General features: G+C 36.7%; 2 protein-coding genes across 5 annotated transcripts; one reads left to right on the forward strand and one right to left on the reverse strand.

Annotated features, from left to right (window-relative positions):
• Positions 1-4,247: 4,247 nt before the first annotated feature.
• LOC149085709 (E3 ubiquitin-protein ligase SH3RF3-like) lies at positions 4,248-62,141 on the reverse strand. Of its 2 annotated transcripts, none has more exons than XM_089232092.1 (15): positions 61,942-62,141; positions 46,847-47,317; positions 45,184-45,257; positions 42,991-43,204; positions 40,685-40,780; positions 40,275-40,315; positions 38,933-39,021; positions 27,693-28,105; positions 27,409-27,566; positions 25,694-25,861; positions 23,601-23,991; positions 18,121-18,522; positions 16,676-16,833; positions 8,116-8,256; positions 4,248-6,664 (listed from the first exon to the last, which is right to left on the reverse strand). In XM_089232092.1, the coding sequence occupies exons 2-15, from the start codon at positions 47,294-47,296 to the stop codon at positions 6,496-6,498; spliced, it is 2,964 nt and encodes a 987-aa protein (XP_089088218.1). In that variant the 5' UTR covers positions 47,297-47,317; positions 61,942-62,141; the 3' UTR covers positions 4,248-6,495. The 2 variants fall into 2 exon arrangements, with proteins under 2 accessions (XP_089088218.1, XP_089088220.1); XM_089232094.1 differs by having other exon boundaries at positions 45,184-45,242; positions 61,942-62,129.
• A 9,033-nt stretch (positions 62,142-71,174) lies between these two features.
• Positions 71,175-116,788, forward strand: LOC149085710 (FHF complex subunit HOOK-interacting protein 1B-like). Of its 3 annotated transcripts, none has more exons than XM_089232096.1 (14): positions 71,207-71,308; positions 74,171-74,409; positions 75,885-76,155; positions 76,281-76,513; positions 80,462-80,612; positions 81,933-82,091; positions 83,419-83,505; positions 92,834-92,884; positions 102,145-102,312; positions 102,560-102,639; positions 104,620-105,994; positions 106,301-106,481; positions 106,605-106,719; positions 116,421-116,714. In XM_089232096.1, the coding sequence occupies exons 2-14, from the start codon at positions 74,255-74,257 to the stop codon at positions 116,605-116,607; spliced, it is 3,213 nt and encodes a 1,070-aa protein (XP_089088222.1). In that variant the 5' UTR covers positions 71,207-71,308; positions 74,171-74,254; the 3' UTR covers positions 116,608-116,714. The 3 variants fall into 3 exon arrangements, with proteins under 3 accessions (XP_089088223.1, XP_089088222.1, XP_089088221.1); XM_089232095.1 differs by having other exon boundaries at positions 71,226-71,308; positions 76,281-76,492; XM_089232097.1 differs by lacking the exon at positions 92,834-92,884 and having other exon boundaries at positions 71,175-71,308; positions 116,421-116,788.
• Positions 116,789-125,171: the final 8,383 nt, after the last annotated feature.

Raw genomic sequence — 125,171 nt, forward strand, 5'->3', positions numbered from 1 at the left:
AACAACCTAATAGCATCGACGTGTAATATGCTACCTTTTACCAGACCCAATTTTTGAAAAAAAAAAAAATTGTCTTATGTGCTGCGAATATGGTATACATATCTAAAAAAACCAGTGTTACAAATTACAACACTTCGTGTGATAACAGAATCAGATTGCGGCAAAATCTACACATAAAAATGGTACAACAGACTTTGGAAATAAAAAATATGTTTAAAAAACAATAAATAAATAAAACGAGGTGGGTAACGAAAGATCTTTCATTCTGAAAATACAAACGAAATTGCGAACACAGTGAAGTCTCAACAAATTAGAAGTCTACTGCTTAATTTTAAATGGTTAGCATTACAAACTTGAATTTTATACACATAATGGTCGATTGGTCGGAAAAGGGACCAATGTACACATCAAACTTGTGTTTCCAATGCATTATGTAGGGTTCAAACTCAGACCTGTTGAAGTTGGTAGACTGCACCTTTGACTATCACTCCTGCCAACTTGGAAGATTGAGAATTTGGGAGCTTTTGCAGACACATATTTCATACAAAGAGAAGTATAAAAAGGATTTTTCAAAAACAAAGTAGGGATTTTTCCACTTTGGAAAAAAACATGACATAGTGCCAGCCATCACCAATTAGCATGAAAGTGGCAAATTATCACCAATAAAACATTGCTACCGGACAAATGTGAAGTTTTGGAGGCCCCTAGTGTTTTTTGGGGCAGAGGTATACACGAGGGGGGGGGGGGAACATGCGTGAGCCTGTATTTGAAAAAATACAAAAGACAGCCAGTTTTGGGGGTCCTGGGCACGCCGTCATTTGTCCATGCAAGAAAATGTGTTGATGTATGGTCCTGATGTATAGTTTTCCGAGATACAGAGAGGCCATCATACCAATTTAACTTCAAAGACGGTAGCTATTAGGCAAATTTCATCTTTCCCCCCAACAAACTGAAGCATTTCTATGTTGTTTGCCACTATGACAACAATTTACTCGTGATGTCATTTTTTGCTGGGGGGGGGGGGGGCACAGGCGATAAACTTTTCCCAAGTTTACTTTTGATAATTGTTACCTTTTTACTATTTGATAATAGTTTCCCATCTCAAAATTATGTAGGGATTTTAGGATTGTTAGGGATTTTTTGCAATTATGGTTAAAATTCAGGGGATTTGGCAGCTACGCAAACAGGACATTGGTGAACGAATTGTTCAACTTTCCAGACTAGTCAAACTTGCATTCGACCAGTTTAGTAATATGTACCTTGTTTGTGCTGTCAACATGGCCCAGTTTTACTATCTACTACTAGTCAACCATACATGCACCTCATATACATTCCTCTGCTGCATGTCAGAATGCATGTTCAGAGTTGTGTGTCTCCTAATGTTGTTGAGAATTGTGCTTGTTTCATGTTCTTGTTGGTGCAGACACCTTTCCAGTGCCGTCTTAATGCATGGGCCCACCCAGGCACGGCTCAGGGGCCTCAGAAAAACGAGTAGTAGTTAAATTTTTCAAGAATTTTCCAGGAAGGGCCTCAGGAAAATCACTTCGCCCTGCGGACAATGATGCTCTTAAGACGGCCATGCACCTTTCTTCCATATTTTGGTGCGAAGATGTAAGTGGTTGAATTTCCATGTTCAGTTTAAAGGTCTGCCTGCTCTCTGCAGAGAGTTGTACTGGAAATCGACAAGCAGACACTTCAGCTACCAGACACTACTACTACAAACACACATGCTCCAATGACGAACTGCTAACAAATAGTGGATCATGCTGAGAAAAGATTGTGTTGGTATCTCTGGCAGTATAAAATGCATGTGACACTTCATCTAGAATCACTCGGGGCCTGGAGCTATCCCATAGCTGCCAACTTAGGAGAGCGGGAGTTGGGGAGGTTTTCACACAGATCCAAAGTCTGCACAAAAATAAATAGAAAAGGGATTTTTCATTAATAAAAGTATGAAAATTGTAGAGATTTTTCTCCTTTGCAAAAATGTGATATCATGCGAACTTGACATGGTCAAAACAGATATGAAATATCTAGTTAATTTCGGATGTTGAAAACCTGAATTGGGGCTGGCTGTGTGTGTGTTTGGCAGAATTTTGTCTTTGTGCCCTCCGAAAATGAAATATTTTTTTGTAATTTGACACAATGGGGACAATTTATATTATCCTTGTGATGTCATTTTGGGGATTAAGGAAAGGAATTGCCTTTTTTTTAATTGACTGGCAATAATTTTTCCCCCTAAATATAAGGATTTTCTACAATCATGGTCAAAATTTGGGAGACATCTGAATTTTTTTGGGAGTCCAGGAGATGGAGTAGAAATCCGAGAGACTTGGAAAGCTATGCTATCAGCACCCAGCACGGATTACACCTAGCTATAATTAACCAGAGCAGACAGACTCATCAAACTGAATGTTGGCAGGATACTCCTACAACTGACAGACACCTGAAACAATAAGTCAGCGGGCCGAGTCCTCTACAGCAAGAATTTGCCACACTGGAGGTTTACCACACAACTGCCAGCAACTACACGTTCATGGCTAGTGAATAGCTGGTTATATCAATGAGATAATTTTTTTTTTCGTTATTACAGAGAAAAAAATTACAATATTTGACAGGGAGAGCACACAGGGTCAACACCTTCTATAGCAGAAAGCCTCTGCACGAAGCTCGCGAAGTTACTGAAGTCGTCCATTCCACCTAGTCATTGTATATACTGCAAAAAATATATAAAGATTTTGCATATGTCGGACAGTTATATCCAATGGCTACAGGTGAAATGGACGACTTCAGTGACGTCAAAGCTTCGCACTGAGGCTTTCTGATAGGTGTTGGCAGGATCCACTAGGGTCAGTGAATATGACATTTCTACGAGATTCATGTCAGTATGTAAATAATGTTCTAAAAAAATTGAGGCATTGCAATATTTTCTCACAAGCAATGAATAAAGATATATAGAAAAAAATGAGAGCCATGGATGTAAAAAATAGAACATTTAAGTCAATACAAATATAAAAAACCTTATTATGCAAATAACACTGGGGAATAGGGATGGATCAATAAATTAAAAAAAAACATTTCGTATAAATCAACACAAAACTGTACAAAAATTTACACCGAAAAACAATCAGCAAAAGAAATAAATTACACGTTCGGAACTCAAAACATGACAAACTTAAGATCTTCAATAGTTTCATAAACAATATTTCAATGGGATTTTTCACATACATACACAGAAAAAACCTATATCGGTTAGTCAAAATACCAAAAAAACTATGTCGCAAAAATAATTAACATGATCAAAAGTGGATAAATAGAAATAGTATGAGAAAGAATTGCAAGACTATAAATCATCATTGCATGCGTGCTCAACCTTTTGGAGAGTGTGGATCATTTCAGTGATTTTGAAACCTGTTGCGGGTCAATTCAGTGATTTTTGGGAACTTTTCACAGGTCACTAGTGATTTAGGAACCTGTCGTGGGCCAAGTGATTTGGCCTACCTGTAACAGGCTACTCAAATAAATTTGTACCCTGTTGTGAGCAAATCAAATAAAATTTTTTGTGACTTTGATCGTGTTTCTTATATTTTATATTGCGTAGGGAAAACTCTAGAACTGTAAGCTCATAGCGGAAGGGTCCTACAGTTTAATCACCAGCACTTAAAGAAAATGATGCTCATCAATCAATTAGTGTGAACAATAATTTAGTTAATTTTACGAAAATTAAGTTTGACACCATGGGTTGAGCATGTATGCATTGATAGCGTCGAACAGAAATAATAATGCTGTGAATTATAACCACAACATGACATATAAATTTAGGTGATTTAAGATTTCCATCATTGAATATACTATAACATCCTCATTATTAGAGACATGGGAATCAAGAAATGATGATGAAACCTCTTCCTGTGGAAATTCTGGCATTTTTAGTAATACCTACCACAGATAATATTCTTCCCATCTTGGTTTCAGTGAGATTACAATGCAACGACAATCCATGATGTCTATCGAACCATGCAAGCAAGGGTGCTCAATTTTTTATCGATTGTGGGTTACGTAAGTCAATGTTCTGCCACTGCTGGTCCACAGACCCGTGCCAGTCCACAAAACATTGTGACAAATTCATGTAACCACTAAGTAATTTTAAACTTATTGCGTATTATACCGTCCGTCATTATTACATATTATCCGTCATCGGATCTGCAAATTATTTCTCCCATTTATTTATTATTTTTTTTTTTTTTGCGTCCACAGATTTTCCTTTTATTTACCTATTTTTTGCTGATTCACAAATTATTTCTGCTATTTACGGTATCTATTTTATGATACATAAATTAGCGCAGCTTGACCAAATTGGTCCTTGCACCACAAAAGCCAAAATCAAATCAAATGATAGATAAAACAGATGTTATATTAAGTCATTATATCGGAAGAAAAACATATAGCAGTCATTATATAAAAAAATTTGGGACTTTTCCTACCAGTCATTGTAATAGAATGGTCACTATAATGTGAGATCACTTATAATGAGCATCAACTGTATGAAATTTCTACAGCAGAGCTTACAGAACTATTATTTATCTATCCAATTTACTTGATTTTCCTTGAGCCATGGTTGAATTCCTGCAAAGCACACACAGAGCCCAAGTTGAGAACTGCTGTGTTCTTGAAAATGAGTTCTCCAGACTATTTGATAAACTCAATGAATGCTCCGAAATGTGTGTGAGCAGAGAAGAGCCCAATGGTCGAAGACTGACATCAAATAACTAGATTTATTCCAGATATTTTTTTTTACACACCTCCAAACTGGAAATATTTCTGTACAGAAAGCGTATTTCCTCAGCATGACAGATTCAAACATTAGTAATTGGGGGACAAATTTCAGCCAGTGAGCAGGATAGCATATAAATGAAGATCGGATCAAATCGAATATATCAATTTTTTGCCTGTCGGCCCTTGACATAAATGGGAAAATACAGCGTTGCGGAACAATTTTAGGTTCTGGTGTCACAGGGAGTTTTCTCTAATAGGGTTGTTAATAAATGGGTAGCTTAACTCTGGAGGTCATGAATTCTAAAACAAGTGACATGTTTGAAAAAAAGTAAAAATTTTAAAATAAAATTGAATATCCCTACTTAGATTAAGACAACCATAATCCTTTTTATGGACAGTGCATTATTTAGTATTGGTAGTTTTTTCTCTTGTAATGTATGTTTTTATATTGGGTTGTTGTATTTTGGTTATATTTGACATCCATATTTGTTATGGGCATCTTTTTCATCCACCTCGCTGGGCAATTCGCCTGTTGTGGCTTTTGTGTTTGTAAAAGCCCTAGAATTCTGAGTCCACTTTTTTAGAAATCAATTTCTATCTTAATATGAAAGAGGTCTCATCACCTTATTTATTGAACCATGTATATACCTTGAAGTAAAACTGAAGTGTATATATTACAGTAAATTGGATAATCTGGTTATTATGCATTATATATATATAACTGATTTATCGCATTCACCATAGCATATATATATGGTACAGAATTTTGTTGTTTCAGCACTTACGGATATTTTCTAGCGTAAAAAAACATTAATCTGATTAAAGATAAAAATCACAGTCGAAAATTAAAAAATGTAGTTCATTCTAGTAAAATTTTCAAATGAAACAAGATTGCAAGCACGAATGTACACAACCACACAACACGTACAAAAAATTATTAAGTACTCGGCTGCATATTAATCAATAAAAAAAATAAGTACGCAAATAATAAGTCTCATACCAATCTATCGTATCCATAACTACAAAGTTAAAAATTATTTATATTCTGTTTGCTAAAATGTTGATTTTTTTTTAATGAGGTCATGATCTTCCCGAAAATATGATGAAAATATGAATGTCACGCACAAAAAAAAAATCAAACAGGTATTTTAATAGATAGAATTAATTGAAGAAAAATCATGTTTGAGAGTACTCGACCTAATAAAACAAAGCAACAGAAACAAAAAAAAAATTATTTCAACTAAATCAAGGCAATGTTCCGATAAGAACGATATAATTACACACCCTTTGATAAAAAGCTGTACAGTATTTTCTTACATTTCAAACCATGAATTCCCTTCGACAATAACGCGACAATAATCCTTTAAAAATGTCGATGGAAAAGGGCAGTGCAAATAAACAATCGAGAAGAAAAAAAATTGCTTTGATCATCTCGCCTACCATTCACACAAATAAATACAAACCCACTTATGCGCATACAACACTCACTCACACAAGCATACACAGATCTCCACCTCAGTAAAAATGAGGCTACATCAACTTGTATTTATGCCTAACGTGCACAACAAACTCATGTGCACAAGATTCGAGAGAACAATTTTTTTTTCAAAATAAACACACGATGCAGCACTCTATGAGAGACAGCACCAAACAGGCACACACACATATACATACAACACACACACGCACATATCAAGAGATACAGAAAACAGAATCTGGTCAGAAACCCTCTACAAAACTAGAGGGGAAAAGGCCCGTTTTCCCAGTCCTTTGCAATGTTCCCTTGTACCAGCCATCGTCCCTCTTCTTGTGAACGTACACCACATCGCCCACTTTCAGTTCCAGTTCATAGTCACTGTTGGGTGGGTAAGGCACTATACATCGAAACCTATGCAAGGTAGAAAGAAGAAACGGTACACATTCATTAATAGCAAGTTTATAATTTTAAAAAATTACTTGTCCAAACAAAGCCTTGTCATCGCATGCAGACCTGCACCCTCAGAAGGTAAAAGTTCTGAAACTTTCTTAAGAAAATCTATTAATATATACTTAAAAATCTGGCAAACGTACCTTTTGAAAGTTTAAAATTTTTATGAGCGAAATAAGAATACATAAGATGAACATATTACCTATATTTTACAAAACATCACCACATTTTTTGTTATCATTTGGTGTCTGATTATTCAAAAGAAACTCCAGCTTTTTCAAAGCTTCCATGAATTTTGAATATTTACTGGATGTTTTTGTTATGTTAACTGTTTTTTTTCTTTTTTCGTAAAACACATTATAATTGACCGAGATTTGTAGAAGTCGTCAATATCCCAACAAACAAAATTAAGAATTTTGCCCACAACTGGCAATGCTCCATATTTTGTGGTGTATATATCCCGATTTTTTGTAACTTCGCAATGAAATATGGTCTGCATAATAACACATAGAAAAAATATTGTGATTGAATCACATTCCCACCTGTTTTATAATTAAACATGTTTATATAAAAGGTTCCAACATAAATGGGTCACCATGTTTGTTTAATTTAGCTAGTATTGATATAGCTAGTATTGACCACCTTCCATACAGGCTACGATGCCGGGAATTATCTAGGAAGTTCGATGTCACAAGAGCTTTATTCATGTAATAGGGACGGGGGACACTTTCTAAAATAAAAACAGTAGCGGCAAAAACTGAAAACTCAATATTTCTTTTCTTTGTTTTTTCATGTTTTATTCTTTTTAACTAGATGTTATAGATGTTTCTTATAAAAAATTAAATTTTCATCATGTTTTTTTTGCTAATAACACGCTAAGTTTTCAACCAATTTTTACAAAGCACTGGACAGTAAGAGTTAAGTATTATGTTTACATACCCGAAATTACAAGCTATTGCATCACAAATTGTTAGCTCATCTGCTTAAAACTGGAAGATAGTCATAATAAAATAGCTCCTCAGTTTATTAGTGCAGAGTATATCAAATTTTTACCCATACTCCCTTTATACTGATTATTACTGTATGCAAAACATTTACATTACGAGATTGTTCATTACTGGAAAGAATGACAAAAAAACCAAAACTATGTCCCGTTTGTCATCTTGTAACCTTGTCCTGGCGGAGACAAGATTACTTTTCTTTCCGAGTTCACCTCAGCATAATATCCAGAAAATAAAATGTTTCCTTGAAACCAAAACTATGTTTACAAAGTCGAATGTGCTAACAAAGAAATAATACTGTGTTAATCACTTGAACCTAGTGAGTAATTGGGGTGGGGGGGAGAGAAAGAGAACAGAACTTATGCTTCAATATTCGATAAGAAATTGAAACTTTTTATGGAGAGTGCATACCTTTCTCGAACAAGTGGTGCTGGTTGTTTGGGCCGAGATGATGATCTTGGAAGTTCGTTGTTGCCACAACTGTCAAAAGAAGAAGTCTTCTTGTGACTAACACCTTGGCTTCCTAGAGCTTCACTGGGACATGAGGTTGATCTAATAACAAAAATTTATGAGAATAAAAAAAGAAATATAATAACAAAGAACTTAGTTTCCTACAATAAAAGAATGATAGAACTTTGATTAACAGGAGTAGGTCCAGAGTCACTGGGCATCAAAAAACTTGGTGAATTCATTCAATAGAATGTGTAATTGAGAGAGATACAATGATAATTAATAGAGATGATCGTCAAAAAGTAAAACAAAAAAAATCAGCCTGCCAATCTAAGGTTGATTGTTCGAAATGAACTGTTGGAACAATCAAAAACTTTCTCAATGTATTCTAATACTTTTTTTCACCACAAAAGATATGCTAAATAACAACCTAATTTTATACCACTTAAAATTTGTTTCGAAATATTAATATATTAAAATTAAGAAATATCAATTTCAATATTTAAATTTTTTGGTATGCATCAAGATTTTATTCCATAGTGAATACAAACGCCTATTCTCAGTTTAACCATTTAAAGAGGCCAATGTTTCCATAAATAGAACAGTTTTTATTTACAAAAATATCAGACAAAAATTGATTCAAACATTTCTGGTTTTTTAAGACAAGAGTTCAAAGTATTTTTTGAAGTAAATTTGGAAATTTCAGGTTGATATAAACATTTTTGACAGAATTTTGAAATTTGATATTTTTGGGGCATTTTTCCCCCATTTCGATTAAAATTTATGAAAATTTCAATTTTGAAGTAAATTGAAAATTATTTTGTCCGTTTCTACCACTTAACACTAGAAAGATGGACGGGGGTCATTATAACCGTGCACGCTGTTTAAGCTTGCATATCTCTGCTAAAAATAAACCGAACCACCTGAAATTTCTTGACTTTTCCTGAATTAGCATGTTCTTATTGTATACCGAAGTTTTTTTCGTTATCTTTTTTAACAACGAAGATACGAGCGGATAATACCTAGAAAGACGGAAGGGGCTCATTTTGACCCTTCCTTATATCCTAGCACATTATGCGGTAAATACTACTGTCATCGTCACAACTGATTTTTAAGTAGGTTATAATCCTTCAGAAAGTCTTTTTTTGCATTTGACCTTCCGCGTGGCCCTTCTTTTCCTCCCATTCTTATCTGCAAGTGCCCGTCACAGGTGTAATTTTTTCTTTTTGTCAAACATTCTTTCCATATTATCCGATAAATTGTTTGTCCTGGGACGTAGAAAGTTTGAGTGAACGTGACCATTTCAACCAGTTTAGAAATGGCGAGAAAACGTATATTTACTGAAGAAGAAATACTCCAGGAGTTGCAAAGATTAGATGAGAGAAACTCTAGATGCAGTGATGATGAAAGTGCAGAAGAGCATAAGACCTACCCTATGCTGAACTGTGGAGAAGCAAATAGCGATTCTGATGACGAAGATTTAAATCAAAATAAAATTATTTCTCCAATGGTGCATCCAATTGGTACAAAATAGAACACCATTGAGAAATAAGAAATGTAAAATCGTGAGAAATGATACCTTGTTGAAAAAAAGACCTCAGAAACAGTCGCCTATAATACAGAAACTAAATATGGAGTCGACATAGTGGATTAAATGCTGCAATTATACACGACCAAGACTGGAAGTCGTCGCTGGACAATGCATGTATTTTCTAACATTTTGGATATGTCAGCGATAAATGCTTGGATTTTGTACAAACAAGTCACAAGAAAAAAATCACTCAGAGAACTTACATATTGCAGTTATGTGAAGAACTCCATGCAGAGTATTTCAACTTGAAAACTACAATTCAAAATGTGATAAGATGCAAAACACCTATTGATGGAGACAAAAAACGACAGAAATGCCAAGTGAGAAGGAACTGCACACTCAATAAAACACTTCAATCTTGTACGGAATGCAAAAGACCAGTGTGCAGCAAATGTGCATCGAGAGAGGTGATTTTTACAGAATGCTTTGAGTGTTGGATAAAAACAAAATATATTAACAGGCCAGTGGTTTTACCCTTTGTTTTTTGTGTTATAACTCTATTTATGTTTTAAAAATGATATGCCGTGATTTGAAACATTAAGGTATTCGAAAATTGCAAAAAACTATGGGGAGTCATTTTGACCCCATCTCCTCTTTCTAGCTATACTCTCGCGATCCATCTTTCTAGTGTTAATATATTAATCAAAGTAAATCAATTAGTTTGTGTATACTGTTAAACATTAAAGAGCTATGCGCATTCAAAAATGAATGTTCCATGTATGGAACATTTGCCTTTCAAGAGAGCAGCATTCTAGGGATATCTAATGTGCAGTGAACTGCTTCAATTTTCGCATTGGAACCCCAGGGTGTTGTCATCGTTAAACATGTGTATAGGGGCTAATTCTGGGTAATATGACACAGAGGAATGTGTTTTCTGGGGTGGATTGTTTATATTGGGTGAGCACGTTTTTATTCTTAGAAATGTATGTTTTAGCGACTAATCAAACCGAGTTCGACAATCTTAGATAGTCTTGTTGTGTTCAGATGAGTGTAACCATAACAAGAAGATATCTCAAATTAGAAAAGCTGTAAGATATTTAGAAACTTTCAGATTCTGAATTAGAGGACACAGTTATATGCCAATTATGTGCTAATAAAAATGGCATATATTAGGTTTAAGCCTATACCAGCTTAAACCTACCTACTAAAGTTTGGTGTTGACACAATTCAGTCAAATTCATAGTGCCCCCCATCTATTTCTGATTCAGTCAGATCATTTCTGTGTCTGATACATGCAGAAAGAAAAGATAAACTCCTAGAATGTATCCAGACTGTTCAGTTTGATGCAAAGAGTCTTGCACTGAAAGAATGTGTGCTCTGAGAACGTAGGCTCTTTTTATTTAATGCATTTTCTATTGATTAAGCCTTTCATTTTACATGAAATGGTTCAAAAAATTTCAAAAAGAGAAATGGAGGTACATCTAGAAAAAGATTCCAAGTTGGACATGAGTTATTGTGGTGCGAGTGCTAGTAATTCTGTGACAATTGACACTAGAATTAGGCTCACAATACAGCGTTTTTTTGTTACCATGTGCAGCCACAACCAAAAAACAAAAGTCCATTAGTCAAATCTGTATTTGTTAGCTGAAGCAGAAAAATCACAAAAGAAATATTTGTATGCTGAGATTGTTAGCTGAGGTATCACTATATAGGGGCTTGATAATTGAGATTCCATTGTATTGCAACACATTCTGTACGATTGAGTTCAACTTCAACAGAGAACTACAGGTGCATCAGTAAAAATGTACTTATTGTGAATCAAACTGATAAATGATATACACTGCTCAAAACAATTAGGGGAGCACATGGTTTTAACAAAATTACGCAAAGATGTATACCGATAAGTAACATAAAATGAATCATCCATAATTTAAAGCCTAGCAGGAAACAGAAGAAGAAAACTTCATATGCAAATCAAAGTTCATGAGTCAAAAACCAGAAAAAGGAGATAAGGGCAGAAATCGGGATGTTGCAGAAACGTCTGTTTTACTGCCGTAACTGTGAAATTCGATTGCGCAGTATTTTTTTTTGAGACAAGGTGACTTGAGGATGTCTCAACAACATGATTTACTGGAATCCATGGCATGGCGTGTTATAGGCAGACTGGAATCCGAGCAAACACAACGTAGTGTCGCGGACGCTGTTGGAGTCGCCAGAAGTGTTGTTGCAAGGCTGTGGAATCGATTCCAAGAAACAGGAAATGTTAGACGTCGACCAGGGCAAGGTCGGCCACGCGCCACTACAGCAACTGATGACCGGTATGTACCGATGACCCCACGCCACCGTGCGGCCCGAAGAAGATGGGCTGCTGAACATTGAGATTGGGAGCAACATGATTGGAGCCAAGTGCTGTTTACAGACGAGTCCTGATTCAGTCTGGAGAGTGACACCCGACGTGTAATGGTATGGAGGGACAGGGGCACTCGAAATAACCTCGCATTCGTTCGTGAAAGGTCACAATACAGACGAGCTGGTTGGATGGTATGGGGTGGAATCAGCATAGGCGGACGTACGGACCTGCATATCATTTGGAATGGCACTTTGACGGCCCGAAGGTATGCAGACGAGATACTGCGACCTCATGTCATCCCTTACGCTGGAGCCATTGGAGATTCCTTTGTTTTCCAGGATGATAATGCCCGACCGCATAGAGCTCGTCTGGTGGAGAACATGCTTGAAGCTGAAACAATACAGCGTATGGAATGGCCAGCGTGCTCTCCTGACCTGAATCCAATCGAGCATGTTTGGGACATGCTCGGAAGATGCATTGCTGTGCGACCAAGGCCGCCTGTTACTGTCCGAGACTTGCAGATTGCACTTCTTGAGGAGTGGAACAGTATTCCCCAAAGTCTGATCGATAACCTCATCGCATCCATGGCAAACAGGTGTGCAGCAGTCTTAGCTGTTCGAGGAGACCACATGCCCTATTAAAACTCATGCATCATGTCTAAACAGTACTTTTTTTTATCGTTTACATGTAACCAAATTGTTGCCCTAAATCATCTTTTCATGTTTTTTCCATATTTTCAAAGAATTAAAGCTTAATTCCGAATTTTTTTTACGTCTTTTTTATGCATTGCGCATTGATACGCGTGTACTATCCATTGTATGCCAATACGTGGCTGTCTCGCACGGGTTTCTTCACTTTTTTGCTTGCTCCCCTAATTGTTTTGAGCAGTGTACATTGAACAGATAAAAGTGTCATCGCAGTTGAATAATGAGATTTCAATATTAACCTTCCATCAGGTTCAATATGAATCGTAACCCAATTCTGCCAGGTGGATTGGAAAAGAACTAAACTGTTTGAGTAAATTGAAATTTGCATCACAAAATATGCAGCCATGATTGAAAATATATAACTAAATTAGGCTACAGTGTATTGCATGCCATAAACAGGGAAAAATTCAGATGAAAAGTAGTTCAGGGTTTCATCTTCCCACAGATTATACGTGCCTGATGAAAGGTTAATACTAGTTTACTAAGGCATTGCCAATAAATGTCAACAAATCAATGTGAGATGACAAACGCATATCAAATTATAATATTGTGTGTGGGCGTTAAATGTTAAAAATTATACATGCAATAGCTTATACAGGGTTCTCAGCAAAATCTGCTTGATCATTTCCCTGACCACATTCAAAAATTTCCCTGACCAAATGTGCGTGCACGGTCACGTGCATATATAATTCTAAACTATCTAATATCACTCTAAATCAGTGATTCCCAACGTGGGTGATGGAATGTTCCAGGAGGGGGGGGGGTAGAAGCTACGGGTATGACATAGGATCCTATGGGTTAGATTGAGGGTGGGGGCAATGGGAGAAAAAAATTTCTGAAGGGGGATGATGGAACAAAAAAGGTTGGGAAACTGCTCTAAATTATAGTTGCCCCCGCATTCTGGGGTTGAGGAAAATACGGTACAGGGAATCTGCAAATAACCGAAACCATAGTTATTTTTTGTTTATTGAACATCATGAGAAGAGCAGGGTGACGCAAGTGTATAAGGGAATGTAAAAGAGGGTGCAGTGATTGATTGTTGATGTTTTCTGAAAAAATATTGATTTCTGTTTGCCGTTTCTTCTTCATATCATCAAGTATGTTGGGGTATGTTGACAGGACTTCCTCTACCAATTTTTCTACATGTGAAGAACGTACCATAGAGGGATCTATATCAGGAAAATAATCTGGTGGTGAGCCACAGCAGCAATTGGCTTACTTTCGCCAAGCATAGTCAATATATCTAATTTTTTTGTAAACTTTTCATTTTTTTTTTGTATTTTTAGAACATTATCAGTGGCACTAGACAAATGAGTCATCCTAAACACGCACAACTCAAATTTTGTAAACAAAACACGTAAATGACGATTGCAGAAAAAAAAATCCAATGAAGGAAAACAACCACAAATACAGGAACCACGAATACTGGGTGGGGCGACTGTATATCATTCCGCAGTAATATACCATTGAAAAGCACATTACAGACAGAATGCTAATATTTTTCCACCACCACTCGTTACAAAATCAAACTGTGTATTGCAATGTTTTCATTGCATTAAGGGTTTTTGTATGCGTCGCTGCAAATGACCACGCAAAGACACATTGACAATGAACGAATCATATATTAGGTTTTCTAACAAAGAATACTGAACTGAAAAGTTAATCACCTTCACAAGTCGGGAATTCGAAGGGGTCAAGATAAGTCCACAAACATTCAGTCCTCTTCACAGGTAGTAACGAGTCTGAAGGGCCTGGTTGATAATGAAGAAACCATAGAATCCGATTAGCAGCAATGAGCAGTCAACGGCGATGAGTCCGGCGGAAGCGACGAGCCTGTAGGTCTGGTCGGCGGCGACGAGGTCGTAGGGCCCGATAGGCGGCGACGAATGGTCGGTACAAAGATTATAGAATTCAGTCGGCAACGAGTCCATGGGATCTCAGTTGACGAAGGTGAGAGATCGACGGCGAGTCCATGGGATCCCAGTCTACGAAGATGAGTGATCGATGACAAATCCATGGGATCCCAGTCGACGAAGATGAGTGATCAACGACAAGTCCATGGGTCCCAGTCGGTGGCAATGAACGACCGACGACGAGTCCGTAGGCTCCCAATATTGGATTTAGTCCATCTGATGATGACGAAGCAAGAGCATTCAAGAACGGTAAGTTAGTCCAGCTTAGCAGATCGAGAGGAGTTTATCTGACAACTCAGCATAGGCAACATCTGGTGAAGGTGACCCTCAGTGAAAAGGGGGAAGTTCAATCCATTATTTTTCAGAGACCTGAGCAATGATTTGGCAGATCGCTTCCAAAGACGGAGAACTCTTAGCACACCAGCAGTGCTCACGCGCTAACAAATCACAAAAAGCAGCAAGTAAGAAGAAGCTACGCCTTCTTATACAAGTTAAAGTGCTCTAAGTGCCACCTAGGCTTATTTGCATACCTGGAAGAAATTCTCTACGCACTAGTGCAGTGACGTAGCCAAAAAATGTACGTCTACATGAGAAAGATGACGTCACTCCCTGGGAGAAGTACTATCTAGGATCATTGTGCGATCTCGGATCGGAGATAGTCACAGTATATGATTTTGCGCACAACACATTCAACGTTATTCATTGCCTTGGAAATTTCACACAGACATAATTGAATTCAAATCATTCTTTAACATATAAAGGTTAGACAGAATTATAATGTGAACATTTCTCCACCCCTTTCCCTTTTTCTACTTGCAAAGTCTTTGATATCTCCTGAATTTTTTTTTTTTTTTTTTGGAACATCATTGGATTTTTTTTGGAGTTTTTCTTTCATACTTTCCAAAAAAAACCATCTTAGATTTTTTTTTTTTCCCAAAATCTTTTGAAAATATTTAGAGATATTTTCTCCCATCAACTACTTGTGACGATCGAACTGAAGGCATCTTTATACCCATATTCTATGGGGCTCTAGATTAAACCACCAAAGAATGGCTCTAGGCTACCTATGAGCACTGAATCAGGGGTGAAAGAATGAATGAGGTGAAGAAGAAAAATTACAAAAATTGCAAAAAAAAGTTTTTATACACAAATTTCAAACTAAAGATTTTTTAGAACTTTAGCGCTTGTGTGAAAGGGCATGCAGATCATGACCTGCATCCGCTCTGTGTGAGAGGGGCCTAAAGGTTCTATACCCACAGGCTGGAAAAAAAAAAACAAGAGGATAAAATGTTTTTCAGAAAAGATAGAAAGGAAGTTAAGAGCTGGTATTGGCTTTGTTTTCAACAATGGAAAAAAAAAGGGGGGGGGGGTCTCTCCACTTTAGATCCCTTCATATATTTACTCAGAGGGCAGATTGTTCCTTGGCTACCATTGTTTTCCAGTATGTAAAATCTCACCCTTCAAATGATAAGAAATTTCTCTCAGTAGGGGATCTGGAGGAAAATGCTGATAAGGATTTTTTTCCTCTTTCTGGAGATCTGAAAAATAATCTTCCATGGAAAAAGTGAAGGTAAACTACTTGAATGTAAATTTATCCTCTTTGATTTTTTCCCCTTCAGATTTTCCATAACTTTTCCCAAGAATTTAGAATTTCCTTGACTTTTGATGAATATTTCATATTTTCCCTGACTGTTTTCTGATTCCCTGATTCTCCATGACTTTCCAGGTCGCTGGGAACTGTTATAATGTTCTCGCTTAGAGTGTTTTAACACTTAGTAAGACTAATTTCTCTAGTCCCAATTGCTACAAATACTTATCAAGATTTCCCGTTTACAACATTTTTTCATGGTTGTTTTTTGAAACATTATAAGCAGGATCTACTTTGTATAGAAAGTACAAGAATGATAATAAATTGGTAATTGATCTGAAACCATTAAGTCTAATAAGCAGCTTATCAAATGACTCATATAGGAAAAAAAGATTGATTATAATGCAGTGAATGAATGTAAAAGATAAATACCTTATATGCACAGTAGCCAGCGACTGTCCCCCTCCACCTGAAGAGTCTACAAACGTGGGGTTGTCGCATGAAAAGTCTGAAGGTGGCGGTGATTTGGATTTACGTTTTGTGAGCCTCTTCATCAAGCTGACGATTTCTTTCTCTTTTTTCTCTTTGTGCTAAAATGAGCCACAGGTTCATTTCTGTATGAAATTAACAGCAATAATCTTTACAAATCAAAATACAGTGGAACCCTAGTTAGTGAGTTTTGTCTTTTCATTGCATCTTTACAATTTAATGACAGTTTATTTTGTGTCATTTGGGAGACAGTTTACTTTGTGTCATTTGGGAGGGAAAAACACAGGCAACAGACTTATTCTGGGTAAATTCTTACAGAATAATGTCCCCCCCCCCCAAACGTATGGAGTACAAATTAGAGAACCTTCCAGGACATCTGGTTGATTTGGCAGCAGTGAGATACTGATAAGCTCTTAGCAGAGCCTGTTTCTCACATGGGCAAATGAGGCGCACACCCTGGGCTCACAAATTTTCAGGGCTCCCAAAATTAGCTGTATTGTATACGTATTAACTGGGAAGCAGATTAACCCTGTTTATCTAACCGTAAAATTTTTATGTCCAGCTCTTCCCTATCCATGTTGTTCATGGTTTTTTTTCATTGGTCATGTAAAATAATGATGAAAACAAAATTTCGCAGAACTGCTGGATTTCTTCATTATTTTACAAAACACTCGTTTTCCCGAATTCTCAGAGCTGAACTCCCATGTGATTGAAAGGGAAGGGATCCATCCATTTCAATGCTGGATCCCCAGCATTGAAATGGATACCCCCAAATATACACACACATAAAAACCAGACATTGTCCTAGAGTACTTGAAAATTTACAGTCAATTAAAGGAAATACCGAGAAGTTAGTCCGAATGTATTACTTATTTTGAAATTGAAAGATGAGGCACAAGAATGGTGTTACTTCGAATGCGGTCACGTGACTGCATGGCTCATTGCTTGGACCAGAGCTATTTCTTGTTTGTGTCATAGTGCATTTTATAATTGTGCAGAATGGCTGACAGGAAAGGGATAACTGTTTCTACTCCCGGCAGTTGAATGATGTCTTTTGATTACCCGTGTTCACCCTCCTTACCATTAGCTTAAATAATCAAGGTTCTATGGAATTTTAGGAATGGCTCACATGCTCCCCTCCTCCTGTATATGCTTCTATCTCAGAGAAGATTATACACACACATACGGGCCGTGAAAAATTCATACTTGCACAGGGAATGAACGTATGAGAAACAAACCATGGCTCTTTGGTGAGCATTCAAGCCATATAATCATAATTTTTGTATTCATGTATGAAAGGCTTCTCAGTGTGATAAAACAACAAAAATATTTTGGACCAAACAGCAAAAAACCTATATAATCATAATTTGGAAACTTTAAAATTTTACCTTTTCAATTCTCGTTTGAGACAATGGATTCATGCCTGGCGAAGATGATGTTGACGAGGAACAAGAGCCAGTAGCAGTTGAGGGACCAGCAGTAACAACAAACGGATTCGTACTGGATGACATATGAGCATTTGGCATCACGAGAGGGGTTGAAGGTTGTGAAACACAGTATCTTGTCAGGCTGTCTGGGTGGCTCCCGCTGCCAACCATGGGATTGCCACCACTGCCGTTAGACGATGGCTGATAAGAAAGCATACGTGTGGGAGATGAACTAGTAGTACTCGCTGGAAATTCTGTGACTAATGGAGATGCTGTAGGAACCGGACCAAAATCAGAAGTGGTCCAAGGAGAGAGATTCGGGGATCTTGGCTGGTTACAAGACAAGCTTTTTGAAACCACCATCTGAAATGAATGTTAATTACATATGGTATAAAACAGTTATTGCAAAGATAATGTAATCAAACACAAATCCTCATGCAGCGAGTCATCAAATGAGCTGCATGGTCTTGAAAAATAATTTTTCAACGAGAAAGATGCAAAAACACAATAGTGAAATCAATCTCTTTTCAGTGATTTGCTAAAAACTAGTGGTGCAGTTTTGGTAATCTAAGTCCTGCTCTTGAATTTATTATCTTCAGGATAAAGACACTTTGGAATTAGGGAGCACGTTCATGATATTTAAACCGTGGTTTCCAGGTTCTTCGTTGAAACACTATTAATTCTGCCCTCTAATCAATTTCATGGCAAGTAGTGACATTAAAGAACTCAACATTTTAGCTGCAATTACAAGCCAACTTGACTAATTTGAACTTGGTTAATTCAATTTTTGGATAATTGGAATTTTAGGAATTTTTTACACCAATACAAGCCTCAACAGGCAAAATGTCCAACGAGTGGTTGAGAAAAAGATGCTCATAACAAATATGGATGTCATAATACATTTATTTCTAAAATACAGCAACCAACTCCCAATTAAAAATGCAATTATAAAAACTATTTATAAACGCTAAAATATTTTACAATGCCCATAAAATGTATTTATGGTTGTCTTCCACTAGAAATACAAAATATACCTACACACGCGCGGCATTTAAAAAAGCATTATTCAAATTATTAATTTCAATAGACGATGTAGACTCTTATTTTGACCTTTAGGAGAAGCAATAAAATTTATTCAATTTAGCTTTGCCACTTTAATTATGTATATTTTTTAATTAAAAAAATTGTTCTTGTTTGTGTTTATCGATGTATGTGCGAGTTTCATTTTTTTTTCACATATTTTTTATCTAATGTTTTTGTTTTTCTGTTGTGTATGTTTTTTCGTTCTTGATTTTTTATCTTTCATGTATTTTTTTTTATTTGACAGTGATAATTTTGTCTCTTTTATGTTGTATATGTCTCTTTTTCTGAATACAAATACAAATAAGTAACAAGGCAAAATGCCCAACGAGGTGGCTGAGAAAAAGATGCCCATAAAAGAATGGATGTCATATATTTCCAAAATACAGCAACCCGATTAAAAATGTTTCTATTCATGTCGTATATGCTTTATATATTTTATTCATTAATTATCATGTAAATTTTCAATCATCCGTACAGGTATCACAGCCTCTGGATGATTAGTTTAAAAAAAAACAAAACAAAACATATCTAAATCTCTGTATGTTGGAAATGAATAAATTTGATTTGATTATTTTAAGTATGGATCCCAAAGCAGAATGTGCCGAAATCTGTGACGTATGTCACAGAACAATTACCACTACTGTAGAACAATTTGGAAGAATTTCAAGGAAAAAGTGCAAAAAACACTATTACATGTATGGATATTTTTACCACAGAACATTTCCATTCAGCCGAGGGCTCGTCGCAGAACAGTGCTGAACATTCTGCTTTGGGAAATATGGATAGCTTCTCGATTTACCCCAACACGTTTATTGTATTTCTTTTTAAACGTGTCAATTGTGTTACAATTTACTACCTCCGGGGGTAAGCTATTCCATTTATTAACAACCCTATTGGAGAAAAATTCCCTGCGACACCATAACCTTGCATTGTCCCTCACCAATCGATACTGGTGTCCCCTTGTAAAAGCAGTCGATTGGCGGTGTACTAAAAGTTCATGGTCCATCCTATCCATCCCATTGAAAATTTTGAACACTTCGATCATATCTCCTTGACACCTGCGTTCATTCAATGTAAACAGATTAAAAAAATGAAGTTTCTCTTCATAACTCAAGCCCTGTGTGCCAATAAGGACACACGTAGCTCTTCTCTGCACCCCTTCAACCAAGTCTATGTTCCTCTGTAGGTATGGTCTCCAAAACCTTACAGCATACTCCAGTCCAGGATGAACTAAACCTCGGAAAAGTGGAAGAATGACTTTAGGAGAACGGGAAGAGACCTTTTTGCAAAATGAAACCAAACATTCTATTTGATTTTTTGACCACCTCTGAACAATGTCCAGAAAACCTAAGCCGCTTGTCAATGAGAATTCCGAAATCGATGACCCCAGTTGTATGGGGGATAGTAACACCATTCAACTCGTAAGAGAAACATGGGTTGTTCAAATCAAAATGAGCGACCATGCATTTGTCAATGCTAAATGTCATTCTCCATTCATTTGCCAATGCTCCAATCCCATGTAAGTAATTGATGATTAGGTTATAATGATTTGTTTTCCAGAATGTCATGTAGCCCAAATAAAAATGTTACAATAGACAAAATCTGAACCTTTTTTTTGTTTTAGCTCTAAGAAGAAATTATTTCATTCTGAATTCCCTACACTGGCTTTTGTCTTCCCACTGCAACTTGTGTTGTATGATATTTTGGATGACTTCATTAGCACCTGACAATGGCATATGCAAATGCTACTACTATACTCGGGAAATGCAAAAGCTTGAGTGTGTGGTAATCTTTAAACACGTTTGCTACAGCAAAAACTATCATGTTATTCCAACTCATATATTTATTCAGTTTAAACATAAATCAATATGTCTTCTGAATGTATCATGTGATCGTTATTGAATCTTTTCACGCATGCTGGGAATGGACTAGACTCCCACATTCAAAAGGCTGGTGTCACAGGTTGTCAAATTTGCTCCCCAGGTAGATACCCATTACCCCCCCCCCCCCCGCCCCGGCTGGGGTTTTTCGGGGGAAATTTTCTGTTTTCGAAGAAAATGTGTTGCTTCAGGTTAAAATTTTATTTTGAGATTAGTTTTTACGTATTCCAAAAATTGCTGCATATCCTTTTTTTAGGTAAGCATTTAGATACGAGATTCACATATTAGAATATATTACAAGCAGAAAATGTAACCATGGACCTTAATTTAACAAATATGCCTGATATGTAATATGTGATAAGCATATCCACAGAAATTATTGCTTATTTATAATGCACAATAATTTTTCACACCCACACAAATCCTTGTATAAATAAATTGAAGCCTCTGTGAAGAATTAAGCCAATGTATCTAAACTGAATTTTCATTCAAAAAAAAAGTATATATATATATTTACATATTTGCATTACTTTTTCATAAGTTTTATACAGGTACATCAGACTTTCGTAACTGAAATATCAAGTGACAAAAATAACATTATCTAATAACAAAAAGAAAACAACTTTGTGGGATTCTTGAACATTGGTAACAAACACCTTCAAGTGAAACAGAACAAAAAGTATAGTTTTTCTCCAAAAATAAGACCTAACCAGAAAATAAGCCCTAGCTTGATTTTTCAAGATGCTCATAATATAAGCACAACTCCGAAAATTGGCCTGTTAAAATCATTAGCCAGATGAAGGTATTCTGTAGGTCTGTTGCTATACATGACAGATTGTCTTGTATAAAGTGATATTAATATACAATAATGTTATTGACATTTCTATTTAATGATAATTCAAGTTATTCCGTAGTTTTAAGTTCCCAAAAATGGCTAATTTGGACAAGTGGAAAATACCTCCAGAGTAATGAATCCCCAGAATGATTGCTATCTCCTCCTCTTAACCAGATCACTTTTTAATTATTACCGCTCCTTTAAAAATATTTCAGAACTTAATTTAATGAAGCAGGGATATTTTTCAACAATGAGGAATTCAAGAAAAAGAGAAGCATGTGACTTAAGCTCTCAAAAGTTTGGGCTTGATTTAAAAAAAAACACTTTATGGTTCTGATTACATAGCTAATGGTTTTATTTTTGATGGATCAGGACACTTTTGGATACATTTTCTTCGGGGTTTGAAAAATTGGGAGAAAAAAAATTCAGGCACCATCCTGATTTCTCAGAATTTTCATTATCCAAATTCATTTATTTTACCACAAACAATCTTCTTGCTACAGTTCTGCATACAACTCAAGGTTCAGATACAATTACTCAGAAAAGGGTGTGTTTATGTGTGAACAATCATTCCCTTATTGTATGGTCAATTTTATTGATCAATTCCATAGTTTAACATGCACCAAAAATGTATATTTAGACATAATGTAAGATTTACACATAAAGGATGTACATACGTTTAAATTAGATATTTTGAGTTGTGGAAGAAAAAGAAAATTTAATTTTCCCCATTTAGCCCAAAAAATTCGGGTTTTCTACAACCCTGTGGTGTCAGTTGATTGTAACACCATAGCTAGTTAATGAAGGGTAATACGGTAAGTGGCCTGCAATTTCAAAAAGGTTGAGCACCACTGTTTTTCAGGGAGGCTATGTTGAATATGCATTTTAGTTCGCAATTCTTAATGGGACGTTTTTACGGGAGCCTGGACATACTGTATTTCATTACAGTCCTAAATAATTGTGACTAGAACTGAACAAAGGTCACAGTCAACGAACTTATCTGTAACTGCAAGCTATATCTTAGACCAGCGGTTCTCAACCTTTTTGACTTGCGGAGCCCTTTTTAGTAAAAGATTTCTTTGGCAGAGCCTCAGTAAGCCTATTTTTTATTTATTCATTCAACATTACTGATTTATTTTTATTATTTAAAAATATTTATGATTATATATATTTTTCAAATTGACTGTTTATTTTCCTCGAGTGGCCGCGAAGCCCCTGGAGAGTGCGCACTGAGCCCTGGGCTCCGTGGAGCACCGATTGAGAACCGCTATCTTAGACCATCAAATTAGTGCAGTTAATTATTACATCAGCAAAAATCGTCTTCTAACTGCTATTACTTAACCACATATGTACCTCGTACACATTTCTCTGCAGAATTTCTAACGAATTGGTACATGCCGGAATGCATGTTCTGAATTGTATGTATGACTTCCTAACATGTTTATGTTGTCAGAGTTGCGCTTGTGTTCTTGCTGGTGCTGCCATCTGTCTTCCATATTTTGAAATGTGTATCTTTTAATATTAGAAATTGTGATAATTTTTCCACTTAGTTTTCCATGCTAAGATTACAAAAATATATTCCAATCAGTAACTTCATTGAAACAGTAGAAAAAAAGGGGAAGAGAATGGTTAAAAAAAAGCACCTCTGGTTTGTAAATACCAGGTCCAATACCAGACGGCGGCCTCGTATGCCTCTGACCAGCAGCACCTATTGCAGCAACACTGTGAGCCCAATCAGATACAGCTGGATGACTCAGAGACACAGGAGACGGCGAAGAAGCAGGAGCTCTTCCCACAGACACAACCCCACCAATACTATTGCTGTTGATGCTTGCATTAATACTCCCAAGAGAAGAGGGGCCACTGTTGGAGAAATTGATGCTCGATGGATGAAGTGGATGTCCACTCTCGGTGACAGATGGGGGCCTCTGTTGACTCATCATTGGTATAGATGCAGATGGCGATGTTGTGGATGAAGACATCATCATTTGGTTAGCAGATGATGTCATCATGTGTGTCTGTAGCACTGCAGACCTGAAAAGTAATGAGATTGTTAGAATTAGATCAAAATGTCATTTTTTCCTCTTATTTCAATTTTCATAATTCGTAATTAATTTTCAAATTTTAGAAATTCAACACAGCATTCTTTCAGCCAGAGCTTTACAAACTGAAAAAAATGTTTAGGAGCCAGCAGAATTTTCTAGGACCCAAGCAAGATTTTTCCTTGCGAAAAAAAAAAATCCTGCTTTTCCGGCACCTTATGGACCCTTCTTATGTTGAAAGATACACAGCAATGAAATCAGAAAACTTTGTCATCCTTGAACAATGTGAATGTAGTTCAGTAGAAAAAGATTGGTATTATTCAGGGGATTTAAAAAATTTAATCCAACAGTAGAGGAACTTTTTTTTAATGAATTAATTATATTCAAACTTATATGAATAAATCCAGTGAATTCAGACAATAAGAATGAATTTAAATTAATACTTTTTCTATCTTCGCTATTTCTGATTGATTCTAGTGAGTGTGGATACTTTCTTTCCTGAAGAGCCTTGTATGATAAATTGATAACTCTTTTTAATGAAACAATCAACATTCAGCTGACACAGGCATCATCTTTCACCTCCTCATAAGAACTTTAGTAGCGAAGCCAGAGAATTCTTCTTGTAAATATGAAAATTCTAGTTTCTCTCTCTCTCTTTTTGAAACAGCTTTTTTCGATTTTTTCTCTCATGGCATTCAGTGTGCTACCACACATTGTTCATCAGTGAGATCTGGTGAATTTTATTTGAGAATTTCTCTCATACTTGTCTCAGCTACATCATCAAATCCAACGTATTCATCATCGAATGATTTAACTATGTTATATATCTTTAGTTTGCAAGCCCATTTCCAGCACTAAAATGAACTCCAAGCCAAAATTTGTAGGTTGAAATTTCTAAAATCAACTTTTAAAAATTATGTTATAGTGAAATCACATAAAGCAAAACCATGTAAAGCCAGGGATACCCATATAACTTCACCACGTAAATGAATTCAACAATCGTGGGGAAATTAGCAATAAAGGAGGGAGTTTGTTCCAATCAACTATGGTAGGAGGAAGGAAAAAAACATATTTTAAAATTCCGTAGAAGGCGAAAATAGGGTTAAATTTTCAAAATGGTTAGTTCTGTTCAAAAAATAAAATGATTTAGATAAAATACAGGTGCCCCTTGCTTCAATTTTTTCAACCAATTAAACCAATTGATTTTCATTGAACCAATTAATTGGTTCTACAAAATAACCCCACAAGACAAAATTGTGTTAAGTGAGTTGAATTTAACATGGGCAAGACAGGGATAGAGAAAGTGGTTCTCCTGAAACTTTTGTCATCCATAGCTCCTTTGCCCAATTTATGGTTAATCTGCAGCTTCCCCCAGAATATTTAGTAGATATTTTTTCTCTTATAAAAGAACAACTTAAGAGCATAAGTACATACAAATCAATATCTCCAGCTCACCGAGACACCCCTTACAAAGGTTTATGGTATCCTTCGGAGCCATGACACACACTTTGAGAAACACTGGGATAGTGGGATTAGGAGCTAAATATTTTCCCCCCCGCCAAGATCTGTTGAAAAATTACTTTTCGCGCGCGCGCGCGAACACTGAAGAATTAATATTTATAATTGAACAGTTTTTTTTAGTTCAAACTCATATGAGCTGTTCAGCAATAAGACATAGAAAGCTTCATAATTACTTTGCAAGTTGGACATAGTTTCCAGGAAAAACTCCACAATGCCCTGTACGAAGTGATGTTCCCTTAAACCATCCATCGAGACATTTCTCGCTAACAGTATACAGTTCTCCTTTCCTGAGCTCCAACTCATCATCTTTCTGAGGCCTGTATGAATACAGGGCCAAGTAACTGCAATAAAATAAATCAATTACCAACATAAACATCTGAATAGACATTCTGATACAACATGCATATTATGAAGCATGGGTGCTTCAAAAAACGTAATAAAATAAGAAATTTATGTTCTAACTAGCTAACTCCCTATCCAGCTTATAAAAATTATAATTCATTTCAAAATGACACACTGCACAGTATTAAAATTTTGTTTTCTTGCTAACAAGCAGTTGTTAATTTATGATTTTAAAATTACCGCAAGTTTTTAACAATCAAATCAATCAATCAATCTCTTCTGTGAGGTCATAATTTAACATTGATGGTTGGACGATATCAACATCGAAAGACCAATGGGAAACAATAGTTTACTCTTTATTCAATTGCTCATTTCGGTTCAAAAAACATGTTTCACTTACAATTTGAATAATAATATTCCAGATGCCAATAGGATCACAGATTTGTGAATTCTCATTGATGAGAGCTTACATTTTCTGAGCATTGTTCCGCAGTGATAAAAAAACTAAATAGAATGCTTTGTTTCATCCTCAAAAAGTTTTGTGTCCTCCTTGCATTTTTCAGAGGCTTAATTCGACCTGGACTGCAGTATGCCATAAGGTTTTGGACATCATAACAACAGACTTGGTTGAGGGGGTACAGAGAAGAGCCAGGAGTGCCCTTGTTGGTACACTGGGCTTGAGATATGAAGAAAGACTGGATTTTTTGAATATGTTTACATTGGAAGAAAGCAGGTGTTAGGGGATATGATTGAAGTTTTTAAAATTTTCAATGGGATGAACCATGAGTCATTAATACAATGTTAGTCAAGTGTTTCGACTTGACTAACATTGGGACATTAGTATAAAGTAGTAAGGGACAACTTCAGGTTCTGGTGTCACAGGGAATTGTTCTAACAGGGTTTTGAATAAATGGAATATCTTACCCCCCCCCCCCCCGGAGTCATGAATTCTACCACAATGTTTAAAAAGAAATACAATGCTCATAATGGGATGAATAAAGAGAAGTTATCTATACTTAGATATTACAACCATAATTTTTTATGGGCAGTGTATTTTATTTTGTCATAATCATTAATTTTTATTAGTTCTATTTAAGTGTGCGTTAGAGAGAGAGAGAGAGAAAGGGAGTTTTCTGTGATAATTACTCTTCTTTTGGTTTGGTCATATATTTGATATCCATATTTTTATGGGCATCTCTCTCAGCCACCTCATTGGGCATTTTGCCTGTTGTGGCCTTTGTAATTAAAATGTGCTTGTAAAATGCTTCATTTTTTGCATAAGCATCTTTTATTGCTGTACTATAATGTTGAAGATATTATTAAAATGAAGATATCGTAAAAAGTTTAATGTATTTCTGAGGTTTTGCTCAACACTAGTAACCTAGTAACTTCAACAAAAGCACTGTAATTTGAAAGAAATACAAAATTGTATATACATGTATCTGCTTCGTGTTGATTATGAATTTAAATGACTAGTGATTTTTTTATTATCGAAACCAGAAAATGACTGTTATTCTTCAAACAAGAAATGGGGAAAATTGCTTACAAATTGGGCACCGGAACATGAGTTGGAGGTGGATGACCACTTCCACCTGCTCGTGATGGTGTTTGACATATTTTTGAGCTGTCCCCTGATGACATGTAGGAAGGGCCCGAGTCGATGCTCTGAGGCGACGTACGGGGACATGACATCGATTCTGCCCTCTGAAAGATTTTGAAAATACATATTACGTAAGGAATAAAAAAACTGGAAGGGAAAAATCTGATAAAAAGAAAGTCAGAAGAATTTTGTAGTAGAAGGTAGCTTTATGGATAGGAATTCACACTTACCTGTGAAACAATAGGTGGTGTTGCAACTGCCACAGATGTGAACACTGGACCTGGACTAGGAGTAGAACGAGACCTGAAAGCAATGGAAGTTTCTGGTTTACATTCACGCTGTTGCTGCTGCTGAGGTGGGGATTCATCAACTGTATCTGGATGAACCCCCGCAGCTGCAAGAGACTGGAAAAGAGGCATCTGCTGCTTCTGTTGCTGCAACACTGCACAGAATGACTGCTCTTCTACAGATGTATAATTCTCTTGCATCTGTGAGTGGTGTGAACTAGAGCTGACAATGTTATGAGCAGGAGAAGTGAACACAGCAGATGAAGAGTAAGGTGAGCTAACAGCTATTGTTGCTGATAAAGGTGGCGATGATATGGCGGGTGAAGATTCTTGGCAATTTGAATCGGTACCAGTGCCTATTAAAAAGATAGGAAAAAATTACTATGAGAATAACGAACAATGACTGGTGTGACAGTATTGATTGAGGATATTGTGACAGATGGAAGAATTAATAAAAACATTAATTTCATTTTTTTTCCCAAAATATTTTGTCACAAATATGCAGCATTAACTCGGTCTAAACCAGCCTAACAGAAAATTGCAATAGTCACTATCACTAGAACAAAGGAAGCTGTCATTTTGACTGCAAAGCTACTTCAGGGCTCAGCAAGGATCATGGCCTCAAAACTAGTGAAAATAGTGACCAAAATGTTTTTAGAAAGAGACCAAATGGACAATGAATTTTGATTATTACCAAATTGAAAGAATTGAAATTGAATTTAGTTTTTACTAAACTTTACTAGCATTTCAATGAAACTCATCGAAACTGGTTTTTTTTTACATGATAGTGTGAAATAATTAAATCAAACTCAAACACATTCTGCTAACCAGAAAAGTTTTGAATAACTTATCAAATTTATCAACAACTATGTGTGAGAGAGTAACTGCATTAAATCTTTTCTAAGTAACAGTAACAATGCCTTTCCCCCATGTAGCTTTCCACAACCCATCTTAAAATCAATTTAAGCAGGAAAAACTTCAAAACGGGAAAAAGTTTTCACATTCAAAGGAGGGGGGAAAAAATGAAAAAACACAAAATTTGATGAGAGAATTTGCCCCATCTACATTCCCGTGGATTTTTCATTCATGTTATGCTATGAATGACAGTATACAAAATGTACTCAAACTTTTTTTTTAATAATAATGTGATCCGCACGTATTCCCAAGGGATCAGCATGATCCGCCCAGGGAATTTGTTAGTGTCAGTAAACATCCATGCCTGAACCGGGATTTGAACCCAGACCTGCACAGTGAGAAGCTAGTTCCCTAACCACTCGACTGCCAGGCAGCTGACTAGTACAAATTTTAACTAGTAAAAATTTGATTTACATACCTAGGTTTGTATAATACGTTCCAACAAATTTTAAGAAATCTACTATAATGATTAAAAACTATGAAATTAAATTTTTAATATTATTATTTTAAATTATTAAATTAAAAAATTAAATAAATTACTGAATTAAATAAATTACTAAATGGAATAAATTATTTAAATTATTAAATTAACTAAATTATTTTAATTATTATGCGTTTAAGGGAGGGGCAATCCATCCACCCCCCCCCCCCCCAGCGTCAATGGCAGAGTCTACTGATGTATACATATATATATATGATGTATATCAATTGTCATCGTGCGGAACCCCTGAGACCTTCAAGTCTATCTCCACCTATGGCTGGACCAGGAAGGGTGGGCGAGCCTACTCTTTTACAGGCTGGGGGGGGGGGGCACCAAAATAATACTGCCCTTGGGTGAGGGAGAAAATAAACTAGTTTTGAAATTGTTTGGGTTTGAGAGAAAAATTTGTAAATATATATTTAATTTTTTTACATACAACATACACCCATGCAAAAAAAAAAAAAACACACATTTACTCCTTTACCGAGAAACAATGTAATTTTGCCCCCCCGTAATTATTAACCGTAAAAGAAGGTTTTTTTCACGCCAAGGAATCGACGTTTTGCGGTGGTCAATTCAAGATGGCTGACAAAGGGCACATAAAAAAATTACAAAAAAATATATAACTTATAATATTAATCAACCTAATAGGTGTGCAGCAATATGCGAAAATCAATAGAAATATATTGGGAAATACGGAAAATTAGGATAAAATTAACACAAAAATCGAATCAAAGACATACAGGGTTTATAAATGCGGTTGATACAGAGTTTATGGATGCTGCTGTCAGGGCTACCTATTTTAGGACGAAAAAAAATTGCCACATTAGCGCTGACTCCTCCCGTAATTTTCAACGAACAAAAACAGTGAATTCGCCCCCACCCGGGGCACCCAATTTACCATGGCCGTAATACAATATTTTTTCTGGGGGGGGGGCATAATTTTACTGCCCCTTGACTGTGAAATTCGATAATTTTGCAAAGGAATATTTATTGCCTTTTCTTAAATATACCATTCCCTCAAAAATGCCGTCTGAGGCACTGCCCCCCCCCCCACGTATTAATAATACGCGTCTTTAATACGCGCACGTTTTGGTTTTCTCCAGCTGCACGTAAGTTAGTTTCTGCACGGGCTCTCTTAAATCGTCATTTCAAATAACATTTTTAAAAAATTAACAAAAGTAACAATAGAAAAAACAACAAATGTAACTTGCTCAATGCTCCAAGAAAGGAATTCAGCCCTTAGGACTAAAACTTTTAAAAACAAATAAAATAAAGGATCAATTTTAAAATAAGATGAAAATGAAAGAACGAGTGAGCACATGGGGAAATAAGAAAGAATGGTATTGGGGGGGGGGGGAATTCTTTGTTGTAAGTATACACCTTTTATGCCAGTTTTTTTTCCGACCGGCTTTTCCATGAAATGACGATTCTTTAACAAGGTTAAGCTTTCCCCGGTAAATTTCCCATGAACCTTGTAAGCACCAACGTGGCGACTTTTTTCTCGCCAAGGAATCGCTGTTTTGCGGTAGTCAATTCAAGATGGCTGACAAAGGGCACATAAAAAATTACAAAAAAATATATAATTTATAATATGAATTAACTTAATATACGACAATATGCGAAAATCGATAGATATATATTGGGAAATATGGAAAATTAGGATAAAATGAATACAAAAATCGATTCAACATACGGGGTTTATAAATGCAGTTGATACAGAGTTTATGGATGCTGTAGTCAGGGCTACCTATTTTAGCCACGTTAGCGCTGACTCCTCCCGTAATTTTTCAACGAACAAAAACAGTGAATTCGCCCCCACCCAGGACACCCGATTTACCATGGCTGTAATACAATTGTTTTTTCTGGAGGGGAAATGTAATTTTACTGCCCCTTGACTGTGAAATTCGATAATTTTGCAAAGGAATTTTTATTGCATTTTCTTAAATATACCATTCCATCAAAAACGCCGTCCAAGGCATTGCCCCCCGCCCCCAGTTTTGGATCTGATTACGGTATGTAGCAACCCGGGTCGAAAATTTACTATCGTCCGGGGCCGGTATAGACTCATAACAGAAAAAGAGTAAACTCTGCACCTTTCCTCGTTCAACACCCGTGGAACCAAACCCCCGCCCTCTCCTATTGTGGTCATAACAGCGACTCGAGACAAAAACGTTTTAATAACTTCTGAGGTCTAAAAATGGGATTTTTTTACACATCAAGAATGGCGCGCAAGATGTCGATATTAAGTCAACAATCAGTATCGTGAAGATGCTCTAAATTAAGTTACGGCCAGAAGCGGATAAAGGTCAGTTGACGGCCAGGGCATAAAAAAAATTAATATTAGGCCCTTTCAATTAGGAAAAAAAAAAAGTAAAGTAGGGGTCAAAGGCGCGCGCTCGGTGTGCTCATTGTTAAATCTGCCTCTATTTACGGCTCGCATGCACGTTAACTGAGTTTTTATCAGCCTGATGACCAATTTTCATCTGATTTGGAAACCCTTGTGTTAAACTAAACGTTGAATTGCAGGATTCTGTGATTTTTTCATAAACAGTTCTCCTTTCGATCATACCTGAGGCTACGGTTTTTTGCTGAGATTTAAATCCAATTAGAAAAATAGTACAAATTTTATTTGCAGATAGATCACGATTTTCAATCGGATGATTTTTTTTATTGTAAGTAAATTCAAAATACCTGCGAGCTTCTTTAACCTTGGCCAGCTACAAGAGTATTCTCCAAAGTGTATTAATACGCTTAATACGTATTAATAATACGCGCTTTGGTATTCTCCCGCTGCACGTAAGTTAGCTTCTGCACGGGCTCTCTTAAATCGTCATTTCAAATAACATTAAAAAAAATTAACAAAAGTAACGATAGAACAAACAACAAATGTAACTTGCTCGATGCTCCAAGAAAGGAATTCGGCCCTTAGGACTAAAACTTTTTAAAACAAATAAAATAAAGGATCAATTTTAAAATAAGATGAAAATGAAAGAACGAGTAAGCACATGGGGAAATAAGAAAGAATGGAAGTAGAGGAGAGGAAAAAATTCTTTGTTGTAAGTACGCCTTTTATGCTAGTTTTTTTCCGACCGGTTTTTCCATAAAATGACGACTCTTTAACCAAGGAGCTTTCTTTCCAAGCGCCTTGAAATCACGTTATGCTGACATCACACAGCATGCTCCCAGGAAGACAAGATGCCTTCATAGGGGGCATATATAGTCTTCATAGACGCATATATAGGGGTTCCTTATATATAGAGGTTGTACGGGAAGGAAGCTAACGATCGTAGTTCAATGAAGGGAGGGAGAAAATTAGCTACCTTGAACTGGTAATGTTCCTCCTTGAAGAAAAGAAGAACACTGACAGCAGAAAAGCGCGCGAGACCGGGGTTTTTTTTGCTAAAAAAAGTGGAAAAAGTGACCTGGGCCTGAAAATACGTAATAAAAGTGACTAGTTCCTAAAAAAAAAAAGACTTTTAGTGAAAAAAGTGACCCGCGCTGAGCCCTGTTACTTTTACATGTGATTATACCCAAACCAGTTTATCTTACGTTGCTCAAATTTAATGACTTTTCTCATCTTTTTAAGGCTCTTAAATTCCTAAAATATAAATATTATAGGTTTTTTAGTCTAGTAGCAAAATAAAATTGATGGAACGATGGTAGTGGTAATTTTTACCACTATGAAGATATTTAACTAATATGATTGCAAAACATTTGTAATGGACAGTCTTGTTATGCAAACACTAATATTGAGAGTACAGATGCTCTATCATGGTGTTTGCTTTTCTCCAGTACCCATTTTGTACTATTCAAAGGTACATATAACACAAAGGTCATTGCAGTAGTTTATTCAATTAATTTATTGTTTCTAGGGATCTTTGTGCTTTTACTACATTGCATTCACTGGTACAATGTCACACGACAAAAAGAATCTTCATTTTTCAGAATTTTACCCATGTACAGGGCCCCAGCTCGGGGACAGTAGCTCCAAGACTATTCTTACCATTTTTTATTTCTTCACGCTATAAATTCACTATAGAGGGAACCTGGGGGGGGGGGGGCACTAAAAATTCCAGCCCCTGGGGGGGGGTGCTAGATGATGTGAGAAGCCATTATTTTACCACATATAGCTCTCCGCTAAGCAAAAAAATTCTACAGCTGGTAAGCAAATATAATTCTAGGTTTTGAGTGCCATTAGCACACAAAATTTAAATCGTAAACAGCAAAAGTTTCTGCCAGAGAAATTATAAAATTTTTTATTATTCTCCTGATGAGTGTCGTTGATGTTTTAGACAATATGAATTTATTCAATACACATTACGATTGCCACAGAAAAGCTGTATTACCTATGCATTTTACATTGCTCAGGTTTTGGTGGCTATTCATAGTTTTTTCATTCCACACATGCAATCTCTTCACAAATTTTTCAAGTGTATTATGCTTCAAACCTTGTTAGTGGACTGTCAAGTGAAAATGAAGCCACAAATTATGAGAGTTCAAAAAAGGATATAGTCAAACCTTTTTTAGAGTTAAAGACAAACATGGGCCTAGTCTTTGTCATAACAAGCCCTTTTGTCCAAAATGCAAAAATAAGTATACAAACAAGGGGTTTATTGCAAAAATAAGTCAAAGAGGCTGAATATACAGTATACTGTTTTAAAAAGTTTTGGTAAAGAGAAATAATTTATGTCTATTTTTTCCTATTGTGGTCAAAATGACTGCTGTGCATCATTCTAGATAGTTCAAAATTCCTGTTGTTCTAGTGTTAATGTATTGATAGATAGAAGACTTAAAATAAAATTAATAAAGTCAAAAAAGTCAATCTGAGAAAAGTGTTTGTTTCTACTACTGGCTCAGTAGCTATAAACCTCATTACAAAATTTCCTCTATTTTTAGAAGTTCTTAACCTTCTAGTATAGTTAGATTTCACTGTAACTTTTCCTCGGGTAAGGTTGATAACAAAAGACTGGTTCCTTGTTTTTGAAGAACTAACTTTGATGTATTGAGAGGAAGGTTAGCGGAAGTTTTCAAAGACCGGTTGGAATCAGTAGGGGTGGAAAGTCAATGGGAAGAATTTAGTACGAAGCTGTCCTCTGTTTTGCATGACGTCATACTCTTTAGAGTGAGATAGATGGCTTTTTTCTCAGCCCGAGATATCAAGGAAACAGTTATTTTCCGGATATGATACTGAGGTGAACTCAGAAAGAAAAGTCATCCAGTGGTGTAGATGGTAGCATGCTTGCCCGGTATGCAAGAGGGCCTGGGTTCGAGTCCTGGGGGAGACGTGATGACTTTTTTTTCCGAGTTCACCTCAGTATTATATCCGGAAAATAACTGTTTCCGTCATACTCTTTGTTCGAAAAAAGAGTGTTTGTACATCGCACCCTCTATGCTTCACGGATAGCGTGCGTAACCTTTATCTTGAAAAGAAAAGAGCATTCAGAGAGTATAAAAGTGGACGAGGTGACCTACCATTGTTTACTGATAAAAGAAAAGTGTTGAAGAAAGCAATAAAGGATAGTAAAAAGGAAGTTGAATCTAGGTGGGCAGATAACATTGGCTCTGATCCGAAATCATTTTTTTGATACGTCAATAATGGATGTAAGGGGACAGTTGGCCCCCTCTCGATAGGAGGGTCTAGGGTAGAGTGCAATGTTGACATGTGTAGTGCTTTTAATGACTTTTTCGCGTCGGTTTTTAATGGAGATAATGATATTCGATATACGGGTGTTGCATGGGGTAATAAAACCCTCAACGATATTCAAGTAGAAGACGTGGAGGTCCTAAATCTTCTAAGAAATGTATGTGTAAGCAAAGCACCAGAAGATATCTATCCCAGGGTCCTCAGGGAATGTGCTAATGAATTGTTGGGGCCAGTCGCACAGATATACAGTAGTAGTGTTGTGGAGGGTATCGTCCCAAGGAATTGGAAACTTGCTAATGTTGCTAATTTGTACAGAAGTAGCGTGATTGGTCATTCCAGTTCGTCAGGATAAGAGTGAGATATTTTAAATACTGGAATACACAGCACGTTTTCAAACTGGATTTGGGAAGAGTGTAAGGATACTTGGAACTTTGGAAACTAGTTTGAGTTTCATATTCGCACAGATGTCGCGTTTCTTTGTCTCTCCGGGATTCGAACCTGGGTCGTCAGGATAAGTGTCAGATGGCTTAGCCACAGTTGTTTAAGATAATAAATACCACACCGATATTTAAGAAGGGTAGTAGAGAAGCTGTGTCCAATTATCGTCCAGTGAGTTTGACGAGTTCCCTCTCGATAATTTTGGAAATTATCATCAAAAGGCAGTTTGTGAAGTGGATAGACGACAATATTGTATTGTCGGATAATCAGCATGGGTTCAGGAAGGGGAAGTCATGTGTAACTAACCTCCTTTGCTTCTATGATCACGTGACTAAGGCTTTGGGTAAGAGCAAAAATGTAGATGTTGTTTACCTTGACTTCCAGAAGGCATTCGATCGGGTCCAACATGGTAAACTATTGAGGCGTTTACAGGAGATTGGAATTGGGGGCAACTTGCTGAATTTGACAGAATCGTGGTTAAGAGATAGGTCGCAACGAGTTATGGTGAATGGGTAATTCTGTGGTTGGACAGACGTCACAAGTGGAGTTCCTCAAGGAAGTGTCCTTGGCCCCATACTTTTTTCATTTTTTATCGATAAACTCGATCAGAGTATCGATGGGATTACTAGCAAATTCGCAGATGATGTGAAGCTAATGGGGAATCAAAACCATAGGGAGTTGCTCCAGACCAACTTAAACAGGATTGTAGCATGGGCAAATGAATGGAGCATGACATTTAGCATTGATAAGTGCATGGTCGCTCATTTTGGTTTGAACAACCCACGGTTCTATTACGAGTTGAATGGTGTCACTATCCCGGATGCAACTAGGGTCACTGATTTGGGAATTCTCATTGACGAGCAGCTTAGGTTTTCTGAACATTGTTCAGTGGTGGTCAAAATAGCGAATAGAATGCTCGGTCTCATTTTCAAAAAGGTCTCTTCGCGTTCTCCTAAAGGCATTCTTCCCCTTCTTCGAGGCTTAGTTCATCCTGGACTGGAGTATGCTGTGAGGTTTTGGAGACCATACCTACAGAGGGACATAGACTTGGTTGAAGGGGGTGCAGAGAAGAGCTACGCGTGTCCTTATTGGCACACGGGGCTTGAGTTATGAAGAGAGACTTCATTTTTTGAATATGTTTACATTGGATGAATGCAGGTGTCAGGGAGATATGATCGAAGTGTTCAAAATTTTCAATGGGATGGACCATGAACTTTTAGTACACAGCCAATCGACGGCTTTTACAAGGGGACACCAGTATCGATTGGTGAGGGACAATGCAAGGCTATGGTGTCGCAGGGAATTTTTCTCTAATAGAGTTGTTAATAAATGGGATAGCTTAACCCCGGAGGTAGTAAATTGTAACACAATTGACACGTTTAAAAAGAGATACGATAAACAGGTTGGGGTAATTCGAGAAGCTATCCATATTTAGAATAAGACAACCATAAGTATTCTTTATGGGCATTGTATAATATTTTATCATGTGTATATATTGTTTACAATTTTTGTTAATTACATTTTTAATTGGGTTGCTATATTTTCGAAATATATGACATCCATATTTTTATGGGAATCTTTTTCTCAGCCACCTCGTTGGGCATTTTGCCTGTTGTGGCATTGCATCTGTATTTGCTCCACAGAACCTTTGTAGCAATAAAATGAATGTTGCATAAAACCCCTCTACAGAACAATATACAGTACATAGCAATGCAAAAACAATGAGTTAATTGTTCTCTCATTCAAGCTGACAGTTCCCCCCCCCCTCCTGAAATCTCTCCAAAGACTTCTACTCTAGTTGATGACATGCTAATAAACATGGGAATTTTTCATGGGCAATGCATATACATGCCCACAAGTCCAAAGTTAAAAGTAAATGGGCATTAAATACAACTACTGGTGTACCATTTTTTTTTATTTTGATAATAACATAAAAAAAAGAAAATATTATAAAAAACAAATTGAACAAGCACACTCCTGAGTTGTTTTTATGAATAACCTCCTTGCCATTGTCAATCATTTTCTCATCATCATCAATCATCATCTCCCCAGGTTTTCTCCATATGGTGGGAGCATTGAAGAAGTGACAAATCATTGTAATGGAGTAAACATGTCTGAAATGCATTGTTTGGGAACCACAGCATAGCTGTCAACTTTTGAAAATGAAAATTAAGAGGATTTTCGTGCAGACCCGTATTTTATAGTAAAACCACTCCGTAATAAATACAAAAGGGATTTTTTCAAATAAAATATGGATATTTTGCATATAGAAGTTAAAGCATAGGGAATAAAATCCCTACTCAAAAATTGAAGTCAAATAAAATAGAGATTTTACGCACGTGGAAGTTAAACCCTTGGGAAATCCCTACGCAAAAGATGAAGTGAAATTAGAGGCTAAAACTTCAATGATGATCTAAAAAAAAATATTGTGTTTAATCAGAAACAATGTGAACAAACATTCTGTACGAATGACCCCAAAATCATCGGGAGATGAAGGAAAAAATCGTTAATTTTTGAAGAACACTGACTTTTTGCGACACTTGACTTGTTTGATGTTTTTTTGATTTCACATGGGTGAATATGCCAGTCTTTCCACCATGACCGATGTTTATGTCCTTAACATAACTTGGAAAAAAAGAAAAAGTTTGCCTTTTTATGGAACATTTGATGAAAGAAAAACTCATCAGAATAAGTATCTTTAAAATTATTTAAATATGTTTTTGCTTATGAGTATTCATGTTTTGTTATTGCACGTATGTAACTTCAACAACAGAGGAAGTTTTGACCACATACGTGCCATTATAATATTCAATTATTATCCAGGACTATTGGCTGCTAAGCTATTTCCCTGCAAGATAAGACAAACAACTTTTCTTGTTACCATCAGAGAGTTTGTAAAACTTCCTTAAAAAGGAATTTCTCATTATTCCTCCATTTACGAAGTGTGACGTCATTTCGAAAGTGGGAAAAAAACCAGAGGCAAAAGACTTTTTGCCCCACAAGAAATTCCTTAAAGATTGTTTTCAAAAGCAGAGATTCTTTTTAAATGAAGTAGGGAATTTTTAGGGACAAATAGGGATTTTTTTGATTTTCATAAAAATTTGGGAGATTTAAGAACTTTTCAGGAGGTTGAGATATGAAGCTAAAATTCGGGAGACTCCCGGAAAATTCAGAAGACTTGGCAGCTATGCCACAGTAATCAAAGTAAACATTTAAAAGTGACTGTCTAAGCCCACAAATCATTGTTGCCGGCAAATGTCGTTTTGCAAATCATGTTTTTGTCCATTTTGTGGCATTTGCCTAGCTTTCACAAAATTTTAAAGTAGCCTATCGTTCAAGTCGGGCCCTGTTTTGTATATATGTAAAATTTGGCAACGATCTGTCTAAAACTTCAGATTTACATAGAGAAATACACACAGAGAGAGACTCACAGACACAGAAAATCAATTTTATATAAAGAATCAAGTTAAGACCATATAGACCAAACGGGAAGAAGGAAATTCAAAAGTCGAGTCAGAATCAAAACATTTACTAGTAGTGTCTGGAAAAACCATGAAGAAAACTTTGTTAGCAGAGTTGCTCATTAAATAAGGTATCACTGCATCTTGTATTTGATTTTGTCTACATCCTACTTGTTATTTATTGTCTTTATATAGTCATGTTTACGTTGGATAATAACAATAAAAAGTGATATCAACTTACTAGCTGTAGAGTTAGGCATTATAGGAATGAAACGAGAGTCATTTGATGGAGCTGGAGGTGGTAGTATACTTGATGACCCAGGGGCCATACTGAAATAGAATTGAAACAGAATTATACAGTGATGGAACAAGAAGGTAACTTCAAATCAGTCTTTGAAAAAGAATTCGTACACAATGAAACTTCCATATAACAATATTTCATATATCCACTTAAATTAAATTATACTCCATTTACGATATTCTTCTGTGACTTCTAGAAAATTGTTATGCAGAGATTTTACTCTGTTTTTCCAGATGAATGTGGTTTTGAAATTAATAAAATTAGTTAAATTGCACCTCTGACCATCTTTTTAAGAAATTTACATTTATAATGATAACAATGATTTAACAGTGATACACATTTAAAACTTCAGATTATGAGTAATTTAGTTTATGGGTGTTTTTCAGGATGAGAAAATAATTTTTAAATATATTTTGACTTGATGAATGGTCTGATGTCTCGCAATACAAGTAGTAGTACCAACTCTTTTTAAAATGGGAACTAGTCTATAAAAGACTTAGCATGATCACATTGTCTGTCAAGTGATCACAACTTGATAAAAAAAGAAGCTGACAGTTCTCTTTCTCTTACTGCAGGCATCAACAAGTTTAGGGACTACTACTTTACCGCACACCAACTCTGGTCATATATCGCCATACAGCAATTTCCAACCAGTGGAGTTGGTTGGGAAATGAAGGCTCCATCCATCGGTGGTCGCCCTAGGCTCGCTGGGTAAAGAACTTGCTTCTAATGTTCTATGCCTGTATTCGAACCCATGGACCTTGATGGTAACCTTCATAGTGGAAGACGAGCATCTTTACCACTGCGCCACTCGGGCAAGTTTAAGGACTGGGCCTAAGCATCTTTCAGAGCTCTTTTTATTTGAATGAAAGACAAAATTAGAAAAATTTATATGGTCATGAGTATCAAGACCTCAAATAGTTTAAGCCCTTTATCATGGAATAGCTGCTCATTTGCAGTTTAAATTTTAATTTATTAACTGAGAGATGAAATTTTTGGGCAAAAATTGTTAAAGATAAACTGAAAAATACAGGGAATTAAATTCAGAGGCATGAATGTTTTGAATATATATAATATGTAATTTGTGCAACAAGATCTCAGCATCATCTTTTTTGCAGTTATTTACTACAAAAATAGCTAAAGATATATCTCTTTAGTTGCTTCATCTAGCAGATTATATGGAAGTTTTTCCAGTGCCACTTGACATGTTGATTCTGATCAACACAAAACAGTTGCAAAAACAGATTAACACAATGTAAAATAAGCACTGGAAGATACATACTTGACTGATAACTTCATCACAGCTCTTGCAGCAGCATTCATCTAAAGATATTTGAAACAAATTCAATGAGAATAAAAAAAATAAGCATTTTTGATGCCCACATTTATTTATGAGCATACACGACTAACCCTAAAATCTAAATGCTGAATATATATAGAAATATATTGATATAAATTAACATTCATTGATGTGATACTTATATTTGTTTTTCATGCCACAAGATTGTGTATTTCATGTTAGTAAAGAAAAAAGCCACTCGAGATAAAAGCAATTTATAAGAATCAAATTATCTTTCATTAACATACAATTAATTGAAAATTAAAATAAGAATTCATGTTGATGAACATAAACATTAAACTGACTGTGAATAATACATCCTTCATGCCCAAGGTATAAATGATATAACATACCTCTACGAATGAGATGGGAAAAATACCAATTCTTTCACGCAGCTTTCCTTCAGCCCAATGGTCATCTATTCTACGAATCACAGTCAAGATGTCTCCCTGAATAAACACACAATTTTGCATTATTATAAATATAACTTTACAAGTATGCATATAATCAAAAAAGAACATTTCAATATAGACAGGCTATGAATTAAAACTAAAAATCTCAAGAAATATAAATGTTAACGTCATTATAATTCTCAGAGAAACACACAGAATAATTGCGAACTCTTTTAATAAATAAATACAAGTGATAGTATCATCATGACAAACAATATTTGCATTAAAACCACAGGTTTTATTCCTCCATTTCATAGTGACACACCTCTCTCTTTCTCTCGTACCAGCTGTGGCAATGATGCTATCTGCATCAATTATTCTCATAACAAGATGTTTTACACAGTTCACACTTGTTTAATACACCAATGGTTTCATGGATCCCAGAAATGAATTCTAGTGGATTGAAGTCAGAGAACTGTGAATACCAAATAGGTGGTGGAAGTAAGCGCCACATAAATTTCTCACAAGATAATGAATGAAATACAAACATTGTTGGTATTGATGTATACCTTCAACGTATGCACTCCTATTTTTCAGTTGAATGAGTTTCTCACACTAGAAAAACATAAGAATAGCACATACTACTACAAGAAGAAAAGGTGAATCAAGATTAAATTAAACTTCGTGTTATTTAGTTATAATACATAAAACTAAGGCCACAATAGGCAGATTGCCGAAAAAGGTGACTGGGAAATACAAAAATGTATCAGAGATGCTGCTGTACTGATTTAACTGGGTCCCAGGACCCATATTATTGGCAGAATTTGGGTCCTTTGAGAGTCAAAGTGGGTAACTCACAAAAAAATTAAAGTATGGTCTCCTCCCCCCCGATCATTCACTGCTATCCCTGAGAATCAAATAATTTGTTTCTAAAAAGATGTTCAATCCAAAGTTTCATTGAAAAAAAAAAAGGTTAATTACCAGCTCATAACTAGTTTCTTTTACTTTCACTGTCTACTAGTACAGAAAGCTTGCTAAGAAACCCATAACCACTGAAAATTTAACATATGAAATTTAACACATATGAAAAATCCAAAACAAATATAATTAAGTTGGGTACATTTATATATTTACTAATAAAAATCTATAAATTCTGTTCTGATTGATTTTCCAATTTGGAAAACCTTAGCTCTTTCAATAATATCTTCTGATTGAATTTAAAGCAAGTAATGGTGTATGGGGCCAAGCCCTGATTATTGTAAAAAGAAAACACAGAAATTCCTTTGCCTTCATGTTAATCTAGCTTTTTTTTTTCTGGAGATGAAAGGACTATTCATGAATCATGATAGTATTATGAATGACTCATTGTGATGCTGGATCTTGTCAATCATAGGCAGATACAAGATTGATGGTGCGGGGGGGGGGGGGCAGTTCAAATGGAAAAGTATAGTGGCATAGGCAAGAGGTGGACTATTCCCCCCTCCCCCCTCTCAGTATTCTCATAGCATAGGTGTGCAAAACTGATAAACATATTGGGGTTAACAAAAAAAATGAAAGGGTTGGGTCTTGAACAGAGGCCAAAGATTGGCGATACCACCTGGATCAGATCTGGTGGTACAGTTAAATTCCAATAATTCAAAAAACAATGCTGAGGATGAAATTTCAGAACAATGGGGACATAAAAACCACTAAAAAGCACTTGAATCTCAAGTTTCCATTTCCCGATTTTATGGAAACGAATAGTTCACTAATAACACCGAAATCATTGCTGACTCGAATAACAGGGTTTAAGCTGGATAAAAAATTCCTTTCGCAAAAAAGTGAAAATGGGGGAAAAAGCTTTAGCAAAATGCTACAATGCTAATGTAATGATTGATGGTTGGATGTCTACTCACATACATCCTGTATTCATTTTTGCGAAAGTGGTTACTACTGTTTTTGCCTTCTACAATTTTTTTTCGCATTTTGCGAAAAATGCGACTGTAGCTAAAACCCTGTCGAATAACGAAACTACTACAGAAGATGGTCCAGAAAAAAGTGACAGCAAAGAATGATAAACATGCTGTAAAAATGCTGCACCATTAGAATATGCATACGAGTTATTATAGACAGCTAAAACCCAAATTTATCCATAAAAATGATTGCTTGTGGAAAATTTTACTGATTGTTGCAATATCAGATTTTGCTGGTTACTCAAGCGAAAGCTGCGAATCAATGGGGGGGGGGGAAGCCAAACAAATATCACATGAAATAAAAAACATCCTTACCTTGCCAAATGTGAGACAGTCTTTCCCCTCACTGTTGCTGATCTGAAAGTCATAGAGTGCCTTACACTGAGGCACATGTGTCCCAATGGGTAGAACGACCTGAACAAAACTTGCAGGCACGAAGCCAGACTTTTCTCCCAATTCTCCATAAAACCAGTTCTGATCCACTCGTTTCCTCAAGATTATCAGGTCACCCTTTTTAAATGTCAGATCTCTGAAATGCACAAAAAAATACAAATGATTTCAAACCGGATTGGGTGAAAGATCATGGCAGAGAAAGACGGACAAGCTTAACTATTTTCTTCATAATGGTGAACAATGGCATCGTGTTCTTATTGGTTACATAAAATCATTGGAAAGGCAGTTGAGAGCTATCAGTGTCTCAGCTTCATTCACCATCAACCCTATCACCAGCTCTTGTCAATCATCTCTCATCTTCGCACCCTTTTCACATTCTTAATTTTTTTAAATACATAGTATATAGCATCTAGTATAGCATTCAAGTATAAAAATACAGTAAGTATGCCAGCACTGCTTTTTTGCTTGTCCTTTTTTTTAATAAAACCAACATTTAAAGTATTTTTTTATTGAGTGTTTTTTGGATAATTTTGAGTTTTTTGGTAATCTGAGGTGTCCTCAGTTAACACCATCTATAGCAGAAAGCCTTTGCATGAAGCTTGTGACGTCATTGATGAAAGTCATCTCTCACCTGTGGCCATTGGATATACTACAAAAAGGGTAAATGGTGAATGCAAGATGGTGCATGCATTGGACGGCTATATCCAATGGCTTTGGTGAGATGACCTTCTTCAGTGACATCACAAGCTTCACCCTGAGGCCTTCTGCTATAGATGTTTGGTATTGCCTCAGTCCCATCCACCTTGGATTATTATCAAGGCTCTACTGCAGGCATCTTCAACCCGTTGCTTGTGAGCACCATGGTGCTGTCTGAAGTAGAGATGTGAGGTGAGAATATTCTCGGAGAATAATCGAGAATATTCATTTTTTTTTTTTAATAATTTAAATTTTTTTACTAATTTTGTTTATATTGTGAAATATAAATCAGTTTTCATTGCCTGAAACATTTACAAGAAAACAATTTTTGGTATAATCACCCCCCCCCAATGACAACTTTAGTTCGAGAATATTCCCAGAATATTCTCCAGGTCATGATGAAAGGTTTTAAAAGTTTGGTTATAAAAATATTTTAGAAACCTTTAGATTAAAACCTTAAAAAATATTTTAAAATTAGATAAATTTTCAGAAATAAGTTCACAACAAAAGAAATTAAATCAAAGTTGATTGATAAAGGAAGCAGTTATTATACAATCACCTTCATTCTAAGAAGATACAGAACTGTAGTTTTTTCAATGCACATACACTTATAAATTCTTTATCACTCACATTTCTTTAAAAGTTGTGTAATTCAGCCATGTTGGTTTAATTTTCTTGCTTTCAAACTTTAATATTGTGGGTCTACAAACTTCAATATACCCATCTTCTTGAATTTTCTTATCAAAAATAATAATTATTATACAAAAATAATTATTACTCTCAAGTTATTTATCCAGATTATTATAATACATATTATTACATATATTCTTGATAATATTCTCTGGAAAGATTTCGTTAACTGAAGAATATTCTCATCATGGACAATATTTGAGAATATTCTCTGGAAGGACTATTATTAATAACTTCAGAAAAATTCTTATTATTTTCTATAAGAATATTATCCAGTAATTTATGAAAGTAGTCCTTCTAGAGAATATGCTCATGAAGAACTTATAAGAATATTCTCGAATATTCGCCTAGATGAGAATATTCTCCGAAAGATTATTCTCGAGAATTTTACATCTCTACTCTAAAGCATCCACAGCGCTCGATGCGAATGTCCAATTTCATGCTTGCAAGCATTGATGAACGTTCCAATAAAATATCTTGTACATACTGCGTTTTAGGATTGAAGTCATCCTGATTTCATGCATTCGTATGCCAAACTTGCTGAAAGGGTGCTCTTCTTTTAATAATGGATACAGGCAGTGCTAACAACTAGAAAAAGGTTGAAGACCACTGCTCTACTGAATAAAAATTATGTGTGGTTCTCCACTTACCCCCAATTTCCACTTACCTTAGTTTACATCAATGCATAATAAAATAAACAATTTGTACAAATTGGTCACACACACTTACCCAGGTACTTTGGCTTCGTAAGGATATAAAGCTTTTGCACATGGACAAGCTTGCAAAACCTTTGGGAAAAAGAACTGAATGAAAAATTAATGTTTTACAGAGGGAAAAATTATTATAAATATTACAGAGTGGACAAAAAGTCTGTAGAAACTTTAAAAATTCATATAAACTGGAAAAATAACTGAAATAAAAAACAGTTTGCAGGGTTGACAGGAAAAAAACATCAAAAACTGACGATAGGTGGCGCTGATGTTCAGGAGTGTCCATGCCAATTTTCAAGTCATTCTGACCAGTGGCTCTTATCGTATAGCATTTTGGAATCAGAACTTTAATTATAATCGCCCCTATTTTTTATAAATCACTTATTGCTGTACGGTAAAATCTCACTGATCAACTGAGGATAATGGTGAAAGTGCAAAAAAAATTTAATGTTAAGCCTGGTCGTGACCTATAGTACAAAATGTGCAACTACTTATGAAAAGAAAATGAAAATGTGTGTGAGACAATGAACTGGTATCTTTGTCCTTTAGGGGCAGCTGGTATCTTTATATTGGATTTATTATAAGGCCACTTGCCCCTAGTACTGTATGTAACTAAGATAATTTATATGGAAAAAATATATATATTCAGGCCACTTTTATGGGATTTTTTTTATAAAACCACTTATACCATCTCACACTATTTAAAGAAAAACCATCGGAATGTACCTCAAGAACAGGAAATGTGGTAAGAATGAAAAATTTTGTCTAATAATGAACCAATATGATATTTCAAGTAAAAAAATATATTTGTCACTTTTATGTGATTTTTTGGAAAAACCACTTGGTTTAAATCAAACAACCCTGTCCTGACCACAATTAAAACTATAAAAATTGGGAATCATAAATCTCAGGCAATTATAGTTTCTGGTTTTTTTATTGCTTCTAATGATTTTTATTGGTTATTACAGACTTTTGTTTACGCAAAACATGTTTGAACAATCCTAATAACCATACGTTCTTTTAATTAGCAAACAATATTCCTGTTTGCCCAACTTTACATTATCTGTGTGATAATTTCATGCTCAGCAATCCTTCACCTTCGCTAAGGTTTTGAAATTTTGTAATCCGGTCGATACACAACTAGATAATTGAGGTTCTACTGCTTTTTCAAAAACTATTTCATAAACAATAAATTAAAAACACAACAGTAACTTCACAAAAAAATATGAGAAGCGCCAATTTCTGTTATTTGGCAATAAACATATTTTTGCCACAACTGTTTGTACCGGTTTTGCATCAATAATTCATCACTAGTTTGTGACTGATAAGCAAAGCCTGGATGTTGATGACATTTGCATTTTTCTTTTTCTTTTTTTGCGTTTTTTTTTAAGTTTTGGGTTTTTGACATTTTCAAGGTATTTTTAATTTTTTCACAGTAAAAATGATGTGATATCCAATTGCATTGAGCACTCGCGAGAAACTATGCTTTTATTTTGTGAAAAAAAAAGATGAACGATGCATTGCTTCCATCTCTCCTCTTGTATCTTCTTTTACAAATAGCAGGAGAAGTTTTGCACCAATTCTAAGCAAATTTAGCTTTTAGTAAAAATTGCAAGAGTTGGCCACCTGACAAAACAGATAACATATTCATTAGCATACACTAACAAGTAATTTTTTTTTACCTGTTTTGGCACAGTAGTCAAGTCAGATGATGAAAGAGCACTGGTAGACACCTGCGGAAGTTGTGGATGTGGAGGAGTCTGATGAGTAGGGGAGTTGGATTCACCGCTTCCCCTCGGTGCATTGTCAACAATGCAAGAGACCCTCTTTGGCCTAACATTGTTCTTGATCCCCTCTAGTAAACGAACCAAGAGAATATTACAAGGCAGTTCTTCGATTTTGGCATCTACGAGTATGCGACATTCCGGGCACCTTAACTCTTTATGCGAGTTGACAATTTCCTGCAGGCATCTCTTACAGAATGTATGCTGGCAGGGCAGAACTTTGCTGGTACTGTCCAACTGTTCCAAGCACACAGAACACTCCAGGAGGTCATTGAGGAATGCCTCATCCATTGTGAAACACTTCCCGGTGCCTTCATTACGACGAGAATCATCTCCAACTTCTACCATTTTATGCAGTGAGGCAATAACCTAAACAAGACATAAAGAAATAAAATAATAACAAACACTGCATTTCCATTTCAACTAATTATGACTTTATATCAAATTTTAGTCATTCTTGTGCATGAAGGCAAGTACACTGGTGAAATAAATTAAGAGAATTTGCATATTTTATCGAATTTCATGAACTGAACTGAACGTGAAACCACTGCTTCTAGACAAAAATGCAAATCTTGTACGTCAAATATGTAAGCGTATACGTGTGTGCAGGCGAAGCCAGTAGAGAAACAGGCTTTATAAGCGCACTTAAGTTAAGACGCATTTCGTTCGCTAGAACACCTCGGTGAATTTCTTGGTGTTATTTTGCAGCAATCGGTTAATTTCAATTGTAACAGTAAAAATGAGTAACCACTAATGTTTAGATGATGGAATGAGATGGCGAATTGTGGGGAGGCTAGAAGCAGGCCAATCTCAAGTCCAGATTTGTAGAGAGTTCAATTTAACGCCCAGCGTTGTGTGTAACTTATGTTCCAGGATACCGGATCCATCAAGAGAAAGCCTGGACAAGGTCGTCCAAGAGCCATGACGGCCAGAGAAGATCGCCATTTGTTGCTACAGCTTCTCAGCTCTCTCGTGACTTGTATACAGCCACAGGAACCAGTGTATCAAGGGTGACTGTTTCCAAAAGAATTCATGAGAGAGGGTTGTTTGCAAGAAGACCTGCTGTTTGTGTCCCGCTCACTTCTACGGACAGGAGAATCCGTTTATCATGGTGCAGAGAGCATAGAGATTGGAGTATGGATCAATGGGTGACCGTTCTCTTCACTAATGAGTCCCGGTTCAGCCTAAGCTCCAATTCTTGCTGTACGTTCATATGGAGAGAACCAGGGACCCGCTACCTACCCTCCAATGTCCGCGAAATCGACCATTATGGCGGAGGAGGTTTAATGGTCTGGGCAGGCACAATTTTGGATGGCCGCACACCTCTCCATGTCTTTGAAAGAGGCACTGTGACTGGTGTGAGGTATAGGAATGAGGTCTTGGAGCCCTATGTTCGCCTTTTCAGGGGTGCAGTTAGCCCCGAGTTCATTTTAATGGACGATAACACGAGGCCACATAGAGCTTTTCTGCTCGACGATTTTCTAAAGAGTGAGGATATTTGCTGCATGGATTGGCCAGCCAGATTTCCAGACCTTAACCCTATAGAGCATGTCTGGAATGCTCTGGGGAGGTCAATTGCAACTCCCAATCCCCCTCCGGGAACCATCCAGGGAATGAAAACAGCGTTGCTGAACGAGTGGGACCAATTGCCACAAGAAATGATAAACTGCCTTATTTCAAGTATGAAATCACGCTGCGAGACCTTTATATCTGTAAGAGGGGACCATACCCCCTATTAACCCATTGTTTTGTTTATTCTGCAACCGCTGTTTCATACCTTCCGACTCCAACGAGTGTTACGCACGATCATGCGTGTGTATTACAATTATTGAATGGTTATTTGTTTTGTATTGTATCAATGTATGTACATATCAAATTTCATTAAAATCGGTACAGTAGTTCTAGAGATAATCGACCAAGTCTGCAAATTCTCTTCATTTCTTACACCAGTGTAGAACTGTCATGCTCATCAAATTTAGTCTCGACACTAACCATCACTAAAAGATAACCTCATTTCTGTGCAAGAAAATTCAAAGAAGCATGTGAAAAAATATGAAGGAAAATGTCAGACCTCCAAGGCTGAATTATGCCAAAAAACTGCAACATACATCGCAGAACAATCTCTGGAAAATTTGTAAGAAAAAAAACTTTTTTGCATAGAAAAATGCTATAAAGGAATTTTTACCACAGAACATTCAGTCAGCTGAGGGAGGGCTTGCTAACAGAACAAATGCAAAATGTTCTGCTTTGGGGTATTAAGTACAGAATGGTCAAATTTGAAAAAGAGGCAATAACAACATCTAGCAAATTCTGGTCAGATAACGCCAATTTTAACTATAAGAAATGTTTGATAAGCCATTGCAGTGGTAATGACAAGATATCATCTGATTTGATGTGTTGTATTATGGCAATTCAAGAGATATCTTGCCTCCTTAAAACCCTCTTCAGTAATGCCGAGCCCAAACTGATTCCAAACACAGCAGTCTTGTTTATACTCACCGAGGGGTTGGTGCGCTAACACCTTGATGTGGGACTCCCTGTGGTTGCAATGTTTTTCTGTGGTCATGTCGTCGTTTCTGCTGTACCCTTGTGTCAGGAAAGTTTCTGACAAGGACGAACTGGGTATCAAACTCATGACACCTCCAGGCTTCCACTCCAAAAACTAGAAAAAAGTAACCCCCCCCCCTCCCCAGACAACATAATCATAGCATTATAAAAAAAAATCCCTGAAATTATTATTTTTTTCTTAGCACTATTTCAGTATCGTGTAAGACTGACTCGAGCCAAAGCAAAATGACAGAAATGACTTGGTTACAAAAAATTTTTTGGCCAAAACAGTGTACTAACAACAACAGATAAATCTTTTCTGTCTCTTCCACAATATATATTACATTCTTTTTCTTTTTCTTTTTTTGAAGTCTTCCACAGTCCAGTCTATCAACTCTCTTCAACAGTGGACACAGCAAATTATGAAGACATGTAAATTTTTTAAGAATCATGCTCTTTCGGGACCACTTCCAAGAGCACAGTGCAAAATATGTAAATTACAAGGTCTGATATGAATAAGTCAAGGTGGACTAAATGGTTTTACTGTGTTGTCCCTCCCTTTTTCAAAAGGATTTTTTTTATTTTAGCATGCAATGCCAGTTTAATTATTTTTGACAAATGAAGCACTTTCATTTCTAGTTTTTTGCTGAGTATTGTAAACATTGTTTATGCCTCTGCATGCCCTAAAAATACAGATGACAATTGAATGTTATTGGGTAGAGTCACAAAACCTAGAATATGCCTATGTATCCAACAGTTTCGTTATGCAAACTGTTTCACCTTATACACACAAAATGTGGACTATAATTTTGAATGTTAGTTTATTTATTTATAAACTCACACAACAGGCATATGCCTAATTACAGTGGAGTGAAGAAAAAGTAAAAAACAAACCTAAACAGCACGTTGCAGTACTGAATGGTAAAGAATAATACAACTAATAACAGCACATTAATAATAACACAAATAAATATAATACAAATAATATCGTATGTGCATACAAAAAAAAAAAAAAAATGTCAAAAAAGTACATGAGAACTTCCACGCCTGAAAAAGGAGAAAAGAGGAGAATTTTCCAACACGTTAGTTCGGTATGGTGGGACATAGACAAGATTGCAGTTACGAAGATTCATGCTATTACAGTGAAAATTTATTTGCACTAAAATGTCTGGTACATCCAAGTCAAAGTGCAGAATTTTCACAAAAAGGGTGATCAATGCATTCTGATGGCAGACTTCGAGTGATTCATAATTAAAAGCAGATCTAAGTATTTCGGTAGGAATTCAAATATCAAAAATTTGAAATTTCTTGAAATAAACAAAGCGCAAAAGCCTATTTTGTGTGCATTCAGTCATTGTTATTGGAGCAGTATGGATTCTAGATTATGGATCAATATTCTAGAACTCATCTTACATAATTGTAAAGACGCAGAAAGGTTTCTGTATTTTGAAAAAAATTGCTGTTGCGGATTATGAAACTGACATTTCTTGATGGTTTTCAAACAATGTCATTAATATGCTGGTTGAAATTGAGAGTCTTATCAAAAGTGACACCTAAGTCCTTCATATACTCTACTCTTTCGAGCATTTGACCATAAATATTGTAATTGTACACTATGGGACTATGCCTCTTACTGAAAGACAAACATTTGCACTTGGCAATATTCAGATTTAACTTATTGGTGTTACACCATGAACTGAGTTGTTCAACAGAATTTTGTAGCATCTCAATGTCATCTGTATTTATGACTTGGAAGATTTTAACATCATCAGCATATATGAATCAATTCGAATCTACATGATTTTCCAAATCATTGATGAATAAAATAAAAAGCAAAGGGACCAAAATGGACCACTGAAGAACATAAGTAAAACAAGGATAATGGGAAGATTTAGCACCATTAAAACTTACTTGTTGGTAGCAATCTACGAGGTAGGATTCGAACCAGTTAGCAAGGTGACATGAAAAACCTCCAAGCCCTAATTTTTGAAAGGATAGTGTGGTTAACTTGGCACTTGGTTAAGTGTGGTTAATTGGCAATATCCTGAGATATTACTACACAATTCATACTAGCAGATCGTTTAGGCACGAAACCATGCTGATGTGCAGAGATCTGGGATCAAATGTGGCTATAAATTCTCTTATGCACAAGTTCAAATACTTTGTGAAGGTGACTTGTTTTGGTTATAGGTCAATAATTTAATACATCAGCATTATTGCATTTTTTAAAAATAGGTGTAACAGTAAATTTTTCCAAAATGAAGGAAAGAGACCCAAATTAACTGAAAGATTGAAGATAGCAGTGAGTGGAGTTGCCAAATAGGGGGGGGGGGGGCACAGCCTGTTGCCCAAAAAGGTGGTATATTATTATCACCAAGGCCTTTATGACCTTTGAGTGTTTTAATGGCAAAGTAGTACATCATTCTCAGTAATAGGGCTGAAGAAAAACAGTTGTCAGTGAAATTATAATCACTGACATAATCAACACACATATTATTAGAACTATGGAAAACAGAACCAAAAAAAATCTTTGAAGAATTTCAAAAGCATCAGGAAAATTTGCAGAGTTAAGACATCTCATTCGGAAAATGGTTGAGATTTCAAGTTTTTACAAAAAGACCAAAACGTGTTAGGGTTCCGGATGTTGTTTTCAAGTTAATTCAAATAACTGAGATATTGAAAATGTATTTTTCTTTTAATCTCAGCTTTTATAGTTCTCAGATCGTTATAAGCACGCCCATGGCCATGACGTAGAGAATTACAAAGTTTGCTCTTTGGTTTGATTAGCTTAATGATTTCCACAGTAAACCAAGGTGTAAAACAGCTTTTCTTAGGCTTACGTTTGGGGATACATTCATTAAATATATCAAATATCACATCATAAAATTTATTTAATGCTTCATCAACATCGGAAACATCGAGTAAAAAACTCTAATCAACACACCGAAACATACTGATCAATGCATTATAGTCAGCTTTCTTGAAATTATACTTTGATATATACTAGATATTCGTCATCTTCTTCAACAACCAGAATGTATATCAATACTAATGATATGATGAGGGGCCGAGTACAGAATTTTCAAATGTCAGATTTTTATTCCACTGCAGATTTTCTCCCCTCCGGTTACATACTGGAAATTATGGTACTTTCACAGCTTTCTGCTGGCATTCAAAGACAGCGTCTATACAGAGTAAATTCGCCTTGTTCCTACAAGATTGCTGAAAAATCTCAAAGGATTTGGAATGGCTGTTCAAATTGTAAAAACTTTCCAAGATCATTCAGAAAAAAAAAATCTGTAAAAACTCTACCTTGAATATCCACAGTTTTCTCATCTAGCTGCTATGTGGTAGTCACTGTTTCGCATCGCAAAAATCACGCACGTGTACGCAGAATCAGCTTTTGGAAGGGCACAAGGATTTCCACAGAAATTTTGGTCACTAACACTCAAAAATAATTTTAAATCAACAGGTAATGTAAGAATGTACTTTTTACAAAATATTTTAATTTTCTACAAAAATATTTTTAATTTTTGAATCTTCTTGGGGTGGGGGGTTTAATGGAGGCTCGTGCCTTTGGTGAAAATCTGGGTTTGGAACCTGTAATTGCTCAGTGGTAATCCGCTAAAAATGCCATTCTCTAAAGTTTTCTAAATTTGAGTTGGCTATTCGTTTGAAAAAGCTATGGTTGCCACGGTGATTACACAGATCTACAACATAAATATGTATGCATTAAATCTCAAATCCATGCATTAACAATTCGGAGAATAGATGCAGGGTTGCAACTGGGGGGGGGGGCAGGCGGGTTTAGTGCCCAGGGCTCTAGACTAGGGGGTGCAGAATTTACCTTTTATAAATGCTTCTTCTACATTACACGGGGTGCCTAAATGCGTGCTTGCCCCGTTTGAGAAAGTATATAGTTGTGGCCCTAGATAGATGGCACCACCTACTGAACACAAAACATGCCAAATGCTGGGCACACACACATAAGCACACTGTTAAGTTTCATCAACACAAATCTGACATAGCTCCCATATTCAGGTGTGAAAATATGTGGCAGTTGAATGGCTACAGATCAGAGTGGTGGACCATCAGGGAGGGGAAATAAAATTATTTTCTACCAGGAAATCACTTTGCAAGGATTTATATGAGTAGGGAGTCAAAAGAGAAAATGTCTGAGAAAGAATCTCGTTTGCTTTAAATTTAAATCAGAAGATATTAAAAGAGCTAAGATTTTTTTTTAATGAAATAAAAATAAATCAGAAGAGAATTTATAGATTGATTTATAAGTAAATATATGTATAAATGTGTGCCTCTAACGTGTAATTACAGTGGATCCTGCTTATAACGGTTTTCAAAAAACCGGCATAAAAACATTGTAAGCAGAAAAACACTTTCAACAGGAAATCTTAACGAGAATTACTTAGAGTTGGGACCATGAAAATAAGTCGTACTAAGTGGAAAAATGTTCTAAATGGGAACGTTATAAACAGGATTGACGGTATATTTGTTTTGGATTTGCTACATGTGCTAAATTCCACACGTTAAATTCTCACCGTTAATGGGCTTTGCAAGCTTTTCGTACTAGTAAACAATGAAAGCAATTGAACCTTCGGATAGAACATGTTTTTATAAATGATTTGAGTCAGATACTTCCTTCTCCTATGAGAGAGAGAACATGGCCCACCGCTCTCTCTCAACGAAGAGATATAAGCAGGTGATCAAGGACCTGAGGCATACTGGAAAATATTCATAGAGATACCAGTGAATTATGGTGGGAAGGGGGGGGGGGCCTACTTTTTTCAAAATTACTTTTTCGAGAGGGACCCATTTACACTCAAAAATGACTCCGATTTTTTGAATGACCTGGGTCCTGACACTCAGGTAAATTAGAGCACACAGTGGCATCTCTGCCAACATTGCATAAAACTGGTAACAGTTGCAGACAGTACCTTTTCTCATTGTCTGCATTGCAGTTCCTTGGAGAAACAACTAATAATGGTGTTATGACGTGGTCGAAGACCTCATATCCAACTGATTGACTTCGAACGTGGTCGTATAGTTGAAATGCGTGGAGCTGGCTTGTCATACAGAGCAATAGGCCGTCACCTGCACAGTACGGAAACGGTTGTGCACAAGTTCTGGCAGCAATAGTTGCTGCAAAAAACTTATCGGCAGATTAAAGGCTCTGGAAAGCCATGGTGCACGAATGCAAGGCAAGATTGGATGATTGTGTGACGGGCCCAAACTGCCCCAACGGCATCAGTGTACGCTACCAAACGTGCTGCATACTGCCCGTACCTTCCACGATCTCATGTCGCTTGGCTAAGGCAGGGTTACACTCACAGCGGCCTTTAAGACGTCTGCTTTCCTCCCCACAACATCGACAGAGTTGTCTAAAGTGGTGTCGTTGCAGACCATCATGACTGCCAATAGACTGGCATATCGCATAGTGTTCAATGATGAATCCCGTTTCAGTCTTGGAGCAGGTGACCATCGGACCAGTGGTCCCAATCAGCCTTTGTTTTACAGAGGAATGCAGCCATTACCCCTGGTGTGATGGAGTGGGGTGCTATCTATTACGACAACAGGTCGCCTCTAGTCATCCTGCTCAACGATGTTGATGACATCCTGTGGCCAGTTGTGTTACCCTTTATGGAACATCATTCGAGGACAATTTTTAAAAATATAATGCCAGGCCAAATACTGTTCGCATATCTCTGGACTGCCTCTGTGCTGTCGATACTCTTCCTTGACCAGCAAGGCCACTAGACCTTTTTTTCATCAAACACGTATGGGACATGGTAGACTGCCAGATTCGAGCATCCCAAAATGTACAAATCTGGAGCAACAACTGATGAATGCCTGGCAGAATGTATTGCAAAGATGAGATAAGGAAGTTTTATCACTCCTTACATTGACGAATACAAGCATGAATTGCCGACGGGGGTTCACCAATTACTGATTTAAACATTCAATGTGCAATTGCTAGCGATTGATGGATTCTACGGCTTTGAATTTTTAATCATTTCATCTGTGCATGAGCTTTACACATATTTAATTTCAATAAAAAACAGTAACTTTCTCCATGGTGCTTCGTTTTTTTTGCAAAAGAGTATATAAGTCGAAAGGTTGGGAAATTTCCCTCCATGTTTTTTCACACAAACTATTTTCCCCCATTTTTATGCTGGTTTGTAAAAATCTGAATTGAGCGATAACCTCTCAAAAAAAATTTCAGTATAGCTATCCATACTTAGATAAGACAACCATAATTTTTTTCATGGGCAGTGTCTTATACAGAGTGTCCTGTGAGTGCTAATGCGATATTTATCTCATCAATCGTTTGTCGTTGAGGTATGGTTCACTTTAAAAAATGCTCGAAATGTGTTCAGAAATCACTCCATACCCGTTTTGAGAGTGAAAATACACTGCCATAAAATAAAAAGATCTAAATTTTCAAACAGTCCCCTTTGTCCTCTAACTTCCAGTTAGAAAGTTTTTGCCTGGTCTCTCCTAAAGCCAAAAAAAAAAAAAAAAAATATTCCAAGTTTCCAAGTGGAATATTCACAGATATTCGAATTCAAAAACAGAGAAAAGTTGGGAAAAGAGTATTGTTTGTAAAGTTCTTTGTTTTTGCTGTTCTTTCATAACTTTTTTCAAATTTTTGAATTTATTTATTTATTTATACAATATTGCTTGGCTGAAGCCTATACAAGAGGGTGCAGTGATTGGATTTGACATAGGTGATTGATGATGTTACATACAAAATCAGAAATTGAAGTAGAGTCTACAGAATTTGATGGAAGGTTGTTCCAATCAATAATTGTATGGGGGGGACTAAATTTGAAGCAATCTGTGGATGTAAAAAAGGTTTCAATTTTTGGGAGTGTTTGAGTCCATTCAAAAAATATGGAGATTTGATTAGAATGTGTGGTTAGTGTCAATGTTAAAATAGCCATGGATAATTTTGAAAAGTAATGATAGACAAGCGATATATCTACGGGAGGTAAGTGGGAGGATATTAAGTTGGCGTTTGAACTGTGTGATGGAAACAGGAAGACCAGCAGTTTAAAATAAAGCGGGTAGATTTATTTTGGATAGATTCCAGCTTATTTATATTGCTTTGTGTACAGGGATCCCAAATTTCGCAGGCATAGAAGAGGACAGGAAGGATATAAGTTTTGAATCATAGATGTCAGATGTGGCGGTAAGAATATTTGATTTTATGATGAAGGAAAAAAGTTTTTGAAATATATAATCCGTGTGGAGGTTCCAACAAAGGTCGGCAGAAATTATCACACCCAGGTATTTATAATGGGACACCTCTGTGATTAAAGAATTATTAATTGAGTAAGGGATTTCGAGGGGAGATCTTTTATGGGTAAGTTTCATGAAGGCTGCTTTGGAGATGTTTAGGGGTAGTTGCCAAGACAAGCACCATTCGGATATAGTGTTAAGGTTGAGCTGGAGAGAATCTTGGTCGGATCTGTTGCAAATTCTTTGATAAATAACGCAATCATTGGCAAAAAGTCTGATGGAGCAATTGATTGATAATGGTAGGTCATTAATATAAATTAGAAATAATAGAGGGGAGAGGACCGATCCCTGTGGCGTGCCAACACTGACACTGAGGTATGAGGAGTTTTGGCCCTTGAAACAGACAAACTGACTGCGATCAACAAGGAAGGCCTCCACCCATTTCAGTAATTGAGCACATAAGCCAAGGTTTTGGAGTTTAAGAAGTTTACTATGGGGCACCCTGTCAAATGGATTGGAAAAATCCAGGTATACAATATCAGTTTGTAGGATGTTGCCAATAATATTAGATAAATTATGGATGAAAAGGGCTAACTGGGTGGAAACGGATAATGACGATCTAAAGCCATGTTGGTTAGGAAAAAGGAAGTTAATTTAGTCACGGTGTGAATGGATTTCCTTGGTAACTATGTGCTCGAAAAGTTTGCAGCAGGTAGAGGTGATGGCGATTTGTTTAAAATTCAGGGGATTAAAGGGGGACCTGATTTGTACATAGGTATTTATTTTATTAATTTTCCAGTCTGAGGGCTAGCAGAAGGTATTCAATGAGACATTAAAGATAATTAATATATAGTTAAAAATATCATCTACACAGAATGAGAACATGGTTTTCGATCCCATCTGGGTCAGTGGAGTACAGTTTCAATTTTTTCAGTAGATTTGAAAGGTCTTCTTTGGAGAAAAAAAACCGGACTGGAGTTAGTCACAGAAAAGAGGTATTGCGGGGGGGTTGGGATCAGAAGAGAAAATAGAAGCGAAAGCCCAATTGAATTCAGAGGCAATATCAAGGGGAGAATTAAGTTTGGCATTGGAGATTTTGAGGAAAGAAGGACCAGCAGATTTGGGGCAAAGAAAATTTGGCAGGGTTTGTAGAAAGATAGGCAAGGAGTTAGTTAAGTTGTTGATTTTTTGATGTGAAATAAGATATTTAAGTTACAGAGATCAAGATTGTTTCGGAGAGAAAGGGAGTTGTTGAGTTTCAGTTTGGAAACATTGCAGCAAATTCTTTTTAGATGGATGATATTGTGGTTGATCCATGGATTGAAGAGACATTTAGATGAGGCATTTTTCAAGGGGACAGTGGCTTTACATTTATCAAATACAGCTTTGAATTTACTCCAGAGAGAATGAATGTCGTTAGAGGAAGAGATGAGTATGAAGGACATTTTGCATAAGAGGAAAGTTGGCCTATTTTTAAATTAGTAGTGAGTTTAAAGGAAGGAATGGTGTGATGAAGGAAAAAATTAACAAAGAGAGCCTTTGTGGTTGGAACAACCATCAAAAACAGAAGAATCAGATACAGAGATTTTGTTGGAAAAGGCTAGAGCATTACATCTTAGCGAATATTGCACTTGGAGATGAAGGGCAGCAACTTTCTAACTAGAAGTTAGAGGACACAGGGACCGTATAAAAATTTAGATATTTCATTTTCTCACACATTGTATTTTCATTCTCAAAATTGGTACAGTGGAAAATAGGTCATTTCTGAAGGCTTTTTGAGCATTTTTTATAGCATTAGCACTTACAGGACACCCTTCCTTTTTTTTTTCTTTCAAATCGAGCACAACTCAGGTCTATCACCATTTATGGGCGATTTACTACCTAGTGAGTTGTGCCGGAGGTGTAACTGTGTGTTTAATGATGTGTTATGATTGAATTTGTGCTGTTTGTAGGTCTGTTGCTCTCTGTGGCGAGACTTTTTAACTGGGAGATCGGCTCGCATTCGCGCCTTGAAGTTGGGAACTGCAGAAAACCAACTTCAGCCGACCACCACCCCCAAAGCAGAATGTTTTGCATTGTTCTGCAATGAACCCTCGACTGACTGGAAATGTTCTGCAGTTCCCATAATAGTGTTTTCTACATTTTTCTTAAAATTCTTCCCGATTGTTCTGCAATAGCACTGATTGTTCTGCGGCGTACGTCGCAGACTTCGGCATATTCTGCTTTGGGGGACCACCACTATGGCGACGGTGGGGTTCGAACCCGGGTCTTAATGATTTACAGGACAACATGTATTTATATATATTATTTTTTTTGTGATATGTTTTTATACTAGGCATCTCGTTATATATTTGACATCCATATTTTTTATGGCAATTAATTTGCCTGTTGTGGCCTCTGCATTTGTATTTATCAGGATTTCTCCCTTTTTCTGGTTTCTCAGCAATGCCTAGCAGGCTTCCCACTAGAAATGCATATAAAGCTTGTGGACCTGTTGAAAGCATGAAAATATAGCATATCATTCAGGGTCACAACTAGGGGAAGCAAGAGGGTCTCGTGCCAGGGAGACAAGGGGAGACAAGCATATTTCAACATTTAACCTCTTTTTCAACATTGCAAGGGAGCGCCAAAATGAGTACTTGCCTTGGGTGACCAAGCATCTGGTTGTGGCCCTGGTATCATTAGAAATGTTTAACAAGCTTGTCTAGTAGAAGACAAGCCCTGCAATAGAATATGTGATAAGTGTGTTTTCTCTTAGAAATGCATAGGAAACCTGTGCATCTGTTGAAAAGCATAAAAAACTATAGTACCTCTAGAAATCCCTAGCAGACTTGCCCACTAGAGCATATGCTAAGTGTGCATACTCCTAAAAATGCATATTAGGCTTGTGAATTTGTTGAAAAGTGTTAAAAGCTAACATTTTTCTGCAATGCCCGGCACTTGCCCACTAGAATACATGGTAAATTCCGAATATAAGGTATAACTATCCTTGGCGAATATTTTTTAATCACCAGACCCAACGTCCGGGTATTTGCACGGGTTATCTACAGATTGAAAGGAGCAACCAATAATGTTTAAAAATGTGCTGCTGGAGAGGATTGTGTTGGAAACATATTGCTGTTTTGGCATACATGAAAACTCTCAGACAAAAAGATATGCTGTATATTGCAAATCAGCCGAATATGTGTGGTGCAAGCATGTTTTCTCCTAGAAATGCATATTAAGCTTGTGAAGCAGTTGAAAAGTGTTAAAAGCTAGCGTATATATCTCTAGAAATGTCCAGCAACCTTGTCCACTAGAATAAATGGTTGGTGTGCATACTTGTAAGCTATGTCTACACTGGTGCGATTTTTTTCCGTGACAGTGCGCTTTCCACTGGCGCACGTGATGCAAAGCTTGATATAATCACTTTGGCGTGACTCATACATGTTAAAAAATCACCATTATTTTTAAGAGCCATTCCTCTTCTTTCTGTTCCACCAGGTGTGGATTTTTGCTGAATTTTCTTTTCGTTTTTCTGGAAAATTCAGTTTTGTTTTTATAAGTTTTTTTTCCAATTTTTTTAATGTCACCCAAACAAATTTTGACATTTTCAAAAACTTTGAACATAGAGCTTTATGAGGAATGGAAATTTCAATCGAAAATAATTATAATTACAAAATTAAAAATGAAATAAACATCTTGAAAAAAAAATTTTTTTAGTCTAATCCCATGATAAAATGCAAGTTGGTATTTTTTCCATATTTTGCTGAGGAGCTGGCATTATGAAGCATTGCTGTGTAGTTTGGAGTACCGTCCATTCTAATTATTACAATAGCTGATGTACGATTTGACATAAAATAATTAATGAGCTCTTCTCAGGGCCAACTCAACGCATGGGACAATCCAGACTTCAGATCATAGGGGAACCTTAGACATGAGTTGGAGGGTAATTTAGGACAATAAGATCTAATGGTATGATTTATTAAAATATGTAAAACTGGTGTGACCTCGGACTATCACTTTCTCAGGATGCAAAACTACCTACTCCAAGGTTCCCAGGCCAAAAACTAGGGGAGTAAGAGAGGGAGGGGGGGTTGGCAGACCAATGGCCTGCCTACCGATTCGCACGCTTAGGCCTACCATCAAATCGGATTAGTCAGTCAGTCAGTCAGTTGAGATCCCCCGGGGGGGGGGGGCAGAAGTGCTTATGTTGCTTCTTGCAACAGAGCCTGGGTGTCTCGCGGTTTCTTCAGTCAGTTGAGGTCCCAGGTGCAAAAGAAAATATTGGGCCTCTCAAATTAGAAAAAGTGTAAAGTTTGGATTTTTCAAGGCCCTTCAGCAGTCTGGGCCCCGGGTGCGCACCCGCTGTTAAATCCGCCACTGCACGTATGAGATTATGACTCAGCAAGTGAGTAAAAAATAGGATACAGTTTTGTTAATTTCTTTGACTCGCTTATATTCAGGTAAAGTTAACGAATGGCTTGATATGTTCGAATCTTTTAATATGTTCGAAAGCTGAGCAACTTTAAATAATTCATCTATATTTTCCACCTTTTATCGCACAATTTTCCCTATATTTTTACATTTAAATGTGGAAATTGTATTCGTTATGACACTTGCATCAGCATTTGAATTGAGAGGTTTCGACACATAGGCGTAGACAGAAAAAAAGATATGCAGTAGAGTTCAGCTGTAAAAAAAAAACATTAACCAGACTGAAAGATGTCAAAACAAGGTGCACTAGTGAGAAGCTAGCAACAGAAATGAATAGGAAGCTTGCTTACCCTCCAGTATATTGTACCATAGCTCATGTTTTTCTCTTCTTTTTTTTTTTTTATAGTAATTAAGTGATTTCTTTCCGCCACTGCCGCCCATTTTCAGTGTTATCCCTAGATTACCGAGCTGCGCACCCCAAGTTGGGAACCACTGCTAGGTAACACAGTGGTGTAGGAAACCAACCTCACTCCACATGAACTTGATGGATATAAATTATCATTCATACTCATCCCATTAACCATTTATCTACTTGAAAATAAGAAATATTCGTGCAATTAGATCATTTACGGAACCGGTGTTATTAATTTCCAAGCGTTTATTCAAGTCTATAAAAATATTGAATTTAAAAAAAAATAATAATAATAAGGGTATATCATAGCAACAAACTCGTAAAATCGGTAATGAATGTGTAATGACAATGAAGCACTCACGCAATCTGTCGGTAATCGCGCTCGATTAAGTGCCGCTCATGTCGAAGGTCATATTCGATCGACGATTATTTGCCCACCAACAACAAGTTGAATTGTTCAACCATCAACAGACGATATTCACAAGTCTACCAGAAGACAGTCAGCCAGTCGACAACAAACCGCACCATCTTGGCTTTCACATTTCGATTAGCTCCGCGGGCGATTGATGCAGTGTGAGCTGTTACGAGGCTATTCTCTATAAATTCTGCTTGACCATATTGTGTTGGGACAAATACGGGACATTGTCGATTTCTGTGCAAAAGAAATAAAAAGCTGGACCCCTCTCTCTCTCTTCATTTCAATTCATATTTAATATTTAATATAAAGGAATCTGGAATCTGCAGCTTATTTGAGATGCCTTTTTTCTGGACTTGTTGTTGGAATTCGCATCGTTAGGATTGAGGTTCGAACCCCGTTGGCGGCACCCAGACGTTCGGCTGAGGTTCGTTTTCTGTTGTTTTCCAACGTCGAAGCGACAATGCGATGAGCAGGCAAGGTCTCCTATTTCAAAGGTTGTCTCTGCAGACATTCAACAGGATATTCTATTTTATCATCTGCACTTCAAAATATGGAAGGCATGTGGCAGCACCAATATAACGGGAAAAGCCTAGGAGAGGGGTGCAGTTAGGGTTAGTGAGAAAGAGGAACACACTTGCCCGTGCATCCTCGGTAACGGTAATTCCTCAACAGATGGCACCATTTTATACCGACAAAAATCCGTCGTTAGTTTTTTCCAACCAGAACCACAAAAAAAGGAAAAGAAAAAAAAAATATTCATCTGTCTCCCCTCGCTTTCAATGAATTATTTGCACAATCTGGTCAGTTTTATTACTTTGCCTAGAGCAAGGTGTGAGAAGTTTTCTTTCTCTATCCTCAGAAGGTTTTTTTTCTTTCGGAAGCATTGCTTTATTTTTGTGGGAGGCAATTTCGCTATAGTAATCAGCATTGAGTGTTGTTCGCATCCTATTTTTTCAGTTGTTCATGGAAGCGTTAAGCCCCCCCCCCCTTTCATGTGGGCATTATTATATCATTAGCAGTGCCATCTTACCACATGGGCCCACCCGGGCACGGCCCGGGGGCCTCAGGATAAAAGGGGCCTCACAAAAATGAAATGTGGTTGGAATTTCCAAGAATTCAACACGTAGGGCCTCAGAAAAATCATTTGGCCCGGGGGGCCCATGATGCTCTTAAGAGGGCCCTTATGATTAGCTGTTGGTGAGTAAACAGTGGTATTCTCAAAAAAATGGATGTTGTGATCAGGGGCATCGGAAGTGTTTCGAACCTGTGGGTGCTCGTCTTGAGTTCTATGTAGGAAATTTCGATTTCTGAATCAATTCTGTGGGTGCTCGGACCTGTTTTACAAACTTCCGTGGGTGCTCGTGCACCCACAGCACCCCCGGCTCCGACGCCACTGGTTGTGATTTTGTTCCTCCAGAGCTGTTTTTTAGTCTTTTTCATATTATCCTGGGGCAAGCTGGAGGGTTAAAATAGCATATCTGCCCTTCTTGGCAGTAATTTGATTCTTGTATTCTGGGAATTCCAACAGCGATTGGGCAAAGCATGTAAAAATGTGTGTTAACCTTTTAAGACCGATCTCGATCTATTGATCTCGATCTTGTGCGGGTAAAATACTTAACAAACATTCGTGTTTTTCAAAATTTCCCGGTCTCTAAAGGGTTAAAAAAAGACAACAAATATGTTTGGGAGGGGAAAAAAATTCTCCTGTAAAAAAAAGAAAAATAATTCCGTTATCCTTAAAAGGACGACAAAAGGGCAAATTTTCTAAAACAGGAGGATGCTTGAAATGTCATCAAAAAGGAGGACGTCTGGTAACCCCCAGGTGCAGTGCCTTCCACCATGAAGGTTACCAGTAAGGTCCACGGGTCTGATCCAAGAGGAAAACACAAAGAACAAGTTCTTTACCTACCGAGTCTGGATGTTGGCCTGGGGCGACCACCAAGAGGCGACTCTACCTCACCTGCCACTCGGGTGCAAAACCTCATGTGCCGCCCCTATAGACGATCCTGGTGGGAGGCTGAAAGGGTTTCAGGACTCCGAGATAAGCTTGATTTTCTTTTTTTTTTACCCGTCCGAGGTCGTACACAGCCTGTAAAAGTTTCTTGACAGTACGTCCCAAGGGCGTAGCGGGGGGGGGGGGACTTGGGGATCTGGTCCCCAGAAAATGACCGAAAACGATGGCTGGCCAAGTCTATTATTCTATCACTTTGGTCCCCCCCCCCAAAAAAACGATATTTCTGGCTACGCCCCTGGTACGTCCCACTTTTATAGGAAACTAACCCTGTTATATTTTTTTGTCTAGATTTATTTCGAAGGTTTTTAACAACTGGATGTTGCGAAAATATATTTCGGAAAGAGAGAAAATTCAACTGCCCCTGCGGGGAATCGAACCCACGTCCTTTCACTTTCCGAGTGAAAGCCCTAGACCACTAGACTACAGAGGCACAGGATCTCTCAATCTTTCCTTGGAGCTCGTGTACACTGAAAGGGACCGTACATGGACGGCCGGACCAGACTCAGGCCAAGCCAAAGCTGGCCTGAGGTGGCCAAAGCGTATCAATAATACGTCTTTAATACGCTTTGGTGGTGGCTATTTAGTGTGGTGTTGGCTGACGTTGCCACCAGATGGCGACTTATACAAGGATGACGTCACTCTCCGCTACCATAGGAAGGTTTTTAACTGGCTGTTGCGAAGATATATTTCGGAAAGAGCGAAAATCCTTGTATAGATTTATTTCACTGTTTTTAATAACGCCAGATAACTTTTTCTATATTATAGCTTTTATTGATTACAGCTCATATTGATGAGCCATCATATTTTTCTTTCCTTTTTTAGGACTAAACTTTTTAATTAGCCTAATTCTTTTTTTTCTTTAATGGAGTTGAACCACGACCGAGACTCAATTCTCAGCCGTTGTGTTGAGTCGGCCGTCATTGCACCTTGTTAACCCAAGATATTCACTCCAAGGTTCCTAGTGTGGAAACTAGGGGAGTGTAAGGGGTTTCTTGTGCTCCAGGCCCTTTACAAGTGAGAACCCGAATTCTTTCTTTGACTTTATGTGACTGCTCCCGAAAAATTACTGGGAGGTGGAGTATTTACAGAGGATCTTGGCGGCCTGTAGTCCAGGGTGGCAAGTTCGGTGAGGAATGAGTGGTCAAGAAAATTAGTAGCATATGAGACAAAATGTGCACAGCTCCCACAATTTATGGAACAAATCCAACTCTGTTTAGAGTGAGGGTCTAGGTCAGTGAGCGATCAAAAGAGTGACCTAGGAAGTGGGAGTGACCATAAGAGTAACATGGAGATACAGTCGTATTCAGAGGGGTTGCAATCGGGTTATTGTACAGGGTGGTGTATGAGAAATGAGTGTATAAGAAAATTAGACTAGAAATGTTATTTTTAGACTAGAAGGGCTGAAAAATTCCTGTAATCCCACAGGCGTGAAACCCTTTTTTTCTTTCTTTCAAACCGAGCACAACTCACGTCTATCGCCATACGCAATTACTACCTAGTGAGTTGCGCCGGAAGGAAATGTAAGTGTGTGTACACAGTCTGAGTGCGTATATAGTCTTGTGTATGATTTAATATAGGTGAGTGATGTGTCATTATTGCTGGGGGGGGGGCGGAGTACGATGATGATGATGATGATGGCAATTCATATATGCATATATACATTATATCAGTCGACTTCACCTTTGACGCTGGGGGGAGGGCAATGCCCCCCACGCCCCCCGTATCTCCGCCCATGCTACATGGCCCCTTCCCCTGCGTTTGTCTCTGCCTCAAAGAAGACTACGTGTAATGGACTACATATATTGGATTTGTCCAGCTCGTCTTCTAATGTGGACGCTTAGTGATAGGCCATGGTCCTCCTGGTTGTCTTTCTATGAACACCTCACGAGTATGTTCCCATGGTACCTCTGCTATCAGGGCCGCAACTAGATACTTTGGCAGACGGGGCAAGAACGCATTTTTGCACCCCCCCCCCCATCTAATGTAGAAGAAGCAATTAAAGGGTGCATTCGGGTGCCCCCTTCAGTCAGTGCCCGGAGCACAAGACCCGCCTGCTCCTCCTTAGTTGCGGTCCTATCTGCTATGAACACCAAGTGACAGATAGTGCATGGTTCTCGTGGTCCCTCTGTTACGAATAACTCGTGATTGATAGGGTATATCATGTAGTCCGTCTCTTATGACCTTATGATAGAAAGGGCATAGTTTTCGTGGTCTCCTTGCCAGGAACCAGGGCCACAACCGGGGGGGGGGGGCAGGCGGGTCTCGGGCGCTAGACCCGAAGGGGGCACCAATTTCATTATGAAACTTCTCCTTCAACATTACAAGGAGGCGTCAAAATGTGCGCTTGCCCCGGGTGACCAAGCATCTAGTTGCGGCCCTGCCAGGAACACCTGTTAATAGATAGGGTATGGTTCTCGTGCCTCCGCTTCAAAGAAGACTACATTATGGGATATATTAATGAATATTAGTGAAAGATGGGATCACGAAAATGACTCGTACTAAGCGGGAAAAGGTTCTAAGAGCAGTGCGAGCAGATGCTTGGTCAGCATTTTGCCCCCTCCCCTCCGTAATGTTGAAGAGAAATAAAAGGGTTAAATACGCCCACCCCCCGGTTCAGCGCTTAGGGCACCAAACCCGCCTCCCACCTACAAGTTTCGGCCCCCGAGGAACATTATAAGTGGAAATCACTATACAAAATTGATTGTATGGTGTCGGATGTTCTGCGGGAACTAAATTTAACCATGGGAGTCATTCAAGTATTACGTCAGCATTGATGGAGGGATTGTTATATATTTAACAAAATATATAACAATAAAAAATGCATTTGGAAACTATATCCGATTTCTCAAATCGTTTCCGAGTTATCGATATCCATGGTAGAAAAATTGCGATGGTACTCAAGGTTGAGTCAGTTTTTATACAGACTGTTACAACTGTTGTAATTTGTTGTGATAAACTTTTTTTTGAACCAATTGATAACAATGGCATTTATTACAGAAGTATTATCATTTTTCAAAACCGTATTTGAGAGCCTTTAGTTCCTTTGGGGCCGTTCAAGTATTACGTCATCATCGATGGGGGAGAGGGGTTTCCGATTTGCTGACTTTTGAAGACAAGGGGGGAAGGTGTTTTGGATAATGCTTACGTCCTCAACCACCCTTTATGAAACTATGAAATATTCTTAATGACATCTTATTCAGTGAACCAAAAACGGAAAAAACCTTTCAATAGCTATTGGGTACCTGAACTAACATTCTACCTATTGATAAGTCCCCTACAGCACCACTTTAATGATCTCTAAATGTTTCACGGATCCTTCAAGTCCTCTGGAAACGTGTCCGCGCCGCTTAAGTGTTCTGGAACTGTGCCATGCATCACTCAAGTGATCCGTAATTATGCCACGGATCACTTAGGTAATCTGGGAATGTTCCGCGGGTAACTTGAGTGATGTAGAACCGCACTGGAGACCGCTTAAGTGCTCTAAAACTGTGCCACATGTCACTCAAGGGATCTATAAATGTGAAACGGATCGTTTAAGTGTTCTGTAACTGTGTCGCGGGTTACTTAAGTGATCTTTGAATGTGCCACGGGATTACTTCAGTGATCTGAAAATGTGCCACGGGATTACTTCAGTGATCTGAAAATGTGCCCCACGGGCCACTTAAATGCTCTGGAATTGTACCACGGGTCATTTAAGCGATTTGTAAATGTGCCGCTAAGTTCATTTTTACAAAATTAGGTTTGAGGGGGACAAGCCACATCAGATAACCTTCAGGGAAACATTTGGTCCGCTGATCAAGGGTTTACCATATAAATGGCTTACAGGGTGGGTCGCAATGAATTTTTTAAAGAGAAATTTTGACTTCTTACTCTTTAAATAGCATTGAAATTAACAGAAATTGATTATAATAACATATAAAGGTATTTTCTTTCGAAATTTTAATTGTGTTTAAAATACTTTTTGCATTAAAAAATATTTTTTTCGTGTGGGGGGGGGGGCACATGAGCCCCCTATGCCCCCCTCCCGCGTACGTTTCTAATCCCATCATTATGCGTTAGGAGGTGGGGGGGCAGTGATGACGAAATTTTGCTGACAAGGAGGGGTTAGAGTTTTGCTGACAGGGTGGGGGGTCAAAAATGGCTAAAAATATGCTTACGTAATACTTGAACGGCCCCCCTAATAAGAATCTTTTCCAACAAAAAAAAATCTTAAAATTTCTTGATAATCATAATAAATTATTATTTTAAAATGCTAGTCACTCTTCATTTTGCATGAAAGTAAGCTTTTGTTATTTAACGTATCTGTGGCAGAAAAACATGTTTTTGAATAGGTTTTTGACAAGCCCTAGTTTCTGCACAAAATTGAAAAAGAAATTTATTATTTTAAATCGCGCGATTAGAATTTCTAAAGGAAGTTTTTCACTCTTAAATTTTCCTTAATTATGCACACAAATTAGTACCCACATATTTTATTGAAATATGCTTCACTTATTTCTTGTTATCGAAAACAAAGTCTGTACTTGTTGTAATATACTTTTCAATGTTATATTTTCATATTTAAAAAACATTTTCATGTTCTGTCTTGACTTCCTACTTGAATAAGCAAGATTTTGCAATTCAGTTTTTCGTGTATTTGTGGTTCCAAGATTTGGTATTTCCTGATTAGTAATTCTCTGAAACTCGTGCTAAGGTGGTGTCCCAAGTTAAAGTTTTCATCCTTTATGAGTTGTTTATTTGCAACCGAACGAGAGATTCAGGTTTGAAGATTGAGAGTAATTTTGATGTTCAGTCAGAAGCGCATTTACGGTTTTACCGCCTGTAGGCTACACGAATTTTGCCGCCCTTCTTCCACTCTAGTCTAATTTTCTTGACTACTCTTTCCACGAATTCTCCATCCTATGTTTATAGCCTGCCCCCCCCCCCTTTCTACAAGTACACCTGTGTTTAAGTCACTCTTTTAGTCATTCACATTCTTGCTTCCTCAAGCTGCTTCCGCAAGCTGGATCCTCAAATGCGAAGGGGGCCTCGGGAAAACTATATCTGGTTTAAATTTTTGAACCTAAACATGTCTCGCCAGGTGGGGGGGGGGGCCTCAGAAAAATCACTTTATCCGAGGGCCCAGTATGCGCTTCAGACGGCTGACTCTAGGCCACTCACTGAACTGGTCCATCACTCTTTATGTCACTCGTTTGGTCATTCACATTCTTACCCTTACTCTAAGTCACTCTTTTGTTCATTCACGGGCTTACAAACTCTCTAGGTCACTCACTGACCCGGTCACTTGCTGTCTGGGTAGAGATGGGATTTATTGAGGGTTGTAAAAATTTCACCGCCCTTCTCCCATTTTACTAATTTCCTTAGCCATTCACTCCTCAAATTTGCTACCCTAGGCTATAGCCAAAGCCTCCTAGATACTAAAGTCTCTCTAGGAGTCTTTGCTATAGCCCACTTAGTCCTCCTCCAAATAGGATATTGTCTTCAGTAGCGGGGCATGCGGATGGTTAAAATCTGTGTGTTACAAAAAAAAAAAACCCTGAAAATATATCAGAAAAAAAAAGCAGATTGAATTGAATATTTCTATATAAAACTAATAGAGATATGAATTATTAGTGCAGTAAACACTCGCTAATCTGGTACATACACACCAGGGTGTGTGTGTGCTGGTTTACCGAAATCGCCGAATTACTGCAAGTTGATTGAAAAAGCCCATTTACCAAAACTTCTGCTCATAAACACGTGTGCACTGATATGTTTTCGTCCGCATATGATACTGGTTAATAAAAAACATTTTTAGCTGGTAATGTGCATCAGAATTCCTGAGTGTTTATAAACATAACACATTATTATTGAGTCTGCAGCTCAAACTTTTTTTTCACACGGTGTTTTTTGCGAGGGTAGCCGGCACAAACGTTCAAATTTATTGTCAAAAACAGCTTATTCATTAATTGTAACACAAGTTTTGCTAATATCAATTTTTTAAATAAGAAAAAAATATAAATTTTAATTTAGTTTTAATTTTTAACTACATTCAATATTTAATTAATTTTATTTTTAGTTAATTTTAATGTTTAATTAATTTAAAGTTTTGAATAATTATAATTATTAATAACTTTTTTAAAATATTAATTTTCATATTTTAAATACGTTTTGCGCCTGCGGACACTAGGTTGGGTCTCACCAATCTTCACCTTCACTGCAAAAAATCGCCCCCCCCCCAACAAATCACCCTGAATAAGCACCTGCTTTGCCCGGAGGGGATCTATTATATATTCTTGAGACGGCCCTGCCTGGGGGGGGGGGCTGCTGCAGCAGGTTGGGACACGCCCATGCATTAAGGCAGCCCTGCTCTTTGGTACCTTATGAAAACGAGGTCTCATTCAAATTTTCGAGAGGAAGCACGGTAATTGGTACGCTCGCATTTCTAGCCGCAGGGGGGGGGGGGGAAGCAGAGGCCGACATAGACATGGAAAAACTGGGGGGGCATGATGATGATGATGGAAAAATTCATACACCATATATGTATATATCGCCTTCGTCACTGACGCTGGGGGGGGGGGGGTTTGCCGTTGCCCTATGCTCCCGTATCTCCGCCCATGTCGAGGGGCCCTCAAAAAAGTCACTTTGTCCTGGGATCCATAAAACACTTTTACGGCCCTGCATGACATGGGGGCCCTAGAAAAATAAGGAATGGGGAACCCCCGCGACTGGTGACAAAGATGTTTGGTTAGTCATTGAGTACATATTACCTAAATTTTGGGGACCCTGGACAAATGCTCTAACTCTCTTCCTATGTGAGAGTCAGGCAAATTAACGGCCGTATTCACCAACACAGTTTCAACTGCGATCGCAGGTTAAACGATCAGCGATCGACACGGATTGGATAAAATCCTTAATTTAACCAATCCGTTTCGATCTTCAATCCTTCCACCTGCGATTGCAGTTGAAACTGTGTTGGTGAATACGGCCGTAAAAAAATGCGCTAAATTTTCAGGGTTTTCAACGGTCCCGCCAAAAGTTTCAGGAAACCTCCTCGCCAACGAATCAAAATCGCGATATGAATTCTTTCTGAATTGAGAAACGTTTCGTGATTCGTCAGTTTCAGGATCGAGTCTTGAAAAATCGATTACGATTAATAATTGAGTTTTTTGTATATCGATTAATTAAGTACCGTTGTTTTGGTCGAGATGAAGTCTTGTGGTGTTTACATCCAGCAGTAGGAGAAAAAAAAAAGAAGATGGCTCCAAGCACAAGTGCTCCATCTGTTGTGATGCATCGCATTTGCTTGAAATGACGCAGGTAGGTGCTCGATTTCGGGCCCTGTTCAATGATTTCTTCATGGCCGCGTAATTTCGTTTCCTCGTGCGGCCTTTCGCTGATGCGTTTTGTTTAGGGGATGCAAAGTAGGCCTAATTGTGGGCGTTTTTTTTTTTTCCTTCATGGGAACGATTGCCCAATGTTTACTACGCGAGGATAATGTTTGCGTCCTTGAGCTCCCGGATGTCGAATTTAGATTAGGTGCCGATGCAATGTATCGTAGGCACAGTATATTTATATTCGTCAATTATTGGGCCAGCTCTGCGGTGCCAAACCTATCATGCTCACAGTGCTCTATGAAACGTGTAGAGGTATGCATACACCTCCCGTGTATAGGAGGTTCGTGTACGCTCAAGTTTGCACAGGGCGATGTGAACACTTCTAGATGTAGATAGAAGATTTGTCTACCCTTAGAAATGCACATGAAGCTTGCATACTCTTCTGTATGCAGAGGTGGATTTGTGGTTTTGTCGCCGATTCATTCCTTGAATTTACCATCCTGTGCTATAACCTGCTTAGCCCCACCCTTGCATATAGGCGTGTGTCTACGAGTCAATCTCATGCTAATACTCTCTCTAGGTCACTCTTATAGTTGCACACGCCAGTCTAACTGGTCAGTCTAAACTGATCTCTCGCACACTTTTGGTTATTCACATATTAGCACACATTCTAGGTCTCCCTCTTTTGGTCTGTCGCTAGCCTGGTCCTTTGCATTCTAGGTCACTGTTTTGACCATTACCATTCTCACACACTCTTTTGGTCATTCACATGTTTGCGCTAGCTCCTGGTCACCTTTTTTATCTTTCGCATGGTTGCACATGTTATAGGTCAGTCTTTCAGTCTCTCGCTGACCAGGTACCTTGCTCTTCATATCATTCATTTGGTTACTCACTGACCTACTCCTGAATGAACGCCAGAACTTTGTCACTGGACTTAACCTGTTGCTGAGATCTCTTCCAGTCCAGCTTCGTGGCAGAGTCCAGAACACTTTATTTTGTGTAAAAAAAAATGCATTCATTCATGACCTACTCCTATGCTCTCTTGGCAGAGGTAGATAGATTTATAGTGGGTTATATATGGCCTCTGTGGTGGTCGAGTGGTCATAGTAACGGACTCGCATCATGAGGTCCCGGGTTCGAGCTTCACCATTGCTGCAGTGTTGCTTGGCTGAAGTTGGTTTCTGTGGTTCCCAACTTTGAGGTGCAAATTCAAGCTGATCTCCCCATTAAAAAGTCTCGCTGCAGAGAGCAACAGGCCTACAACAGTAAAAAGCCTCAAACATTACCCTTATAATTATTTCGAACCACTCATAGTTCGAAAAATATGTGGTAGATGGCAGCACTACAACAAGCATTAAACAGAAACAAGATTCACGTTAGGTTCACAATACAGACACACACATTCCAACATTTACCAGTTCGTTAGAAGTTCCGCAGAGGAATATGGGCGAAGTACATGTGTGGTTTAGTAGTAGGGGCTATATGAATTTTATCACTCTTTCCCCCCGTTCTACTAATTTCCTTTGGCCACTCATTAGTTAAGAGGTGTGTATAGCACATATACAGTACTAGTAAAACCAGGGCTTCCTCAATCGAGGACTCATTGCAGAGCAAAGCAAACAATTTGGCTACAGGGCTTTGGGTGGAGTGTTTGCATACTCTTGGACGTGCATGGGAGGTTTAGATGCTGTTGGGTATTCACAAGCGATGTGTGTGTCCCTAGATATGCATGGAAGGCATGCATAGTCCTAGAAGTACGCATAGTATAGTAACAGAAGTGTTATGCATAATCCTTCACAGGCATAAAAACCACTGCCAACAGTTGATGGTCACAAAAATTCACAGACGTGAAAATCACAACTAACAGTTCATAGACAAAAATCAGACATAAAAGTAACTAGTAAACCACGCATGCACCTCGTCCACATTCCCCTGCAGAACTTCTAATCTAATGAATTGTTACATGTTGGAATGTATGTGTTATGAACCTACCATGAAGTTAGTTTCTGTGTAATTCTTGTTATCTGTTGTTCCGCCATCTGCCATCAGTTTTTCTAACTATGAGTTAAAGTGTAATGATTGAATAATTGCATCGTTGTAGGCCTGTTGTTCTCTGTGACAAGATTTTTTAATTGGCGTGCCTCGAACTTGGGAACCACAGAAAATCAACTTCAGTTGGCTAGCACTGTGGCGACGGTGGGGTTTGAACCCTCGTCCTTATAATGAGAGTCTGTCGCTATGATCACTCTACCACCACAGCGGCTACGATTCCCAATTGGTGATATTAGTTAAGAGGTGTGTATAGGGAAAGAGGGAGTACACATGACACAGCATTCAGTAGTACATGAATAATGATTGACAATAATTGAGAAAATAAAAAATTCCTTAATTTCCAGTAAGTGATCCACTGTGAAGTATAAACCGCACCCGGGAAATGTGAAGAAGAAAATGCTCATAGAAACACAGCTGTTCTGTATAATCAGCACATAATTATCATTTAAGATATGGGGGGAAAAGTGGCATTTGAATAAAATTAAATGCTGTCAACATTATTTTCTCGAGCAGCTCTATTTCCGAAGGCCTCTGATGCCCTTGCATAACATTATTCTGAAACGAATCGTGTCAGACTTGTGGGGGAGGGGGTTGCTTAGTTTAGTGCATTGGTCGGCCCAAGGGTCCATATTGCTGTCTAGATTTTCATATTTTTAAGGAATCCAAATCTTTTATTTTTACTGTTTATAAATGTTTATTGTTTCATTTAATTCTGGAAATTATAAGTTGTGTGTGCGTGTAATTATTTTATAATCATTCATTATCGTTAAAAATTGTTTATTCTCTCTCATAGGTGATGTACAGGATTTGGTGTCTGTTGATTTGTATTCAGTATGGAAACAAAATGGGCGCATAGCTGTGGCTTACAGAGTGAATAATGAGCTGGTTTGGAAGGGATAGCGCTCTGCGGACAAGTTTCAGCAGGGGAAGGAAATACTCATTTACCCCATTCCAAAAAGTCAGCGAGGGAACTTGCCTTGAAGTGTTCAAAAGCCATTGGCAGCAGGCATGGGGTATTATGACCAAATACGGGTGAGATTTGTTTTTGGCCGAAGTGAATTAGGCCATCGAGTTTTACGTAATGTATCTAGAACACAGCTTTCTTAGTGATGAATCTTGTGATCAAAAGCGGTTTCTCAGTGATTTGGATAGCATGGAGAAATACCTATCATAGATATTTTGCTTTTATCACAAAAATTAGAAACTTTGCCTGGTTTTAATTTGCACAAAAATTGCCACGTCTTCAAGACAAATAAAATTTAATTGATCGAATGGTCAACGCGTTTTGGCTCTTCAATGGAGAGCCGTAATCAAGATCTCGTGGTCAGAATTCACACGAATCACCCCTCTGTGACTAATTAGTGGGAATTTTGACCACGAGGTCCTGGTGACGGCTCTCTATTGAAGAGCCGAAACGCATCGACCAATTGAATTTTATTTGTCTTGAAAACATGGCAATTTTTGTATAAATTTTGCTTTTAATTTGAGAGATAAATGGCAGCAGCCAAACAGAGCTAATATAAAATTTACGATAGTGTCTGTGGGTGCCATCAGTCTAGCACCATAAAGCTGGTGAAGCAGAAACCTGGGTAGAGAAGAAGTAGTGAGGGTGTCAGGGGAGGGGGGACTTTCACTGATTATTATTCTTTTTTCCAGCACATTTTTATTGGCATCTATGCTTGTAATAATTGATTACTGGTATGTTAATAGAATGTTTTTTTCTTTTGCTATCCCATGACGGGTTTTTCCACAAGCTGCCGCTGCTTGTGATAAAACTTGTGTGATTCATAGTGATGTATGTTAAAGATGACCTATTATTCATTGATGACAAAATTCTAGAATTGTAGCCACGTGAATTTCCTAGGCTGTGATATTTGACAAAGCCGTGATCTAGAATTTTACAGGACGCCCTTCTTTCATAAATCTACAGTGTTCAAAACAGAAAAGTTAGATTCATCCTGTCCCTCCCCCCACAACTGGATTCCAATCAGCCTCTCTTATGTGGAGAGCAAGGATACGTTTGCGAGATGACAAATGTGTATGCCTTGAGCAGCTGCCGTTATCAGATGTAGGCTCAGTGCGGCAATCATTTTGGTGCTCTTTAGCCCCAATTTTATATATTTTGTGGGGGGGGGGGCGGAATCGTCATCGAGTCATGCCTTATCACAGAATATGCAGGAATGTGGAAAAATATCTACTCACCAAGGAAAAATCAGTAACAGTAGATGAAATAAATTCCAAAATGGATGAAAATTCAGAATTAATGAGAGAAAATATCCCAGAATTTAAAATTAATTTGATATGTGTGTACTTTTCCCTGTTATCACTGGAAGTGCAGTGCCCAGTGCGACTAGACCTTTTGCATACCCCTGAGGGCGACTCTGGTCTTGAGTTTTTATTTAATTGAAATAATTGCAGTAGTATTTCATGTGACAGAACTTTTTTGCATAATGAGCAGTGTTTCAGTTTTTTAAAATATGATTCAAAATAATTAATCTGCATTACAGACACGGACCACCTCCTAATTCACCACTAGCCGATGATATCAGCACCGTTGTCAACGTTCTCGATCAGATGACAACTCTTCTGCTTCAGGAGACGCAGCTGCATCGAACCACGCTAGAAAACGGTAATACTGACAATTCAGAGTTCAAAACTGTTGGGCCCATCCTAGATTTCTTCCTCGCAGAGAACTGTTTGGACAAACTGCTAACGTGGTCGACCCATACTGGAGAATACGTCAACATTTTGAAATTGGAACAGTTGAAGTTGTATGAGGTATTTTTTAATTTTTATTATTTACATAGTTCTATTACGATTATTTATCGTGTGACTGGATTTTGAGTTGTTTTGAATTTCCTGCGATGTGACACTGAACTTTTTTAAAATCTATTTTCACTTAGGTTCTGGTCACCAACTGCCATCAAGATTTACTATTTCACAAGCCAGTTGTACGTCCTTTACTCCGTCTTCTTTCATCTTGCAAAGAATGTGCTCCTGTTGAGGTCGAGAAACGTCTGGTCATATTACTGAATTCACTGTGTGTCTGCATTACCCAGTTTCCTGATCTCCTACAAGTATTTTTTCGTGCAAGCTCTGACCATGGAGCCACAAGGTCAGGAAATCCTAGAGACATGTACGTTGCATGGCTTTGAATGGGCAACCCTGGTTTTTTGTTCATTTTCCTTATTTTGTTTTCTTACAAATTGTTTTTTTTTCCCTTACATTTCATATGGATTCTATGTATTGCAAAATATGAAATTATTGTGTAGAGAAATCTTTACAAACCCTTGCATAGGAGTTTTTTTTTTTAAACTAGTGAAATACACTGTGTCCCATAAATTTGGATGAATTTTAAAACACCAAATTGCCATACTAGAGTGCAGTTTGTGTCATTAGCCTTCTCAAATAGTCAATTTTTTTTGACACGAGGAAAGAAATTCTTTAAAATTTTTGTCGAAAGGTGGCACTTGTGTTAACAAAATACATGAAAGGCATCTAGATTATGTGTCAAACATTCATTTTCATCTGAGAATGTAAAAAAAAACCACAAAAAAAAAAAAAAAAAAATGTGTTTACAGCCTTATGCAAGAATCCAGCGAAATATCATGTTGGGAAAACCATTTCACTACTTCTTAATTTGATTCTTTTAAAAGACGATGGAAATCAACAACTGGCTGGTGGACAGTTTCATTACTGTATTGAACGTCAGAATTAGTGTGAGAATTGAAATACTGCTTTTTTGAATTGTTGTCTCTTCGAAAGACTACAATGTTCATACTAGTAAAATTCTTCTGCGTCAAAAATTAATCTCACACACAGCTTCAGAAGCATTACAAAAATTTAAAATAAAATCAAATAATGGTGAGGTCTACTAACTGAAACTGGGATGAGATAGGTAGAACAGTAATTCAGTGGAAGCTGTTTAATCAGCTATTTGATGGGTTAGAGCAGTTTCTCATACTTTAAAATTCATTGCCCCCCTTCTGAAATTTTTTTTCCTCTTGTCGCGGCCAGCTCAATCCAACCCATAGGATCCGGTGTTATACCCGCAGCTTCTACTTCCCACAGGGGGTGATACTGAGCACTTTGGGAGACTGGCTTAGAGAATCATCCTCAGAATGGCAAGCTGTTGCTGCTGCATTATTTTGCAGGATTTTCTCGCAACCAATTTGTTAGACATTCTGCAGAGGAATATGGACAAGATGCGTGTGTGATTTAGTTGTAGGATTTTCTTGCATTGTTGTAACAAAATCACATTTCCGGTTCAGTAGTGAGCATCGCAGGCAACACACAAGACTCAAGAATTGAACTTGGAATATTTTACTTCTAATGACAGACGAAAGTTAAAATTAGATTTAGAATTACAAATTTAGATTGAATTTAATATCACCATAAGTTGCCACATTGTTTGTCCTAAATTCCAATTGGTGAGGGTCAGCTCATTATAGTCAAGTGTGAACACATCCATTCCTTTACCTCAGGAAGCTAGTTGGTTCTGTGAGAAGTAGAGTTCAGGAATGTGTGGAGGATTGGAGAGGTATCCCATGACTGACTCTTTGACAAATTTAAGGATGCAAACTGCACCCCAATATGCCAATTTATTGATTTTTTAAAAATCTATCCTATTAGTTATGCATCTTGAAATTAAACATTTCAATTTTTTTTCTGTGCAATCTCAATTACTCTCTTAGTTATTTAAATTTGCATCCTTCTAAGCGTTAGCATGTTATTTGAAATTACTTATGTGCTATGCATGTGTTCACTTTCGATTAAGAACAAGGTTTTTCCTAAGTTGGTATGAATATGCTCAATGTATTTAAATATTTTTGGGGCTGCCATTGATTTGATAAAGAATAACTAAACATCTTTCATATACATAACTATTTGATTAATACGAAACATGCTCAAGAGATAAAAATGTGACATCTAGTATACACAGTGAAACCCCTGTCTAAGATGGAAACCATACGAGACAAAAAAACCTGTCTTGAACAGAATCAGGAGTCTCATAGATTACTGCGTTAATGTGCACTTTTATAAAACAAAAACCTGTCTGTATAAAATGGTATATTATTTCAGTCTCTTGATGTTCAGCTTCATACAGGTTTTGCTGTATTTAAAACGTTTTTATTTCACAACATAACATCCACTACAAATCATTTATAGTTGAGGCATTATATATTTTTACACAATTTTCACCTTTTTTAAAACATTTGCTAAGTCTGGGTACTAGTTTCTGCATCCTGGTGCCATGTAAATCTTTTACCTGCTGCTGGAACTAAATTGTAACTTCATTTTTTTTATTGTGTTGACCTGCAAGATGTAAGGTCTGGAAAGGTCCAATCTAAGTCTTCTGAGGCTTGATTGGCCACAAAAGTGTATATAGGGAACAAGTCTGACACTTGATGTATGACGCCTTTCTCGCTTGTAACAAAGACCTATGGCCATTTCTTTAATTTCAGAAGATGCCTGCCACAGATGTGGGTGAAATGTTAGGAAGAAAATGGCTTTGACCGTGGCGTAATAGCCCAGAAACCACTTGCAAATCATTGAACATGGCCATAAAAGCCTCAGACAATATTATCTACTTCACCAAACACCAACTCTGGCCATATCGCTATATTGCAATTTACTGACATTAACCAGTTTATGATAATGATAACCACTTAAGGACGTAGTATTGCATCCAAATGCCAGTGGAATGAATTCAAACAAGTCTATCTTGTTTTTTTTCTTCTCTCTTCATCACTATGAAACTTTGTTGCAACCCTGTGAAAAAATAAAGTAGTTCTTTTTATCTGAGGATGATGCTGCTCTCCGCTATCCATACAAAGGTTTTTAACAGCTGGCTGATACAAAGATATATTTAGGAAAGACAAAATTTAACTGCCCTTGCGGGAACTGAACCCACGTCCTTTCACTGTTCGTGTATGGTCCCATTCAGTGCACACAAGCTCCAAGGAAAGATAGATACATTTATTGCCTTTGTAGTCAAGTGGTATAGGGCATTCACCCGGATAGTGAAAGGACATGGGTTTGATTCTCTGCAAGGGCAGTTGAATTTTCTCTTTCCTAAGTATATCTTCACATCAGCTAGCTGTTATAGATCTTTGTATAGTTCTCTTTACTTCCGTCATGAGGAGGCAAAAAGCTTCTACTCTAAGGTTAAATTGGTTTTACTATATACATGTACATAAGAGGGGAAAGAGAACAGGTAGGTGAGGGTGAAAACAAATATACTTCATACCTACTCTCTCTTATCTAAGTATTGCAGATGAGAGAGAGAGAGTATAGTAATATGCGATTTTCCTTTCATTTGTTTTTTTTTCTTCTTACTTTTTTATTTTTTTCTTCTTTTTTCTAACATATTACGTTAGAACTAAGTTATCACTGATTCATCAAACAGATCATCCAAATCTCTTGCCAATCGCCTATAAGTGCAGCGGTTAATGAATTGGGTTGAAAACGAAGGCACCATCTATTAGTGGCTGCCTCACTCTCATTAGGAAAATATCAGATACATTATTATCCTGAACTATTTTTCTAGAGATTAAAATCATTCTTGGCTGCTATATTTGACTGGCGCCTAAAAAAATTTTTCCCAGTTTTCAAGCTCTGCCTTATATGTATGTGAAAGTTGTTTATTTTGCATGAAAAAAGCTCCCATGAAAAATGTTTCCATTTTTAATAGCTTGCAATTCAATTTGAACTTAATTTTGAGATCTATCTCCATTAAGCTAGGTCTAGACTGACCACACGTGACGAAACAAACAAAAACTGATTATGAGAAATAGCTTAGCTCAGCACAACGTGCACAAGCAAGCTGATTACTTTGATGTACTGAAACCCGGTAGATCTGTCTTTCTTCAGCAGGATGTACAATACTGTATAGTTTGCAGGCAAAATCATCTGGTAAAGCTGAGTTTCTTCTCTAAACTGGTTTGACCACACATGCATATTGCTATGCAGTCAGTGTGGACTTGGCTTTGGGTTTTATGTCTTAGACTAGAAAATAAAACAAAAAAAAATATATTATAGATTGTGCTTTATTATGTATGTGTCATTTGTCTTTGCACTTTAGGTTCCTCATATTTTCTTTACTCATACCTTTTGTTCACCGGGAGGGCTCCATCGGTCAGCAAGCTCGGGACGCTTTGTTACTTTGCATGTCTTTGTCACGTAAAGATGAAAATATTGGAATGTATATTGCTGAACATTCAAATTTCTGTCCAGTGAGTATTTTTGTATATATTTTCATATAGTATGTACAGTGCACCCTGCTTAATGTGATCACATTGAGACTCAGGATTTCTGATGATAATAATAACCAACATCTATATCAAAAAAGGCCCAGAATCAAGTATGATGTCCATACATCCTATTTGGTCAAACAAGATGCATGGAAATAGGACAGCTGTTTTCTTTCCCACATAACTGGTAGCGAAATTTCCAATTGTTTTGTTTTTGTATGTTTTTCCATATCCCCCCACAAAAATGGAATTTGTCTCCCCCTTTAAGCTAAAATCTTTTTTTTATCCAGAAATTGTGAGCAGTACGAATGGACCTGTTATAATGTATGGCATGTTCCATAGATTCCTCATGAAAATCTTTCGGTCGAGAGGAACTGTTAATATTTCAGTTGAAAAAAACTTACCAAGAACTGAAAAAAAAAAGGTTTTTTACCTTATGCCTTCATTATATATAGTAAAGCCATTGCAAAAACAGCACTAGAAGCACGTGGATCATAGCAGTTATGATACAAACTGCTGAAGTTGTAGAAAACTTTGAGTAAGGCCCACACCTTGTGATGGTTTGCAGAAACCATAGTCAAGTTGACAACCTGATAAGAGATGGCAGTACTGGTGCCATCTGGCAAATTGGGAAAGAAGAAAATAAAAAATCAGTTTTTCTCCACTCACTTTGATCCACGCACAACTGCCAACGATGCTGTTACTACCTGATCTGTCTAAATATGTTTTGCTCTCTGCTCTCGTATAGTTTGTGTTTTTCTGTTTTAATTAGTTATCTCTGTATTAAAGTGTTAATCCACATTATATATTAAATATATTCAGTGTGTACGCTTCACTTTAGTCAACATGATAGTATTCTCGGTACAGTAATCGAAACAGCTATCAACCATTCATAATCACCACACTTTACAGGTTCTGTCTATTGAAAAATCAGTCTTTTATAAAAATGTTTTGGTTTTAAACCAAGTTTTTTTTTAGTTTTCTGTTTTCCATTGCCCAATTTTTTGAAAATTTGTTTTCTCGTTTTCCCCCAACTCAAGCCAGCCCATATGATCATGGAATACCACTCTCCACCTCCCTCCTCCCAGAACCATTTCATAGTCCCCTTCCCTTGGGGGGCAATATTGTCTTCTTTGGGAAACACTGTTTTAAATGTATGCTGAAAAACGTGATCTATTTTTCAGGATGAGTTTGAAAATTTCTGTGGAAAAATTTATCGTGTTATTTCTACATGGACAAATCTATATATTCCCATACCATGCTGTACAAATTTTTTCAAAGGTTTTTCTCTGTTGATTCTAGGTACTAGCAACAGGATTGAGTGGGCTATATTCAGTTCTTCCACGTAAGCTCTCTATTGTTTCAGAAGATTGGCACAGTTTCACTCCGGAAGATATCTCCGAAACTCCTGAGCTCAGTATGTTTCTGAACTCCCTTGAGTTTTGCAATGCTGTGATACAAGTAAGAACACATGCCATTGCTAATATATTGTATTTACCTGACTAAAAATGACTAATACTAATTAACCACACATGCACCTAGTGAACATTTACATGGGTGGGGGGGGGAGGATTCTACGAAATTGGTACATGCCCAGAGGCAGATTTAATCCTGACTTTTAAAGGGTCCCAAAAAAACTCAAACTTCACACATTTTTTCAATTTAAGGGGCCCAATATTTTCTTTTGCTCCCAGGACCTCGACCGACTTTCATCTTCCACTGCACATGCCAAAACTTGTCTTCTGAACCTGTGTGTGGCCCTGACATACAGTGCGACTTTGATAACTTGACTACTCCAGTAACGCAAAATTTATTACTCCTATTGTTGCCATAATACTAAATCCAATGGGACGAGTGGGGACCTCTCTAACTTGGCACATGATGACCACATATATGTATTCCTCTTAAGTTGACAACAATTTTAGCTTGCATCATCACATCTCACTCTCAGGTATAGCCCATAGTAGAGCCTGCCCTGACCAAGGACCACAAAATTCTCTTCACAAACACCCAAGTGTTATCCAACGACATGAGATATTTTCCACGTATTTTTAGAGAAGCAATAGAAATTCAAAAGCACGAGAACTGCTTCAACAGAAAGGAAGAGAGGATAAAAATCCACAGTGCTTGGTTTCCCATTTTAAAAATGATGATTGAAACCCAAGAATTATCCAGAGCCCTTAAGAACAACTTCCGCCAATGGGGAAAAGCAGTACGACTCAGGGAGAAGGTGTAAGTAATAGCCTTTTGTCCACTGTAACGTAAGATTTCTTAAAAATGTTTGCCACTCATGTGAATGAAACGTCGAAAGACGAAAACTAACTAAACGTCGATCAAAAAACCCAAAATTTTTTAAGCTAAATTCTAATTTACAGGGTAGGCATTCTTGCTTGAATATATATTTTTCTTTCATATGAGCTTGCATATATTTATCTTTCCCATTTTGGAGAAATTCAAGAGAAAAAAATTCAGAGAAAAGTCCTTGTTTTGTTGTCACTTAAATGTGGTTAATATATTTCCAAATGTCATGTTTTACTGCAGGGGCGTCGCCAGAAATTTAGTTGGGGGGGGGGGGGAACCAAAGTGATAGAACAATAGATTTGGAGATTTGGCCATCTTTTTCCCTTTTTTTGGTCATTTTTTCACATTTCGGGAAGTGGGGGGGGGGGGGTACCAGATCCCCAAGTCCCCCCCCCCCTCGCTACGCCCTTGTTTTACTGTGTTTCATATGTTAGTGAAGTTAATTTTTTAGGTCATTGTTCATTAAGTTTCATAAATTATATCACAGGTTGCTCATCCCATGGTTCAGGAACAACTACTGGAATATTTATACCAGGGTTTCTTGGTTCCTGTCTTGGGGCCTGCATTACACCAGGTATGGGAAAACAATTTAATTTTTTGTATTTTATTTTTTGTGAGCATGTTCTTTATATGTAACTACAGATTCATAGAAGTGAAGTAAAACTTTTTATTACTTGTTTGAGATAATATAACAGCTTTAATATATGCAATGAATTCTCACTGAGTTGAATATCAGTTTAAGTCTAAATTTTCACATGTCCTCCAGAATCTTCTATGTTATATTCGGTTCTACTTTGTAACATTGTTGATTCATTATACGGTGATACCTCGGCTAATAACAATTTTTTTCGGAACCACATTCGTTAGCCAAAACTTGATTTTCCATAGGTTTCTACGGGAAATTGTTTAACTATTTAAGCAGTTTTAAAATTTTCCTGATCCGTGTTGCTGATAAATTCTTCCCCCTCCCCCAACACAAAATAAAAATAATAAAACAAGGGAGAGAAAAAAAAGCTTTTTTTTTGTTATTTCTGCTGTACGTAATAATACTGGACTACCTTGAAGGAAAAAGAAAAAATCCTTTTACTCCCTTTGTGTTAATCACAGGTTGGTAAAAATACTGTAAAACCAGGTTTTTTTAGTTTAAGCCAGGTTTTTGTGGTTTAAACCAGTGTTTTTGGTTTAAATAGCATTTACATTGAAAACAATAAAATTTCTGAAAAATCATTCAAACTTCTCTGATTAACACTATTTCCATATTAATTAATCTATAAATATTTCTTACATTTCAACAAAAAACCCACTTTTGTGATTCAATTATTTTATGGCTTAATCTCTTTGTGATCACTGGCATAATATTACGTCCAAAAAACATCTGTGGGAAAAAATTCAAACAAGTTTTCTTCTCTCACCATTGCAAAGCTTTATAGCATGGATCCCAAACAACGTTTGGGATCCATGTTGTTTTGTTCCATCACCCCCTTCATCAGAAATTTTTTCCTCTCATCGTCCCCCAACTCAAGTAAACCCATAGGATCCTATGTTAAATCAGTAGGTTCTATCGCCCCCTTGGACCATTCCATCGCCCACTTTGGGAAACACTGCTTTATAGTAACCCTATCTCTGTAGAAGTTGCTCTTACTTTCCCGCCTTTCGTTCCTATACTCCTGTTAATGATTTTCTTTTCACATGTATGACGTATCTTTCTATACATGTAAGAGTGAAAGAAAACACATATAGTGAAAAGAAGACTCAAAAAACTTTTATCTATCTTATCTATTATACTTTTTCATTTTATGTAATTTTTCTTTCCCCCCTTCTTTCTTTCTCTAACGTGTGCGGTTAAGTTAACACAAGGTTACAAGATTTATCACTGATTCGCCAAATACAGATAATCAAATTTGCCAAATGCTTGTATGTAAAGTGGTTAACTTAAGATATTATTTTTTTGTTTGAAAATTCTTAGCCTTATTATTAACCACTTCGTAAAGATGTTTCATCCAGTTACTTTAAATATTCTTAATTAGGAGCTATTTTGCATAAACTGTGATAAGAACTAGGTAGATACAATGTGTTTGATGAAGCATAATTAATGCAGATTAATTAGCAATAATTTATGATATGCCGGGTGATTATAGTTAAAGTTCCGATTTCAAACCATTGTAAAGTAGAACTAGTGACTTGAAAATTTGTATGAATATTCCTGAAACAATAGAATTTTGTATGGCAAAGGAGAAAAAATAAGTAAAAATGAAACAATGCTGTACTTGTCTAAGGGGTCATTGAAGTATTACGTCAGCATCGAGGGGGGGGGGTTTCGGATTTGCTGACTTTTGATGACAAGGGGGCGAGGGGTGTTTGAAAGTTGCTTACGTCATCGACCACCCCTTTTTGAAGATATGAAATATTCTAAGCTGCTGACGAAAGTTTGCTGGGGGGAGGTGGTGGTGGTCAGTGTTTTGCTGACTTTTGCTGACAAGGGGGGGGGGGTCAAAAATGGCTGAAAATCTGCTTACATAATACTTGAATGGCCCCTAACCTGTGTGAAATTTGCTTGCAGAATGGAAATGGTGCCCAGTCAGGCCAAAATGATAACCTAATTTGCACGACAGAAAATTAACAAAATTCCATAATTCATGGGAACATCACAAAAATGAAGTCATTAAACAAACAACTACAACTTTCACAAGAAATATAAAATATGTTGTCTACTATGTTCTGACTATGAGGTGGAAGCGAAAAAAAAGCTTGTTCAACAATAGATCAGAGTATGTCATGGTAATGTTGTGGATGTGCTATCAATTCACTAAAGTTTACAATCTGATCATTACATTTTGAGCTACCCTCCAAAAAAAAGTGGCCCTGTTAAGGTCAGGTGAACGTGGTGGCCAGGTGTCATGTCATATTGTTATTGTCAAAATGGTTCTTCAGCAGCTGCCTTGTTGGTGTTGCAATGTGACTTTTGATAAAAGTGTTGCTATTCACATACTGATGCTGTTGAAGTACCGAAATGATGTGATAGTACAAAATATATTATACCGCTGGCGAAGTGCAGCATCATCTACTATTCTACTTGTACATGTTCAAGTTTTTTCTTCTTACATCAAAGAAAACTCTTTAGGAATTTTATTTTAACTTTATTTCTCTTTAGGAGTATCCATCAAATTTTCAAGTGATTCTGACCAGTGGTTCTTATTGTACAGTGTTTTGGAATCAGAATGTTAATTATTATTCCCAGCTGATTATTTTTCATAAATCACTTATTACGGTACAGTAGAACCTTGATGAACTAGGTAGTGATGATGAAAGTATTAAAAAAAAACTTGAATATTGATCCTGATATACAGTGTGAGATGTTCTGATTCTTATGGAAAGAGAATGAAAATGTCTGTGAGACAATGAACCATCTTACACTGGTGTTTGTCCATCAGGGACAGCTGGTTGTTTATTGGATTACAAAACCACCTGCTGTAGCATAATGGTGAAGTCACCTACTGTTGCTGCTGCTTTGTGACGGGAGAAAAAAAAAGCCTATGAGATAACACTAATACATCGCTGCATTTAGATGTGTGATGCAATCCTCATTCATGAATTTGCTAAAGAAAGAGCATCAGAATGTACCCCAGAGGTTAGAAAGTCTGGTAAGAATGGGGAAATTTTGGTACTCTATGTAACTTTTTATGTAACTAAGATAATTTATATGGAAAAAAATATATATATTCAGGCTACTTTTATGAGATTTTTTTATAAAACCACTTGTACTATCTTATACCATTTAAAGGTATACCATCAGAATGTGCCCCAAGAATAGAAATGCGGTAAGAATGAAAAATCTTGGCTATTATTAAATCAGTATGATATTTTTCAAGGGAAAGAATCATATTTAAGCAGGACTCCCACTTGTCCTACTTTTTGGTAAAATGCCCTACTTTCTATTTTTTGTTTTACTTTTACTACTTTTTTAATTGTACTTTTTAAGGTTATTTGGTGCGGGGGGGGGGGATGTATGTGGACCATTTGGTTTATAAATTTTTCATTTGCTTAGTTTGAGGGTTCAACAAGTAGAGTAGTCATTAAAAATTTCTGTCTGGATGGAAAAAAATAATTTTGTATTTACTACTTCATGGTCTCTTGGACAATAAATAACATTCATCATTCAAAATTAGGTACACATTTTCTGTATAGGTCAGTTTGCATAATAAAGCAGTTGGATACATAGGTCTATTCTAGGTTTGTAGTATTCAGTTGTCTTCTGTATTTTTAGGGCATACAGAGGCATGAGCAATATTTACAATGCTCACCAAAGAGCTAGAAATGACAATGTGCTTCATTTGTCAAAAACGATTACACTGGCATTGAACAGTAAAATGTAAACAAATCCCTTTAAAAAAGGATGGACAGCGCAGTAAAATCATCCTGTTCACCTTCACTTAATTTATATCTGACCTTGTAATCTACACATTTTGCTCTGCTTTTGAAAATGGTCTTGAAAGAACATCCATTCTTTAAAAAAAACATGTCATCATAATTTGCTGTGCATTGTTGAAGAGAGTTAACAGACTGGACAGTGGAATACTCCAAAAAGAAAGTAATTTATATTGTGAGGAGAGATAGAAAAGAATTATTTGATTGCTGGTACCTTTGTTTTGGCCAAAAAAAATTTTTGTAACCAAGTTATTTCTGTCATTTTGCTTTTGCTCAAGTCAATCTTACAGGATATTGAAATAGTGCTATGAAGAAAAAAACAATTAAGGGGTTTTTTTTTTATTATGCAATGATTGTGTTGTCTTTCCTCCCAATCCTACTTTTTAGTCCTGCTTCTTAAATTTTTTCAATTTTTTAAGTGGGACCCCTGATTTAAGCCACTTTTATGTGATTTTAAAAAAACCACTCTGTGTTTAAACCAAACTACCCTGGTTAATCAGACTTTGAACAAGAACTGACTCCGCCCACTGGCAGTTGATTGACAAGACGGGGAGAAGGAACACATGTTATCAGGAGAAAAAACTTGAAACAGTATCTTGGCTCAGGGATGCTCAGAGAGTTTTAAGAACTATAGATATCTCAGGATTGCTGGTGTAAGGGTTAATTCATTCTAGAAATGGCCGAACATTTGAAGGTAAGTTTCATAAAACTCGAAGAAGCACTGTAAAGGATACGTATTGATCGAAGGCCGAGATAAACAACTTCACAATTGAATGAAGAATTCTAAGGAAGATGAAAAACCAAGCGTCTTCCAGTTTACACTATGCAATTGGATTTATTAGCCATGGTGAAAAAAAGTGTGGGAGATGGTGTACTATGTGATGCAGTCAGCTCATTTCTCTGTCACATTTATGCAGATGGAAAAGATAAGTTCCTAGAATGTCCAGACTATTGAATTTAGTATTCAGAGTTTTATAGTATGGACTGAACCATTCAAGGCTGACCTTTTTTTTTTTCCTGATGAATTTTCTCTTAGCTTAATCATTCATTTCATGTGAAATGGCTCAAAATCTTTCTGAGAGAGAAATCAGAGGTGTATCTAGACTCATTTCGTAGTGGAAACAAATTTATCTGGCTCTAGTGACAGTTACTCGTGGGTTCATTTTGATTGGCTCGAAAATTAAGTCCACTACATGACCATTTTATGTTCGCTCGTGTACCCATTATCAACTAAAATGTTTGTTAGCTGAATCCAAATTCATTAGCCTAGACCAGTGGTTCTCTACCTCTTCAAAACCATGGCTCAGTGAATCAAATTTCTATGAATCTGGAAGAATCAATCTTTCTATGAATCTGGAAGAATCAATCTTTCTATGAATCTGGAAGAATCAATCTTTCTATGAATCTGGAAGAATCAATCTTTCTATGAATCAGCCCAGTCCGGAATAGTTAACTCATTCATAAGTTGATAATTTTCTACAACAAATTACTTTTTAATTTTGTGCTAATCATTTGATTGATTCTACCATTTTAATTAACAAATTTAAACCCAATTGATGAATTGAATTCATTATTAGCTTACACAGACTTAATGGACTGATTTAAATTTTTTCTTTTTTGTACTGTATTAATAACATGCAGAAGTCAAAACATAAACCAAGCATTTCATCAGAAGCTGCAGCAAACATCCTCATTGCATAGGGGCCAAATCCTAGAGACTGAGGCTGCTTGAGCTTCCCCCCCCCCATAATTAATTAATATACAATGAAATGCACTACTCCCTCTCCCGCATAAGAGCTTGAGTCCTTTATTTCTTAACTAACTGGCAACTTCCGGCCCCCTCAATGTTTTTTTCATTTTGACACCTCTCACATTCTGACACCTCATTGGAAAATATAATTGATCGCAAATCAATCGAGTTCTTAGTAATCAAATTTATAGAATAATTTTGCATAGTTTGCAAAAAATTGATGCAAAACATTAATTAGCATTTTGTTAATAATTTAGTGTAAAATATATTTTGCAATCAAATTTTGTATTTAATCTTAGCTAAAAAGAAGGTAGTAATATAAAACAAAATTGTCTATACTGTAACTCACTGTAAAAGTCATCTGAGGAGCAGAAAATTGTTTAATTTTGAAGGAAACACTCATTGCGGTCTATTCATGATAGATGCTCGCATAAATTGTAAAACTTTATAAATTTTGAAACCTTGAGCAAGCGATTTTCCTGTGTTAAAATTTGAAAACTTTTCTCTGAATTCTAAACAAAAATTTAGATTTGTGAACCTATGATTTGAATGAATGAAATGTATGACACCTGAAAAAAATTGAAATGAAAACTCTCACAACATAATTCACTGCATTCTTGCAAAGAAAGCAGTATTCTTTATGACCAGTTTTAGGCAACTTGATGAAGGATTCAAAACACAACATTTTCTGTATATAGTACTTCACTGATTAGACACTTACGTTTGCCACCCATATGTCAAATACTCTATTTCTGAGAACAGCAGGTGAATACGTACTGTACTTTATCTTTATAAATGGACCGCTGTAGATTTTTACCGCTGGTCATAAATAGCGGCTTGAATGGTCGAAGGGGTTTTCTATTGCCCAGAAATTGCCAGTCATTCACTAACAAATTACTGTATTCCCCCTTTGAAGTTATGTGTCTTAATCACTTGTGAGTAGCACAGGTCTTTTTAGTCTCCAAGTAATTCTACAGATACCCAGATATCTCGTGTCATGATCTTTAGGACATTTTCTGTGGTGCCGATAATGGCAAACAATAATCATCCAAACAACTGAGTTATCTGAGTTTATTGTCAACAGAGCCCTGAAGCCATAAGAGGCTTTTGGGAAATTAAAAGTATGCTAAAGTAATTCCCCCTGCTGTATTGTTCGGGTTCTATGACTACAATACTCAAAATCGTAAAAAGAAAAAAATACAATTAAAAATACTAGTTTTAATTGTATTTTTTCACTCACATGTTTCCTTTCCTTGGGATCTTGCGACAAAACAAGTGCTTTTCAGTGCAAATAGGGAAAAAGGAATCCTCCACATTCCTGTTATTTACGGTTGCAGGGATAAACCTTTGTTCTAAAATTATAGGAAGGTTTTCTCTCTTTCTTTGAATGATTTTTAGACTGGAAAAGTTTTTTAATGGTGGTATGGTCCCATAATGGTGAAATAAATTGAAATGCCCCTTGAGAAATGAACGGGGAGTATATATTCTCACGTTTCTTTGAGGAATTTCTAACAAATTGGGTCATGTTGGAAAATGCATGTACGTGTTATAAACCTAACATGTAGTTTGTTACAGTGTAATGCTTGTTATGTGTAGTGCTGCCTTCTGGCCATCAATTTTTCTAACTACTAGTGAAGTGCAATGATTGAATATTTGTACTGTTGTGGGTGTGCTGCTCTCTGTGGTGAGACTTTTTTAAAGGGGAGATCAGCTCTCACATTTGCACTTCGAAGTTGGGAATCACAGAAAATCAACTTCAGCCGAACACTACTGTGGCGATAGTGGGGTTCAAACCCGGATCCTCACGATGCGGGTCCTTCACTATGACCACTCAACCACCACAGTGGCTGTTAGCCTAGACCCGGGGTGGACAACTTCTCTGTTCGAGGACCAACATATAATGGTCAGGTGCAGTGTCGCGGGCTGCGCCAGGGGCAAAACTCTGGTATATAAGCCACATGCACTAGGGGAGAGAAGAATTCCCCATATGAGCCGCAGCCAGTATGATTGCTTGCTCTGGCATTGGGGCCACAAACATTTTGATGATCTTTATCAACTAATTAAAACTTCATTTAATTAAATACTAATTACGTTAACTAAACTTTTCATTTTTTTGCATTCTCTCGTAGACAGTGAAATCAGCGTAGAAGGAAACTGCTTGCTGATGACCAGTCTGCTTCCAGTCAAGTTCTCTCTGGATAGAATTTTTCCAGAGTTTTTGTCAAAGTCAGATCTTGAATAATATGTCAAGTCAAAGTCACTCCACAAGTTTTCAAAACTGGACTTGGAAACATTTTTGTGGTTGACATATCTGATTTTTTCCAAGTTTCTCAGCAACAGATCCTTTATGTGTGGTCTTAGAAAAATTTCCGCTGATAGCTGGATTTTGGACTTTGCTTTCTTCATGGTTGCAAAACTTTTCCCAAGCACTTCACGATAGAAATGTAGTGTTGATGTATCTTTTGATTTTTCAAATGCGTTGAACTTTTATCTTCTCCTGCAATTTTCTTAGTTGAGGTTTTTTAGTCTTTGAGTTGATGTCAGTTGGTCGCAGCTTGGCCAAAATTTTTTTTGCGTACCTTGCATATTTTTTTAGTTCTGTTGCGCCTACAATTTCTCACTGATTGACTGAGGTAGATACATTTTTTCAGGGCATACCAAGTCTATTAACTTTTACAAGCTTCCTTACGATTTCTTATTTTTCAAGAAATTTACCTTTTTTAAATATATATATATTTTTTTGACAAATTACAAATGTTAAATGTTAATGGAGAATACTTCATGAAAAATTTGAAGTTTATCAAATAAAAAAAATAATTTGATATTTTTAATTTATTTTTCTGAATTTCGTGCAATGCTTTTCTAGTTTGCTTTTTTTCCAGCTAAAGAGTTAACTAGATATTTTTACCAATAGACGACAGCACATTTTAATGAGAAAACTTACTTTAAAAAAAATTTCGAGGGGAAATTTTACTTGTCAAAATTACCATCACTGACCTCCAATGATTGTGCAATAAAATCTGCTACTGTTACTCCCATAACTCCCACAGTAGGTTTGTGAAATTAATCATGTGACCTGTATATTTAAAGAGGCTTTGTGTTTATGCATTGAAAATACAAATTGTTTTTGTTGAATCAGAAATAATTTTTTTTTCTTCATTAATCACAATTTCGTCATTCGAAACCAATATAAAAAAATATAGTTTTTCATCTTGTCACGGCCTGCCAAAAATCACCTCGCTGGCCAGCAGTTGGTTACTCCTAGCCTAGACTAAACAATTTTGAAAAAAATTGTAAGCCGAGGTATCATTGTATTGAATTTCCTTATTTTAAGTGAATATAAGTTTTATTAAAAATAACAAAGCGACTTTTGAAATCTTTTTGTTTTTACTGTGCCATTAAATATAAACTAGTCATGAATCTATTGTGAAACATGAAAAACAAATGTAATAATTATATTTTTAAATCTACTGCAAAAGAAATGACTGGGGGGACGACTTCTTTTAATGGTTTATTGTTTTGAAAAGGAGATTTATCATTAATTTCTATATAATGAGAATACTGGAATATTTTTGTTACCTAGCTGTATAATGTGTGTGCATTGCCTAGCTGTATATTGTCTACCAAATTTTCTGTGGATACAGCTTTTCAAATACCTTCTTTCTTTATGCTTTTTTTTGTGGTGGTGTTGTTTGCTGGGGCTATTTTGTGTAACTGCATTATCCAGGATGCTGTTGGGATACCCATAGCCTGTCTAGAAAGTTCTTCAAGATATGTGGTCAGTACTGCCACCTGTTATTGTAATCTGCTGTGTGCTTGTGTGAAGCTTCTGTCCTGTCTTCCTTTTTGCTCTTGAGGCCATTATCTTTGTGTGTGTATGCGTTAAAATAATGAACTACATTTGTGAGATGAATATTGGAAATTGCATGTGGTGATATAAGCATGAGATCACATCCGGTTCACTAAGGAAGTGTAGTTATTCGTATTCGTTTCTTTCACACAGTTGATGCCAATAAATTTTTGTGTTTTCACCATTTAATCTCATTTAAAAGTGATTGCTCAAACTTTCTGTATTTTTATTACATTCACTTGAAAAAAAGTTTATGCTTGCTATGCAAAACTAATTAATGTTTATGGAATGACATTCATTTGCTGTGCTTTCACATGGGTCTGTTTTGAAGGCTTTAAGCTATAATGAACTCTTTTGGAGACTTGTATTAATTTTCACCATTGCACAGTTTCATAAAAAAAGTTTTTGTGCTTTTGCTAAAAAAAAAGAAATTATGGTTTTTGGTACTAACATATTCAAAGCTTCAATTATGGTTTTCTGATATGTACTTTGATGGAAATTGATTTTTGTGTGTCTGTTAAAACTTGGTAATATGAATGTCATTTCACATGATTTTTTTTATTACATAACTGCATCAACTTCGAATGTACTGTAGATCTAATAAGTAGATAGCCTAATGCTAAAATAAACCTTGACGAATCAGAATTTTCCTAAGAATATATCTTCCTTTGGTCGATTGCATCAAAGGGAATAACGGTAAATTATTCTACATTTGAGTTTGTTAGTGAAAGATTTTTTACTTTATTAAAAAAGAAAACATTTCGCAGTTGCTCACTAGTAATATATATAGAGAGAAACTATGTCACTCTCCATGGTTCATACAAAGTATGAATGACTGGATACCAAAGATAAACTTTTGGAAATAAAATTCAGATGCCCCCCCTACTGATACAAATACAAATACAACGCCACAACAGGCAAATTGCCCAACGAGATGGCTGACTTAAGAACATCATGGATCCCCGAGCCATTTTTTTTTGGAGGCCCTACCTACTACTACGGCTACACCCCCCCCCCCCCCGCAGAACCCCCAACGAATCGGTGCATGCGGGAATGTGCATGTACGTGTAGTGAAACCTGACGTGAAGTTTTTTGTTTCTCTGTAATGCTTGTTATGTGTAACACTGCAATCTGCCACCAGTTTTTCAAACTATGAGGGAAGTGTTATGATTGAATGATTTATCGTTGTAGGACTGTTGCTCTCTGTGGCGAGACTTTTTAATGGGGAGATCAGCTCGCATTTGCGCCTTGAAGTTGGGAACCACAGAAAACCAACTTCAGCCGACCACCACTGTGGGGTTCGAACCCGCATCCTCGCATCGCGAGTCCGTCACTATAACCACTCGACCACCACAGCGGCGATGGTTGATAATCAACCATCTTCCCCTCGCAATCCACCTCTTAGTCCTGTTCTGCTTACATACTGTATTTACTCCCATATAAAACGAAGGGGGATTTTAGAGATCAAAATAATGAAAACTAAATTTATTAATGCAGTGAAACTGTTAACGGACACCCTTCTTTTACTGATAGTTTTTTTTTGTCCCACAAAAGATAGTTTCTTTGTACTACTACTTATTTCTTTTATTCAAACTACTACCATAAAATGCACATACTAAGGCAAACACGCTTTTTAATCTATCGTCTTTCATATACTCTGACATTCCCTCCAAAGCTTCGCTAAAACTCCCCTTTTTTTCACTCACTCTACAAAGCATCCTCTGATCCATTGAGTGCATTTGAATTGCAAACCATGTGACCTATCTTTAACAATTGGTTCAGCAGTAAGCTATTAATTGCAGTGGGCTGCTGTGCGGTCATGCTGGCCTCTCATCATGATGAGGATAGATACAAACCCTGTTGGTGGCATAGTGGTAGTCAGTTGAAGTGGACTTTCTGCAGTTTTCCAACTTTGATTTGAAAATATAGACCAGTATCCCCTTTAAAAAGGATCTTCACAGAGAGCAGACAGACCTTTAACGTAATGTTTACATCACATGAAAATTCAAGCATTTACCATCTTCATTTCAAAATATTGAACAGATTTCTGTACAAGCAGTGTCACAAAACAAGCAAAACTCTTAACAACATATATATGTTAGGGCCACACATAGACTCAGAACATTAATTCCAGTATGTACTGATCCATTAGAAATTTCTCAGAGGAATGTGTACAAGGTGCATGAATGGTCAAGTAGTAGTATAAAATTGCAGCGTGAGCTATAGATGGTTTAAAAAACATGATTTTTCAACGAATCCTCTTGCCTAATAGGATGACCTAGGATTTTGAAACACTGAAAATTTAATAAAAATCTCATCCTATACACAAGTAAATACGGTATATGCTCTGAAAAAAACAATGTCAGTCCTGTGTAGGGTAATGGTAGTGCAGTTGCCTGGATGGCTCGATTCTTCACAGAAGCATATAAATTTTCTTTCTAAAATTTCATCTCCACTTGCTATCCAGTCATTCATATTTTACAGTAATATAGAATAGTTTCTTTATTCAACTCCTTATCTAGATAATAATCTCAGTACAGAAAAAAAAAATTGTGTTACTATTGATTTTGTTCCACTTCATTTCTATTGTCTCAGGCAGAGTAAAAACTAACAAACTTGAAAAATTCCACTTTTGGCAGCTTTCTGTCGAGAGAAGCTAAATCATGCTCGCAAAAACATTGAAGGTCTCTATTGACTCTCTACATGCTAATCAGTGGCATAATTTTAATAAATCTCTTACCACTGTAGGATAATAATGTCTAGAGACAGCTACACGTACAACTGCAAGCTTGACAAAAGAGCAGGAATTTTTAGTCTTTTTTGTACAATCATGCACAATTTTTCCTTCTCCACCAGACTATACAAGTATGCTTGCACAAGAATCAGTTTGTACTTCGAACATGTTGAACATGGGCGATGTGCCCTTGTGTACAAAAGAAAAACATTAGCAAAAATACCAACACCGAAAACCGAGCTCACTGAAGCGTGAAGATTGATATGGGTACCCGCGTGGTACACATGTGTAACATCCCAGTTGGAAACCCGGATCCCTGTCTCTAACCAAGTTGACAGGCGGCAGAAGAGAATAGACAAAGTCGGTTTTCACAACAAGGAATTTATTGCTCACAATTTCCCAATAACTGGATATAATCGATTTCGTAGTATTAACACATTTGCGAATCAATTAAAGTTATTTGTGTAATGAGATCTTTTGGCTTGCAGCATATACATAAAAATGTTCATCCTACCAAAAAGGCCAGGAACTTTCCTATCAGTCTCTATTGTCACTCTTTGCTCGATCAAACTTCGGAAGAGAATTTCACAGTATCAAGTGCATTTTCAGTGACATTATATCATGATGGCAACGAGAGTTCCCATTTGGTGGTGATCACCCGTAGTTGTCTAGGCATGAACGCCAGGGGCTCTGCCACCGGACTTATCCCGTTGCCGAGATCTCTTCCAGCCCAGCTTCGTGGCAGAGTCTGGGACAAAGTGAGTGCACCTAACAGTCTGAGTGTGTAGCTAGTGTTGTGTTTGATATTTCAATGCTGCCATCTATACTTCAAATTGTAAGTGAAGTGTAATGATTGAATATTTGTAACGTTGTAGGCCTGTTGCTCTCTCTGGCGAGAATTTTTAACGGGGAGATCGGCTCGCATTCGAAGTTGGAAACCACAGAAAATCAACTTCAGCCGACCACCACTGTGGGGTTCGAACCCGGATCCTCGCGATGCGAGTCCGTCACTATAAGTCACGTATATTGTGCCGTCCGTCACTACATTGTCTAGGCAGAAAGTGTTTGTAGTCACTTATTAAACGAAGAATAACTGATGTGAGTCCTCCTGATCTATCCAGGTACTAGTGACCTGACATCACACTATGATGTCAGGTTGAAATGTAGCTACCAGGTTGGCCAGGATCTTCAGGATGCAATCACAAGAAATCAATCACCTATTCTTCACAAGTGCACTTTAGTCAAGGCTTTTCATGAGCACTGAAATATTCTTACAATAAAAGAATTTGTTTCATTTCAACAATAAAAATCCAGACCCACAGAGACATAAATATGCTAATACTTTGATTAGTTACCCATAATTTGCAATGTCTTTTTATGGCAGACGGCTAATTTCGCTTTGTTACTTGTCAAACAGAGGCGGAGAGGAATAAAATGTGATCTATCGTTCTCAGCAAAAAGTATTTATACACGATGAAATAGATAGTTCTGGCTCGCATGTTCTATGCTATCCCTCCATCTCAAATATATGTTGCATCACTGTTGAAAATTCACATATTCAAATAGAAAAATAATTAAATTACAATATTTTAGAATGAGAAAACCAAAAAAAAAAAATAATAATACGGAGGAGGGAACTGACCAGGTTTACCCCAACATATTAACAAGGCCTATTGTATCGGGAATAACATTAAAATATATTGGCACTACCAGAAGTCCTTCCACTAGTGAAGCAAGATATTTATGTTAACTATTCAAAAACAAAATTAACACAGTAGCAATACCGATGGGCCGTGACCAATTTGAGGCCTAACCCCAGACCTTTGCACCGGATAACATAAGTATTCTTATGCATGCCTTCATTTTTTGGTTATTCATGTTTGTCTAAGCATGCATAATCGGAATTCATTTGATCTTCAAGCCACTTATACACAATCAAACTGCAAGCACAAAATTCTCATATGGATGCTCAAGCATGCTTGTACAAAAAAATTGAATGCTTCAGTTTATAGCCACCTTAAAGGGGATTGAAATTTAGTTGGCCATGATTTCAAATATCTCTGAATATAGGTGACAGAAGTTTTAATTTCTATGCTCTGTCAATATATGGACGCATTAAAAGAATCAAGGCACTTTGCTGTATTTCTAGGTTAATGGAAGGTATGTTTTTTTTACAAATGTAATAAGCAGGTATGAGCAAATTACTCTGTGAAATAGTTAATGCATGAATCTTCTTGTGGTATACCTAATTCCAATTAACTGCAATTTGCCTGGTGGTTAGTACCCCCAGCATCCAGTTTGAATCTTGGTAAGAGGCAAGGAATCATTGTCATTTAGACTCTGCCTTAAATTGTAAACCCTGATCTATTAATCACCCTTTATGTGTCTAAAATGACTCTTGCAATGAAATGGTCTTTGTGCTGTATCTAATCACCAAAATAATTCAGTTTAGTGTTATTGATCGCCATCATCAGATTAACACCTGGAATTTTATTATTGTATTTCGCAGAGTGTCACATTCACTGAAGGAATGAGAAGACAAAAATATTTGTCAGCCTAACATGATGAAATTTAACTTTTGCATAAAATTTGTTGCAAACATAATCATATCCCGACTTATATCACTAATTCGTTCCAAGACTAATGGTGTAAGTTGAGGTAAACTTTTTCACTAATAATGCCAGTCTTTCCTCAGCAGGAGAGAGATATAATTGTGTTGATTTTCTTTTCTTTCTTGTGGTGGTCGGCTAAAGGTGGTTTTGTGGTTTTCAACTTCGAGGCACGAATTCGAAGTACCATTGAAAAAGCTCGCCATAGAGAGCAACAGGCCTAAAATGGTGCAAATATTCAACCATTAAACTTACTCACTTCAGAAATATAGATGGCAGCACCAAAAAATCAAACAAGACTATATATACATTCAGACTGTTAGGTACTCACTCTCGGGTAAATTGTCTATGGCAATATAGACAGGAGTTGTGCTCAGTTTAAAAGAAAAAGTCTTTTTGAAAAATGGATGCTCACGGGTAAACATTTTAATTCTAAGAACATGAAGTAAAAAGCTTTAAGCATATGCTCAAAGTGTGTATAATTAACACTAGAACCACGACGCTTTTGGCATACCTAGAACCATAGACTGTGAAAAAACTGTGTTCCGAAGCGAAAGCAGTAATTTATTTTCGGTTCCTGGGTTTTCCCCTACTCTTATTCAACGTTGTTTAACTGTGTGTTCAATAATGGAAAAATATTTTTATGAATATGAAATATAGGCTTCAAAATTAGTTTAAAAATGATGTAATTCAGTAAAAATATTATTTTGTGTGTATACAATACACTGTTCACAAATACAAAACTTTTTTTTTTGGTAATTCCGTAATGTGACAAAAAAGATGTAAAATGAGCGTGTGAAATTAAGTATGAGAAAGTCTATAATATGATCCTGTCAAAATAAATATAGAGTTCCTACCGATAAATTGTTTAATCATTTATGATGAGCAGTTTGGAGCAAATTATTTTCGTGATTTTTGTACTTTACCGCATGTTGAAGCTGCACAACCCATGCAAAAATTAAGATTTGTTTCTACATTTTGATGTTACCTAAAATCAGACTCGTTTCTTTTTTTTTCTTCTCTTTCTTTTGATAGTTAATGAAATTATGCAATCAAGAGCGTACGAACGAGTCTTCTTGTGTAAGGGTGACACGTATGATGAATGCATCTCTTTAATAAAATTTTATAGAAACTGCTTTCGAAAAATAGTTTTGCCGTTCTGTACTATTCTATACAAAATCCAGGAACTTATTATAATGAGAACCATGAGATGTTGTATAAAATGTGGACAGGCCACCTCCGTGAGGCTGCATTCACCAATTATTATTTTGGTCATTTTATCGGTCCATCTACAGCAAATTTTGTTGAATTTTAGTATGAAATAGTTTTTGGGGCTGCTACTGTCGATATCGACTGTTAAATGAAGCATGCTGACTGATGCAAAGTTTTTCTTTTTTTCCTTGATAAATTTTCATTATGTCATCATTGCATTCCAGTAGTGATGTTTCGTGCAACTGTAGTTTCACCATATTTATTGTGTCAGTTACTTCTCTTCGATTTTGTCTCACTGTCCCTACTAAGCTCGTATTTTTTTGGCTTTTAGCATTTCAGCCAGCTCCAGTATAGTGAAAAAAGTTGCCAGTAGTTAGATTTCTGTCCTTGTTCTCAAATGGCTTGATCAGTTTAATGACTACGTGCTCTGAAAGAGACTCGTTGGACGTTGATCCTTCCCTGGATTTGGAAGTCAATTCAAAATGTATTTGGTGTCCACCTCAACTGTAAGCCAGAATTCTATTCCCTTTCTGTGACATCGTTTGCGTACATAAATTCAATTTCAGCTAAACGTTTTTTCTAGAATTGAGTTTTTACTTTCCCAAAAGCTTTCTTGAGTTTTGTCAGAATACCAGGTATTCATCAAGTTTGCATGGAAAAAGAAATATTTAGCTCTACTTGCCATTCCTTCATTGAAAAAAAAAAGATAATCCCCTCGGACAATAAATTGGCCTTGACCTTAAAAGACCTTTATTCTTTGCTATCTTTTAGAAATACATTTTACAAAGGGGTAACCACTTCCAAGAAAATTCTACACCCCTTTTTTCCCATAGAATAGTACGTTGGGTCAAAATGACCCAAACCAAGGTTCTAGGTATAAGTAGTTATAGCTCTGGAATACAAAATGTAAAGAGAATAAAATTTTCATGAATTAATATTCATATATGACATCATGAAAAGTTACGAAATTTTTTTACCATCTGCGCTTAAGTTTTCGAGATAAATGGAAACAAATTGTGATTTGGGTCAAATTGACCCACTTTGCGGTTCTGGTGTTAAAGGGGGAAAAAATCATCTTTAGGACGAGACGACATTAGTGCAGGGTGATGTAAGTCAGGGTATTACTTTTTACGTTAGAAAAGTAATGATAAATGTCCAGGATTAGTCTTAAGACTTGATATGTAATATAAGATGTGTTTAATGAATAGGCTATCTTTAGGGTTTTTCCTGTTAACCTCTCCAATGTTAAACAAAAACATATTGTTTGCACTCCATTTGTGTAGATGTCACAGTTTCTAAAATCATGTTTTCACAAAAGAAATGTTGGTATATGATTGTTCTGAAAACAGAAATAATGAGAGCAATATTTAAGTGATGATGACACATGATTTCCAATTCTGGCACTATAGTTCATGCGATTAAAACAATTTCTGCTATCACTTCTTTGCCTGGAACGGTGGTTGCTCACAATTTTTATTGTTATATAGAATTTCTGGGCAAAACACATTCGCTGGGGTAAAAAAACAGTTATTTTATTCTGATGGGCTTATTTATTCAGTACTTGATAGAAATTGGTACCATGTTTTCAATGAATTCTGTAATTCTTATTTAATCTATTTTTCTGCATACCAAGGAAGAACAGGCCTCCAATAATCAAAACTCTGTTGTTTCTCCTCCTCCCCTCCGAGTTGTACAGCATATAATTTCTGTTACAGAAATTTATGCCATTATTTTATACCAGCTAGTGTGGAAAGGTAATACTATTGCACATGAAAATCAAGCATTCAATGCGTAACCAGAATTCGAAGCATTTTGTCAATGTCGGACATTTATACTCAAGCATCTTCTCCACATGCTCATTTCTCACCGATGTTATGAATAAAATACAATGACTTTTACCAGTATTTTCTGTCGTGCTAGGAACTTTGGATCACGTACTCTGAAAAATTCTTAAACATCTATTTTAAAAAGCCATTGAATTGGCTCGATGCATACTGTGATCCTTATTAACCCTCTAGCCACAGGCTAAGTGAATATCGTGTTTCCCATATTCTATAAAATTTGACAGGTACACTATTATCACATTCTATATGCATAGCAAATAAGAATACCCAGTGATTTTATACAGAAAAATTCAAAATCTACCCATGGCTGAAGGATTAAACCTCATTTTTACCGACATGCAGGGAACGGACCAGTCCCCAACACACACATTAAAAAGCTGGTGTCCCTCAAGTTAGACAGCATGCCAGCTAATGTGGTATTTCTTTCACAAAGTTGATTAGCAATATGCTTACCTACATGCACGATGACATCAGTTTTCAAACAATTATATCATACGACTATTGGGAACCTAAACTAATACAATATTTCATTAAGTATTGTGTATTAAAACGATATTTTTTAACTATTAATTTTTATTCTATTTTTGTATTTCATATTCTATTTTATTCATTACTATTAATTTTTATTTTATATCCCTCTATTTATTTCTGCTTATTTTGAATTTATAACAAGTACACATTTTCTGCGTATCAAATAATCTGAAAGAAATTATTGTAGCAAACAACATCAACTTCGATAGCATGCAATTCAGTTTCTGCTAACATTGTTTCTTTTGTATGCATGTTCAGAGCACTGTAGAAGAAATAATTGCAACAACAGCCTACCTGGAACTATTTCTTCGCACTGTGACTGAACCAATTTTACTTCAAGTCTTTTTGAAATTTATACTCACTTCTTCCCATGAGGACCATGACATCCTGAACACTCTAATCGACAGGCTCGGTGCCCAGGGTCAGGTAATTATTGGTTTGGCATAGATGTATTGCTTCTGTATTATTTTGGAATCGTTATATTATATGGAATTTTTTCTCCCTTCTGTTCAATAATTTGATGATTGTCTTTCAAACTTTTAAACATTCGAGAACTGCATTATTATTTAGCATTTAAAAATTATCATTCTTATAATGAATAGCATTTGTAAAGTTAAAAATAAATCACATATCATATGCATTTTAATATTCATGTTTATTCGTTTGATTTCAGTTATGTCTCGTAACCATGGCTTTATTTCGTCGGCTTCTTGATTCAAATTGTGAAGATGTGCTATTTCAGCTCGTGCTAAGGTATTTTATTGTTTTATATATATATATATATATATATATATATATAGTCTGCTGGGGTGAGACAGTTGTCGCTGGTTTTATCCCTTAAATTCTCCACCTAGTCCCAACTTTGATGTCTTGCAGGATAGGCGTGATAGTTTTCAGGCTAATTTCTCTCGATTTAATTTTTAATGCTCTGTAAATTCCAGTGTACAATGTGCAATTAGCTGCAATGTATAATTTTCTTGTGAAAATTTCATTCACCAATGATGAAATCTTGATTAATGAGAGAGGTTGCTGGTAGAGTTTTTTTAGAAAATTTTTTTAATTCTTTGACCTTATTTTAAAGAACGTCAGCTTCTACAAATCTACTATAGTTATTTTTAAATGGCAATTTGCTTTGCCTTTAAACAGTTCTCGTTTCTCAAATAGATTGAATGTGATATATACTCGCTACCACTTATTCACAAAATTCTTCTAAAGAAGCATTTTACTTACCTCATCCCAAAATTTTGCAACTCTTTGCCATCTGATATCCTTAATATTATTAATTTATTACCTTTCAAAAGTTACATGAAGCAATATCTTTTTTCAATCAGTGACATTGAGAGTTTCTTTTGTACTGTCTGTCCTTATGCTCCTTACTCAGTTAAATTATGAATCTATTCGATCTTACGCATTACAGCATTATATTGATTCTTGTTATGTGTACTCATCTGAAAATCATGCAGTGTATATTTCATGTAGTTACACTCCTTGCTGTTGCCAAAAATACTACAAATCATGCAAAATTTTTGTTTTGATATTTGATTTTTTCCCACATATTAACCACTGCAAAAAAGGGGGGAAGGAAAAATTTAATTTTTAAATCCCTCTTTTGCTTTTTTTTTATATACTTCTTTTTTTCGTTTTAGTTTGTTGATATTGTTCACTATGTAACTGTGTAACTGTGTTCATTAGTTAGAATTAAATTTAAAAGTTTTCGAGTTTTTTTGGCGGACGTGAAGTACAGTTTTGTCTTTCGATGTTTCGTTTGCACGAGTGGCGAGCATTTTCAAGAATTGCTTAGCGTGGACAAAAGGCTACTACTTACGCCTTCTCCCTGCTTGAGTCTCACTGCCTCGTCGAGATTGGTCTGTTGAGTCAGTCTGTTTTCCCCCATTGGCTGAAGTTGTTCCTAAAGGCTCTGGATAATGCTTGGATTTCAACATCATTTTTAAAATGGGAAACCAAGCACTGTTGATCTTCATCCTCTCTTCCTTTCTGTTGAAGCAGTTCTTGTGTTTTTGAATTTCAATTGCTTCTCTAAAAATACGGGGAAAATATTTCATGTCGTTGGATAGCACGTGTGGATATTCGCAAGGATCACCAAATTCTCTTCGCAAATACCTAATTTGTTTACTAGAATTCTTTTGGTTAATCAGTATTTGGATAATCGATGCTCTGCTGTATGTATATATCGTTTATGAATCATTTTCAAAAATATTTTTTTTTTTTGTTCCGATCTCTTGAAGGGGGGAGGGGGAAGCTGCATATATTATAATGTATACTAAGACACACTAAGAAATTTTGCTGGTTTTTTAACATATAAGAGCAGTTTGCCTGTTATGGCTTCTGATTTTGTAATTTTATATATTGTATATTCTTCTATATAGCCCCAAAGCAGAATGTTTAGCACTGTTCTGCAACAAGCCCTCGGCTGACTGGAAATTTACTGTGGTAAAAAATCCCCATACGTGTAATAGTGTTTTTTTTGCATTTTTTCTTGAAATTCGTTCAAATTGTTCTGCAGTAATGCTAATTGTTCTGTGACGTACGTCACAGATTTTAGCACATTCTTCTTTGGGGCTATATAGAAACATTCCCTGATGCACACTCCATGTTTCCCACTCTTGGAATGTGCTTGGGAATAGTAGTGTAAATATAGTCGTACACCAGTTTCAAGATGATCAGTGTAATTTGTCAGTAAATAAGTCATACTGATTCCAACTTATTTTACAGGTTCTTAATACCATGTTGTCATATTATGGTTAGCCAGAGAAGCCGAATCCGTGACATCGACATTTATAGCTCATCCGCAGAAAAGTTCCTTGCCTTGATACCCAACTGTTGTTCATCTGTACAGAAAAGCGCATCGGATATTGAATCCAGAGTACCTCCTTCATCGAACTCATCTCATCCTTTTGTGCCGGGGGATCTTCGCTCTATTTCCATAGGCGATAAACTCTCAAGAGGTGGTAGTTTGCGAGTGAAGACCTACCGCAGGTCCCCGTCCACTTCTAGTTTGGCTTATGGAGAAATCGAACGTAGTATCTCGGCCACTCTTTCTGCAAAAGAATGGGAACTATCGGCAGAAGCTTTAAATTCAAGTTTCCTGGACTATCTCAAAGAAGCTCATGAGTCTATAAAATTATGCACCGTAGCCTGTAGAACTTGGACTGCATCTTACGACGGTTCTAATCCTTCTCCAGAGGCTTTTAAAGTTAAAAAACAAGAAACTTTTGATTCTGGTGTGAAAAATCATATTGTGATATTGAATGGTTACCACCAGATTTCTTCAAAAAGGACAGATGATGTTAATTTAACGTTGCCAGCTAAAACTGAACGTGTATCTTTGGCCGAGATTGTAGATTGCCATGACAGTTTAAACACACCAGGGTCAACGTCAAAATTGCACCACTGTGAACAGGTTGATTCTTCGCCCGATATGATCGACCAGTTCATTGCAACTCTGGAAAAGAAAGTTTCAGATGAAAACAATGAAATCTTGACTCAGTTAGCTCAAACAGATGATGAAAATGATTTTTGGTCTCTGATTGGCTCTACTGAGACACCGTCAAGTATGAGTGATATAGACGAAAGCCTGGAGAGTATCGACAGTTACTTGAAAGAGACAGAAGAGTCTTCATCGAAATACGAAAACAAATTAAATGTGGGCAACATATTTTTATGTACAAAGGAAGACAACAGCTCAAACATGGACTCTGGAGTTTTTGAATCCAGAGAAAGCAATAGCTCATCTGACAGGGATGTTGAAATGGAATCGTCATCAGCATCGACTAGTGCCAAAATGCCAGAAGAGGAAGGATCCTGTTCAGCATCTGCACAGAAATTGAAATCCTTAGCCTCGTCAATCAACCCAAAAATCAGTGCTCATCCTAGTGCATCCTGGGAATTCTTCGGTAGCCCAGATGTTGGACCCTTCTTAAGCATTTTGCTCACGAGACTCGAGATGATGATGCAGAATGATGTATTCACGAACTTGCACCTGACGGGATTGATCTCTCGTCTCGCTTGTTATCCTCAGCCACTGTTACGTTCTTTTCTACTGAATCACTCTTTGGTGTTTCAGCCTACTGTTCGGTCCTTGTTACAGGTAAGATCTAATTTCTTGTGCAATCATTTTTAATAGTCACTCATTTGAATTATTTAGATGAATTTTAGACACTCTATGTAAAATAATAGTGCTCTAAAGATTCTGAATTCTTCTATTCTGCAGAAAACATTGGCTTTATTGCATAGCTGTTAATTTCTCAATTATTCTCAGAGATCTGCATTCACATTCCATGCGAAAATCTCCCTGATTTGAATTCTCCTGGGTTTTTAGTTGCATTAGTGGTTCCAGTTTTTCAGGGAATATGTTTTTTCAGTAAATAACTATCTTGCTTTATTTTTGTTGTAGGTTTTGGGATCGCTGAAACATAAAGTTGATAGCTACTCGTGTACAGTAGAGAACTTTGATGAGCTTGTGATGAGGAGCAAAAGATTCCTGCTGGCACGGGAGAATTACTTCTATCATAATGGTACGCATAAAGACCAGTTGAAGAGGTTCAATGCTGGGAAGATGCACAGCGTAGCGCCAGGTATTTGCAAAAATGATTTTTGAAAAAAAATTGTTTTTTTCTTTTACATTCAAAAGATTTTATGTGTGTTTGTCTGATATCTATGTTTGTTCATATTTATGTGCATATAATTTTACTTTCCAGGTGAAACTCGGAGGCGCAGTCTAGCAAATTTTCTGTTCCGTCGAGGAAGTATACTGAGGAGTAAGACAGTGAAAGAGCCTCTATTAGAATCCATTTCTGGGAGTCAAGGCTACAGGTAGGGGTTTTAGATAAATGATCTATAATTTAGCATTACATTCTTTTATCGGCACAAAATTTTTCATTTCTAAAGTGTGAGATTTCTCGATTTGAATGTTGCTCCTTTATATAAACTAGCTGTTACCCTTGGCTTTGCTTGTGTGGATTCGGTAATCTGAAAATTTTTCTGCAGTGATTTCCCCCATATAACATTTGGACCCCTTGGGGGTTAAATTTTCAGAAATCCTGTCGTAGTGATTTTCTGTATTATAAAATATAAACAGACCAAATTTCATATTTATAGCTTCTGCTGTTTGGACTCAGTGATGATCGCGCCATATAACCTATGAACCTTTAGATGTTGAAGTTCAAAATATCCCTTTTTAGTGAGTCTCATTACAAACTAAAACTACTAATTTCATATTTATAGCTTGAGCAGTTTCACCTCGGCGTGAATTTTGAATTGAATTGAAATAAACCTACTGCCCAAATTTCATAATTATAGCACCAGCAGTTTTGGCTCGGCATGGTTTCTCTATGTAACCTTTGAATCCCCTTAGGGGGTCGAATTTTGAAAAACCCTTTCTTAGTGGGTCTTTACTTCATAAAATGAAACTACTGATCAAATGAAGTTACAATTATAACAAAATTTCATTGTTTAAACTTTTTTTTGGAGTTTTTAGCCCCCCAGAGAGATCCTTCTAGGGCCTCTTAATGGTGAATTTATAATTTATAGTGTGGAGAAGAGAGCAGGCAGGCTTACAACATAATACTAACAAAACATGAAAATTCAAGCATCTTTACTTCAGAAAATAGAAGCCAGGTGGCAGCATGAACACGAAACAAGCGCAACTGGACAACATAAATACATTAGGGTTGTAACATTACCTTGCCCCCCCCCTCCCGTGGAATAGTCCTAGATCTAGTCATTTTGAAATCTTTATTTACCTTTAATTCACCTCAGAGAACTGGTCCACTGTAGATTTTCGCCGATCGGCCGCCATTGTTTACATATCAGTATTGCCAGATTTCATGTCATTGTATTTTTATTCTGAATATTTATGCAAATAGCACTTGCCTTTCCACAGCAGAAGATTTCATATCCTGATTCGATGGTGCAGCAGGGGATGCTGGGAATAGCCCTTTAAATAGTGGTGGTATGCTGGAAACGGTGCAAATATCACCTATAGAGAATCACCTATGCACACTGAACTGCTCTTACTAAGGCGTTTCGGCCGGTCGGGTGCGTGCCGGACATCACCTTTTGCATCGTCATGAACCGCTGATTGAGTAGCGAACTTACTCACTGCTCTGCCTGTTTGCCGATCACCTCTACCAACATCATGTGCTAATGGTGGTCGTCAGATTTCACATGGCCGCTAAATTACTGATTGAATTGGAATACATTGACACGTTGTGTGTGTGTGGGCGGGGTGCATGTGTGGTGTAGCAGTAGTAGGTAGGGCCTCCAAAAAATGGCTCGGGGATCCGGGATGTTCTTAAGTCAGCCTCGTTGGGCAATTTGCGTGTTGTGGCATTGTATTTGTACTTGTACTTGTACATTGGCTCTACTAACACGGAAGTCCGTCAGAATTGCCGTTGGTTGCCCGATGCCGTGGTGTCACCATCGAGAGATGGTTGGGATGAACCTCTCAATTGAATCGTTTGATTCTTTTGACAGTGATCCGATACTATGTAATTGGTGATAAATTCAGATGTGGGAACTCTGCACCAATTGCGCTGCACTGTGCCAAAACTAATATCTTGCGCCATCCTGCTCCAATACCGTATTTTCCTGCGCCAAATAGCGAATTTTGCTTTAATATGCCTGGAATTTCGGAAAGGACGCCAAAAAAATTTTGTTCCTGCTAGCCACGAAACGATTCTTTCCGAGAAGAGCGTGTTTTATTCCACGATACTCAAACTATCTGCACCTCATCGGGCTTTCCATCGCAAAACCCCGATATTGTCCGTGATCGTGGAACTGAAGATGGTTTGCAATGTCTTTCAGCTTTAAAGTATAAATGTGAGTGTTTCCGTTTAAAAAAAAAAAGTCGCCACTGGAAGCAGCAGAAATTACTGTAGTCGATTGTCATTGTGTTAAATCCCGATGTTTCGTCTAAAAAATTTTCATTCCGGGAGTAAAAAGCGCATGTCCCATGTCCGCCCAATTACAAATTTTAGTTTAGAAACTTTGCCGAATAACGAGCGTTAAATCGTCAATCTCGCCAAATAACGAGTGTCAGATCGCCAATCTCGCCAAATAACGAAGTGTCAGATCGCCAATCTCGCCAGATAATGAGTGCTGAATCGCCAAACACAGAGTTGATTCTTCCGAAATTCTCTCCCATTTTGCAACAATTTCTTTCCAAGTATAAAAAAATTTTTTAGCTCATTTGAAGAAGCGCTGTTCAAGGCAGCAAATAGCGCCCTCAGTAAGCAAAAATAATCTTAAATAGACAGGTGCAAAAAATTTTATGACAGCCGCTCTTTCAAACAAGGTGTCAAAAGCCTAAAACACCAGAAACAAAAATCAAGCTGACAAAAAGATGTTTGATAACAAAAGACAGTACAGTTTTATTTTGAAAAGGGTTGAGCGTTAACGAAAATATTCTTGTTAATTTCACTGCTCCAATTTATAAATATCTGCTCCGAATCCCATATTTTGCTGCTCCAAATCCTGAATTTGTTGCTCCAAAACTGCTTCGAAATGAACTTAGTCACAACCCACCCCTGGAAATTAGAATGAAATATTATTTGTGAGCGATCTGATCTCGGAATGTTAAAATAAATGTTTTGAAACAAAAAAATTTTTAAATTGATTATGCAATGGAAGAATTGTTGCATTCCCAGTTCAATTAATTATTTTACGTATTCCAATATTGCACCACAGATGACAAGAATGAATTTACACATTTTTTGTTTTAAAACATTTATTTTAACATTCCAAGATCAGATTGCTCGCAAATAATATTTCATTCAAATTTGGTTATAAATATTAGATTTTTTGTTAAAGTTCTTTTAGCAACAGATTTTCTAGAAAAAGTTTCGGTCTCACCAATTACATAGCGCCGAACCACCGTCAAAAGAGTCAAATGATTCAATTGAGAGGTTCATCCCAACCATCTCTCGATGGTGTCACCGCAGCATCGGCAACCAACAGCAATTCCGACGAACTTCCGTGTTAGTAGAGCCGATGTATTCCAATTCAATCAGTAATGTAGCAGCCATGTGAAATCTAACGACCACCATTAGCACATGATGTTTGTTCCGTCTTTTAAATTTATTTTTATCATCTTCATAACTGTCTTCATTAATGAAATGACGGTACAGCATAATCAGTACAATACTATAATTTAAAACAAAATTTAATACAGTGGAACTCCATTTCATGAGTACGATTCGTCCCATAAACATGTTCTTAATCCAAAACACTCACATATTGAAGTGAAATTCCCTCTAACAATTGATGGAAGCTCAAATGATTTGTTTCAGAACAGTTACAGCAGCTTCGATTCTTTTCAAAGGTGGAGTGCAGGTTGATTTATTTTATATTGAAAATCTAAAACAAATCAACCTTGCATATAAATAAATCAATGTCATATATTCACAGAGTTATACTAGAATGTAAAATCTGAACTTTTACTAACACACAATAAGAGGGCAAGACAGTCTTTCATGGGCTTATGTTATGAATGCCATTGCGGTAGTTATCTAGCATCTTAATGAATGACTCCAGGTCCCAAGTCAAACAAAGGCATATCCTTAAACTACTGGAGGTTTTAATTAACATGCATATGTATATAATACATATTTTGTAATTAGGTCTTTTATTAAATTAATTAAAGGAGCCTCGTAAAATCTTTGGACCAGCCCCTAAAGTTTAATGTTTAATGCTGTTATTGCAGTGAGAAGGTTGAGAATCATCGGCTTAGTTGCGTTCATGTGACACTTACCCATAAACGGATACAGGCGCTTCAGACTAGGGAAGGATCACAGAGTTTGTGTGAGTTCTTGTATAGGGGGAGGATGAATGGGAAGGGGGGGAGAAGGCAAATGTCCTCCTCTGCTCTCCTGCTAATGCCAATAATACAATTTTTTTTACTCAATGAGGGGCCATGGGCATAAAGCAAAACCTCTTATTGACCAGTCCTCATTCGAGAGGCTTTAGAGTTCCTAGTATGTACTCGTGAAACGTCACTCTGCGGCAGCCCAGCGATTTATGACTGAAGATTATGATTATCAACGACCATCCTTCATCTTTAGCTCTTCTATCAAGTTAAAATTTGTTTAAACTTTTTTTGCTCATCATACAAAGCACTTGTAAATCAAGTTACTCATAATTCAAAGTTTTTGCTGCACCATAATACCTGGTTTGTAAGAATAATTCAGAATAATTCAAATTGAAAGCGTTCTCATAATGAAAGGCACTCATTTATCAGATTGAACTTTATCACAAGAAATAATGGGAACTCAAATGATTCCTTCCACAAGTCTCTCTCAGGCCAGCCCTGTTTTTTTTTTCAAAGAATAAGTTAATTTATTTTATATTAATGTGTTTTTTTATTTTATGTTGAGAACCAGCAAATTTTTGGAATGGTACAAGAGAGCATACTGGATTACGAAAAAGCTGACACTGCAGCTCGAACTGCCACACTCATTGACAATAGCCTTTTGGGTCTTGCCAGTGACTGTAGCACTTAGTCATTAGACTGCAACTTTTGATCCGTTTGACGCATTTTTTTCTGGCGACTATTGATTAGTGCCAACATATTACCTGGCAACATTTAATAATGGATGTACAGTCGCCCACCATATTCGCAGGGGTGACCGCAAATACGGGAAATCCGTGAATAACCAGAACCATAGTTTTTTTCTTGTACATCTGTTTATTGAACAGCATGAGAAGAGCAGGGTAATGTGGAGGTGTAAGGAAATGTTAAAGATGGTATGACAATTGTTGGTGATGTTTTCTGAAAATATTGTGATTTCTGTTTGCTGTTTCTTTTTCATATCATCAAGTATGTTGGAATATGATGACAAGGCTTCCTCTATCAATTTTTCCACATGTGAAGAGCATACCATAGAGGGATCTATGTCATGAAAACAATCCATTGCTTATTTGAATGTGTGAATCATTACGTTACTCATGGTGAACTTGTTTTCTGCTTCTTTATCTTGATCTTCATCTGGTACCGCTTCAGTTTCAGGAGCAGTCAACTGCATTAATTCCTCCTCGGTCAATACCTTTGAATTGCTATTAATTCGACTTCTATATGCATATCATTGAACCCTTCTCCACCCATCTGTTTTGGTGGCAGTGTCTTTTATAGTCTCTTCAGTTGTCTCTGTAGAAATGGTTGTGCCCTTTAGCGCACATTGTGGCCAAAGGTTAATCCAACCCAGGGTGACTGTTTCTGTCTTGGGAGCTGCCACGACTCCAGTGATGACAGTAGTGTCATTAGCAAGCCATCCTAAACATGCACAACTCAAATTTTATAAATAAAACACATGAATGACGATTTCTGAGTGTTGCAAAAAAAACAACTTTTTCCAATAAAGGAAAAAAATGTGAATACAGAAACGGCGAATGCGAGGGACCAACTGTACTTAATTCTATTTGAATCCGACATCCACAATTGGTGCAACACACATGACAAATGTTGAGAGTTCAATTCCATCTCAAACCCATCCAAGATTTTTTTTTCGGGCCGCCCTGTACAATAAGTTATCACTTATTAATTCACTAAAAAATACTTTCATTTTTTTCTGATTCTGTCCAAATGCAGTTCGCTGCTTCAAGTTGACAATAATAATAGCTCGTGAAGCAAACACCCAGCTATCATTTATTGATTCATAGGGAGCAGACTTATTCCTTTGTTTTTGGTGCCACTGTATTTGTTGCATGTCAATATCATTGTTATTATGATCATTATGTTATGTTATTAATAAATTATATACTATAGTAATATATTATCGCACAAGCAGCCATGACAAAATAAAAGCAAAATTATTAATGAATTCCAGTATTTGGCGATAAATTGCCAAACGCAGCAACTGGAAATACATGTTACTGGAAGAAATCACCTCCGCTCATATTATGCATGCACGTGATCCTGGATCAAAAGTTGCAGTTCAACGGCTAAAGTCGTGTGCCAGTGACCACTTCTCAATGTTACGAGAAGTGGTGCATCACTACTGGCAAGACTATTGAAATAATCAAGTAAATAATAAATTATGTGTCATCAATCCCACGGTCCGCCATTGGCATTCAAGCTGCAGGACCAACAAGAAAGAAGTCCTGCTTGTCTGGTTGTTCACAGTTTCCTAACATAATCAACTTTTTTTTACGAGACAATTGGCCTGAGTGGTTGCATTGTTAAAATTCATTGACCATTGGTCATGCTTTCATTTGCTGATATCACTGTCATCATTTTATGGCCACTTTTGACCAGTCATCACTCGCTTTGTGACATTTTACTGGAGTGCATCTCACATTTTCGAATTCATTAAGACCATTGGTTTTTACAAGAAATCTTTTTCTTTTACATTTTACGCACCATAGTTTTTTTTATTATATTATTATATTATCTATTTTATTTTTCCGATACATTTTTGCTCTTGCGGCTGTGATATATATTCAAGTGGTCATAGTGACGGACTCACACTGCTAGGACCCAAGTTTGAATCCCAATGGTGCCACAGTGGTGGTTGACTGAAGTTAGTTTTCTGTGGCTTTCAACTTTGAGGTTTGAATGCAAGCTTATCTCCCCATTTAAAAAGTCTCACCACAGAGAACAATAAGCCTGCAATGGTACAAATATTCAATCATTACACTTCACTCATGAAATATAGATGGCTGAAAAATCAGATGCAACACTAGATACGCACTCAGATTTTTAGATCCCACACTTCCGGCACGACTCACTAGGTAGTGAATTGCCCAAGGCAATGAATCTGAGTTGTGCTTGGTTTAAAAAAAAAAGGTTTTGCTCTGATCACCTTTATCTTTAGTTGGTTATTTGTTTTGATGCAGCTTGACCTCATTGGTCTTTGCGCCAAGAAAATCAAAATCCAATCCTATGATACTAGAGAGCAGTGGGGATTTTGCAGCTTCGCTGCAAAATCCCCACTTGCATTGAAATCAAGAATGAGGGCGAGATAGTCATGAGCCTGTGTTTTGAATGTCTGTCACATTTTCACTAATATGCATAAACAGTTTTTCTTTTGAGCACAAAGTCATTGAGACTGTCCTGTTCACAGTGAGAGAAAGATAACCTTCGGCTCAGTTGGGATTATATGATACAGTGAGCAGGACATAAACAGCGGGTCTTCTGGCACAAAGCCCTCTGTTATGAAGCCTTCGGGCAACAGTAAACCATAAAACTCGAGTTCCAGTGGCAGCATCCAGCTCACTTGAGAGCTGTGATGCTGTAGGAGTGCTGTGGTGCTGCACTGAAAGTACCAAATAACAATCCTCATTGGTCAATGTGGCTCTTCAATGACCTTGTCCAGGTCTTCTCAATATGGATTCAGTGTCCTGAAACTTTTTCCACAAATTACAGACGACACTGGGTGTTACATCAAGCTCTGTAGCTATCTGCCCTTGTGATTGCCCTGCCTCCAATCTACCAATGATTCTCCATCTCATTTCGTTATCCATAGGTTTGTGGCTACTCATTTTACCTGGTAGCATATAAAATTTACCAAACTCTTGCTATCACACAAATCATGGAAAACACCTAGTGCACTTATCATCGCTCTCCATGGTCACACCTCTGCCCACACACACATGTACGCATATTTCCATACTTCTTCTGCAGCATTATTACTACCAGTTCAGTGCTTTTTGTGAAAATAGACACAATGTGTGCAAATTCTCTTAATTTTACACGAGTGTACTTGTATTTGATGTTCCTGAATTCAAGATGAGATTATCTATCTTCAACTGCTTACATATGTGTATTGATATAAATCATCTGATGTCTCTTTTCATAACAGATAGGTGTTTATAAAAGTTCTTTTACGGCTTATATGTGATGTTTATTTCTGTTGTTATTAAATTATCTAAATAATCACTGAGAGACACTTAACATGACACTGTTATTATGCATAACATTAGAATATAGCTAGCAATCAAAGTACTAAATTGTGGGACTAAAATTTCCTTTAGTAGTGCTGATTGCATGTGATTATTAAGAAAACCTCCTATAACTTATTCTAAGTGAAAAAGTAAGAACAACAACGTTGACAATAATTTTTAACTGTTTTAATACTGAGTAAGTCTCTGAAGTCAAAACCTAACCCTCTGTGATCTCCTATTACACATATTTTGAATAAATAGCTCTATTTGGCTTAGTAAATTGCAGACAGATAATCAGTAGTTTAGATAACATGTACCATAAAATTATATATTATCTGCTGTTCTAGACTGTGTCAAAAAATTCAAAATTGCAAATTATAATTAATATTTGTTTTAATTATTATATTATATTAGCGTTTAAGAATAAAATGTAATACACAAAAAAGTAAGTTACTCATGTTATCTACCTATTGTGTTCAAAATATTGTCCAAAAGCATTTGTTTATGTTCTTGACGGTTTAAACCAGTCGTCAAAAACCCAACCCTGCTTAGGGTAACTATGATGTATTCCATCTAGTAAAACACAGGATATGGGATTGGTTAAATTGGTTTACAGCAGACATTTTCAACTTGTTGCTCTCGAGCACTACAGTGTTTCAAGAAGCACTAAGAATCCTCAAAGCCTGTATCTGATTTTGTGCTTGCAAGCAGCGGATGAACGTTCCAATTGAACACCCTGCACAAATTGCATTCAAGAATTAAAATTAGCATACATATGTCTCGAATTGGCCATAAGGGTGTTTTTTTTTATGATATGTATAGGTAGTGCTCATGACTAAAAAAAGATTGAAGACCTCAGGTTTATAGTAATACAGTAATTACTTCAGATTACAGTAGCCAAAAACTGCAATTTCGAACAAATTTGCCAAAATTGTTGAATTACAAGGAAATAAATGGCTCTTACAAATTGCAGTACACAAAACTGTATTTCACGAAAAAAAAAATTGTTCATCATGGCTAGATGACTATTTTTTATTAAGAAAAATACGAAAAATTTTTATGCTAAAAGGAAAGATACGGGTCCATTAATTGTCACCAAAAACGTTGTTAGAAATCAGATCACCAAATGTTAAAATTACTGAAGAAATTACCAATGGATTGGAAATGACAGGCTTTTGAAAATTGCAGAGAATTGAAATGTAATTAATGGGGAAAAAAATGCTGAGCACATACATGACAAATATATGAGATGAGAATTTATAAATTATAGCCATAGTTATCATAATATAATTTATAAGTTATGAAAATTTCTTCATTAAAGATTTTAGTGGAGATCAAATAAGCTTTATTTAAAAAAATGACAAATCGTTTAAAAAATGACAGAAAGGACAAAAATATGTGAAAATACAAGAATGTTCCATGAAATATTAGACATGCAGACACACTCATAATGCTGTAAATTAGTGGTCCGTTAAATTGTTTCAGCAATTTTACTGGTCCTTGGGTATAGAAAGGTTAAAAAATGCTGTCTCTTATCCCATTCATATCCATTTAGAATTTTTTCTTGTCTTGCGAAACACTTGTAACCCAGAATCTTTACTTCATTTTTTTTTTTACTCTATCTCTCTCTATCAAAGGTTTGTGCCAAAGCCAGTGCCTGATGCTTTAGAGGGTGAATTGGAATCGGTGAAAACGAAAAACGCAGTATTCTGTGCTCTGATACTCGAAGAGTTCTTGAAGGAGCTGGCAGCTATCGCTTTGGAACATTCTGTCGTGCAGCTCGATCCCGATTTCTGGGACAAGAAATGGCAGAGGTTCTTATGATGTTGATACTCATTGTTGATTTGCTCTTGTCCAATCGAAAAAAATATATATATTTCCTCTTAATACTCAAATCAAGTTGTATATTCAAGTGATTTCTATTGATTCCATCCTGCACAGTTTTTAGTGGTTTTTTTTTAGATTTCTAATATAATTTTGCTTTAAAGGAATGTTTTAATAATTTATTTTTTTAGTCTGTGATTTTTAGGTGTTTTTTTTTAAATAGTGTGTATAGTTTTTAGAGAATGAGTGGAAAGATTGCGAGAAATATTTTAATTGTTATTGGTTATTGTATGCAATGGATATATGTGTATAGCAAAACTTAAATTGTACCAGGAAAGGAAATATGATCGCATTCGAATTCTGTTTTCCGTTTTTATGTTTGCAAAGCTTGTAAGGGCTTCTGAAAAGCCGTTCCTATAAGTTTCATCTTAGCTACAGTATTTTCCCCCCACTGAAAGACTGATATGTCAAAATGTAGAATGTAGTAACTCTTTCACGTCAGTACAGGCTATCATTTATTTTGTTAATTTTCATGGATGTGTCTGAGGCTATCTGTCCCCGCACCAGATCTAGAAGAAATCAATTGCCCCTCCCTCCTAAATAGCCAGATAATGTAGGGGAAAAATAGTTTTTCCTGTAAAATACAGATATAGATTATTTTTTGAATCTTTTTACTGCTTCCTTATCTGCACCACATCACTTTTATCTGCGCAAATTTTTTTTTCATTTCTTTATCGAAACAATGATCCAATATATATTGGGAAAATAGAGACGGGGCCCTTAAATATTCATGATTATTTTTTTTATTTGAAAAAGGGTAAAATGCATGATGGGAGGGATAATGTGTTGGTTTTAAAGTATTTTACTTGAATCCCACTACATTTTTTCCCCCTAAGGAATCAGGAGTGCGTTAGATGTCAGTGAATATGATATATTTCTTAACAGTTCCTGGCAGGTCAATGGCAGCTTTAAAGAAGTCTCTTCCAAAAATTATGTATCCGTGTTCCAATTCATTCATCATCACAATTGATACTCGTTCGAAAATCTATGAGCCTTATGGAAAAAGAACTTTCTGTTGTAGAAACTTTTACTTTCGCTGTGGGTATATTCTTCTATGTTAGTATGAGTTCATCCTTAACGCTTGGCAATGTCAGGTGATGTTTGCTGACCACTTTGAAGTGTTCTTTGAGTCATAGTACAATGAAACTTTGGTTTGCAGGACTAATTTGTTCTGTGAACATGCTCGCATCCAAAACACTCATATTTTAAAGCAAACTTCCCCATTAAAAGGCTTCACAACAGTCATGCCAGCTTCACTGCTTTTCGAAGGGGTAGTGCAGGTTAATTTTATATTTGTATTTTTACTTATTTTATGCTTAGCGCTTGAGTATTTTCAGAATGCTATGAGGGACTTCACAATGAAATCTACATTTGCATTAACACAAAAAAGAGAGAGGATGAGACAGTCTTTCATAAGCTTATGCTATGAATATCACTCCTATAGTCAGTGGCATCTTAACAGATGGGGGGGGGGGGGTGGGCAGGGAATACAGCAAAGGGCCCTAAACTACATAAGGTTTCAATCAATACACATAATTATTTTTCAAATTTAGTCTTCGTTTCCCCTTTTCTAAACTCGTTGATGCCCTCAGCAAGAGAAAACGAACCATCGACTCGGTTGTGATCACGTGATACTTGACAGACAGACAATGGGAATATGTGAAGCCTCATTCTAGGAGGCTGATATTTGTACTGCTCATATTGCAAGATGTTGCTTGTTTTAATTAGCTGGTTTAATTGAGTTGCTGTTATATTTGACATCCCTATTTTTTATGGGAATTTTTTTTTTCAACCATCTCATTGGGCAATTTATCAGTTGTGGCATTTTTGTTTGTGTCAAGTCAAAATCTGTTCAGATTTTCTGCTTGTATTTGAAACATCGCTCGTTTATAAAGTCAAAATTTGTTAAAACTCGTTTTTGTCTTATGGGACTAAGTACTCTTAATTAGTAGACCAAGAACTCTTGATCTAAAATTTTAGTGGATGATGTTTATGGTTCAGTAGGAGCAGTTGTGCTGTGATAGGGACTGTTATCGTATTAGCATCATCTGAGAATGCTGAAAAGCTGTAATTCATCGAGTTTTTTGATTGACTATTTTCCAATATTTTCGTTGCTGGCCAGGGGATGGATCGGCAAATATTTCTTGATTACATTGACTTCTATTGTTGTCGAAAAAATGAGGATGAACTCATGCTGACAATGAAGTTTTAGCCAGAGAAACTGTCTTTTAATTGGTGATAGTCGCAAAAACCTTGTCAGCTGTTTTATTTTTTCTTTTGTAGCTGGAACCTACTGTCTACGATCAGATTTCACAATTTGATTTATTCTCTTTCATTTCTCAAACTAAAAAACTTTCCTGGGGGGTGGGGGTGGGGGGACTTAAACTTTAGACATCAATTTGGCATTAGGACATTTTTGCTTTCTCCTGTCCTGCTGGCTTTTCAATTATCAAGAAATTTTATCACACCACAATCATTCCATAAACCCTGATACGTATGGCTTATAGATCATTCCAGACGCTTTTCTTTCATGATGGTTATGAGCTTTTTTCAACTATCATAAGCTAAAAAAAAAAGTTTGTTTACCTCAGTTCACCAAAATATACTCTAGTTTGTTTCCGCAACTTCAAAGCTTTCCGAAATTTTGTAGTTTTAGAACTTTGTAGGTTTTTAGAAACTATAGTTTAAAAAAAATATCATCTAAGTAACTTTCTTTAGCATTGTATCAACGAATGATTTTCTTAAAAAACGATTAGTGAAGGTAGCAAAAACATTGTTAAGTGTGGTCAGTTTGGTGGGGATGTGAGAAAATATCCTGACCCACACACACCTCATGATATTTTTTTTTCTCATTTTCCACTTACGAGGTTTGTTTAAAAAGTACCTGACCATAATTTTTCGTGTATAAACCAATGAAGCACATGGTTTGGTGTATGTACGGTGGTAATTTTAGTGTGCATGCTTGAGAATGTTTTATCTGCCTGCAGAAGCTGCCAGTCACCGGCAGACCACCGATGGATGAAGAAGTGTAAATGAATGCTGCATCGTATTTTCATTGTTGACAAAATGGCAGAAGAAACTTAAACAATGTTAATGTATTCAATTTTGTGTGAAGCTTGATGACTCTTGAGTGGAAAAAATCTGCAAGATTCAACAGAACCTTCCGAGATGAAGAAATGGGCACCATGCCGATAAAGGAATGGTACAACCTCTTCGAAGATGGCCGCACATTAACTCAGAGTGAAGTACATTCTGATAAGCCCTCAAAATTGAGAAATGAGATCATTATTGACCAAGTAGGGACTCTGGGGATGCAGGATCATCCAATCACAATCAGAGAACTTGCAGACGAGGCAAGTATTAGCATGAGATCCATTCATTCCATTTTGACTTACGATTCAGGCTTCGAGAGATGCAATGTCAAAGTCGTGCCGACCATCATCTTTGATTCCAGTGACATATTTCACACTGAACACGCACCACACGGCACAACCATCACAAAGAGGTACTACCAAGAGTATTTGCTTTGCAACTAGCAGCTCCATCAAGATTAATGCTGCAGCATTTTTCAAGTTTTTCCTGCCATTTTGCCAAAAACAAAATGTGATGGTCATGGGGGAATATATGGGGGGGGGGGAAGGGTCATGAGGGGGCATCCCCCTCAGCAACAAAGGTGGAGTCGATTGATCTAATGTATATGTGTATATATGAATTGGCATCATCATCTGCCCCCGCCCGAGCAATAATGACCATGCCCCCATATTTTCAAGTCTATCTCCGCCTATGGTGATGCCGCTCACTTAAACTACCTCACTCATTGGCAATCTACCGGCTTCTGGTAGCAGGAAAAAATTCAAGCATACATGCTAGGATTGCGTACATAACATTGCATACCACTCCCTAGATTCATTGGTTTGAGCACAAAAATTATGGTCGGATACTTTTTGAATAGACCTCGTATCTTTTTGACATCTCACATTGCTTTTTAAGATGCCTGCCAGTAGAACTTCTAGTGGAAACGATAAAATAACTAAATAGCCCTCAGGATCATTACCTGAACACCTTATTTAATAGATATCGGGAAAATTCTTTTCCATGGTTTCAGTTAAGATGCTCAAAGCAAATTTATTGCATTTAATCTAAATTATTGTTGATTCATCTCGTACATGTTGCCGCACAATCCTTGATTATTATTTTTCTCTTTTATTCAAATCATGGATGCACAAACTTTTTGGCTTGCAGGCCATATATCACACTTATGAGAGCTTCTTCGCTTATACAGATAAAATTATTTTGATATTGTTTAATTGGTGCTGAGATCTTTAAGAATTGTTATCTCTGTACCAAAATCAATACCGCATTTTGTTTCTATTTTGCATGTACATATTACATTTGTTTGCACGCTCTGAAGAATATTTTTAAATAGTGCTAATTTTTTTTAAGATTGTGATACAGTTGATGCTTGTTATAACGACCCCCATCCCATTTCAAAAACCACTGCAGGTCGCTAGATCAAAAATATAAGATACACATAAAATTTGAGACTTATCCTATCTGTCACTGTAATGCCGGCATCTTGAACTTGTTGCTCGCTACCAACACTGTGCTCCCTAAAGTACTCAGAGTTCTCAGTACTCGTGTCCGATTTTGTGCTCATGAGCACTTGATCAATGTTCTAATTAACCCTTACAGCTGCAATTCTGAGACATCCCGTCAAACTTGATCTTCTTTATTTTGGTCAACCCAAAATATTTTGGGTTCTTAACATGCTTTTATTTCAAATGTGGCAGTTATAATGTGGATCAGGAAAATTTTAAGAACCACTTAAAGGGTTAAACACCTTGTAAAATTGCTTTTAAAGAATTAAAATCATCACGATTTCATGCATTCGTATGTTAAACTTGCCGTAAGGGGTACTCTTCTTTCAATGATGGATACAGGCAGTGCTTGTGACTGGGAAAAGGTTGGAGACTTCTGCTGTAATGGAATGGGTCGTTATAATGAGCATCAAATGTAACACTCTTGAATGTACTAGATTGGTCGGCAGCTAGAGTTTGTGCACCCAGGGTATGTTGATGGTATGTTGTTTCGGATTTTTTTCCTCCCTCTCGAGTGTAAATAAAATAAATATATTACTATGATTATATTCAGTATTAATATCGGATTTAGCATAAATTGGCTTTGTAAGTAAAAAAAAATACCGCAGAGAGCTTTTATTATTGATTTGTTTGTGTTGACGATTTTGAGGGATATATGTGTTTATTGTTTATTTTTTTTTAGATATTTTTTTTTTCAAAAGCACATTATAAGCAAAATTCTGTAATAGATACGTCACACCTCGTATGTATGTATGTATCTTGTCTCTGGAATAAGTATTGTAGCAGTTGATACTTTTTAAAAACACAATTACAGAGCTTTGTTAAGTATTTGTTAGTTTTTTTCATTTCGAAAAAAGAATTCTGAAAAAGCTGTAAACAGAAAAGTGTGCGCCAGCTCGTTGCATTTCTGGTCTGAGAGAACCCAAAAATGACTGAGCCAAACTCGCAAAACAGTGAATGTTCATCAATATATTAGGCAGATTTGCTCACTTGCCTAGCTGCACATGTTTTATCTTATCACTTTTTGTTTTTTTGATATTCAAAATGAATATTGGCTGATTTGTAAGTACTATGTTTCCCCGAAAATAAGAACTGGTCGTCCTATATTAATTTTTGTTTCAAAAGATGCATTAAGGACATGCATGATCAACCAATCTCCCGCAGGCCAAATGTGACCCGCGGATTCAGCCAATGTGGCCCATAACCCGACACCTCATTTTATAAAAATGAGCTGAGTGGCACATTTGCGGATTTGCTCATGGCAGTTCTTGATCACTTGAACCTGTGGCATATTTACGGATTTGCTCATGGCAGTTCTTGATCACTTGAACCTGTGGCATATTTACGGATTTGCTCATGGCAGTTCTTGATCACTTGAACCTGTGGCATATTTACGGATTTGCTCATGGCAGTTCTTGATCACTTGAACCTGTGGCATATTTACAAATCACTTGAGCCACTTGTGGCATAATTCTAGAGCACTTGAGTGACCTGCAGCACAGCTTCAGATCACTTGAGTAGCCCATGACAATTACAGAGCACTTAAGCAACCCATGGTGCAATTCCACTTCATTCAAGCTACCCTTTGCACATTTACAGATTACTTTAATGATCTGCAGACCACAGTTTCAAAGCATTTAAGTGGCTTCCTGTGTAGTTCCACGTGTTCCAGACTCTGCCACGAAGCTGGGCTGGAAGAGATCTCGGCAACGGGATAAGTCCAGTGGCAAAGTTCTGGCATTCATTCATTTACGTGTAGTTCCACATCAAGTACGTTACCCATAGCATAGTTCCAGATCACTTGAGCGGCCTGCTGCACATTTCCAGATCATTTAAGGAATCCACAGCACATTCACAGATCAAGTAAGTGGCTTGCCGTACCATTTCAGATCATTTAAGTAGCCAGCGACTTTTTTTTATACCAATAAAGTGGCCAGCAAGACATGTTTTCAAACAAATGAATTGGTGCTGTCCTAAAGATTGAGCACCCTTGCATTAGCGCTTATTTTGGGGTTATGTTCTATTTTTCTGATGTACAAATATCTATGAATGATGGCATTTCTTTTTGTGCAACTCCCTTCATTATTTTAATTTAAATTGAAACATGTGTCGAATGTGGAAACTGAACGCACGGAAACTGGACATCACATAGTTTTGAGTGAAAAATGGAATTTCATCCGGGAAAGGTGCAGCACTTACAGTAAGAAAGAGGTAACGCTCAACACACAAATATTTTTCATTGTTTCTTTTACCTGTGATGCTTGTTCCGAGAAATACAGCATGCACATTTACATCTTCTGTGACATTATTGATCACATACTGATCATGCACAAAAATATCAGTGACAATAATTCGCTGCTGCACAATTTCAAATGGGATTCTCAAATATCAGATTCAGTAAGCTATTTTTTTTTTTTTTTTTTCGAATCTTTTACTTGAACAGTGCATGCTGCTTAATGTGATCAAATCACGATACTCAAGTTTGTGTATGAATACGATTTTCTCTGTTTGAAAGGCTGTTGCGAATTCGAGTTTTAAATCGATGTTTCTCTTACACCACTGGTTGGCACCATCATTAGATGGAACTAGTCTTCTAAGGCTCTCACTTTCATCTGGTTCTTTGGTGGCAGAAACTGGTCATGCTAGATTCGTTGTGTTTCAGCTGATATTTCCCGATGATGGCAACCAGGGTTGGCAAACATCCAACGCACCCGGGTTTATGTGGGTTTTTCCTGGTATTTGTGAATGTACTGTTTGCAATGTCACATATTATGTTCATATTCAGCGATAAATATAAGCATAGTTTTTAAACATATCTAAGTAGTGATGCCTACTTACTAATTAATATTGTTCTAATATCATGATAATTAAAATTCAGCATCAAATTAATATTAGTTGGATTGAGCTACTTTTAAAATGTGTTAATCTTAATTTTTTCAAAGTGTTTCTGAACTTTTCTGTACTTTACATATGAAATGATAACTCTTTTTCCCATGCAAAGAAAATGTATTCAGCTGGTATTATATACAGTGAAACTCCTGTATAATGATACTGAAGGGACCGGTATTATAGATGGAATATATTAACACTATAGAAAGTGTACCGAAACTAGAGAGTAATATTGTTGTATAGATGATTATCATTGTAATCACGTAGGCTTTTCATGTAACATGCATTACATGTTTCTTTTCGAGGGAAATACAGACCATATCGAAGGTAAGAGACATTGCAACTTCCTCAGACGTTCATTTTATTCATTTGAGAGAAAAGTCTGATGCATGAAATGTAGAAATGAACAGATTTCTTTTTTCTTCACAGTGGATATTGCAAAAGCTTTTTTAAAATTCGAAGGTAGGGGTCTATCTCTATCCGTCTCTGTTTTTGAGTCAAAAAATGCTTCAATTAAAGATGCAAAATTTTCATACTTGGTAAAAGATAAAATTGAAATCATTGTTATATAACTCATAAGTAGGTCCAGCATATAATTTTATAATTAATTTTCTTGGCTTCTTATCTCCAAGTAAATTCAAGATTTTGAAAAATTCAATTTTTATAATTACTAGCGTAGCTAAAAACTCCAAATTTCCATATTTCCACAGTGAAATATGCACTTTTAACATTAATTTCTGAGGTAATCATCCTGTGCTTGTCCTTCAAAGTGATGCTGGTGATTATTGTGTTCTACATGTGTATATATATGAAAAGCCTCATGTAGGATTTTCACTTGACTTCCATATAGGTTATAAAAAACCAAGGCTTAGTCTGTTTTGCTAAAGACTATAAATAAATGGGATTTGTTTTTTTTTAAATTCACTTTTTAGCAAAAACTCAGTGGATTTTTGTAGGTGGGCCTGTACTTCCTATACATTAGGATAACATTTTATTCTTCCATGCAAAGAAATTGTA

Source organism: Pholcus phalangioides, unplaced genomic scaffold (genome assembly GCF_987345545.1).
Source record: "Pholcus phalangioides strain wild (caught in Gottingen) unplaced genomic scaffold, Ppha-v1.0 ptg000005l_1, whole genome shotgun sequence".
Classification (NCBI taxonomy): domain Eukaryota; kingdom Metazoa; phylum Arthropoda; class Arachnida; order Araneae; family Pholcidae; genus Pholcus; species Pholcus phalangioides.

Bases quoted from the DNA above. Each gene is read 5' to 3' on its own strand.
- LOC149085709 (XM_089232092.1), bottom strand. From the start codon at position 47,296: ATGGTAGAAGTTGGAGATGATTCTCGTCGTAATGAAGGCACCGGGAAG. The intron at 25,862-27,408 runs GTAAGCAATTTT...ATTTTATTGCAG, and splicing joins CATGTTCCGGTGCCCAATTT to TTACTTGGCCCTGTATTCAT. The intron at 18,523-23,600 runs GTGCTTTTTTTT...CATTCATTTCAG, and splicing joins CTGGTATTTACAAACCAGAG to ATGGTGGTTTCAAAAAGCTT.
- LOC149085710 (XM_089232096.1), top strand. From the start codon at position 74,255: ATGAGCTGGTTTGGAAGGGATAGCGCTCTGCGGACAAGTTTCAGCAGG. The intron at 76,156-76,280 runs GTATTTTTTAAT...ATTTTCACTTAG, and splicing joins AACAGTTGAAGTTGTATGAG to GTTCTGGTCACCAACTGCCA. The intron at 102,640-104,619 runs GTATTTTATTGT...CTTATTTTACAG, and splicing joins CTATTTCAGCTCGTGCTAAG to GTTCTTAATACCATGTTGTC.